We start from the raw sequence: 110294 nt of genomic DNA, 5'->3' as shown, positions 1-110294 counted from the left end.
CCGGCTTCACGTTACCTCGGGGCGGAGGGAGGTGGGTGCCACTTGGGCCATCACTCGGGTGAGTGCAAGAAAAAAAAAAAACTATATTGAGAAAATTAAATTTTTTTAATTTAGCCTGATCAGTCACCTTTTTTAGTCCGACCCATGAACCGTTGACCCATCCCTAAAAAAAATTCTGGCTCCACCCTGCCTCGTGTTGTGTTACCTTGTTCCCAATCCATGGGCTGGTCGTCTAAGGTACACCCATTGGCCGGCTTTGAACTGCTGATCTCGGAGGCGTCTGCAGAACCATGCGATTGCCAGCTGCCGCTAAATGCTGCTTGAGATCCTTAAAATGGCATCCATGCACCTTAATTGTGCATCAACCTCCTCCTCCTTAGCTGTCCCTGGCTGATATCTTCTTGAGTTCTACCACACACAAGGGGGTGGTCCCTGTAGAAGAGCACTTCCAAAGCCTTCAAGAAGGCAACATGTTGCTCAAGGATGATGCCAAGACAATGAATAACAGAATAAATGAGCTAGACTGGAACTGCAGGGTGTTCAAGATCTTAATCTTTGCATCGAGGAACAGAAAGCACAGCTTCAGAACCACCTAGCAGAAGCATCTTGCAATCCTGATGATCTTGCAGGAGAAATGAAAAGCCAACAGAATCATAATGAAGATGAAAACTCTGATTTGGTTCCGTCTGGTGCTGAACATGAATTTCAAGAAGTCAAAATTGCAAATGAAGCTCCCAATGCTGGAACTGACAATGGAAAAGGTGTGGACATGAAAAAGGAAGCAGAAGCTAGCAAGCTGCCAAAGGAAACTGAAAAGCCTGGCTGTGAATTTGATGGAGAAGTTAAACAGTGCGAAGAAATCGAAAAATCTTATTCTGGGTATGAGACAGAACTTCTGAGTTTGATCCCGAGGTTAAATGTGGGTCCGAACAAAAATCAGATGTCGAAAGCTTCAATTTTGGCAATGAATTTCAGAATACTTGTGCTTAGAATTAGTCAGTTCACAAGCTTGGAAAAGATTCTTAGAGGGGATTGAAGGCAAGGAGAAGACATTATTGACGTACACATCTGTTCTTTGCAAGTACAATGAAACAAAGCAAAAACTTTCTCAAGTAAAGAAACGGAACCAGGATCTTTCAGAAAAAATATTAAAGGTCAGGTCGCTGGAGTCAACAACTGCACGTAACGATGCAGAAATTGAATCGCTAAAACAGAAACTAAGCATCCTGCAAATGGATTATGAACATCCTGACATCAAATCTGTTGGGTCAAGTGTATTTGCAGTGGAGGATGCACGTAGTCGCCTGCATAGTAACTTCTCCAGCCAGCTGGGACGGTCCCCTGTAAAACCAAACAAAACAAGTGCAAGAGGAGGATAAAGAAGTAGATATTAGATTTTGGGGTTTTCTTCCAAGGGGCTGCTCACGGCTGATTAGTATGTTCAAGAGAGCTTGCTAGGAATATATAGTCCAGCTCCTTAGGTTTTTCCCAAACCCTAGCTGCAGTTCTTTGGGAGATTTTCTAGGAGATTTTTTAGGAACAGTTTTAGATTAAAATCTAGTAACTGCTAGATATCCGGATAGGGCTCAATGACCACTATCCAACATCTCCCACTTGGCGATGAGACCGCCAGTTTTCTTCCACTATATGTGGGTTTTCTTTATTCAATTTGTTACGTGGTTTTCCTTAATTGGCTTATCCAACGTAACCTAAACATTTTTTAAGGTTTACAGCGAGGTTTTCCATTCAATGGGTTTTCCTTCGCAACCTTTCAAATATATCTTAGCCCCATATGAGCTACATGTTTTGAAAACAAGTCTTTAGATATTTCCTTGGTTAAGGGATCAACCACCATATCATTTGTAGGTAAATATTCAACTGAGATTTCATTTTTCTCGATCATTTCATGAACATAATGGTATTTCACCATTATATGTTTACTCTTTGAGCTAACAACTCCATTTTTCATAAGAGATATCGCTGCCTGATTATCACAGTACAGTTGGACCGGTTCATGAGCAAGATCTAATTTCAAGTCTTTCAAGAACCGATTTATTCAGACAGCAAAAGTAGTTGCAACATTATATGCTACATACTCTGCTTCCTGTGTGTGCTGAGCAACACATCCCTGTTTCTTACAGGACCAGGATATCGCCCCACCTCCAAAGAGAAAAACATATCCTGAAGTGGATTTACTATCATCTTTGCAGCCTGCAAAATCTGCATCGGAATAGTCAACTAAAGTTAGCTCATCTGCTTGATAAGACAATTTCAGTCATTTTGTTCCTTTAATATACCGAAAAATTCTTTTGACTGCTTGCCAATGAGGCCTGAGGCCATCCAGGATTACTTTGATAACGACTTACCAGACCGATAGGAAAATTTATGTCTGGTCTGGTACAAAGCATTAAATACATCAGACTACCAACCGCTTGTGCATATGGAACATTTAATTTTTATTGTCCTTCACCAGGACAATCACTCCTGCTTAAGTTTGCTCCTTTAGCTATAGGAGTCCCAATTGGTTTGCAGTCTAACATACGAAATTTCTTCAAGATATAATCAATATACCGTTCCTGGCTTAAACTCAGGATTCTTGAGTTTCTATCTCGAGTGATTTTGATTCATAATATATAGGATGTTTCACCTAAGTCCTTCATTTCGAAGTTTTTGTCTAGCCAAATCTTCATTTTGAGTATCATATCGTTATCATTTCCTGTTAGGAATATGTCATCAACATATAATGATAGAATACAGAAAAGATTCTCACTTTTCCAAACATACACATAGTGGTGTAGTTGGTTTTCAACGAACCCAAGCTTTGTAATTGCTTTGTGAAAAGCAAAATACCACTGTCTAGGAGACTGTTTCAATCCATACAACGATTTATTCAACTTGTACACTTTGTCTTCTTTTTTCTTGATAACATATCCCTGTGGTTGAGTCATATATATAGTTTCTTTCAACTCACCATTAAGAAAAGCAGTCTTCACATCCATCTGACAAATATCCAAGTCATAAAATGCCGCGATAGCCAAAATTATTCTGATTGATGCGAACTTTGCGACCAGCGAATAGGTCTCTGAGTAATCAATTCCTTTCTTTTGGGAAAAACCTTTCGCTACTAGTCTGGCTTTGAATTTTTCAACTGATCCGTCAGCTTTATACTTCTTCCTTAGCACCCATTTACATCCAATGGGTTTTCTATCATTAGGAAGATCTACTAATTCCCAGACTTTATTCTTTTCTATGGATTCAATTTCTTCATCCATAGCATTCACCCAATCCGACGATTCATGCGAGCTAACCGCTTCATCATATGTCAGATTGTCAGACATTTTGTCAATATCTGCTAAATAGCATAGCTCCTCTGCCAGATATACATAATAATCATTTAAATATGAAGGAGGAGCTCTAGGTCTTTTATGACCTGATAACGTCTGAGATGACGAGGTATTCATATCAGTTGGTTAATTGTCTAACTGATCTTCAATCGGTTCATTACCTGACTGTTCCTCAGACGATTCATGCTCAGTTGGTTCATTGCCAAACTGACCTCCAGTCGGCTCATTACCAGACTGATCTCCAGTCGGTTCATTACCAAACTGATCATCTGAATAAATCAGGTCATCCAGTGTATCGTTTCAATATTCCACTGGATCAAAATCTTTATTGTTGAGTTCTTCTATGAACTCTACATCTCTGCTTTCTATAAGTCCCATAGATGAGTGATATAATCTGTAGCCCTTGGATCCTTTTGGGTATCCAATAAATATACATCTCACTGATCTGTTATCTAGTTTATTCAGTTTTGGATCTAGAATTTTCACGTGTGCTACAGATCCCCTTCTTCTTAAATATCTTAGATCTAGTTTTACACCAGTCCATTTTTCATAAGGAGTGGTTGGGACTGCTTTGCAGGGCACTCGATTTATTGTATACATAGCTGTTAACACAGCTTCTCCCCAAAAGACTTTTGGTAATTGTGCTCTTGCCAACATGGATCTCACCATGTTCAAGAGGGTTCTGTTACACCTCTCAGCCACACCATTTTGTTGTGGTGTCTTAGGCATTGTCTTTTGCTTACTAATTCCAAGGTCTTCGCAGTATTCGAGGAATTTACTAAAAGTGTATTCTCCTCCTCGATCAGACCTTACAATTTTGATATTTCTTCCAAGTTGTCTCTCGACTTCAGATTTGTATTCATTGAATTTCTCAAGTGCTTCTGATTTATATCTAAATAAGTATATGTAACCAAATCTTGAGAAGTCGTCAATAAATGTTATGAAATATAACTTGCCACTGTGAGTTTGGATCCTGAAAGGTCCACATATATCAGTATGAATTATCTCTAATAATTCAGTGGCCCGAATTGCTTCAGACGGAAATGGTTTCCTTGTCATTTTTTTGTATACACATCACTCGCATTTTGCAAAATCATTTATATTTATCTCAGGTATTAAACCTTGTTGTGCTAGAGTCTGCATCTTTTTTATGCTTATATGGCTTAATCTTTTATGTCATAAGTTTACATTCACACTCATTGCACAATCGAAATAAGCAGAACTTGAAGCTTCATTCATGTCATTCAGTTTGAACATACCATGTTCTTTCACAAATTTTCTACCAAACATGAACCTTCCATGTTTTCCCACTGTTACTTTCCCTGGAATAAAACGTACTTCAAAACCTTTCTCAGTTAGTGCGGGAACAGACACTAGATTCCTTCTCATGGATGGGACATACAAAACCTCGTTAAGTACAACACTTGTACCCCCAACATTTAGACGATATGCCCCAATTCCCATGACATCACAATAAGAGTTGTTTTCCATATAGACTTTATGGGTTCCCGGACTCAGATTTTCCATGTGGATCACTCCTTCATTTGTCTTTGCAATGTGATGAGTAGCTCCCGAATCGACCCACCATCCAGTTAAATCTCCATCTGCAAACATACATTCTGACACGACATAGATGACTTCTCTGTCAGAGTCCCCTTGAGGCTTCCTTCTGTTGTAGTTGCCCTGACCATTGTTGTCTTTCTTACTCGGGAATTTTGTCCTGCAGTTCTTCTTTATATGTCCAGGTTTTCCGCATCTATAGCATTTCACTACAGTTCCTTGAGATTTCTTAGTACCTGCATAATTGCCCTTGAACTTGCCATCATTTCGATTTTTAAATTGTTTTGGTTTTACAGGCACATGACTACCAGCAGGTTTTTCCTGGACTGTCATCAATTCTGTTTTATTTCTTTTGGTCAGACGTTGTTGCTGTAGAGCTAACTGTATAGGAAGCTTTTCCAAAATAAGAGTATCAAACACTCAAAGCAGTAACTGCCATATCCCAAGAAGGAGGTAGGCTGTTCAGGATTGTGCTGATCTGCATATTATCAGATATGACATTCCCTACCACGGCTAAATCTTTAGCCATGACCAACATCAAATTAACATGGTCCATTACATTGTCTGATTCTTTCATCCTATAGGAATTGTAGTGTTCTTGTAGTAACTGAATGTGCATAGCAGTCATGGTGTTGTATTTAGAAGCGATAGTATCAAACATATCCTTGGCAGTTGGACAATCCTCAAAGACTCTGATTTGATCATCTTCCATGAAGGCTAACATGATAGTTTTAGCCATTAGATCATCAGAAGTAAATGACTCATATGCCTTTTTCTCTTCATTTGTGGGTTTATCTCTTAAAATAGGAAAAGGCTCGTTGATCACGTAAATGAGTCTTTCTAAAGTCAAGGCCAACATTATTCTATGCTTCCATGCATGGAAATTTGTCACATTCAGTTTTTCAGTCTTAGCTAATTCAGAAGCTCCCACTCTTGATGTCATTTCTAAATTAATTTTTGATGACAAGTAAAGAACAATCATAACAAAGAAAGAAGTTTACAATATTACATCAAGAGGCCTTAAAGAAAGTACTCTAGAGCATGTACATGAATCTCAGACAACATTCTAAAATAATATTTAGAATAACAAGACATTAGATTAAATATGAAACGTACATAATCTCTTTTCAGAGTTATTTTCAGGGCCCTTCTTTTATAATTGTCTAACAAGCTTATGGGTGTCTCTATGTAATTCTCATAAAATCGTGGTTTCCTACTGAAATTGCAAAATAAATTTTTCGTAACCCTCTTTTAGTAATTTCTAGTAATTTTGAGGGTACCAAAAAGCAATTTCTTACAAAGTTTCAGGTTTTTTATGAAAATAACTTTCGCGAGCCTCTTTTGGAAGAGTTTTTCAGCAAAAAAGTTGTGTCATGAAATTCTAGAATTTATAACAGCCTTTTTGAGAATTTAACTAACATGGTGGACTATTTTTGTAATTTTTGAACTTTAACTATAAAAGCCTCTTTTCGCCCGTTTTTCCTCATTTTCACTTTCATTCTCTCTCTCCTCTCGAAAGTTCTTCCCTCTCGCGAAACCCTAGCAGAGGGTTTCACCTCCCACGCCACCATTGCTGCCTCTTACCATCTTCCACCACTGTCACTAAGAGAAGGTGTCCTCCTCTATTTCTACCACACAGAGGGTTGTAGGAGCAGAGTTTAACTAGCAAAGAGCATATGAGGCCCCTGCTCGAGCTGTCTCGATTCTATTTCTACCGCACGGCTATTTGGGCCGCGGCCTCCTCTGTGCTTGCTTGGTCTTTGTTGTGAGGAAGACAACCTTTCCAAAACCAGAAGCAGATAAACGACAGGATGAGCTGACAATTTCATATGGGCGTCAAATGCCGTCTTCCTCCTTTACCCAAGTCGCCTCCCTTTTTTCAGCAAGAGAAGATCTCTGCTCCTCGCACTTGGAAGACGACTGGTTTTCAGTCGATTGGGCGTCTGCTTCTGCTCAACGGTAGAGATGGCAGGGGCAGACGGGTCGAGTTAAAAAAAATGAGGCCCAACAAAAAAAATTTCCTTCAGTTTTAACAGACATGAGAATCCCGGCTCTTTTCCAGGTATTCGTTGGGTCAGATTCTCACACTGTGTAGAGAGAGCAAAGGTTGTATATTTCCTTCCCTCCTTTGTTCATTATTTTGAGTCTGTGTATGTCGAGCAGAGTAGGCTCTGCCTCCTGTTCTACCATTTGCCAGAGACGCAGATAAAAAAAAATTTACTCCAGTAGTGGAATTCTTTGGAGACAGATCCTCTACGAGGGTCCTGATCTAAAAAGTTTTTACAGAGCCGTAGGGCTCTGTCCTGGTCTCAGTCTCTCGCAGACACAGAGAACAAAAAGCGACATAATGCTATCATGCCTCATGATTGAACTCAGTTTAGCCTATGCTTTATTTTCAGTAAATAGATCACAACATGATACACGCATGATGCACAAATGACACACTTGCATTAACATATAGTATAATCTGCACAGGGACCACAGTAGTCAAATTTCACTTACAGAAAATTCGACAGACCTGCCTTTCACATGCATTCATAGTTATCACAAGCACCACCGAAAGTCAGAATGGACTTACCGGTATTAGTAGAACCTTTGGCTCTGATACCACTGTTGGGTCAAGTGTATTTGCAGCGGAGGATGCACGTAGTCGCCTGCACAGTAACTTCTCCAGCCAGCTGGGACGGTCCCCTATAAAACCAAACAGAACAAGTGCAAGAGGAGGAGAAAGAAGCAGATGTTAGATTTTGGAGTTTTCTTCCAAGGGGCTGCTCACGGCTGATTAGTATGTTCAAGAGAGCTTGCTGGGAATATATAGTCCAGCCCCTTAAGTTTTCCCCAAACCCTAGCTGTGGTTCTTTGAGAGATTTTCTAGGAGATTTTTTAGGAACAGTTTTAGATTAAAATCTAGTAACTACTTTGCAGTTACTAGATATCCGGATAGGGCTCAATGGCCACTATCCAACAAAATCTACCCAAGGCAACCGTCTAGCAGGAAGCAAATCCCATAAGCTGAACAGCTCGAGGATGCTAGCAGCTACTGGTTGTTTAGATTATCAAATTAAGGAAAACTCTGAAGAACAAAGCACTGAAAGTGCTAGAAGCCAGGATGCACCAGCCACAGATAGAGAGACCAAAATCATGCTCGATGAGGAACCACGTCCTGCTTCTGCCATGGAAGAAAAATTTCGGTGGGAAATAGATTCGCTGCTCGAAGAGAATTTAGATTTTTGGATAAGATTCAATGCCTCCTTCCATTAGATACAAAAATATCAGATTGCAATTCAGGAGGCACAGGTGGAGTTATTGAAACTAAGAAAGGAGAAAAATGTAGCTGAGGACAATCACAGTTCTTCAACCCACAATGGTAGTACCAATCAGAATCAAAGCATAAGATCGAGTTTGGAAGCAATTCAACAACAGTTGAGGGAGTTACAAGGCGAACTGCTGGTATGGATAGAACAGAATGCACTGCTCAAGGATGAGCTAAAGCACCGATCCTCATCTTTGTGCAGCATACTGGAAGAAATATCTTAAGTATCAAAGATGGGGTCCAAGCAAGCCGGAGACCTAACAGATTATCAGGCCGCAAAATTTCTAGGTGAGGCTCTAAATATGCAACAAGAAAACAAGAAAGTTTTAGATGAACTACAAGCTGGACTGGATCATGTTAGAGCACTCCAGTTGGAAATTGAGAAGAACCTGCTGAAATTGAAGGAGAACTTTGGGCTATCAAGAAGCAAAGCACCACCACAATAATCATATTCGATACATGCGGCAGACTCTCAGTCGAACAAGAATTCCATCGCGAACATTCATTTTCGGAAACCCAAAAAAGCCTTCCATATTTTCTTGCATGAATCCAGCACTGCAGAAACAATATAGTGACATGAGAGCAGGCAGAAAAATATAGTCCTCCTTTCTTTCTTGTGCTTCTCCCTTGCAATCTAGAATACTTTCTTGTGCTTCTCCCTTACAATCTATAATGGCTAGATTTATAGGAAATTTTTTCCTTTCTTACTTCTTCCTACTGTTCTACTCAACGGTTTCTGATAAGAGCTTTCTTATGTGGATGAAGGGTCATAATTTTGGAGAAATGAAGGGAGTATTCTGCTGTTTTTACATTAGTGCATATATATGATTATTTGAAATTTGGATGGCATTGATACACCTCAAGATTGAGATAAGGAATCACTATAAAGAATATGTAAATGCTCAGAAGTTTTCTTTAAAGATACTTGTGGTGAAATTGTGATCTCTTAGTTGAATAGGAAAATACAGGGAGATTTTGAAAACTATACAGTTAATTCGTATTATGGACCAAAACATGCTTTGTATGTTGCTCACTTTCAATGTGATACTTGTTGGTTGATCCCTTTCCCCCTTTTTTTTTCCTTTTCCAACAAAGAATTTGCATTTTTATCTGAAGACGTAGTGCGAATATTGTAGTGCAATGATGTGATCATGTTACAGCCCCTTGGTTGCAGAGGAAGAGGCTTGAAAGATCTTGTCCCTCAGGACCTGAGATAATTAAAAATAGTTTCCAGATAGAGATTGCTCAAAAGCATGCCAAGGTTTTGTTTGTTATATGTTTTTGTTTCATTTCCTTTTGTTTGCGCACCGTGAATATTCATTCTATGATACAATATTAGATTTTCTATAAGATATCAGGGTCTTAGTATGACAGAGCAAACGGGCATACAATCAGGAGGAGAGAATCATGTTGATGAAAATGGAAAAAAAATTATGGAAAGAAAAAATCAACGATTCCTTGATTACTGCAATAAGAAAAGGAAAACTGCCAAACCAGCAAAGGAAATATAATCTCTATGCATGAATCAATCAATCTGTAATCCAAAGGAAAGATATCTTTCCAAAAATGACTTGGAGTAAATTGTATATATATATATTAGTGGAACCTCACCCAATCAATATGGAGTGGTAGAGCATCATGTGGATGTAGGAGAACATACTACAAACCACGTTAAAATTTTGAGTGTTTTCATCCTCATGCCTTTGCTTGTTTTCCAACATGGTATCAGATCTGAGTGTTTTCATCGTCATGCCTTTGCTTGTTTTCCAACATGGTATTAGAGCTCTCATCCACCGCAAGGACGATGTTGGAATGTTAAGAAGAAAAGAAGACAGAAATTTAACGTGGTTCGGCCACTGGCCTACATCCACGAGAGAAGAAAATTCTCACTCACTATATTCCTTTCACCAAATACACAGGCCTTATAATGATACAAGGTAAGGTCCCAACGTGTAAAGATAAACAAGTTAACAACTATTTTCCAGATTGGATGACTCATCCATTACAGGGCAAGAAAAACGAGGAAGGAAAGTTAGATAAGGAAAATCTAGATAAGGCAAGATCGCCTTTAACAACTTGCTATAATTTTGGTAGACGTTGGTGATGATATCCTTTCCGTTCAACACTCCCCCTCAAGTGGGGCGTAAAGATTCCAGCAGCCCCACTTGACTTTGATTTCATTAAAATGCTTGATCGTGAGTCCCTTGGTAAGACCATTGGCCAATTGATTGCATCTCTTGACATAGGGGGTACATATATCTTTCTTTTGCACTTTTTCCCTTACATAATGGCAGTCGATTTCCAAATGCTTTGTTCGTTCATGAAATACCGAATTTGCAGCAATGTGAATGGCAGCCTGATTGTCACAAAACATAGGAATAGAATAATCAACCTTGAAGCCAAGTTCTTGAATGAAATTCTTTACCCAAATGAGTTCGCTAGCAGCAGTGGCCATAGATCTGTATTCAGCTTCTGCGCTTGACCTTGAAACAGTATTTTGTTTCTTACTTTTCCATGAAACTAAATTGCCTCCAAGAAATACACAATAACCTGTTATAGATTTTCTATCTACTCCTCCTGCCTAATCTACGTCAGAATAGCCCTTGATGTCAATGTTTCCATTTATTTTATACCACAGTCCCTGACCGGCAGTTTTCTTTAGATATCTCAAAACTCGATCCACCATTTTAACGTGTCCGGGTTTCGGAGCATGCATATGTTGACTGATCAAACTTACAACAAAGGTAATATCAGGTCTGGTCACTGTAAGATAAATAAGTTTTCCGACCAATCTTTGATACCTACTTATATCCTCAATGACTTCACTTTCAGGATCCCCTAGCTTGCAATAAGGATCAATAGGAGTGTCAATAGGCTTGGACTCGAGTTTTCCAGTCTCCTTGAGCAGATCGAGGATATACTTGCGTTGAGACAGATAAATACCTTTCTTTGATCTAGAGATTTCAATGCCCAAAAAGTATTTAAGTCTTCCCAAATCTTTGATCTCAAAGGCTTTGTGAAGAAATTTTTTCATCTTGAGCATGGTATCTAGATCATTTCCAGTGATGATGATGTCGTCAACGTATATGAGAACAATTACTACATTTTCTCCAGTTCTTCTGATGAAGACAGAATTGTCTGTATGACAGCGGGAAAAATGTTTCATTTCAAGAGCTTTACTCAATTTTTGATGCCATGCTCTGGGTGACTGTTTCAGCCCATAAATAGATTTTCTCAGTCGATAAACCAACCGTGAGTTGTTTTCTTGAGGATGACCCGGAGGGAGTTGCATGAACACTTCTTCATTTAGATCGCCTTGTAGAAAGGCATTTTTGACGTCGAGCTGAAATAATGGCCAACCAAAATTACATGCCATAGAAAGTAAAATTCGTATGGTATTCATTTTTGCTACTGGTGCGAAGGTTTCCTCATAGTCTAGCCCTTGAGTCTGTGTGTATCCCTTAGCGACTAGCCTGGCCTTGTGTCTCTCTATGGAACCGTCACTGTTGTATTTGGTTTTGTATATCCACTTACAACCAACAACTCTCTTGTTCTCTGGTAAAATTGTAATATCCCAAGTGTGATTTTTCAGTAGAGCATTTAGTTCTTCATTCATCGCTTCAACCCAAATAGATTGCTGTTTTGCTTCTTGATAAGAGCTGGGGTCATGGTGGCTAGCGATAGAGCTTAAGAACGCAACATGTCTCTTGGAAAGATGTTGGTAATGAAGATACTTATCCATAGGGTACTCACCGGCAGCAAACATTACATACTCATCAAGATACTTGGGGCGTTGTGTTGTTCTTCCAGATCTTCTAAAATTACTTTCTTCTTGAACTTGACTTAGTTCAAGTTGTGAGACGCTTTCCTCAAGGTGTTCAATAGGTTGAAGCTGCTGATCAGCTGAATGATGAGTAGAAATCACAACATTAAATTCCTTGTAGTCGTCTATACAAGGTTGAACAAGGTTGTGTGAGGCTTCCTCCCCCTACCCAACATAATCAATAGGGTGAAAGAAGGGAGTTTTTTCATGAAACACCACATCACGAGAAATGAAGAGACGACTATTCTTAATATCATAGCACTTGTACCCCTTTTTTGAAGAGGAGTAACCTAGAAAAACACATTTAGTAGCTCTAGGACTTAATTTGTCGCCCTCTGAATTTTTCACATATACTGTGCACCCAAAAACACGCATGTGAGAGATGTTTAATTTTCTTTGAACTAACACTTCAAGAGGTGCCTTACCATGTAACCCCTTTGAGGGAGAGCGATTTATAATATAACACGCCGTAAGTACAACATCACTCCAAAAACGCTTGGGCATATTCATTTGAAACAAGAGAGATCTTGTTACCTCTAGAATGTGTCTATTTTTCCATTCGGAGACACCATTTTGCTGGGGCGTTCTAACACAGGAATACTGATGAATAATACCATGTTCCTTTTCAAAGATATCAAACTGGTGATTTTTAAATTCTGTCCCATTGTCAAACCGAAAAACTTAAACATGTGCTCCATACTGGACTTCAATCAACTTGTAGAATTCCTTGAACTTGGAAAACACATCATCTTTGAACTTTAATAAATAAATCCAAGTGAAACGGGAAAAGTCATCAATGAATAACACATAATATTTGAAATTGGAATAAGAATCCACAGGCATAGGGCCCCACACATCAGAGTGAATTAACTCAAAAAGAATACTAGACTTGCTTTCAGAGTGAGAAAAAGGTAATCTTGTCATTTTTGCCAGTTTACACATCTCACAAAGGTCGGAATCAAATTGCAGACTAGGAAATAAAATTTTTAAAGGTCTACTCGAAATATGTCCGAGGCGTTGGTGCCACATTGAGCCATCGTCTTGCACCTTTGCTGAGAGAGCTTGCATTTTATCTTCTAAAATGTAGAGGCCACGGTCCATGTGACCTTCACCAATCTTCTTCTTCGTCACTAAGTCCTGGAGTATCACATTAGAAGGTGAAAAAATAACCTCACAATTCAGGTCTCTAGTGATTTTGGAGACAGATAGTAGATTAGAGGACAGATCAAGCATGTATAGGACCTTGGAAGTGTCAGAGGAATCAAAGAACCGTAAATTTCCAATGCTTTCAACATTTTTGTGCGACCCATTGGCTATAGTAACAGTAGTGTATTTTTGTGGAGGAGTAATTTAATGTAAAAACAGAGCTATTCATGGTCATATGTTCGCTGGCCCCTGAATCGACAATCCACCGGTTAGGGATGAGCATACCTTTGTTTTCTGCTGCAGAGTTTAACTGGGCTGAGGCAGCAACAGTAGATTGAGTTCCTTTGACACTTTGAAGCAGTTCATTGATTCTTCCTAGAATTATAGGAAGATCCAAAGTGTCTGATTTGTCATTTGTTGTGGCGACTTTGGCACTTGGCGTAGCATCCTTAGGTTTGTCAACCCTCTTTCTGTCATTAGGTCTCCCATAAATATCCCAGCAACGGTCACGAGTGTGACCATCCTTTTTGCAGTAAGTGCAGAATCGTTTGGGTTTGGTTCTGCCTTTAAGATCTTGAGTACTGAAGTTGTTTGCAATGAAGGCAGTCCTTTCAGTTTGTTCTGCTTCACTAATTCCAGACGAAGAATTCATCACAAGTTTTCTAGATTCATCACTTAAGAGAAGAGAACATACCGTAGATAGGGGCAAAGGAATAGGAGACATAAGAATCTGCTTCCTTGTAGATTCATACTCGGGTCTGAAACTGGCCAGAAGTTCAAATATTTTTTGCTGTTCGTGAATCTTTTCTTTTGAGCTCAATCTTTCAGACATGGCCATAAGATAGTCCAACTCGTCCCATTTTCCCTGTAGTTCCCCCAAATGCTCGCTAAGAGATTGACTTTCCTTTTTTGTGTTGCGGATGCTTTGGGATAGGTGAAACATGCGAGCAAGTTGATTTTTTTCGCCATATAGATCCTTGGCCTTCTTCCACATTTGAGACGCAGTTTCAGCAAAATAGAATCCTGCGCAATCTTGGGCTCCATGGAATTGAGGAGCCAAGACATTGAGGAGCCAAGACATGACAATATTATTATTGGATCTCCATTCCTTGTAGGATGAGTCGTTCTCGTTGGGCTTGGGAAGATCATCGTTGACATAGTCCAGCTTCGATTTGCCACTGAGGTAGAACATAGCCGACTTGGACCAAGCCAAGTAATTTGAGCCATTTAGCAAAACTGAGGTGATTCTATTGCCCGGATTTGAGTGTTCTTGAACCACGATTTTCTCCATCATCTGGGCCATGGAGAGATGCCTGTAACAGCTAGGAAGAAGAAGGAGCACACCTAACGCTCTGATACCATGTTGGAATGTTAAGAAGAAAAGAAGACAGAAATTCAACCTGGTTCGGCCACTGGCCTACATCCACGAGAGAGGAAAACTCTCCCTCACTATATTCCTTTCACCAAATACACAGGCCTTATAATGATACAAGGTAAGGTCCCAACGTGTAAAGATAAACACGTTAACAACTATTTTCCAGGATTGGATGACTCATCCATAACATAACAGGGCAAGAAAAACGATGAAGAAAAGTTAGATAAGGAAAATCTAGATAAGGCAAGATCGCCTTCAACAACTTGCTATAATTTTGGTAGACGTTGGTTCAACAGACGAAAACCCAAGGTACTCTCCTACATCTTTTTCAGACGCTGTGGTGCTGTTTTGAAGAAGAAACAGACCGGATTTGGGCGGAAATTGGCGGTGGTACAGGGCATTCCGCCGCCACAGTGACTGGTTCTTCATTTTTTCATCGAATTTGGGATTTTTCAGCAATTTGGTGCATTAATCTTGCAGTTCACCCTTTTATCTGCATGTCATCGTCGCTTGAAGTTGATTTCTATCATTGATTACAAAGATTTGAATCAATTTTGTGTGATTTTTGGGTCCACTCTCTGGTGGTAGAAGCAGCAACACAGAGTATACCAGGCGGTGCTTTTTATCCCTGGTGCTAGTTGCTGGAAAGGCCTTAGCAGTCGAGCTAGGATCGACTGGATTGCTAAGACACTGGAGATCAACTGGAAAAGGTTTCGGATTTTTTACTGACTCCACGAATAATCTGTAATTTCTTGAAGTGTCCCCTATTTCTGTAAACAAACAGGGAGTGGCAGCGCCTGACTCCGGCACAAAACCTGCTGGTGCTGTCAGTTCCGACAACAGCAAGGGCTTGTTGGAACCGTCTGCATCTTAGGACCAGATTTTTTTTAGGGTTGAAGAGGTATGAATATTTGAATGACCCACTGTCGCTGTGACACTTAAGAACCAGCAGACAGGGGCGTGACTTCCAAGGTGGAGCGTTTTTCAATGAAGATGAATTAGAGGTCGACCAAAGTGGCGTTGGATTGGTGCATATGTCTAGTATTTTTGAACCAATTTTTAGATTTTTTAGATGATTCTGTGAAGCACTATAGAATTTATAAGTGCCGTAGGTTTTTCTGAAATTCTCCTAGTTCCATGTTTTTTTCTTCCCATTTCAGTTTGGGAGCTGAGGTCCCTCAACTTGATCGACTGGAAATAAACGTGAATATGCTGCCCGGCATTCTCTCCTTGTCTATGATGGCGTCGACCACAGATTCAACAGGGACATCATTGCAAGGTACTTCACATTTATTACTTGCACCAATCACTCTACAACAATATATTTGAACATCAAGTTGACTGCGAACAACTTTTTACTATGGGAATCACAATTTCTGCCTCTACTATATTCATATGATTTGCTTGGATTCATCGATAGATCTAAACCATGCCCAAACCAATATATCACCAGCAGTGATGGGAAATCCCAGTCCATTAATACTGAGTATGTGATGTGGATGAAACAACACCAACTTCTCTTAAGTAGTATCATTTCTTCTTTGTCTGAAACGGTTCTTGCATAAGTTCTTGGACTTAAGACGTCATATGAAGCTTGGGATGCTCTTAAAAGATCCTATGTTGTCCATTCTCGCTCAAGAATCATGCAAGTCAAGGAACAACTACAAGGACTGAGGAAAGAAAACTTAACTATGGATGATTATTTCTATAAAGCCAAGATGTTGGCTCACCATCTAGCAGTTGCTTCAAAACCTGTCAAAGTGGAAGATTTAATTATGCATATCCTAAGAGGACTTCCTCGTGAATACTCAGCCTTCAAAACATCTCTGACCACTCGGGTAGCTCCCATATCTCTCAGTGATGTGATCTGCATGGCCTCCTTCTCATACAAGAAACGCAACTTAAAGAACAAAAACTTATGAAATAACTAGTGACCATCATTTCACATGACTTGTCAACTGATCTCTGTGCATCTTATTAGAAGCTAACAGGACAAACGAGTTGTACTGTAGTTCATAGCCCATCATATATTGAAGGGAGTCCTTTTCCTCTTAAGGAATACCAAACTTTTGTTCCTAGGTGTCTGCGGGTTATCAAGTTCCAATTTTTGTATATTTATGTTTACAACATTCACTTGATCAAATAATTAGAAGACCTATAATGAAATGGGTGTTTTTGAAATACATGGATCTTTCCTCTAGTATGTAATTATACTCTAAAAAATTTCACTGATCATTTTCATTTAATTGATTCATGTGTCTTGCAAGGCGATCTTAATCTTGTAACCAAGCAAGGAAGGCCCTAACAGGGCTTAGAAACATTGTAACCAACAATAAAGTGCAATACCTGCCTTCTATTTCATTTTCATGTCAGCTTAGCTTTATGGGAAAATCGCATCAAAAAGTCCAGCTCATATGGTTGTATTCCACCACAGGAACGTAAATGAATCGCACATATTTCAACTTTAGATCCATTTAACCAGATGTGGTTAAAAAATAAAATCCGAATCGATTTTCTAATCAGATTGAGCTTCAGTATGCAAACTCACAGCCAGACCCCTGATTCGAGTCTAAAATTGTTGAGTTGATTAAAGGAAAAAAGAATTGGTTCGCAACAGGGGACGGGGAATGGATAGTATCTCAACAGTCCGCATGAAAACAGTAACTCAACCGTATCTATCCAAAAAGTGATTTTGCCTGACTTAGCGGTCTTAGGCCTTGAGCCGTCGGAAAAAAACCTGGCCTTGGCCTTTTCCTGTGCTGTTTGGAAACGGCCGTGGCCAAACTTGGAGGAGGTGTCGATGAACTTGAGCTTGATCTGCGACTCGAGATGTCTGCTTCAACAGCGACTGACGGAGCGTCACCACTCGCTTCTTAGGACCAACGCAGCAACCCTTGATGAGAGAGAATGTAGTCGTCCTTAACCACACCGTAGTGAGTGGGGGAATCCTCCCATCGGCGTAATATCCTTCTCCGTCCTACACACAAAGATAAACAAACTGGCCTAGTTCAAATCTCATATTCAAGATCATTTGGGACATTTTCACCCTCAAATAGTCAAATTTCTTCCCTACTAAAGTGGATCCTACGTCAGATGAAAAAAAGAGAAAAGAGCATTCTCAGTAAAAACTTAAATACTGTAGACTATCACCTCACCTCACCTCACCTCACCTGCGGATGTCATTAACGCGGTATAAATCGTGAGCCTCCTCGTTCCTTCACTTCATGAGATTTTCCGTAAAGTTTCTTCCGGTGGCAAGAGGAAGTCCTCATGTCCTCCTGACGGCAACGCATTTGGCTCTCTGAAACACAGCTGGTACGGGGCACTGCAATTCTTCCATCACATTGCCAACGTGGATGACGATGATGATAGCGATTAACCCTAGTTGCTTTGCTTTGTGGTTCTAGTTTTGATGAACGTGGTGCTGCATTCTTATCTTATCTTCACTTCTGGTGTGCGGGTCTGCTTTTCTCTTTGCGGAATTTATTGTTATGTTTGTTGGTGCTACGAGAGATTAGCATAAGGACAAGCAAAACCTATATATGTTTGTTTTAGCCAGCTATGAACTGGACAAGTAGTGAGATTGAGTGTTGGTGCTGCTCAAGAAGGGGAGATCAGTGGGGAAAGTAGTGAGAGAAAGGATCATAACCAACTTAGCCCTCCCCTAGAGTGGTTTGAAAACAGTTCAGAGTGGAGGATTACTTGGATTTTGAATGGGGGAGCTTGAAGGAGAAACTGAGGGAGGGATTATGAATGGGAAACCCCCAATGCCACCCGCCGGCGCTAAATAAACAGCTGCTTAAAGGAACGAACAATGAGTCGCTGCTAATCTCTGGTAGCACCAACGACATAACAATAAAAGCAGGACCCGCACACATAAGAATGCAGCACCACGTTCATCAAAACTGGAACCACAAAGCAAAGCAACTAGGGTTTCTCCCATTACATGTATAAATGATGATAAGAACAACAGTAGATTTTACCAGAATCGCTACCGTCGTCATTGTTGGCAATGTGATCAAAGAATTGCAGTGCCCCGGACCGTCCGGAGGACGTGAGGACTTCCTCTTGCCACCGGAAAAAGACTTTCCGGCAATCTCCTTACCCTTCCCTTTTGAATCCACCATCTGCGCTTCCTCTCCCTCCAGGAGAGAGTCGGAAATGAAGGAACCAGCAGGCCGACGATTTATACCGGGTTAATGACATCCCCAGGTCAGATGATAGTCTAAGTCTACGGTATTTAAGTTTTCACGGAGGAATGCTCTTTTTCTCTCTTTTTCGTCTGACGTAGGATCCGCTTTAGTAGAGTAGGGAAGGAATTTGACTATTTGAGGGTAAAAATGTCCCAAATAAATGGGGGACCGCCCATCTTGATGACGTGGACGGTCCTGATTATTTCCTTTCCCGTGAAAACTGCAAATCCCTTTTCTCTTTATGTCATCACTCCTCACTTTAACGGAAGTATTTTAATTTTTAACGTTCAATTTCTGCGCCTAATTTAACGTCACCATATTTTTGTAAGGAAAAATAATCGTGTCGCCCTAAGTTTAATTTTCCTTTCCACTATAAGAAGAACATTACTGTCCCATCTTCTGCCACCAAATGTAAGATAACTTTTTTTTTTCTTTAACGGCTTTATTTTTCGCATTTATTCTTCATTTATCGAAGCATAGGCATCTTCTTGAAGTTGCCCAAGCTTTGCGATTTTTATTACAGTTTCACATTACATTAGTTACATTTGCATGTATATTTTGGGTGTCAAAAGGTTTTATGAGGCTCCTTTTAAGCATCTACCAAAGTATGGATTTAAGAGCTGTTGATTGTTTATCTTATGTCCATGACATACAAAATTATCTTCTTGTGCTAACTAATGTTTGTTTATCCGATATTTATATGGTCAACATAACCATAGATATGTGATCTTAAAAAAATATAAAATATTCCATAACTCATATGTTTTATGAAATTGTGTTCCCCCACACACACGTGAGAAATTGCATGCTCATGACCTTGTATTGCCTCGACTAGCTTCGGACCATGATCTTACTTCTAAGTTATACTGTGTACATTTAGAGAAGCAATGAACAAATCACCATCCATTCTACTTGTATACAGTAATAATGACATGATCACCGCAAACAACTATGGTCGGTGAATTATATGTTTGAAATCATATTTGCACTCTCAAGTTCAACTTAAGATCTTGGCAAGTTCAAGCATGATAAAAAATAAATTAGTAAAAACTAGACGCTTAGGTCAGGGATAACCAGACCTTTCATTTTTTTGATAAAAAAGATTTTTAAATAAAATATAAACACATTAATATATTTATAAAAGCATGCTTTGATTTAAGTTGTTTTAGGAAAAATGTAGATTTTATTTGTTCTCAAAATGTTGATGTTATGAGGCTCATTCTTTTTTTTTCTTATTATAAAAACGTACTTACAGCCTAACAAATGATCAACTTAACATATGTTTTGCATCAACCTATTTTTGAGATCTTATTAAATTGCAACAAAAGCATAAACATCAAGACTAAAACGCCTAGTTTCTACTAATCTCTCTCTCTCTCTCACTCAATTATCTTCAACAGGGACGCTCCTGTGCTAAGCAAAAAGGCTGTCAAAACTATTTTTACCAACTTCTTTGTGGTTCGCCAACTCGTAGCATGCGCCCTATGTTGGTGTATGGAACTTGATCCATACTGTACACTCAATTACATATGGAAATTTTTCCTTATGTAAGGGCATATATGTCATTTTGTACAAATGCGGGTTTGCCCTAATCCTTATGTTTTGAGGATGGTCGCCGGTTGTTGTGTGTCTGTCTTTGTGTTCTTCTAAGAAAGAGAATACAAGAGATCTGTGCGACCGTGGACGTAGGAGATTATTGCTCCGAACCACGTAAATCGTTTTCTTCTTCCTTGTTGCTTCTAACCCCCTCTTGAGAGTGTGAGAGGAGTGTTTATTGTGTTGTTCCTAACAACTGGTATCAGAGCCAGGTTCGTTCGAGGTAGGAACAATGGCGCTGGAAGAAGGAAAGGTCAGAATCGAGAAGTTCGACGGTAAAGACTTCGGATTCTGGAAGATGCAGATCGAGGACTACTTGTATCAGAAGAAACTGCATGAACCACTCATGGGAGCGAAACCTGCAACAATGGCTGATGCAGATTGGCAGTTGTTGGATAGACAAGCCCTTGGAGTCATCCGGTTGATGCTGGCCAGAAACGTCGCCTTCAACATTGTTAACGAGAAGACGACAGCAAGCCTGATGAAGACGCTAACAGATATGTACGAAAAACTCTCTGCTTCGAATAAGGTATATCTGATGCGTCGATTATTTAATTTGAAAATGGCTGAAGGTGCCTCTGTTACGGATCACATAAATGAGTTCAATGTTATTACTTCTCAATTATGTTCTGTCGATATTAAGTTTGATGATGAGGTTCAAGCCTTAATTTTACTGTCATCTCTACCGAAGAGTTGGAGTGCCACTGTGACCGCCGTGAGTAGTTCATCGGGGTCAAGTAAATTGAAGTTCAGTGGTGTTCGAGATTTAATACTTAGTGAGGACATTCGCAGAAGAGAGGTAGGAGAGCCCATCGGTTCTGCCCTAAATGTTCAAAATAGGGGCAGAACTAATCAACGCTACCAAGAGCGTGGAAGGTCCAAATCTAAGGGAAGGAGTCAATCCAAACCTCGAAGTGATGGCTGTTGGAACTGTGGTAAGCCAGGATACCGGAAAAGAGATTGCAGGTTGTTGAAGAAGAAGAACCCAAATCGTGAAGACGATTCAGCAAATGCAGCAACAGAAGATATAGCTGATGCACTTGCCTTGAATGTACACAGCTCTATAGAGTCTTGGATTTTAGACTTTAGACTCTGGCGCATCTTTCCATTCAACGTATTCTAATGAAAGTATGCATAACTATGTTGCAGGAAAATTTGGTAGAGTATACTTTGCAGATGATGAACCTCTGGATATTGTAGGAAAAGGTGAGGTTCACATTAAAATGCAGAATGTGCATGTATGGAAGTTAAAAGATGTCAGACATGTCCCAGGGTTGAAGAGGAATCTCATCTCAGTCGGACAGTTAGACGACGAAGGCTATGTTACTACCTTTGTTGGCGGATCTTGGAAGATAACCAAAGGCGCTATGGTTATAGCACGAGGTCACAAACTTGACACTTAGTACATGACTGCAGATGTGAAAGACACAGTGGCTATGGCGAAATGTGAGAATAAATCATTGTTGTGGCATTACAGGCTTGGGCATATGAGTGAGAAGGGAATGAAGATCATGACAACAAATAACAAGTTGCATGACTTGAAATCTGTAGACATTGGGCTATGTGAAGACTGTGTTTTCGGAAAATAGAAAATGGTCACTTTCTCCAAAGTTGGACGGCCTCCAAAGAAGGAAAAGTTAGAGTTGGTGCATACTGATGTTTGGAGACCAGCTCCAGTTCGTTCTCTTGGAGGATCCCTATACTATGTCACATTCATTGATGATTGTACAAGGAAGGTATGGGTTTACTTTCTCAAACATAAATCTGACGTGTTTACTGTTTTCAAAAGGTTGAAAGCAGAAGTAGAAAATCAGACCGGAAAGAAGATTAAATGTCTGCGGTCAGATAATGGAGGTGAGTATGACAGCAAAGAGTTTAAAAATTTTTGTGCAAATCATGGGATTCGAACACAAAGAACGGTCCCTAAAAAGCCACGACAAAATGGGGTTGATGAAAGAATGAACAGAACCCTTTGTGAAAGAGCAAGAAGCATGAGACTGCATTCAGACTTACCAAAGATGTTTTGGGCGGATGCAATCAGTACAGCTGCATACTTGATAAATCGTGGGCCTTCTGTTCCTTTGGACTATGGAATACCTGAAGAAGCCTGGACCGACAAGGAGGTAAATCTTGCACACTTAAGAGTCTTCGGTTGTGTTTCTTACATACATATAGACTCGGATAAAAGGGATAAATTAGATCCTAAGTCCAGGAAATGTTATTTCATTGGTTATGGAAATGATGAGTTTGGGTATCGCTTTTGGGATGATAAAGCAAAGAAAATTATTAGACATAATGATGTAGTGTTTAATGAGATGGCTCTGTACAAAGACAAGGATAGTCTTATGTCTGAGAAGAATGAACATCATGACACAAATGAAGACATTGTAGAACTTCAAGATGTCTCTGAAGATGATGTTGCAATTAAGAGTCAAGATGGAAACAGTCAAATGGAACAAGAAGCAAGCACATCCCAACCTCCATTAAGGAGATCAAGTAGAAGGCCAAAACCAAATCGAAGGTATTCTCCTTACTTACATTACTTGTTGTTAACTGATGCTGGAGAACCCGAGTGTTTTGATGAAGCAATGCAGGTTACAGATTCTGTTAAGTGGGAGTTAGCTATGAAAGAGGAGATGGACTCTCTACATGCTAACAGAACGTGGACATTAAATGAGCTTTCTTGTGGGAAAAAGGCATTGCAAAACAAATGGGTATACAAGATTAAAGAAGAAGCAGATGGAAGGAAAAAGTATAAAGTAAGGTTAGTAGTGAAAGGTTTTCAACAGAAAGAAGGTATAGATTATACAGAAATTTTCTCTCCTGTTGTAAAACTAACTACTATAAGATTGGTATTGAGTCTAGTTGCAGCTGAAAATTTATATTTAGAGCAACTAGATGTAAAAACTGCATTCCTTCATGGGGATTTGGAGGAAGATATTTATATGGTGCAACCTGAAGGCTTTCAAGTATTAGGAAAAGAAAGTCTTGTATGCAAGTTAGAGAAGAGTCTCTATGGTTTAAAGCAGGCATCAAGACAGTGGTACAAAAAGTTTGATAACTTCATGGGGAGAAATGCTTTTAAGAAGTGTGATATGGACCACTGTTGCTATTTTAAGAACCTTGATAGTTGTTATATCATTTTACTATTATATGTGGATGATATGCTTATTGCAGGCTCAAATTTGCAAGAGATTAATTTTCTGAAAGAACAACTATCAAAGGAGTTTGAAATGAAAGATCTAGGCGCTGCGAAACAAATCCTTGGGATGAGAATTAGTAGGGACAGTAAGACAGGTACGTTAAATTTGTTTCAACAAAATTATATTGAGAAGATCTTGTGCAGGTTTAAGATGCAAGATGCTAAACCTGTTAGTACGCCTCTTGCTAGTCATTTCAAACTGTCCAAGGATTTGTCACCCAAGACAGATGAAGAACATGAAGAAATGTCAAAGATTCCATATGCTTCAGCAGTGGGTAGTTTGATGTATGCTATGGTATGCACTAGACCAGACATAGCACAAACAGTGGGAGCAGTGAGCAGATACATGGCTGAGCCTGGAAAGAAACATTGGGAAGCTGTGAAATGGATATTACGTTACTTGAAAGGAACTTCAGGTATGAGCCTTTGTTTTAAGAAAAACGAATTACTTTTGCATGGCTTTGTGGATGCAGATTTGGGTGGTGATCTTGATAGTAGGAGAAGTACTACCGGGTACATTTACACCCTAAGAGGAACCTGTGTCAGTTGGGTCTCACAGCTTCAAAATGTTGTTGCGTTGTCTACTACAGAAGCTGAATATATTGCTGTTACAGAAGCCAGCAAAGAGATGATTTGGCTAAAGACTATTCTAAAAGAATTGCATGTAAAGGAAGATAAGAGTGTTCTCTCTTGTGACAGTCAAAGTGCAATTCATTTAGCCAAGAATCCAGTGTTCCATGCTAGAACAAAACATATTGAATTGAAGTATCATTTCGTTAGAGATTTGTTGCAAGAGAAGATACTATCTCTTGAAAAGATTCGTGGAACAGAGAATCCAGCAGACATATTGACAAAGCCAGTGACTGCTGAGAAGTTGAGGTTATGTTTAACCTCAGTTGGTCTCCAAGGTTGATTGATGAGGAGACGTCGCACAGGTTGAGTATATGATGTAGAAGCACTTGGATGGATCAAATTCCAAGTGGGAGATTGTTGGTGTATGGAACTTGATCCATACTGTACACTCAATTACATATGAAAATTTTTCCTTATGTAAGGGCATATATGTCATTTTGTACAAATGCGGGTTTGCCCTAATCCTTATGTTTTGAGGATGGCCGCCAGTTATTGTGTGTCTGTCTGTGTGTTCTTCTAAGAGAGAGAATACAAGAGATCTGTGTGACCGTGGACATAGGAGATTATTGCTCCGAACCACGTAAATCGTTGTCTTCTTCCTTGTTGCTTCTAACCCCATCTTGAGAGTGTGAGAGGAGTGTTTATTGTGTTGTTCCTAACACCCTAATGGAGACTCGTCGCCATTGCTAAATTGCTAAAAAGGCTTGCAACACTCACATGGCAGCCGTAGAAAATAACAATCCCTGGCGAATGCTGCCCGCCAACTCTGACCGTAAATAAATTCATATGCACCAATTATTTACATGATCGTCCAGCTTGAGCAGGAAGCAATCTGCAACCGCAGTTCATTAAGCCGTTGAGAGTCAAGCACGCAAGACCGCTCATGAACTTCGTCGTTGAAACTTTCTATTTTTGCTGACGGGTCATTTTCATGCCGTCAGTGAATAACATTTTAGCAATGGTGCTGGCAGGTCATTAGAAAACTTTTATGTCATTGTCTTTCCGAAAAATTTTCATGAGTAAAGACCTCATCAGCAAAACGGGATAGTTTTTATCCCTGACCCAGCATTCTATATATATATATATATATATATATCCTGTTTCCACATATCTATAAGCTAGTAAAAAAAAAAATATATTAAAGTAAGCGTTTTAATGGTGATGGGGTTAATTCATACGTATACTTATTGCTGGTGACCTAAACCCTCAAAATACCCCTGAACAAGAAAAAATGGAATCTCTCTTATAAGAACAAAAAAGTAACAGTGATAATGACAAATCGAGGTATGGGGCTCGAGAGCACTTGGGCAAAAAAAGGGGGAAAACACCATCGCCAAAAATTGGTTTTAACAGCCTTTTTGCTTAGCATGAGAACATCCCTGTTGAAGATAATTGGGAGAGAGAGATTAGTAGAAACTAAACGCCTAACTTTTATCCCTGACCCAGCATTCTGGTTCATATATATATATATATAAGCTTCATTTCTGTGTTGCCATAGTTCTTCTTCTCATTCTTCTTCGGTTTTTTGGTTTCTTCCTGAATGTGGGTTTTATAACATCAATTTCTTTTATAACACCAAAATTTTACTAGTAGAAAAACTAATATTGTTTTGAAAAACAACTTATCTTAAGACTTCTTTTATGACTAATTAGTATTTACAAAAATGTTAGGATGTCCATATTTTGTTTAAATACATTTTAATAAAAAGTTTAGTCGTCATATCTCTCTCTCTCTCTCTCTTAATATGTATATATATATATATATACATATATATATATATATATATAGACATATTAAGAGAGAGAGAGAGAGACTAGCAGAAACTAGACGCTTAGGTCAGGGATAACCAGACCTTTTTTTTTTTTTGCTAAAAATGAGTTTTAAATAAAATATAAACATATTAATATATTTATAAAAACATGCTTTGATTTAAGTTGTTTTAGGAAAAAATATTTTAAGAGTAAATTCATCTTTTTTTTATATTTTAAAATGGAACATGGGGATTGGTTATGTCTTCTGACATAAGAGCTGAGGAGGGGGTGGAAATGGAATCCTTTAACACTTGCATGGACTGATTTCACTTACCGGTTGTTATGCCAGAAGATATGGAAATTTCTATGTGAAATGTGTGTGCGTGAACTATTTTATAATATGGAATGGTTATTTATCATTTTTAAATCATGAGGTGGTGGGTATGTGTAAAATATCATAAAGAAAAATGAGCCCCCTTTTAAAATAACGGTCAATTAAAAACTGGTTTACGTGAAATTGCCCGCGCTTAATTCATCAATGTGAATAGCCGTCGAAGTGTGCGAAAACAATAAGAAGATAACGGACAAATGTCTATCTTCAACTTGAGTACTTGGTAAAAAACAAAACCACTAAAAAACTCAAGCTGAAAAATTAGCGGCGTTGAATTTACACAGCTTTCTATTGCCACTTTTTATCTAAAGGTTAAAATAAGAGCCTATGTTAAATGTAGCAGCATAACATATTAGCCATCTTATCATGATGCAGGTAATCATTTTTAGCAAAAAAATAAAAGGTCTGGTTATCCCTAACCTAAGCGTCTGCTAATCTCTCCCTCTCTCTCTCTTTCTTTCTATATATATATATATGACGACTAATTTTTTTATTAAAATGTATTTAAACAAAATATGGACATCCTAACATTTTTGTAAATACTAATTAGTCATAAACGAAGTCATAATATAAGTTGTTTTTCAAAAAAATATTAGTTTTTCTACTAGTAAAATTTTGGTGTTATAAAAGTACTTGATGTTATAAAACCCACATTCAGGGGGATCTCCAATGGACCGCTGGAAACAAAATACTTATTTTTATCAAACTGAAACCTGCACAACTATATTATTTTAAGCGTATGGTAAAAAATTTTGGTAAAAAGGAAGGGATTGAGGGACAGGGTATATCATCATTTTAAAACGTTGAAAATTCTATATTCAGAATGTTCTGGCTGCGTTCTCTGAAACTTTTTGCGTGTATCAAACGCTTCAAGATAAAAGGAGGCTCTGTTGGCAGTTACAAGTAACAATCAAGCCTTTCCATTGAATGAAATGTTTAATTTTTTTATTCTAATGACATGCCAGCACCATCGCTAAAAATGTCATTCACTGGCAGCTCTTGAACGTCGTTGGTGAAACTTTCTTTTTATTGACGGGTCATTTTCATACCGTCGGTAAACCTCATGTTCTTGTAGTGGTATATTTGTCATTTTGCCTGGTAGGTTAAAATGGGATTCAGACACCAGCAGTTAATTAGGAGTAACATACATGGGCACTAGCTTTAGGGTTTTTTTTTCTTTTTTTTTCCCTCTCTTCTTCTTCAAGTGCGACCTGAAATTTATCAGGTTAAAGCATTACAAGTTCAAAATCTACAAGTACCGTAAGTTCAATCAATTGCCAATCAGCCGGTTTGGCTGTCTGAGATGAACAAGATAAACTGATTTTTTATGACGTAATGTTAGGGATATCAACTATATCCGACTTATCAGATGTTCATTTAGAATATGAATGAGAAAATGTCTTATACCATATACAAATCTAAATTTAAAATTCACAAATTAAATCCAATCTAAATCCAACTTTTATGTTTGCTTTCAAACTCTCAGGACTTATACACAACCAAATCTGCACTGCATTATGATATGTTAGGAACGGACCTTCTAGATATATAAATATTAGATGTAAGATATTTATTTGAAACTGAATACGAACCTAAATCCAAACTGAAATGGATATTTATTTGAAACTGGACTCAGATTTGATGAGAAATTTTATAAATCTGAATGCAATTTGATTTCCTTATTGGATGTTAGATTTTTTTATCCCATTTTTTTGAGGCAGCTTGGTTGGATGTCGCACTTGATTCTGATCCATTGACATCTTGCCCCAAAATAACTTGGGCTGGCGGCAAAATCTGATTATGAAAAGCCTTACCATTTTGTTAAATAAATTACCGCGTTTTAAAAAAGCGGAAAAGCCAAGTTAGCATTTCATCCAAGATGATGATGTGGCTTCAAATTGCAAGATCGGGTTTTCATCATGTACGTATAACCAGGTTTTGCGCGTGCACCATAGCTAGACCAAAGACCCAATTTTACAAAACAACTCAACCACGTTTTCATGGACGGCATCCAAATGGACCCTTAAAGCGTCTTTTTGCAATTTATAAATCTTTATGTGTGTGGTTGAAAAAAATGTTTTAATTTTGTGGTAAATTTCTAATATACGATCGTCAAAGACCCAGTGGACGTAACTTTGGAAATTTTCATCAATTTCTTGACCAAAAAAGAGGCAACCAATTGAGTGACACTTTCTCAGAGACCAGCGTAGCAAACCCCATATAAAATGAAAGAAAAATAAAAGGGGCATTCCGAGAATCGAACTCGGGACCTCTCGCACCCAAAGCGAGAATCATACCACTAGACCAAATGCCCAGTTGTTATGCAGCCTAATAAATTTCATATAAGGGGCTGTTTATTACGCCGGAAAAATACTATCCACCCAGAAAAAAAATTCAAAATTTCCGCGACTGAGCCGCAGCCCCTGCCTCTTCTTTCTCGTCGTCTCCCTCGCACTCTCATCTCCTGCTCCGACCACTCACCCTTTCATTCTCAGAGGTATGCACCACTCGCCTTCCCACCTGAATCCCTTGCTCTTCTCTTTCCTCTTTCCTTTTCTCAGTTGCGTCTTGCTTCGTGTTGCCGCGAGGTCCTCACGCAGCCGCTGCCGTCTCTCTTCCCTTCTCACCCTCCTGCTCCAGCCACTCACCTTGTCACTCTCCGAGGTAGACACGTCTCGCCTTCCCTAGTTAACCAGCCTAAATTGCTCTTATCTTTGCTGATTTTTAGTTTCTGACTGCGAATCTGAATATGACCAACATATCTTTCTCGCCTTCGTTCTATGGATCTATTCGTTGGATTGTTTTCTGATGTATGTATCTGTCATTGCAGGTCCGTCCGTTCAAGTACTGCTTCATCGTCAGTTTCTGCTATCAGGTAAATCCCAATTTCTTCCTTTTCCGCTTGTGCTCTGGAATCAGCTCCTTTCCCTTTCCCGTTTGTCGATTCCTGCATTTCCCTCTTTTTTATGTATTCTTCTTTTGATTTTGAGCTTTATTTTCGAAGTCTACAGTGAAATATGGTGCCAAAATTGTTACTTCGATGCGGTAATAATGAATGCTCTGTGTCGGTACTACCTAGTGCTTTTGAATCCTTCGTTGATAGATTGTTTCTGGAAGTGCAGACAGAAGTTACTCTGAAGCTGGATTTCATCCTTTTCATCTATGTTCATGAGTTTGCTATTTTCCAAGTTTATTTGGTTGGTCATGACCTGTCTCATGCCATTTTCCAAGTTCATGACCTGGTCGGTTATGTGATTGTTGGTACCCAGGCGGATGAGTTCAATATGCTGTTGCCTGCGTCCGGCCTCTGTTTGTTTGTGGAAGAAGATGCTATTCTTTTCTGTTTGCTGAAACTCCAAATTCCAGATCTTTAATCCCTTCTCAAGAGGTGTGAGTGAATTTTGGGGTGATGTAACACTAGTAATTGTTTTCATTAGTGTTTCTGAGCTAGCTGTCGGCATCAGATGTGCTTTCACAAGTATCTTTGAGCATGAAGTCTAAACCTTTTATGTAATATACATATATATTGTTCTCCATCTTATGGTCTTTGTGGAAACTCTTTTTTTATTGCAGTATCAACCAGAATTAGCATATGCATTAAGAATATGCACTACAATCTGTGAGCTATAGGCCTTATGGATGTCTTTAACAATATATATATATATATATATATATATATATATATATATAATGGTTTCACATGTAGGGATCCTGGGGAACTTGTGAAGTTACACCTTGGCTCGGTTGTACTTAGTGATATGCTCCTCGATTGGGCAGCAAGACTGTCACCAACAACAGCCTATGCATCTTCGACAAATCTGCCCATCTAAGTAGAGGCATACATGAGCTGAGTTGAAAATTGAGGTAGCCTTGAACTTGGTTCAGATCAAATCCACTGAGCTCGGGATAAGCTTGTTTATCCAAGCTTGAGCTTGGTTTTTCTCTGCTGAAGCCCTCTGCAACAAAAATAACTTTTATATAAGCTAATTTCATCTTCAAACATTAGATCCTGCATGTTCATTTCTGCTTTGGGAAGCTTACACTTCTCTGGAATCTTTATTGTTTTCCTCTTGCCTAACATGTTTGTTTGTTAGTGCTCATAGTAGTTTTCCTTTTCCTTCATAAGTTTTTAAATTGCCGCTTCCATGGTATTTGGTTTGGTATGGTTTGTGATTCTTGTTTGGATATATATGCTATATTTTTTTTTCCTATTTTGGGGTTTGCGCAGTTCGATAACATCTCAACTGTTTATGAATTTTCAAAATCGTAGGTGCGGATTAACTTATCACACACATAAACTATTGTGCTGCTGGTTTTAGTTAGGCAAATGTTTGTTTTGTTTATGTTCTATTGTTGTTAGTTATTGTACTGAGAATATACGCTCATTACGCTTTAATCTGTGTCAAAATGTGATGTTTATGTTTACGTTCACAGGTAATCAAAGATGAAGCACTGACATAAGTATGACGTATGTTCGAAGGTCGCGCAAGGGGCAAATTTGATTTTGTTTACTTTTTTTTGTTATGGTAGATGCATACAAGACACTACATATGTACTTGCTTCTATGGATACTCTACACACGCACTTGGCTTTTTTTGTTATGGAACGTTGTTGAAGTTCTTCTGAACACTAAACACTGATGAGAATATGTAAATATTATATCACTGATCGGAATATGTATGTGGTTTGTCTAGTGTTGTAGACCTTATAGTAAAATTTTGATATATATCCAATGAATATGGTTCCTGTAATTATGAAATCTGCGTAGATATTGATTAAAACATTTGATATTGTTTGTCTTTATAGTATCTTGGTGCGTTGATATGTTCTTCGAACTTTACTGCAGTTATTTTTGTTCTTGTACGAAAAAGACTCGACATTGAGGGTTTTTTATCTATTTGGTGTGGTTATTTATTTAATTTCTGTAAACCTGGAAAAATGTTTCCTTATTATCAAACTAAGAATTAATTTTCTGGAAATCTAGAAATATATTTCTGTACCATCAAACCCAGAAATATATTAAGAATATATTTCTCTGTCATCACACACATCAAAATTGGAATCGGAAAGATTTTTTTCATTCATTTTTTTCAAGAAATATATTTTCAGAAATATATTTTCAATTCCACATTTCCAGGCTATCAAACGGCCCCTAAGAAAAATAATTTGTTTTTACGCCTTTCCAATCCAACCGTGGTGATGCACCTATCCCTTTTTATTTAGAAACGGATCTGCATTTGGTCGTATTATGTGGATCTCAATTTTGATTCAAACCAATTACAATCCGATTCCATATTGATCAAATATGAAAAAAAAAAATATGATTGAAAAATCAGATCAAATTTAGTTTCAAATAAATATTCTGTATTCAAACCTCTGCATTTTGAAAGCCCATTGGATTCGGTTTAAAATTCAGATTTGGATTTATATATGAATTTAAACATCGGATTCTGATAAGATCCAGATTGTGAAATCAGTATTGGATTCAAATATGATTTTTTTGGTTCATATTTGACTCCAAATATGTGAATATCCAGAAAAAGTGGATGTTTTCAATCCTGTCGGTTGACATTCCTTGCTGTCCGTTGGCCAAGTCTGACATGATAAAGAGTTGGGTGAGTCGGGTCGGGTGACTAATTAGTTACTAATTAAACAACTGATAAAGCATTCCCAATCCTGTCGGTTGACATTTCCATATGAGAAATCAGAACAATCATTATCAGTTGTTTAATTATACGCATTATAAATCTGCTAATTATATATATATATATATATATATATATATATATATATAAACATTATTCATATGAAGAAAATTGATGGTTAAAAAAATGTAAACTAATATTAAGTGAAAAAATATCCATCATTTTTTCTTTTATTTTTCTTTTAACCATCTATCGTGTCATATCAGACAGCTTTTTGGTGCCCTGATCCTACCTCTAACTTTACTCATCATTTTCACATGTATGTTTTACATCCATTGCTCTTGGATGTGTTTCATTGAAATGAATTCGTCTTCATCTCTCTCTGTCTCTTCATATGTATGTATATATAGCGGCAGATAAAAGTGACTGCATTTGCATACACTACCAAACAAAGCCTATAATAGTAACAAGAGGTCGTTTGATGGCAACAGGACATGCAAAACAGGACAGACGTGTCCTGTTTTGGTGATTTTTTCATCAAACGTTGGACACAAGACAGACTGGACAAAACGGACGACTAGACAAGGGTATAAATAAATTTTTGGTTCCAGCCTGTTCCGAGCCAACCCTCGGAACAGACAGGACAAAACCTTCGTCTTTTGCCCCCAACGACCACGACCCCAACCCCGAGCCCTCGACGCCATCTCCTTCTCCTCCACCTCTGCCCCCATCTCCCCTGCCTTTCTCCTCTTCTCCGCCCCCAAGCTGCCTTTCTCCTCCATCTCCACCCTCGTCTCCGCCCCCGAGCTGCCCCTAGCCCTTCCTGTTTCTCTCCTTCTCCTCGGTCGCCTGAGCTGCCCCTAGCCCTTCCTGTTTCTCTCCTTCTCCTCTGTCTCTGCTGGAGGGCGACCACCGCAGCATTGCTTGCAGCTTCTCAGCGGGCGTCATCGAGCAGATCCTCAGCAGGGCGTCTTCCAGCGGGTCCCCTAGGCAGCGGCGTTCAGCAAGGCAGGGTGACCATTGCATTCCAGGTACGGGTCTATTCCCATCTCTCTCTCTCTCTCTCTCCTCTCTCTCTCTGTCTCCTCTCTCTATTGTTCGATTCTATTGCTAAAGCCCCTTTTGCATTTGTTGCAAATGGCAACAATTACTGGATTTGGGCTTTTTACTACCGAATGGAACATGCGCCCAAAATGTTTGTGGAAAATCCTGACCGACATCTTGTATCATGATAAGCACCGTGTGCACAGTGAAATGTCTGTGCACATGTATGTTGTCTGCTTGACATGGGAAACCCTTGTCATGAAATGCTTGATCCCATTACGTTTCAAGACCAAGCAAGGGAGAAAATTGGCATCATGACAGAACCCACCCACATCCACAATGACATGCACGGAGGTGGATTCAGATTCAATCACATACAGCTCATGTTTTCATGGTTTTCGTAACTTCTAATACATTTTTATGACATTTCCATTAATTTCATTTTCAACATTTTATTGGTTCAAAAATAAAGGAAAATGTTTTACCCTGCTTTCTGAAACACGCTGTAGTTCACAAGCCAAAGCCACGTCAGTCAGTTAACATATCATTGTGACATGGATGTGGATATATAATCATGATATAAGCACACAGTATACATGGATCAAAGCTCACCTGATCTACCACTTAAAATTAAAATCAAAGCATGTAGATGAGGATATACTCAAATTGGTTATCAGCACAAGAATAAATATACGATATCATCAGGGTGCCTGTAACATGGCATATAATATACTCTGGGTAGTCATGCAAATAATCATTCTTTTGGTTATTGAAAAATTGTGCTAAAATGTATCTATAAGATACTGTCATTGTATTAGACCTGACCAAGGTCTAAGTAGAAGAGGGCCCTTGTCTATTTACGGGTCGAATGTCATACTCAATATAAGAGATTTATATTGAGTAATACAGAAGCATAAGGCTTGGGTTTAAGAGGTACCTAGGGTTTCCTAGTTTCTGAACTTACAGAGGACCCAAGATTTCATCTTGGTTGTTAGGGATGGCCTAGACTAGAAGATGAAAGTAAATGGCCTGTGGGGGATGGCCATATAAGGTTTTGGCAGGATTGTTGGTCTGGTATGTGTTTGTACAAGCCCTCATGCGATTATGTGCACAAACAAGAAATTGGGTTAATTGTATCTAGAAAACGTGTGGCAGAAGGTGAGGAAAAAGTTTGTGGCTAAACAAAGGCGCGGGCAGGTATGGTTGAAGGAGGCTCGCCACAAGTGAGATAGTTTATGCACATTGCGGTTTGCGGCAGATTTCCGATGCTGGATCGCATCATTCTTTTTTGTGTGGAAGGGAGGAAGAGTGCTGTTATTCTATCGCAAAGTTGCCAAGGTCACATGGAGACAAGTGTGCAAAGTTTGACAGGAAGGGAGTTCCCTGCATGGAAATTCAACAGGGACTTAGATTTTGATTTGGTTAATTTTGAAAGGTTGTTGTTGTAATTTTTTGTTTTCTTCCTCTTATTGTATAAAAAATTGGTTTCGTTGTCGCCTTCCTAGGCCATGACAGGCTTTAATGGCCACTAGCATGGAAGATCAAGAATTTGAATTTCAAGTAAAATGCAACAACATTTGAAACAGATCTAGTTGGTGGTGCATTGAATGGTAAATTGAATCCACCAAAAGCTCGGCTCCTACAATGAGTTAACATTGCCATTGTGTGGGAGGGAATAAACTTTGTTGTTCCATATTGCTGCAACATTCTGCCAATAGGTGACTTGGGTTTATCATCTGGTAGCAGATTCTTGATGGCTGAAGGTTCAAGTGGCTTAATTGCATCTAGCACAAGTGAGTACTCGCCAACTTCCATCTCTAGATCTATAAATTTGAGATTTTGTTCTAATTGGTCTAGAATCAAGTCACCATATGTAAATTTGACTTTGTCTTTTTTGCCTAGAATTGCATTATGTAAGTTTGAATTTACCTGTTTTTTGCTTAATTTTCATGTATATGCTTGCATTTTTGTGGTTTATTTATGTTTGGCTAGAATTGTCATATGCCAACTTGAATTTTTTGAATTTATATGTTTTTTTGCTGGAATTTCGCATATGTGAGGTTGAGTTTTTCTCTACGCACATGAACTGAAGCATGTTTCTTTAGAACTGATCAGACATGTCACAAGGCATATATTTTTGCTTTACAAATTTTTATTTATGGTGATCAGACGTGCAATCGATGCGTCCTCTGTCAGGCCTTTGATGAGATTAGCAGCTTCATGTTTTAACATTGAATGAATGTCGCCGGCATCCTTTCCCCCCAGAATCTGGCGTCAAGGAATCATGCGTTCCTGTTAATTTTGAAGGGTAGATCAACAACAACTCTTGGCCACACAGTTCAGCTGAGTCTGACGAATCTCTGCATTTCAAGTACTACGTGAGTATGTGATCGTAGCTGCTACAGAAGAATGTGTAACCTATGGCCTATATGCAATGCCCAAGAACAAGAGAAAGAGCAAGAGAGGAAACAGACAATCTTGGTTGCTTACCGTTTGTCTGTCATGAAGGCGAAGCCTTTTCTTCGGCGTTTTATTGAAGAACAGAAGAGCAAGAAGAAAAAAAGAGAAGGAAATTGTAATGTTGCCTACTCTTGTCTCTATATGTCCCAATCATATATCATGGATGAAATTTTGTTTTTTAAAATGATTATAAAATTTTTGAAGTGAATATAGTGATTATTTGGTCGTTGGATATATGTTATCAAATTTGTTTACTTGAATTTAGGTTTGAATATAATGTCATATTGCATCGGAACCATTGACATCTCTCTTAAAACCCAAAGAGGTTCACGAGAAGATCCCTCATAAAACAAACGTCAGACAGAACAGACATATCTGATACAAACGCTGGACAGGATGAACGTGGTGTTCTGTTCCTAAAATCATCAAACGGTGGACAAAGAACACTATTGTCCATGAAGACAGGACAGTAGTGTAATAGACAGGACATCCTGTTTGTCCTGTCTTAATGGACAACAATCAAACGACCTCTAAGAGATCGTTTGATGGCAACAGGACATGCAGAACAGGACAGACGTGTCCTGTTTTGGTGATTTTTTCATCAAACGTTGGACACAAGACAGACTGGACAAAACGGACGACTAGACAAGGGTATAAATAAATTTTTGGTTCCATCCAGTTCCGAGCCAACCCTCGGAACAGACAGGACAAAACCTTCGTCTCCTGCCCCCGACGACCACGACCCCAACCCCGAGCCCTCGACGCCATCTCCTTCTCCTCCACCTCTGCCCCCATCTCCCCTGCCTTTCTCCTCTTCTCCGCCCCCAAGCTGCCTTTCTCCTCCATCTCCACCCTCGTCTCCGCCCCCGAGCTGCCCCTAGCCCTTCCTGTTTCTCTCCTTCTCCTCGGTCGCCTGAGCTGCCCCTAGCCCTTCTTGTTTCTCTCCTTCTCCTCTGTCTCTGCTGGAGGGCGACCACCGCAGCATTGCTTGCAGCTTCTCAGCGGGCGTCATCGAGCAGATCCTCAGCAGGGCGTCTTCCAGCGGGTCCCCTAGGCAGCGGCGTTCAGCAAGGCAGGGTGACCATTGCATTCCAGGTACGGGTCTATTCCCATCTCTCTCTCTCTCTCTCTCTCCTCTCTCTCTCTGTCTCCTCTCTCTATTGTTCGATTCTATTGCTAAAGCCCCTTTTGCATTTGTTGCAAATGGCAACAATTACTGGATTTGGGCTTTTTACTACCGAATGGAACATGCGCCCAAAATGTTTGTGGAAAATCATGACCGACATCTTGTATCATGATAAGCACCGTGTGCACAGTGAAATGTCTGTGCACATGTATGTTGTCTGCTTGACATGGGAAACCCTTGTCATGAAATGCTTGATCCCATTACGTTTCAAGACCAAGCAAGGGAGAAAATTGGCATCATGACAGAACCCACCCACATCCACAATGACATGCACGGAGGTGGATTCAGATTCAATCACATACAGCTCATGTTTTCATGGTTTTCGTAACTTCTAATACATTTTTATGACATTTCCATTAATTTCATTTTCAACATTTTATTGGTTCAAAAATAAAGGAAAATGTTTTACCCTGCTTTCTGAAACACGCTGTAGTTCACAAGCCAAAGCCACGTCAGTCAGTTAACATATCATTGTGACATGGATGTGGATATATAATCATGATATAAGCACACAGTATACATGGATCAAAGCTCACCTGATCTACCACTTAAAATTAAAATCAAAGCATGTAGATGAGGATATACTCAAATTGGTTATCAGCACAAGAATAAATATACGATATCATCAGGGTGCCTGTAACATGGCATATAATATACTCTGGGTAGTCATGCAAATAATCATTCTTTTGGTTATTGAAAAATTGTGCTAAAATGTATCTATAAGATACTGTCATTGTATTAGACCTGACCAAGGTCTAAGTAGAAGAGGGCCCTTGTCTATTTACGGGTCGAATGTCATACTCAATATAAGAGATTTATATTGAGTAATACAGAAGCATAAGGCTTGGGTTTAAGAGGTACCTAGGGTTTCCTAGTTTCTGAACTTACAGAGGACCCAAGATTTCATCTTGGTTGTTAGGGATGGCCTAGACTAGAAGATGAAAGTAAATGGCCTGTGGGGGATGGCCATATAAGGTTTTGGCAGGATTGTTGGTCTGGTATGTGTTTGTACAAGCCCTCATGCGATTATGTGCACAAACAAGAAATTGGGTTAATTGTATCTAGAAAACGTGTGGCAGAAGGTGAGGAAAAAGTTTGTGGCTAAACAAAGGCGCGGGCAGGTATGGTTGAAGGAGGCTCGCCACAAGTGAGATAGTTTATGCACATTGTGGTTTGCGGCAGATTTCCGATGCTGGATCGCATCATTCTTTTTTGTGTGGAAGGGAGGAAGAGTGCTGTTATTCTATCGCAAAGTTGCCAAGGTCACATGGAGACAAGTGTGCAAAGTTTGACAGGAAGGGAGTTCCCTGCATGGAAATTCAACAGGGACTTAGATTTTGATTTGGTTAATTTTGAAAGGTTGTTGTTGTAATTTTTTGTTTTCTTCCTCTTATTGTATAAAAAATTGGTTTCGTTGTCGCCTTCCTAGGCCATGACAGGCTTTAATGGCCACTAGCATGGAAGATCAAGAATTTGAATTTCAAGTAAAATGCAACAACATTTGAAACAGATCTAGTTGGTGGTGCATTGAATGGTAAATTGAATCCACCAAAAGCTCGGCTCCTACAATGAGTTAACATTGCCATTGTGTGGGAGGGAATAAACTTTGTTGTTCCATATTGCTGCAACATTCTGCCAATAGGTGACTTGGGTTTATCATCTGGTAGCAGATTCTTGATGGCTGAAGGTTCAAGTGGCTTAATTGCATCTAGCACAAGTGAGTACTCGCCAACTTCCATCTCTAGATCTATAAATTTGAGATTTTGTTCTAATTGGTCTAGAATCAAGTCACCATATGTAAATTTGACTTTGTCTTTTTTGCCTAGAATTGCATTATGTAAGTTTGAATTTACCTGTTTTTTGCTTAATTTTCATGTATATGCTTGCATTTTTGTGGTTTATTTATGTTTGGCTAGAATTGTCATATGCCAACTTGAATTTTTTGAATTTATATGTTTTTTTGCTGGAATTTCGCATATGTGAGGTTGAGTTTTTCTCTACGCACATGAACTGAAGCATGTTTCTTTAGAACTGATCAGACATGTCACAAGGCATATATTTTTGCTTTACAAATTTTTATTTATGGTGATCAGACGTGCAATCGATGCGTCCTCTGTCAGGCCTTTGATGAGATTAGCAGCTTCATGTTTTAACATTGAATGAATGTCGCCGGCATCCTTTCCCCCCAGAATCTGGCGTCAAGGAATCATGCGTTCCTGTTAATTTTGAAGGGTAGATCAACAACAACTCTTGGCCACACAGTTCAGCTGAGTCTGACGAATCTCTGCATTTCAAGTACTACGTGAGTATGTGATCGTAGCTGCTACAGAAGAATGTGTAACCTATGGCCTATATGCAATGCCCAAGAACAAGAGAAAGAGCAAGAGAGGAAACAGACAATCTTGGTTGCTTACCGTTTGTCTGTCATGAAGGCGAAGCCTTTTCTTCGGCGTTTTATTGAAGAACAGAAGAGCAAGAAGAAAAAAAGAGAAGGAAATTGTAATGTTGCCTACTCTTGTCTCTATATGTCCCAATCATATATCATGGATGAAATTTTGTTTTTTAAAATGATTATAAAATTTTTGAAGTGAATATAGTGATTATTTGGTCGTTGGATATATGTTATCAAATTTGTTTACTTGAATTTAGGTTTGAATATAATGTCATATTGCATCGGAACCATTGACATCTCTCTTAAAACCCAAAGAGGTTCACGAGAAGATCCCTCATAAAACAAACGTCAGACAGAACAGACATATCTGATACAAACGCTGGACAGGATGAACGTGGTGTTCTGTTCCTAAAATCATCAAACGGTGGACAAAGAACACTATTGTCCATGAAGACAGGACAGTAGTGTAATAGACAGGACATCCTGTTTGTCCTGTCTTAATGGACAACAATCAAACGACCTCTAAGAGATCGTTTGATGGCAACAGGACATGCAGAACAGGACAGACGTGTCCTGTTTTGGTGATCTTTTCATCAAACGTTGGACACAAGACAGACTGGACAAAACGGACGACTAGACAAGGGTATAAATAAATTTTTGGTTCCATCCAGTTCCGAGCCAACCCTCGGAACAGACAGGACAAAACCTTCGTCTCCTGCCCCCGACGACCACGACCCCAACCCCGAGCCCTCGACGCCATCTCCTTCTCCTCCACCTCTGCCCCCATCTCCCCTGCCTTTCTCCTCTTCTCCGCCCCCAAGCTGCCTTTCTCCTCCATCTCCACCCTCGTCTCCGCCCCCGAGCTGCCCCTAGCCCTTCCTGTTTCTCTCCTTCTCCTCGGTCGCCTGAGCTGCCCCTAGCCCTTCCTGTTTCTCTCCTTCTCCTCTGTCTCTGCTGGAGGGCGACCACCGCAGCATTGCTTGCAGCTTCTCAGCGGGCGTCATCGAGCAGATCCTCAGCAGGGCGTCTTCCAGCGGGTCCCCTAGGCAGCGGCGTTCAGCAAGGCAGGGTGACCATTGCATTCCAGGTACGGGTCTATTCCCATCTCTCTCTCTCTCTCTCTCCTCTCTCTCTCTGTCTCCTCTCTCTATTGTTCGATTCTATTGCTAAAGCCCCTTTTGCATTTGTTGCAAATGGCAACAATTACTGGATTTGGGCTTTTTACTACCGAATGGAACATGCGCCCAAAATGTTTGTGGAAAATCCTGACCGACATCTTGTATCATGATAAGCACCGTGTGCACAGTGAAATGTCTGTGCACATGTATGTTGTCTGCTTGACATGGGAAACCCTTGTCATGAAATGCTTGATCCCATTACGTTTCAAGACCAAGCAAGGGAGAAAATTGGCATCATGACAGAACCCACCCACATCCACAATGACATGCACGGAGGTGGATTCAGATTCAATCACATACAGCTCATGTTTTCATGGTTTTCGTAACTTCTAATACATTTTTATGACATTTCCATTAATTTCATTTTCAACATTTTATTGGTTCAAAAATAAAGGAAAATGTTTTACCCTGCTTTCTGAAACACGCTGTAGTTCACAAGCCAAAGCCACGTCAGTCAGTTAACATATCATTGTGACATGGATGTGGATATATAATCATGATATAAGCACACAGTATACATGGATCAAAGCTCACCTGATCTACCACTTAAAATTAAAATCAAAGCATGTAGATGAGGATATACTCAAATTGGTTATCAGCACAAGAATAAATATACGATATCATCAGGGTGCCTGTAACATGGCATATAATATACTCTGGGTAGTCATGCAAATAATCATTCTTTTGGTTATTGAAAAATTGTGCTAAAATGTATCTATAAGATACTGTCATTGTATTAGACCTGACCAAGGTCTAAGTAGAAGAGGGCCCTTGTCTATTTACGGGTCGAATGTCATACTCAATATAAGAGATTTATATTGAGTAATACAGAAGCATAAGGCTTGGGTTTAAGAGGTACCTAGGGTTTCCTAGTTTCTGAACTTACAGAGGACCCAAGATTTCATCTTGGTTGTTAGGGATGGCCTAGACTAGAAGATGAAAGTAAATGGCCTGTGGGGGATGGCCATATAAGGTTTTGGCAGGATTGTTGGTCTGGTATGTGTTTGTACAAGCCCTCATGCGATTATGTGCACAAACAAGAAATTGGGTTAATTGTATCTAGAAAACGTGTGGCAGAAGGTGAGGAAAAAGTTTGTGGCTAAACAAAGGCGCGGGCAGGTATGGTTGAAGGAGGCTCGCCACAAGTGAGATAGTTTATGCACATTGCGGTTTGCGGCAGATTTCCGATGCTGGATCGCATCATTCTTTTTTGTGTGGAAGGGAGGAAGAGTGCTGTTATTCTATCGCAAAGTTGCCAAGGTCACATGGAGACAAGTGTGCAAAGTTTGACAGGAAGGGAGTTCCCTGCATGGAAATTCAACAGGGACTTAGATTTTGATTTGGTTAATTTTGAAAGGTTGTTGTTGTAATTTTTTGTTTTCTTCCTCTTATTGTATAAAAAATTGGTTTCGTTGTCGCCTTCCTAGGCCATGACAGGCTTTAATGGCCACTAGCATGGAAGATCAAGAATTTGAATTTCAAGTAAAATGCAACAACATTTGAAACAGATCTAGTTGGTGGTGCATTGAATGGTAAATTGAATCCACCAAAAGCTCGGCTCCTACAATGAGTTAACATTGCCATTGTGTGGGAGGGAATAAACTTTGTTGTTCCATATTGCTGCAACATTCTGCCAATAGGTGACTTGGGTTTATCATCTGGTAGCAGATTCTTGATGGCTGAAGGTTCAAGTGGCTTAATTGCATCTAGCACAAGTGAGTACTCGCCAACTTCCATCTCTAGATCTATAAATTTGAGATTTTGTTCTAATTGGTCTAGAATCAAGTCACCATATGTAAATTTGACTTTGTCTTTTTTGCCTAGAATTGCATTATGTAAGTTTGAATTTACCTGTTTTTTGCTTAATTTTCATGTATATGCTTGCATTTTTGTGGTTTATTTATGTTTGGCTAGAATTGTCATATGCCAACTTGAATTTTTTGAATTTATATGTTTTTTTGCTGGAATTTCGCATATGTGAGGTTGAGTTTTTCTCTACGCACATGAACTGAAGCATGTTTCTTTAGAACTGATCAGACATGTCACAAGGCATATATTTTTGCTTTACAAATTTTTATTTATGGTGATCAGACGTGCAATCGATGCGTCCTCTGTCAGGCCTTTGATGAGATTAGCAGCTTCATGTTTTAACATTGAATGAATGTCGCCGGCATCCTTTCCCCCAGAATCTGGCGTCAAGGAATCATGCGTTCCTGTTAATTTTGAAGGGTAGATCAACAACAACTCTTGGCCACACAGTTCAGCTGAGTCTGACGAATCTCTGCATTTCAAGTACTACGTGAGTATGTGATCGTAGCTGCTACAGAAGAATGTGTAACCTATGGCCTATATGCAATGCCCAAGAACAAGAGAAAGAGCAAGAGAGGAAACAGACAATCTTGGTTGCTTACCGTTTGTCTGTCATGAAGGCGAAGCCTTTTCTTCGGCGTTTTATTGAAGAACAGAAGAGCAAGAAGAAAAAAAGAGAAGGAAATTGTAATGTTGCCTACTCTTGTCTCTATATGTCCCAATCATATATCATGGATGAAATTTTGTTTTTTAAAATGATTATAAAATTTTTGAAGTGAATATAGTGATTATTTGGTCGTTGGATATATGTTATCAAATTTGTTTACTTGAATTTAGGTTTGAATATAATGTCATATTGCATCGGAACCATTGACATCTCTCTTAAAACCCAAAGAGGTTCACGAGAAGATCCCTCATAAAACAAACGTCAGACAGAACAGACATATCTGATACAAACGCTGGACAGGATGAACATGGTGTTCTGTTCCTAAAATCATCAAACGGTGGACAAAGAACACTATTGTCCATGAAGACAGGACAGTAGTGTAATAGACAGGACATCCTGTTTGTCCTGTCTTAATGGACAACAATCAAACGACCTCTAAGAGATCGTTTAATGGCAACAGGACATGCAGAACAGGACAGACGTGTCCTGTTTTGGTGATTTTTTCATCAAACGTTGGACACAAGACAGACTGGACAAAACGGACGACTAGACAAGGGTATAAATAAATTTTTGGTTCCATCCAGTTCCGAGCCAACCCTCGGAACAGACAGGACAAAACCTTCGTCTCCTGCCCCCGACGACCACGACCCCAACCCCGAGCCCTCGACGCCATCTCCTTCTCCTCCACCTCTGCCCCCATCTCCCCTGCCTTTCTCCTCTTCTCCGCCCCCAAGCTGCCTTTCTCCTCCATCTCCACCCTCGTCTCCGCCCCCGAGTTGCCCCTAGCCCTTCCTGTTTCTCTCCTTCTCCTCGGTCGCCCGAGCTGCCCCTAGCCCTTCCTGTTTCTCTCCTTCTCCTCTATCTCTGCTGGAGGGCGACCACCGCAGCATTGCTTGCATCTTCTCAGCGGGCGTCATCGAACAGATCCTCAGCAGGGTGTCTTCCAGCGGGTCCTAGGCAGCGGCGTTCAGCAAGGCAGGGTGACCATTGCATTCCAGGTACGGGTCAATTCCAATCTCTCTCCCTCTCTCTCCTCTCTCTCTCTGTCTCCTCTATCTATTGTTCGATTCTATTGCTAAAGCCCCTTTTGCATTTGTTGCAAATGGCAACGATTACTGGATTTGGGCTTTTTACTACCGAATGGAACATGCGCCCAAAATGCTTGTGGAAAATCCTGACCGACATCTTGTATCATGATAAGCACCATGTGCACAGTGAAATGTTTGTGCACATGTATGTTGTCTGCTTGACATGGGAAACCCTTGTCATGAAATGCTTGATCCCATTACGTTTCAAGACCAAGCAAGGGAGAAAATTGGCATCATGACAGAACCCACCCACATCCACAATGACATGCACGGAGGTGGATTCAGATTCAATCACATACAGCTCATGTTTTCATGGTTTTCGTAACTTCTAATACATTTTTATGACATTTCCATTAATTTCATTTTCAACATTTTATTGGTTCAAAAATAAAGGAAAATGTTTTACCCTGCTTTCTGAAACACGCTGTAGTTCACAAGCCAAAGCCACGCAGTTAACATATCATTGTGACATGGATGTGGATATATAATCATGATATAAGCACACAGTATACATGGATCAAAGCTCACCTGATCTACCACTTAAAATTAAATCAAAGCATGTAGATGAGGATATACTCAAATTGGTTATCAGCACAAGAATAAATATACGATATCATCAGGGTGCCTGTAACATGGCATATAATATACTTTGGGTAGTCATGCAAATAATCATTCTTTTGGTTATTGAAAAATTGTGCTAAAATGTATCTATAAGATACTGTCATTGTATTAGACCTGACCAAGGTTTAAGTAGAAGAGGCCCCTTGTCTCCTTACGGGTCGAATGTCATACTCAATATAAGAGATTTATATTGAGTAATACAGAAGCATAAGGCTTGGGTTTAAGAGGTACCTAGGGTTTCCTAGTTTCTGAACTTACAGAGGATCCAAGATTTCATCTTGGTTGTTGGGGATGGCCTAGACTAGAAGATGAAAGTAAATGGCCTGTGGGGGATGGCCATATAAGGTTTTGGCAGGATTGTTGGTCTGGTATCTGTTTGTACAAATGTCTATCTGGTGTAAGAGTGGGGAAGATTTCATGATAGTTTTGGCATTTTAGTTAGGGCTGCTATTTCTTCTTCTAGTATTGATCTTTTCATATTGAAGAGATTATGGACAAGCCCTCATGCGATTATGTGCACAAACAAGAAATTGGGTTAATTGTATCTAGAAAACGTGTGGCAGAAGGTGAGGAAAAAGTTTGTGGCTAAACAAAGGCGCGGGCAGGTATGGTTGAAGGAGGCTCGCCACAAGTGAGATAGTTTATGCACATTGCTGTTTGCGGCAGATTTCCGATGCTGGATCGCATCATTCTTTTTTGTGTGGAAGGGAGGAAGAGTGTTGTTATTCTATCTCAAAGTTGCCAAGGTCACATGGAGACAAGTGTGCAAAGTTTGACAGGAAGGGAGTTCCCTGCATGGAAATTCAACAGGGACTTAGATTTTGATTTGGTTAATTTTGAAAGGGTGTTGTTGTAATTTTTTGTTTTCTTCCTCTTATTGTATAAAAAATTGGTTTCTTTGTCGCCTTCCTAGGCCATGACAGGCTTTAATGGCCACTAGCATGGAAGATCAAGAATTTGAATTTCAAGTAAAATGCAACAACATTTGAAACAGATCTAGTTGGTGGTGCATTGAATGGTAAATTGAATCCACCAAAAGCTCGGCTCCTACAATGAGTTAACATTGCCATTGTGTGGGAGGGAATAAACTTTGTTGTTCCATATTGCTGCAACATTCTGCCAATAGGTGACTTGGGTTTATCATTTGGTAGCAGATTGCATCTAGCACAAGTGAGTACTCGCCAACTTCCATCTCTAGATCTATAAATTTGAGATTTTGTTCTAATTGGTCTAGAATCAAATCACCATATGTAAATTTGACTTTGTCTTTTTGCCTAGAATTGCATTATGTAAGTTTGAATTTACCTGTTTTTTGCTTAATTTTCATGCTTAATTTTCATGTATATGCTTGCATTTTTGTGGTTTATTTATGTTTGGCTAGAATTGTCATATGCCAACTTGAATTTTTTGAATTTATATGTTTTTTTGCTGGAATTTCGCATATGTGAGGTTGAGTTTTTCTCTACGCACATGAACTGAAGCATGTTTCTTTAGAACTGATCAGACATGTCACAAGGCAGACATGTCACAAGGCATATATTTTTGCTTTACAAATTTTTATTTATGGTGATCAGACGTGCAATCGATGCGTCCTCTGTCAAGCCTTTGATGAGATTAGCAGCTTCATGTTTTAACATTGAATGAATGTCGCCGGCATCCTTTCCCCCAGAATTTGGCGTCAAGGAATCATGCGTTCCTGTTAATTTTGAAGGGTAGATCAACAACAGCTCTTGGCCACACAGTTCATCTGAGTGTGACGAATCTCTGCATTTCAAGTACTACTTGAGTATGTGATCGTAGCTGCTACAGAAGAATGTGTAACCTATGGCCTATATGCAAGGCCCAAGAACAAGAGAAAGACCGAGAGAGGAAACAGACAATCTTGGTTGCTTACCGTTTGTCTGTCATGAAGGCGGAGCCTTTTCTTCGGCGTTTTATTGAAGAACAGAAGAGCAAGAAGAAAAAAAGAGAAGGAAATTGTAATGTTGCCTACTCTTGTCGCTATGTGTTCCAATCACATATCATGGATGAAATTTTGTCTTTTAAAATGATTATAAAATTTTTGAAGTGAATATAGTGATTATTTGGTCGTTGGATATATATTATCAAATTTGTTTACTTGAATTTAGGTTTGAATATAATGTCATATTGCATCGAAACCATTGACATCTCTCTTAAAACCCAAAGAAGTTCACGAGAAGATCACTCCTAAAACAAACGTCAGACAGGACAAACAGAACAGACATATGTGAAACAAACGCTGGACAAGATGAACGTGGTGTTCTGTTCCTAAAATCATCAAACGGTGGACAAAAAACACTATTGTCCATGAAGACAGGACTGTAGTGTAATGGACAGGACGTCCTGTCTTAATGAACAAAAATGCTGGCACCAAGCTGAGTCAATAGCTAAGTAAAAGGAATCCAAGTTAGATAAAAAAAACTCAGAACGAGTAAATAAATATTTGAACTTTCAGGTAAAACAAAAGTTGCTCAATATTTCAACTCATCACCTGCCGATATCGACAACAATGGGCCAAGGTCTCACTTGAAGTTCTCGAAGCATCCTTCCAATTTTTTTTTTTTTGGGGTAATCCCAATCTAACTCACCCCAAATAGCATGGTATAGCTGGCTGAAGTTGAACTGGCAAGCCATTTAAAGTCCGATTGTAGATGCTATTCCTTATAACTACAAAAATTAAATGCTTGTCAAGTGCATTGCTCCCTACCCGTCTAAAGGCAACATTGGACCCAGGGGGAGGGAGAACAGGAGAGGTACTTCAACCTCTTCAATAGCCCCTCCACTCAGGACAATCCTTTGGAAGCCTGGTGATAACTGCTTTCTCTTCCTCTAACGAGTCGAAGGGTAATCGGTAAAATCCAGAGCAGCAGCAAACCCCTTTAATGCCCCCTTCCTGTCGTGTAGAAGATACACCTCGCCTTGGCTTGCTCAAGGAGTTGAAGGGCGACACAAGTTGAACCACGACTACCAACATGATAATATGAACTCTAAAATTGAAAAATAGACATTATGTTGGCAAAAATAAATAGGATGATGGAACTTAGTTAAGTGTAGACCTGGTTTAGAGCCAATGAATGAGACAAACAAGGCATGTTAAACAAAATTATTGGATAAACTAATACCACCAAGCATGATCGATGAGTGTACAACTCAGCTCTAATTTTGCCTGACATTTATATATGAATGCATCATCTGCCCCGTGAGCAAGCGAGCAAGAGAGAGAGAGCAACTGCTAGCTATACATGAAAATACAACAAAAATGACCAGCAGAAGAGTGCGACCTTTATTACAGAATAACTGGGACGTAAGGGAAGGCAGTTCTTTACATTGCTGTCGCTCTAGGTTTCTGATCAGCATAAGCGGAACACGTATCAGCAGTGTCAGTGCACGTAGTCAATACTGATCAGAATGGCTCAGGATCTAAGAATGATGCACTAAAGCTACTCCTCCAGTAATACCGAAGAGGGGGATACTTGGCAGTCTCATCACTTCTCTATGCAGTCTGGCTCAAAATGGCTCAACATCTTTCAAAGACCCGGTAAAGCTTTTCGAGGGTTGCAATCTGTTACATAAAAAATGGAACCAGAATAGTTAAAAATCAACCATTACCAGGCTTACTGCAGCATAGTTAGACTAATTTTAGGTCACTTAAGTTCATGAACTTGGAACCATGCTGGACCTATGCAAAGTTAATTCACCCAAAACCCATAGCACCTTTTGTATTTAAGTTATCCGACCATTCATTCATTACCCGATCTTTGGATATTAAACTTTTAACAGACTAACCTGAACAAAAGTCCCATCCGTTGCCATTTGATTGTTAGGCTTCAAGAACAGCCTCATGGAAGGAAACAAGACATGCTGAATGGTCCATTCCCTCTGTGACCATGCTGTTTCAGCTACACCAACTAACTCTTCATTGATGACGTCTTCTGCACAAGAAAAAAGACAGATCATCATTTATGCCAAAATCTGCCCGGCAAATTAGTGCATGCAAGTTTAATGTTCAAGAACATGGAAATGGAGGCATGAAACAGGGGATCTGATATAACAGATGAAATACGAATGAGGCTTCAAATGTAGTGCTGTTTTTACCTATTACCACTTCATGTGGTAGAAAGACCCAATAAGCTGACTCATACGAAAGAAAGAATGTGATACGAATTTTATCTTACATTTTCTCTTTCGACCCAACAACGCAATTTTCCAATTAGGCTTCTAAAAAACAAGAGCACAAATCCACGAGCTAGACAATCCAGGAACTTTTTGGCAGAGCTATGCAAGTATACCTGATGTGGAAACAAATACAAGGATCATTCATGAATAGGTAAGCACCACTGATTGTCTGCAGCTCCTAATTGGAACAATAATTTCTGGTACTTTGAAGTGACATTTCTGATTTATGCACCCAAATCACAGTGATAATGTTGCAGTTCAATCATTATTTAACTACCAGAGTACACACAAACCAATGGAAATATGATAAAGACCTATAACTCATAGTTAAAATTGTACACATATAGTTATATAGTATTTATGTTTATACAGTTTGTTCTACAAACTTGTGTATATGCAAATGTCATTTATATTGTACACGAACCTTTGATGCAATAATTTTTTTCTTTTTAAACTTTTGCACTTTCTCCTCTTTTCTGGGGGCAGTTTGATCATCCTGCATTTGATGAAAAGCTGTAGGACCAGCTCCAGAAGATAGAATTGTACCCCTTGGAACCACTGCTGTGTACTTGAATGAATACATATTTTAATTTCTATGCTTCTACATGAGCTTTCAGGACATTTTTGGTGCAGTTAATAGTTTGTCGGACTTTTGTGAATATTTGTTGTTAAATTTCACTCTTAACAATGTGTTTGATCATTTAATGGCATTCTTTCCACTAACAACATATGGATGGTTGGACTTTCGCTGAGCATACTCATGAATTGGCCAAACGAACTCAAGTCAACACTCTTTGAGTTACAAAAATGGTAACACTCGTCTATTAACTAAAATTGCCCGAGTCAAACAACAAACTTGGGGTGACTCATCCAAGTCAGGACTCTTCAGTGTCTTCGAGTTTGGTTAACAAAGTATGGTTGAGAACAACTTAAAGTGTAGACACTTCATTAAGTTTAAAATTTGAAAAGAAAAAAAAAAACGAGAAAGACAAACGCCCAGCCCCTCTTCCCTCTTTCCCCTTCTAGCTGCTTCTCTCTCTCCCTCTGCTACGAGGTGGAACCCCACATTCTTCACCCTCCACCTTTTCATCTTCTTTTAATAAACCCAGCAAACTTAAATGGGACCCACCTATTTGACTCATGACTCAGCCATGTCAAATGAATCCTCACCAAGTCACACCAAGTTTTGTGCATGAACAAGTCCCCTACTGGGTTGACCTGGTAGGGGACCGAGCTGAGCCAATTCAGCAGGTTGACTCAGTGAGTTTTAAAACACTGGTTTAAGTTGGGGGACAGTGAAGTATGAGTGTATAATAAAATGAAAATAACTACTAATAAAGTTCAAAATTTAACAAAAAATTTACAATACGAATGGAGCTCATTATTTCTGCATTTTTAGTTACTTCATCCCCTCCGTTTTATTTTAGTTAAAACTTATTTTTAGTATATAATATATGGAATCAAACAGAACTAACAAAACATATAATAGAAAAGCTAACAGTAGAGATTTACTTACTCGTGTTTTTATTTTTTTTGCAAATGATGTCATCTAAATCTGTTGCAACGTAGATTAGGCTGTTCTAAACGCTAGTAAAAAATTCGCAGTTTGAAGGCAGACCTCAATTCAATTAGAGTGTTTTTGTCTTAGACATCATAGCATTCACATGCAAAGGGTCTAATCCAATTTCATTTGGAGCGGTTTTGTTTAACAATCATAGTATACACACAAAAAGGGTCTAAGCCTCAATAAATTCACAAAGACAGTAAAATATATATAGAAGCCTCTTCCCCTCTCCTCTCTTGCTCTCTCCTTCCCCTCCTCTCTCAGAGCCTCTCTTCTCTTGCTCTCTCCTTCCCCTCCTCTCTCGCTGACCTTTTCCCCTTCGTCGCCTCTTCCCCTCTCCTCTCTTGCTCTCTCCTTCCCCTCCTCTCTTGCTCTCTCCTTCCCCTCCTCTCTCGCTGGCTCTTTCCCCTTCGTCGTCTCTTCCCCTCTCCATCCCTCCAAGCTGAAAAAGTCAGGAATGGGTGGCTTCCTAGAATGGCCGCATCGATCATCACCGCTGCCTACTATTGCCGACGTCACCGATCTCATTGATGTTGGGAGCAAGAGGGCCAGGAGCAAGGCGAGCGCGTTACTCTGCATCTTGGGCGTACATGATAGCCTTCAATCCCTCTCTGATGGGTTGAACTATTAATGATTCTTTGTTGGTATACTTAATTTGGATGAATTATGAATCTTCTTGTCCAGTTTTCACGTCTTGTATATAGTATCTGTACATTCACTCAAGCTCACACATTTGATAATTGTTATTGTATAATTTTCTTTCTGAAGAAATGAAAACGTTTTGGTTCATGTAGTTTCTCTGAATTCTTGTTGATTTTCTGCGTATACTTGTTCCTCTTATTGTTCCGAAATCCTTGGACGGTTAATTCTATTTCTTGATATTGGATTGAAAGTAGTTCCTTTATACGTTGTTTCAGCGAAATCCTTCTATTTATCATTCTAATTTTCCTAATTTAGTGGCACATGATTATCAGAAACTTTTTAAGACCTCACAATATTCTGATCGTTGATCTATGCACTTCTGCCGTGCATCCGGATGTTTATAAGAAGGTTGCTCTCTCTTTGCAGGAAATCAAACTTTCAATAACGACCATGTCTTCATTCCTAACCAATTACATGTTTGCAAACTGTAGTGGTAGATGCCGAAGCTCCATTCTTGGAATATTTTACTGTATATTTTTATGGTGTGTCGTTAATTTTCATATGACGAACGCCGAAGATACAATTAGGTAAAACAGAAGCTTATTCAGATCTGTTGATGTTTATAGCAGTAGAATCGATTCCTGTTTTCATTTGCTTTCTTGTGGCAACGTTTCATGCTGAAGTTTACTGATGGATTTCTTGGTCGCTCCAAATTTACCACATTAAATTCTTCATGTGCATCAAACAGGGTTAAATTTACCACGTTAAATTCTTCTTGTCCATCAAACAGGGCCTCAAATTGGAAGATGGAGAAATTTCATCCTGTAAATTTTTCCAGAAAAATTTACCATGGTAAATTTACCACGTTAAATTTGACCCGACAATCAAACGGGCCCTTAATTTTGGCAAGTCAGGTTGGCACCAATCCACCCTGTCCCAAATATAGCTCTGCGACTAGTTTGAACCTTCCTAAGCTTGTAAAAGCCGATTTCTATATGGACCTTTCTAAGGCTCAGGCCGAGTTCAAACAGCCTCAGATTGGCTCATAAGCACCCCTATCTACCAGTCAAGCCTTGTCCATTGCTTTGGAGTTTGGACTTCTCACATAAGATGAACAGAGATCAGGTCACTCCCTATTTGAGTAACTGAGTCACCCAACAACATGGACTATAACTTTTGGTCCTGTCAAGTTGTCAGTACATTAATGACAGTACATTGGCAACCAGATGAAAGGCTCTCAAGGACTGGGTAACTGGGTAACTTTTTAAGATGAAATGGCTGGTGCCTGATCTCCATTAAGGATGCATATCTAAGTACCCAACTGACATAATCCTCAGGACTAATTTATTTTTTACTAGGAAAACAACTAGCAAATACAAATGTATTTAGCAATGTAAACTATTGCCATAAGTTAACAACGCTATAATAGATAATTTCCATCGTACAAAGGAAAAGCACTTTATCACACTGTTATAACTAAAGTTCTTATAATTAACAACTATCACCCACTGCACAAAAAAAAATATCATGTCAAGGTCTTAAGAAAGCTAAAACAATTTTATCAGGCAAGACATTGAGTATATCCCAATGCCAAAACCATGCGTAGAGTACTAGAGTTGTGTTGTCTTATGAGAACAGTAATTTCATACACTGAGAAGCTGCATAAACAAAACACAAAGTTACCTGAAGATAGGCAGTCATCTTGGCCACTTCTTTCCAAATTCTTTTTATAAAATTGCAGCCCTTCACCTGAAGGGTTAGGCAGGAGAGGAGGATGCATAGCATAAAAATCAGCAAGGACAGCTGCAACTGATTGGAAGCAATTCCTTTCATCATCCCAATCAACCTACAGGAAGAACAGCAGCGATGACAATGATCCCTCATGATAGAAGTTCACATCTTGAGGTCAAAGAAGGCATTTCTCATTAGAAGCAAAAAATTTCATGGTTCAAAATAATACAAGCAAAGTTCAGAACCAGCAGCTGAAAGAGTTCATTACCAAGGGAAGATAACTAAGAAAAATCAACTCCATTGGGATAATTTCCTGTCAACCAATCACTAGGAAGTAGAAATTATAGGAAAGAAGAAACCTATGACTCTACCTCCTACCCACTTTTCTCTCTCCTCTCATTAACAGTGAATGAACACATTCCAAAACATGCAGGGAAGAAACAGTCTTAAAATGCTTAACCAGGTGCACAATAACTGTTGCTAATCCCCCATCCAGGTGGCATTGAGATATTTGTTTATAATATTCATAATGCTGCCAGTAATTTGATTTAAAACCATAGACTGCACAGCTATGTCATATGGGTACGAGTGCGGATACGTGTGCGGGTACAGACAAAATTCAAAATCACAGGTACGCAGTACAGCTCGCCGTACACATAAAATATAAATATATATGTATATATAATATGGAAAAACACATTCATTAAGATTTTAAACAAACCAAAAATACATTCATTAAGATTATAATCCAATACACTGCATATAATTATATTGTAATGCATTGAATATATAAATTCTTAAATATTGAACACAAATTACAAATACAGTAATATATAACAGCATGTATGCAGTTGCAGTCATGAAAGTAGAAAAAAAGAACATGGCAGTTGTAGTGTGAAATGCAGAATGGAAGGACTTATAAATCGTTGGGCCAATGAAAGTGGGAAAAAAGGCAATGAAACAAACAAACAGAAGAGGAAAAAATGAACAGCAGATTTAAAAATTACAGAAGTGTAAGTTGTGAGAGGAACCGAAGATGCAACGGAGTGCTAGAAGCGAAGAGGTAAAGGAGCAGTCAGCTAAAAAAAACGTAAAAAACTGGAGGTCAGTGCTGACCGAGTCCACAAATGGTCCGACATGACCTTGGGTACGCTGACTGTACCCGATGTCTGTGCCATGTCCATACCTGAACCCTGTCCAGCCGAGTTGACACCAACAGGTCAGGTGCACAGACGCACCTGTGTTTCATAGCTGCTCAGGATTACTGGAGAAAACTGGACAGATAGTTCACTCTTTTGGACAACTTCAAGGCACTAACAAATGTCATAACTTGACAAACCCCCATGTAAAACAAAGATACAGTTGCAAACAGAAAAGTCTGGTTTGGATTCTCTATATAGTTGCCCTAATGTGTTCCAATATATTGAAAACAATCAGAATTTGGTCTGGAGTTTCAACATACACTTGCCCTTATCTGTTCAAATATATACAGAAAATCATATTAGTGCCTTGCCCCAAGTTCAGTAAAGGTACACCACTTCAGAAATATTCAGAGATCTATTATTGCATTAGTATAGCACATAATTTTGTAAAAATGACAGCAGGTATTTGCTCGATTTGGGACCTAAATAATCATTCACTTAACCATGAAGAAAAGATGGTTCCCAAAGTTTACAGTATACCATATATATGCAGCTTATACTATGAGAAAGGCTCAAGGAAGAAAGAAATGCAGACCCTTGCACCACTAACAGTTAGAACCTTTATCTTCTTCTCATCTTCTCTAAAACAAGACTTGGACAAGTAAGACCCGCAGTTGATCAAACAAATAATCACCAAAAGAGAGCAAGTTTATGGAAAAAGAGAACCTATGTCAAAAGATACACACATCATTACTTAATCTCCAAACAAACTGAGGCAGACGATCCATATCAGGTGTGTACTGATCAATGATAACTGGTAGCTTGGACAAGTTCCCTGCTTGATCTATTTCAAGGCAGAAATACTCCATCAGCATCTCACTTTTTTGCTTAAGTAGCTCTGTGTTCATCTGATGACAAAAAACATCACCCTTAAATCAATGATTTCATTTGGGTCATTTAATGGAAAATTATTCATGCCACAAACAGACAAATGCAAACACAAACACAGATCCAAACCTTTAAATTGTTCCAGATTCTGTAGTCTTCGCATCGTTTTTTTCACTTTTTTTTTATGCCTATAAACTCATTCTCTATAACAAGTCCAAACTATAGCAATAAAAGCAAAATAACTAGGCCAACTCCATCATATTAAATGGGAAAAGAGGCAGATGAACTGGTGCAGGAAAAGGATGTATAACCATTAAACGAGCATCTTCGGAAACAAGAAAAAGAGCATTACTTTCACAATTTTGTCCTTTTCTCCATCACTCTCCTGACATGCAGATGCCAGCTCTTGGTCTTCCAACTCCATTAACATCAACTGAGGTAGAGGAGCAGGATTACTCAGCTGTATAGCATTGAAATGAGCAAATCTCCGCATAACTTGCTGATACATAAGCTCTTTGCTACAAAGAAGAAAATGAAGACAGCATCAACTTGAGAAACAATAGGTGCACTAAAGTAACCAATCAGCCATCTTTAAAGGCAAATAGCAATAGAGGCAGCTCTATGCAACCAGCAAACTGAAAAAATATGATCCATTGATACAGGAAGATTGAAATTTGAGGTTGCAATACAATCTGGGGCATGTTAATGAAAAAGATGTCAAGACCTTCTGGACTGAAGCAGTAATGAAGAGCCACTACCAGCCCCTAAAGTAACTTACCTTTGACCTTTAAACTCCAGAGCTAAACATAACAGATATTGAAACCAGTTCCTTCAATGACCGAAACAGGTTGATAATTTATTTAATAATCAAGACTCAACAGAATTAGGATTCTGGGCTTATCATACAGTTTCACTATAAAAAAAGACTCATGAGTGGCTTGAGAAAAATTCTTAAGTTCAATTATGAGGTCATTAAGAGTTCAATATAAGGGTGTCATCCTTTGTTGTAAGAATGAGGCTCATATGGAAGTATGTCGGCAGGGGCAGAGGGAAGTAGAATTCTACATTGCTGATACTGAAAGAGCAGCTATATTCCTCGTGGCACAACTTGATACCTGTCATCAAACTTCCAAAAGAGCAATCGCTACCCATTGTTCAAAAAAAAAATTGAAAAAAAAAATATATACAACACAGATGGAACAACATTAAAAAAATAATGGAATAGGTGGATAGATCAAGCTGGGGCCACATCTATGCTGAGATGAGGTTTGCATAGTTAACACGAGGATGATCCAAGGTTCCAAGATCAAGTATCTGCAAACCAATTTCCCATAAACAATACCAAGCAGGTTTAAGTTTTGATACACGGCATGACAGTCCGTTGTCACATATATCGTGTATGGGTACTATACGGTGAGGAATTTCTCGGTTATAATACGGCAAAGTCGTATATCTTGGGAATATCTCGGGAAAATCTCGGCAGATTTTTTAAAAAATTTAAAACATTTAATAAATCCTGAAAATTATAAAAAAATAAAAATTAATAAAAATACGAAAAAACACATATAATACACATTTTTGTCGTTTTTTATTTTCTGGCGTTTTTTTAATAAAGACGGATCTAATTGCCATTTTATACAGGTAACTTATTTCTTGGGTATTATACGCATTTTTTTCGAATAATACGCGTTTTATTTGATAACACATGACACTGATACAAGGCAGTCTTAAAAGATCACGGATGCAGTTTCTCAATTGACTCATGTTACAAGATAAACCAGCACACATTACACATACAAACATAATATAACATGCCTCCCTCTTGTGTATAGTTATTGCTTGTTAGTGGTCAGCCATCACTATCTATTACATTCTATACTAGATTCTTTTCCCTTACTTTGTTTATCTTTTATTCCTTAACCAGTAAAAATAGCCGGTTTGATTTCAAGAGGCACAATTCTCGACCCATATCATGATTAAGCTTGCACATGCTATATTTGGGCAGAGAAATAAAACTAGCACCAAATAAAGAACAAAAATGTAGCACAAAGAATAATGATATGTTCCATCAAAAGTCCGTTTTTCAATTTTATAGATAATTTTAGGAACACCCATACACCTAGAATTCAGGGAACGATCCAAGAACATCAACTCCAACAGCATGACCTACCTACCTTATATTCACAACGTTCATGAGATACAACCGAGTATTATATTGAAGAAGTGCCAAAAAATCATCAGCCATTCCAATATATGTACAATGTTTCACAATTTCCAGCAGACCTATGAACAAAAATGTAAACAATGGCATTGTTGTTCATAATGCAATGAGACAATTAAACAAGAAAGTTTGGTCAAGAAAAAACTGAGATTATGGTTAATTCTGTAAACATACCAGCATGAGTATTGGAATCAACATCACTAAGAAGTTCTTGAATGCTAGTTAAATCAGCACTTTCCTTGGGATTTCGCCTTTGTCGTACAGCAGACCTAGAAAGAGTTTAGAATTTTGTAATCCATGAACTACACAATGTTAAGCAAATTATTAAAAAAAAAAAAAAAAAAAAGAGGAAAGAAGAGGCTTGGGAAACGTAAAGAGTTGCCAGTTGTAGATCATGTTTTTGCAGAAAGGCCATTATGGAATTAATTTATCAGCCAACTGCAACAAAAAACAAGTGGTTTCTCACAAATGGAAGTTCCCTTTCCCCAAATAAGGTCAACATGACAGTATCAGCTTGCGAGGCCTCAAAATGGAAAATTACATAAGAATTTAATCATTTTCCACATGTAGTAGGATTGCATAGAAAACATTCACTAATCGTGATCTTTGGGGCTAATAAACATTAAAACCTTGAAATAATGTTTCTGAAAAACTTGGTTTGGCACAGTAGGTACAACTTGGAGGATAAGGAACTTCACTTCCTAAAAGACTAAACAAAAATGCTTAAGTTGGCCATCTAAAATTGTTTCCACACAACTTGTTTCTTTTGTTTGATTTCATCCTTATCGTTTCTTAAATGGTCATATCAATGCATGTATCTAGTAATAAACCTGCACTGGAGTTCTTCATAAACAAATTTGTTGGTATCATGAAGTCCTAAAACCAAAAATAAGCATCGTGCCACCAAAACAATTAAATCATGCTTTAACTGATTGGTTGAGATCACAGAGACCTTTTGCAAGCAAAAAACTTTATCAAAAGTTCCAAATATACGCTCTATTAAAGTGCAACAACTTTGTTTGACTCATTGGTTTTCTGTACTTCTATAATAGAAAAAGAGAAAAACAATAGTCTTGGCTCATATGTGACTGACAATAAAATATAAGAAACCTTGTAATACTAACTGCACCAATCAGTGCCAAAAAAAATCGCAACATTTCCGATAATATCATAATATTCATTAAAAAATGAGAAAAACAAAAATCACATGAAAAAATTGCATTTTTTTAAACGTGAAAAATAAATTTCTTACATTCTTTTGGGTTCTTCCGTAGTGTTTCCATTTTTTCCCATTTCTTGTTTATCTCTTCTTTAATGCTAATATCATCATAGATTTAAATTTAAACTTAAACTAAATCACTTATCATCATTTTTATCATAATTAAACCATTATTTTTATCGGTTGATCTAGTTTGTATTGTCTTCTCAGTAGTTTTTCATTTATTCTATTTTTATCTAATTTTAGCAAGTTTTTCATTCTTTAAAAAATTGCCAAGATTTTTCTGAGATTTTCCCGATAAAAACAAATTTGTCAAAAATGATTGAGAAAGACCTTGTTGTTAAAAACCACAGATCTGTGACTGTGGTATCAGTATGGGCCATTTTTATTTAAACTATATTATTGATGCATGCATAACATCCTCTGTGCATAATATAATAAGAGATTTTTTTTTTAAAGCATGGTATGTTAAATATAATTTGTTATATAATACATGGTACCTGAGTATGATACACAAGGAAGCACATAATTCAAAGAGATGTATAACTAGGTAAAGTCATGCTAAAAGACAGTTTACTCGGCCAAGTTCTACTGACCTCTTAGTCATTTATTTATTTGACCAGAAAAATGTCTGATTGAAACCAATCAAGTAAGTCATTGGCTTGTTGATGAGTTCCCAAATTCTTCACCAAAGAAAGAGAAGGAAATAAACCACTATTTGCCCTTACTATCAATAGATTTCATACCTAACAGAAGCCAAATCAGTTTTAGAATCACATTTTCCAATTGATTTGTCCTGCAAGTAGGCATGCATCCTGCCAGCTGGATCAAGGGAATCAACCCTCACCATTTTATTAACTGGAACCTTCTGCGATTGCGTCCCTGAAAAAGGAAGAGAAAACTGGTAAACATAGAAAAGAAGAAAAATAAGCTAAATAAATGCCATTAGCATACCAGGTGAGGAATTTTGTTCTGTGCTTTTATGTGCATTCAGGAGGCTAGAAGCACCAGGAAGTAAAGTCTGTTATAAGACAAGTCTAATCAGATGATGAAGTAGGTTGGGTTTCAAAAAGTTCCGAGACAGAAGAGTGAAAGCAGCATCTTATAAAACATAAAAGCTGGTAACAAAAGAACCGATAGGGAGCAAAAAAAGAAAAAAGCGTCGCCATTCACCAAATGTAATCAAATTCAAATACAGAGCCACTCACATACAAGAAATCATCTTAATTTATGAACCAAGTCACAGAGGTGCAGGGTACTGATGCAGGTGCAGCTATGGGTATTGTCAAAGAAATTTGGCATGGGGGTGGTGACAATATAAATATATATATATAAGATCTGCTATATAGTGATTGACAGTTTAATGGCTTAAATTGTCTACACTTTTAATATTTTTTTATGAAGGTTACTTTAATTGATTCAAATTCATGCAAAAGAATACTGCTTGTGATTGGGAAAAATATTAGCCGACCAGTCACAAGATATGTTTTACATATATACATAATTACATTTTCATACAGAACACAGCCAGATTAGGAGCTTAGATATGGAAAATACATGTTCTCAACTAAGGAATATATATATATATATATATATATATATATATATAGTGTGTGTGTGTGTATATATACACACCGACACGGCGACACACACACATATGGGTGAAGGTGTAAATATGATAAGTGTAGATGGCATGCACACAGAACAAATTAAAAATTTTCATACTTCTTTTGGGGCGGGATGCCCCCTGCCTCTGCCCCTGACTTCAGGTGATGCTGGTGTTGTGACCCTGCTGCTGTTGAGATAATATGGGATACCCCAGAAGGCCTCACTATAGGTTTCTCTTGACTTATGTGGAGCATTGTGTCCACATCATTTTCTTTTGTTGCTCATCAAGATGACCATGATAAATTATTGATGGATTGGTGTGGCCTTGTAATCCATGAGGATTTTGCATCTATCTGTTGTGGTAGTAAGTTATAACTCTAATGTATGACGTGGTAGCCATGAGTTTTCCTATCGACTTTTATCAACATATTTTGTATATCTATTTTGCCAAACCATGTTCCACCTGTCTTCGGATATTTGTAATACGCAGAGAGTCCCAAAGCCTCTCCCCTCTTGTAAGAATTTTAAAAAAATATATGGACCAAATTGACAATTCGTTTCTCAATCATTCGCACCACCTGCCCCCAAAGGTAAAAATTTTGGCTCCACCCCTACCCGAAGTGGTAGACCAACCCCTCGGGCAACGGGATTGAGGGACCATAAGACGTCTTGCTCTCCAAGCAAATACATTTTCAGAATCCCAAGCTTGTGCACTGCCTAACATCTTGTATGCCATATGCAGTCTAGTGTAACAAAGGAGTGTCTTACCATGGTAAGCTCATGCCACACCTCTACTTTTTGGGACAAAACCATCAATTGAACTTTGCTCAATTGAACTTAGCTCACACAGTCACACACTCACATATGCCATTGCTTGAAGTGAAGTAAGGTTGGTCATCCTTTTATGCATCTACCTTTTAGGTTTTGCCACTACAATTCAAATTCTAGTAATCACCATGTGCACAAACCTTGGGCTCTATGTCACATGGGTGTGGGTACGGTACGGGTACGGGGATAAGGGTTCGGGTACGGCGATTTTGAAAATTGTGGGTATGCGGGTACGGCAAATTTTTAAATTCTCAAAATGATAAAATGAAAAAAAAAACATTAATAGTCTTATAATCTACAAAAAATCTCAAAAGTAAAGAAAAATAGAAGGAAACCTTTTATGTTAGGTACTGTTAAATTAAAGAAAAATCTCAAAAATCTCAAAAAATCTCAAAATTAAAACCCAGCCGTACCCCGTACCCATGTCGCCATACCCACGTGTCGACACGGGTACGTGGGCAAAATTGGCATACCCGTGTCACATAGCTTGGGCACAATTCGGAATACTATCCCAATTTGACTGACCCCCAATCCCCAAAGAAATTGAGGTCAGACATTGTAGAGCACATATTGTAGGAATCTTATTACATCCTTTTGAAATGCCTTATCACCATCTCCCTCTTGAACCATGCTTGCAAGAATTGAGAATTTTGGTGGATACCACCTGCTAAAGTTTGAGTTCTTGCACAATGAACTACATTTGTTGTGCATTCTGTTCAGTCACCGCCTATCCAACTGCCACTTGGTTGTATTAGCCTATTAAGATTCTCCAAAGTCCAAAATTTGTTCTGCAGAAAGAGGGAGAAGAGGAAAGGAACTCAGCCACAAAACACACGTCCAATGATGGGGACAGCAGTAGAAACTTTGTACTAATATTAGGGTTTTGTCCTAATTACAATAATATCCTCACACTAATTGGGTATCTAAAATAATACAGAGAACACATACAAACAGCATAAACATAATGGAAACTGTATATAAATCCAGATCCATATATAGGAAAATACACACGACTCTTAACAGGCTCGTCATGTTCTTATTGTTTTCCTTCGCTAGAGACTAGATGACTAAATCCAGCTAGCCTTGTTCCATGCTCATATAGCTTTGTTTGGCTTGGACCTCCATAAGGCCCACTGAAACCTGTGCTCTTAAGCACGAACTTTGGCTAACAGACTTTGCCAATTCTCAAAAAGTCTCAACAAGGTCTTTGCCTTGATCGTTGGGGTCTAACACCAAGCTGTAAAATGTGAAAACCTGAAACTATAAGAACTTGTGAAAACTTTTGCGACTCTTCCAATCAAACTAACCAAATCAATCAAAAAATATAAAATATAAAATAATAGACATTTATGAATGTATGCATTTGCAACTGTTTTTCTTAAAAATACAAATATATATTTAAATTTTTAAAAATTAATTAAAAAAATGGACAATATACATAAATTAATTATCAGAAACATTTATCTTTAGGCAATATTCTGAAAAATGAAATATTGTAATATTTGCTGATAATACCTTTTAAACCTACTTTGCTAATCAAACAAAACAATTTTTGCTGATATTGCTCACTGTGATTTGAATTATGGATTTTCAAATTAAGAATCCTTAGGTTTTGTTGACTTATTTATTTTGTCCATATTATGTCATAAGACAGTCCCAAAGCGGGCTTCAAAGACATTGACCAACATAGAAACACCTAGGGAAGCGTATTTCTGAAACAAGAAACGTTAACACATTTGTAGAAACAAAATATGCACGAGAGTAGAAGAAAGCACACAGATGTAACGTGGAAAACCCTCAACGCGAGGGAAGAAAAACCACGGGTGAGGAGGTCTGGTGCCCACTAGCCTCCAGACACACTCTCTCTTCAAAACTTCATTAACACAAAGATTGGGGTTTACAGAGATATAAGTAGTCCTAATTAGGACAAACCGGATCGGGTAAGGATCCGGACCCGGACAACAAAAAACGTCAACACTCCCCCTCAAGTTGGACATACATATCAAACATGCCCAACTTGGATACATTTCTCTCAAATGGAGTTACACTTAAGGCCTTGGTTAGGATATCAGCAGTTTGGTCTTCAGACTTCATGTATGGTAGCGTTAATTCCTTAGCATCAATTCTTTCTCTGATGAAGTGACGGTCAATCTCCACATGCTTTGTTCGATCATGAAGAACCGGGTTGTTAGCCAAGTTAATTGCAGACTTGTTATCACAATACATCCTCATAGGCCCTTCAATCTCTATTCCAATATCTGTCAGTAAGATCTTCAGCCATAACAATTCTGATACCCCAGTAGCCACAGCCCTATATTCAGCCTCTGCACTCGAGCGGGAACACACATCTTGTCTCTTGCTTCTCTAAACAACTAAATTTCCCCCCAAGTAGACGCAGTACCCTGAAGTAGATCTTCTGGTGTCAACACAGTCTGCCCAATCTACATCAGAATACCCTTCAACTTCAATAGATCTTTGTTGCACATATAGAAGTCCCTTTCTGGGATTCTTCTTCAAGTAGCACAAAATTCTATCTACAACCTTCAAGTGCATATCTGTAGGTGCATGCATGAACTGGCTCATCACATTTACAGCAAATGTGATATCAGGTCTAGTTAGAGTGAGATAAATCAGTTTGCCAACTAGACGTTGATATCTCCCTTTAGCTTCTTCACACAACAATTCTCCATCTTTGCTACCAAGTTTATGCCCAGCATCTATAGGAGTAGAGGCTGGTCTGCACCCCAGTTTTCCTGTCTCCTTCAGTAGATCCAGAGTATACTTCCTTTGACTAAGTACAAGAGTTGTACCTGATCTAGCAATTTCAATATCCAGGAAATACTTCAGCTTACCAAAATCTTTTAGATCAAATTCAGTAGATAGTAAACCCTTTAATCTTGCTATCTCTTCCTTATCATCACTTGTAACAATCATATCATCAACATAAACTAATAGTAGAGTAACTTTACTCTCTCTTCTCTTTACAAACAGGGTATGATCTCCATTTCCTTGTCTGTAGCCATGTTTCTTTATAACAAGTCTGAGTCGTTCAAACCATGCTCGAGGAGACTATTTCAGCCCATACAAAGCTTTCTTCAATTTACAGCACTTTCCAGGCTTCTCAAAACCTGGTGGCATGCACATGTACACCTCCTCTTCGAGATCTCCATTGAGAAAGGCATTTTTCACATCAAGTTGGCACATCTCCCAACCCTTCAGCACCGCCAATGAAATAATAACTCTAACAGTCTTTATCTTTGCAACTGGAGCAAACGTCTCTAAGTAGTCGATCCCATATTTCTGACTGAACCCCTTGGCCACCAATCGTGCTTTGTACCTCTCAATGTTCCCATCTGGTTTGTACTTAACAGTGTAGACCCAATTCGACCCAACCAAGTGGGCTGCTTCAGGAATATCAACCACCTCCCATGTTTGATTTCTGTCTAAAGCTTCCATCTCTTCTTTCATTGCATGAGACCACTTAGTGTCACCTTGAGACTCTGTAGCATTCCTGGGAATCACAACCACAGCCAAGGAGGACACAAAACATTTATAGTCAGTGCTCAATCTAGAGTAAGATACGAAGTTACCAATAGGGTGCTGGGTACATGACCTGACACCTTTTCTCAAGGCAATAGGAAGATCCTCTTCTTTTCCAGTCTGAATTTCTCTTCCAACATCTTGCTTTTGAACACGACTTGGATCATCCAAGGAAGAAGTAGGATTGGGATTCGGTGTAACCTCCTCATCATCAATCACCTTGTCAGTACAAGCTCTTCTCTTGGAATACACCTGTCCAAACATACGATTACCCTCTTGTTCTGTCACCATAGGATGCTCTCCCTCCTTCTCCTGTTCATATACATCAATAGTCGTCCCCTCTTCATCTTTGCCAAGCACCTTGGCAACAGGATTCTCTTCACGCCTGTAATCCATAAAGTCTGTAAACTGAATTTCTTGTGTGGGAGAATACTCTTCCTTAGACATTAACTTCTCTCCCTGAAGAGAATTCTCACCAAAATAGGAGACATGTTCCAAGAATGTGACATCTTTGGTAATGTAAAGACGACCAGTGGTGGGATCTAGACATTTATAACCTTTTTGAGTGGAAGAATACCCAAGAAAGATGCCCTTAATAGATTTGGGATCAAGTTTTTTCACATTGGGGCTGTGGTTATGTATGAAACACACACATCCAAAGACTCGAGGAGGAAGGTGAAAAGGTTGACTACTCCCTGGAAGCATAAAGTAGGGAGTACGACCCTTTAGCACATGACTAGGCATGCGATTAATCAAGTAGACACTAGTAAGGATTGCATCACCCCAATAGTATTTTGGGAGATTTCTTTGGAACAATATGGCTCGGGTGACATTGAGCAACTGACGATTTTTCCTCTCAGCAACCCCATTTTGAGGGGGGGTATAACTACAGGATGTCTCATGAACAATCCCCCTCTTTCGAAAGAATTCTTCAACAGTGAGACACATATATTCACGAGCATTATCCAAGTCTTGACAGAATTTCCATACTGGTTTTCCACTAGGAGGATGAAAGTTTCAATAATGTGAGGCACCTCACTACGATCTTTCAACAAATACACAAAGGTACACCTTGAATAATCATCTATAAAAGTTATAAAGTATTGAAAACCACCACGAGAATGAATGCCCGAAGGCCCCCACACATCAGAATGAACCAAGGAGAAAGCTTTATTAGAACGACTATTTGAAATTGAATAAGAAGCTCTAACATGCTTCGCAAACTGACACACATCACATGATAACATGGAGATGTTTAAACTAGAACATAGTTCAGAGAACAAATGTTTCAAAATCCCAAATGGGAGATGACCAAGGCGTTCATGCCAAAACAAAAATAACTGACGACACTCTTCCTCCTTCTTCTCTGTCCTGCTGACATAAGAGCTGTGACAACGCGTATAGGAAGCCGATACAGCCCATCAGACACCAAACCAATCCCAATCCTCTTCCCTGTCACCAAGTCCTGCAAAACACAATGTTTTTCAGAAAATATAAGCTCACACTTCAGTTCCTTGGTAATCTTACTAACATATAACAAATTTAAGGGAAGATGGGGAACATGTAAGGCATCATGAATTAAAAAATTATTTAACAAGGAAAGACTCCCTTTCCCTGCCACAGAAGTAAAGGAACCATCGGCAAGGGACACACGTTCCTTTCCCGAGGATAGCTTGTAGTCATGGAAAAGCTTGGGGTTGTCAGTCATGTGATGAGTGGCACCGCTGTCAACAATCCATTCACCCATATAAGAAGTACCTTCTCCCCCTGAAACAGCCAATGCCTGATTGATCTTCACCTCATCTGGTGTATCTGCCTGACCAACATCAATCTTGCTCAAATATGCTCGTAACTCACGAATCTGTTCTGCAGAAATAGAACATTTTCCATCACTCAGACTTGTTGCAGACGATACAAGCTTCTTCCCACTAGAAGACCTCCCCCTACTATCCTTCTTCTCTGGATACAGGTCCCAACAAAAATCCCTAGTATGACCAAGTTTTTTGCAATGTGTACATTTTCGGGAAGAACGAGGAGTTCCCACAGGGGCACGGCTAACATAGGCAGACTGTTCTTCCCCCTTTCGTCCACTAGAAAGCAGCCTTCTCTGTTCTTCAGCTTCAACACGGAAATAGACATCTTCAATACTAAATGATTCGTCAAAGTTAAGAATCTGACTCCTTATATTTTCAAAGTCATCATTCAATCCGGATAAGAAAAGGAATACCCTGTTTTCCCATTTATCAGTCATATACTGCATCTGGTCGTGAGGACGCCTCCATGTAATATCAGAGTGATAGTCAAGGTCCTCCCACTTAGATTTTAATGCTGCATAAAAGTCTGCAACCGAGAGAGCACCTTGTCGCAGGGAATACACATCCTTCATAAGTTGATACACACGAACTTTCCTTTTCTTTTGGCCATACATCTGCTCCAAAATAATCCACATATCCCTTGCAGTCTTCTTACGAAGAATGAGGGGTTGGATATCCGGGGACATTGAATTGACAATCCAGGTTTTTACCTGGTTGTCTTCAAGAAACCATGTATCCCAAGCCAAACTATCTGCAGCAGGTTCAACCTTTCTCCCATTCACATAGGCAATGCGTCCTCGCCCAGCAATCCCCATAGTAATTGCAGCAGACCATCAGGAATAGTTCTCCTTGGTAAATTGAATGGTGGTAACTTGAACCAGTACATGATCAGTCCGCGCAGACACAACATCAGGTAGATTAGTATTGACTGAAGAAGAAGACGAGTCAGCCATGATCACCAGGTAGAAGTGGCTGCCAAAGAACACACACAACAGCAGTAACCTAGAGAAGAGGGGAGATGACGTAGTCGGGGATCAACGGCGGAAGCGGCGGGAGCAGAGGGCGGCGCTTGGCAGCGCGCGCCGAGAACAGGCGACGGCGTCGGACGTCGGCGTCGGTGGTCGGACGTCGGCGTCGGCAGAGGCATCAGCAGAGACGTTGGCGTCGGACGTCGGCAGTCACGACACCGGCGACGCAGCAGCGGCGGTCACGGCCACGGCGGGGCAGCGACGGAGGCGGTCACGGTCACGGTGCGGCGACAGCGGCGGCGGTCACGGTCACGGTGCGGCGACAGCGGTGGCGCAGCAACGACAGCAGCGGCGGCGGCGGTGGTAGCGACGGCGACGGTGGTAGCGGCGGCAGTCAGGGTTGGAACTTCACAACCCTAGAAAAACAGATTTTGTTTTCTCCAAGTAACCTGGCTCTGATACCATGTAGAAACAAAATATGCACGAGAGTAGAAGAAAGCACACAGATGTAACGTGGAAAACCCTCAACGCGAGGGAAGAAAAACCACGGGTGAGGAGGTCTGGTGCCCACTAGCCTCCAGACACTCTCTCTCTTCAAAACTTCATTAACACAAAGATTAGGGTTTACAGAGATATAAGTAGTCCTAATTAGGACAAACCGGATCGGGTAAGGATCCGGACCCGGACAACAAAAAACGTCAACAACATTAAAAGTGCTAGATAGGTGCAAACAAAAAACATGCCGCTACATGAAAAAAACAGAAAATTTGACACAGAAGGAAATGCATTTATCAGTTACTTTCCATATATGCTACATGTGTTTCTCTCCTTGATTCAGGTGGTGCTGAGTATTTTATCGTTTTTTTCTTTATGGCAACCTTCAGTGGGATATAATGAAGGTTGCAGTGATGCAGTAATTGTCAAGAAGGCGCAGTAACCAGCCTGGTGATTGGTCTTCAGAACATAGCATCCCCTTTCATCATTGGTGCACATCAACCCATGCTTGACAAAGGGCTTAAATAACTGTAACTGTTTGTTACACCAGCGACAGAGCTCCAGGAAATTATGAATTTTGTCCCTTCTTGCTGCCATGCTGAACTTGCAGCATACTTTCAGAACAAAGTAGCAATATAAACAGACTTTATTCTTCTGTGAAATAAATAAAAAGAACAAGATAGCAATATAAAGTCAGAAATAAGTGATAACACCATCTTATAGTCATGGTAGTGCCAATCAGCAACACTTATGATGTACAAATTTGACAAGTGAAAACTCAATGAACATATGTGGCACATGCCAAAAAAAATTGCAAAAGCCAAAAAACACTATCATGAAGCAAAGTTTATACTAACAATGACAGGAACCTTTTCACTTACATTGACCCCCAAAAAAAATAATAATAATAACAACAGCAAGGATAATTTTCAAGCACTATTATGCGACAAATTCCAGTGATAAGGAAAGGAACCTGTATGTGAAATGTTCTCTCTGTATTAGAGCTTATCATCTTTGACTGAACTGCATTTTGTATAGCATCAACTATATATTCTTGATTCAACAAGCTAACCTGCATCCATAAAAGATCCCAAACCAGGATTAGCTGAAAAATATAGTCAGTTTTTTGGGGCCCAATTGATAAGCTGGTTGGACCATGGATGAACTAATTTATATTACCAATGCATTTGCCTCTGGTGGTTTTCCTTTTCTACAATTCCATTTTTGGCAGGTAATGGGACTTTAAGGTAGTCCAAGTCAACATAAGAAGCCAAGATGGATAGAAAAATTAGAAAAAAATAGCTAGAATAAGCAGCATAAATATGATCGGTACATCAAACTCATGTTGAGAGAGAGAGAGAGAGTACAGAGTCTACAGACTAACAAGATACATATAAAACTTTTTTCTCAGGTAGTAGATTTATCATATGATGCCATTATGACAATGATAAAGAGTATTACTACTGCACATTAGCAAAATTTTCACATTATTTTGCTTTGTCAAGCCGAAAAGGGAATATATGCAACAACAAATATGACAGTAGCATACCTCTCTCTTTGTTGGATGCACATTCACATCTATATGTTCAGGAGGAAGCACAATTGACATGTAGACAAAAGGTTTTGCTGCTTTTGGCACGGTTGCGGCATAAACTACTTCAATAGCACGTTTCAGGGGTGTGCATTCAACTAACCTCTCTGTACAAAGGACAAGGTATGTTTCCATACAAGAAGAAGCAGCAGAAAAAACATGTAAAAAGAAAGAAGAAAAATATGTATCATGAACATGAAAATGAATCAATACACCTAGAAAAGAAGAATAACACAAAGGATACCAACTAGTTCAACTCAATGAGCAAACTGTAAATAACTACAGACACATACAAGTTGCTTTTTGTTCAAAAACGTTTTTAGGATAATGTAGAAGATAAAGGCCAAAAAGATAACAAAAAGAAGTTACTTCACCCTGTAGAAAAAAGGATACTTACCTTCATGGTATCAATTGGTTCCAGTATATTTACAATATGTCCTTAGAAGCATGCAATATGGCTCTTTAAGCTTCCTATTGACAGAAAGCTGATGCAAATAAATAAATTAAAAAAAAAAAACCACCACCACCTCCTCCTCCTTTCAGAGCCTTCACTTGTTGGATTGTACATTTTCTGTTGTTCTCTTAGTAATGTTCACATTGCTTCGCAAGTGTTATGCCAGAATTGAAGGAGAAAGAAAATCAAATTCATCAGAAAACCTGATCATGACCTGACCAGACTGCAATTTGTTTTCACCTGCCCTAGTCACCATTAGGTCATGATTAAGGTTTCTAATTAATTTGATTTTCTCTCTCCTTCCATTCTGGCGTAACACTTGCAAAACAATGTGAACATTACTAGGACCAGAGTGTAATTTGTTTTCACCACCCCTAGTCACCATTAGGTCATGATTAGGGTTTCTAATGAATTTGATTTTCTCTCTCCATCAATTCTGGCATAACACTTGCAAAACAATGTGAACATTACTAGGAGAACAGCAGAATATGTACAATCCAACAATTGAAGGCTCTTAAAGGAGGTGGTGGTTGGGGGGGAAGGGGGTCTTAGGATTCCACCTCCTTGTAGAATGTGTTAAAATATTTAATGTCCTTGTAACATGTGAAGAGTCTCCTAGGATTCTATGTTATAGTTAATATCCTTGTTATATGGGAAGTCTCCTAGGATTCTATGTTGTAGTTAATATCCTTGTAATATGTGAAGTCTCTTAGGTTTCTATGATGTAATTAATGTCCTTGGAGCTTGTGAAATCTCTTAGGATTCTACGATTGGAGACTCTTAGAATTCTGAAAATGAGATTATAAATAGAGGCCGTGCAAACCATTTTGGCTACGGCTTCTTCTCCTCAGTTTCTTCTTGTTTTCATTCTCTCTCTCTCTCTCTCTCTCTCTCTCTCTCTCTCTATCTTCCTGCGTGAGTGCTGTTTTCGGGTTACAGATATTGGTGCTACATTTCTATCATGGTATCAGAGCGCCAGGTTACGTTATCTCTACCAAACGAAATGCCCAAACAGGTCTGATCTGGTTAGAACTCTTTTCTCATCTTGTCTCTATCCTGAATTTACTTGTCTCTTGCGCAATTCTTGTTCATTTTTCTTCTTGCTTACCAAGGACACATCTTGTTATATCGTGTCTTCTTTCCCTCTCATCTTCTACCTATATACCATTCCTTTCTACTGTCATGGAAAACCTTTCGCATTCTGGCATGTCCTCAAGTTTTCTTCCTCACCTTATTACCGAAAAACTCAACCATGAGAATTATCTGATCTGGAAAAGGCAAATCATGCCTTTCATAAGAAGTCAAGGCCTCTTTGGACATCTCGATGGTTCAACAAAGGCTCCACCAATATCCGTCTTACAGGAAATAAAAAATGAGGCAGGAGAAGTTATTGCTGTTCATGAAGACAACAATCCTGAACATGCTATGTGGATGAGACGTGATCAAAGTCTGGTTGCGTATATTTTGTCCACTTTATCTCAACAAGTGTTACTTTCAGTTTCTGATGATTGTACTGCAGAAGAATTATGGGAAACCCTTGCTGATACCTTTTCCCAAATATCAGAAGCTCGAATTATGTACTTAAAGAAAGAATTTCAGAATTTGAGCAAAGGTTCAACGTCTATCATGGATTATTTGGGGCGTATTAAGGCCGTCGCAGACCAACTTGCTGCCTCAGGGAATAACATTTCTGATAAGGAAAAGGTGCAGCAAACCTTGAATGGACTTGGGCATGATTATCATGCTTTTATTACAGCTCTTGAGGTCCTTCCTGTTTTGCTTTCCTTCAACGAACTACAAGGTAAACTTCTCCAACATGAAATGAATATGAAAAGAGTCATTGAAAGGACTGATCAAGGGAACTCCCAAAATGTGTTGGCTATGAATGTAAAGTTTGGTAAGAGCCATGGGAACTCCAACCATGGTGGTCGTGGCATTCTACCAACACCACATAACCAAGGTATGTCTCTTTTGGATACTTCAAGAAAAATACCAATTTGTTTTCAGTGCAACAAGAAAGGACACATGAAGGCACAATGTTGGTTTAATCCTCAAAATAAAAACAAAGGGGTAAGACATGATTATAAACAAGGAGGACAAAGTTCTAAATCCACCGCTGAAGATATGCAACAGCTATTGATGGCCGCATTCTCAAAGATGACTATAAAGCAAAATGAGCAGGGAGAATGGTTCTTGGATTCAGGTGCAGCTACCCATGTGACAGGAAATGCAGGTAAATTGACTAACTTATCCCCTCATTACGGTAGAAGTTGCATTATAACAGGTGATGGAAAATCTCATCCTATTACACATATTGGAAATGCACATATTCCATTGTCATCCTCGTCTCTATCACTGTCTAATGTTGTTCTTGCTCCCAATATCAAAAAGAACATCATATCCATTTCTAAACTCATTGATGATACAAGCTCTTCTGTTGAATTCACACCTTCTTCTGTCTATGTCAAGGACCTCCAAACGAAGAAAATGTTCGCTAGAGAGGAGCGTCAAGGGAATATGTACGTCCTCAAGGAATGTCTACCCAAGGATTCATCCACTTTTGATATAGGATTGAAGACATTTTCTCTTTCTCATAATGCGTCATCAGTGCCAAGTTCTTGCTATTTTCAATCAAAAGTAAGGGGCCCTAACCAATTTTTGGAGTCTGATTTGTGGCATAGTCGGCTAGGACACTGTGGTCGACATTTCATTGAAAAACTTGTGACAGATAGTCTCATTCCAAGATCAAGTTTACCTCTTACTTCAAGTGTCAAAAAATGTTCAAGTTGTGGACTTTGTAAGAGTCATGTTTTACCTTTCCATAATATAAATCAAAGGGCTTCCAAACCTTTTGAAACTATTTTTTCTGATGTATGGGGGCCAGCCCCTATTGATTCCATGTCTGGGTCAAGATATTATGTCTTATTCATTGACTCTTACTCACGTTTCACCTGGATTTACTTCATGAAACACAAATCAGAAGTACCTCACATATTTCGAAACTTCTATGCCATGATTCAAACTAAATTTTCATCCAATGTGGTGCATTTTCAATGTGATGGAGGGGGAGAATATTCCTCGCTTGATTTTATTGAATTTCTACGTGAAAAAGGGATAACTAGACAAATTTCCTGCCCTTACACACCACAACAAAATGGTGTAGTTGAGCGGAAACATCGACATATAGTTGAAAGCGCCATGAGCATGATGCATGATACTAATGTGCCCATTTCCTTGTGGACTGAAGCCTTCCATACTGCTGTATACATAATAAATTGTTTGCCTATGACACTCTTGATGTCTAAATCGCCATATTTTACACTCTTAGGCAAACAACCTGATTACAAGAACTTGAAGGTTTTTGGTTGTGTATGCTATGTTCACGTTGATGCTGCCTTGAGGAACAAGTTTCAAGACAAAGCTATTCAATGTAGATTCGTTGGATATGCTGATGAATATAAAGGTTTTCGATGCTATGATCCAACAACTAAACGTATCAAAACTTCAAGAAATGTCATTTTTGATGAACATAGTTTTGATAATACAAATGAAATGCCTATGACCATTGAATCTTATGATCCCTGGACCAGTACACAGTTATTCAATGCAGATCCTGTTATAGAAAATGATGTGCCTCAAAGTGAAGATTCAGAGAGAGCAATACAACCGTCGGATATGGCTCAAAGTGAAAATCAAGAAGATCCAACACAGTCATTAAGTCATCACGAAAACAATAATGAACAGAGCAACGATGCACATCGGTATTCGGGTCTTATCTACAGTCGACGACTAAGGGACAGAGATGCTCACAGTGAAGAAGACAACATGCCCCACCTTAGAAGATCCCAACGCATTCGTCATCCCATTCACAGGTGGGTTAGCTATGATTCTTTATCACTTGATTTTCAGTTATTCATGGCAAAAGTTGGCAAGGAGGAAGAACCTACTTCATTTGATGAAGCATCAAAATCACATCATTGGAGAAAGGCTATGAAAGAAGAAATGGATGCCTTGCATGAATGTGGAACATGGGAGATCGTTCCGAGGCCACACGAAAAGAACGTAGTGGGCTCCAAATGGGTATACAAAATTAAATACAAACCTGACGGCAGCATAGAAAGACACAAAGCAAGGTTAGTAGCAAAAGGGTTTACACAACAATATGGAGAAGATTATGATGAGACATTCAGCCCTGTGATCAAAATGGGAACAATTCGCGTGATTATATCATTGGCAGTTGAATATGGATGGAGACTACATCAAATGGACGTGAAGAATGCTTTTCTTCATGGTGATTTAAGGGAGGAAGTATATATGGAACAACCTCCAGGATACACGAAAGGAGACTCTCATGCATGGGTTTGCAAACTAAGAAAATCTATTTATGGACTTAAACAGGCCTCACGTTCGTGGTTTGACAGTTTCTCTTGCAAGATTCAAGAATGTGGTTTTCGGAGATGTCCTCTAGATCACTCTCTTTTCATTTATCGAAAGGAAAACATATTTACTTTACTTCTTATATATGTTGATGATATTGTTATCACAGGCAATTCAGAAAAACACATAGAAGAAGCTAAAGTTTTGATGATGCAAAACTTCAAAATGAAAGAGCTTGGTGATTTACGATTCTTTCTTGGAGTGGAGATTGATAGGCACAATAATCGCCTCACATTGACACAACAGAAATACACGTTGGATTTGTTGAAAAAGTCAGGTATGTCTGATTGTAAGCCTGTTGGAACTCCTAGTGTTCTAAATCAAAGACTAAGTGCTCAAGATGGGGAGTTATATGAAGATCCTACGCAATATCGAAGTATTGTTGGGGCACTTCAATATCTTACATTTACTAGACCAGATATTATATATGCTGTGAATCAAGTATCCCAATTTATGCATGCACCTAGAGATACTCACATGGATGCTGTCAAAAGAATATTAAGATATCTTAAAGGGACAGCAGGAGATGGCTTAGTTTATGGTAAGAGTGAAAATATAACTACTGGACATCAACTTATGACATTCACAGATGCATATTGGGCTGGAGATCCCGATCAAAGAAAGTCCATTTCTGGTTTTTGTATTTTCATTGGACGTAATCTTGTGTCTTGGAGTTGTCGAAAGCAAAAGGCAGTAGCAAGATCCAGCACTGAAGCTGAATACAGATGCATGGCTGCAGGTACTGCTGAAGTTACATGGGTTAGACATTTGCTAGAAGACATTGGAGAAAAGATTAAAACATCAATGTTAATGTGCGATAATCAAAGCGCTATTAACATTGCCTTTAATCCCGTACAACATGGTCGAACAAAGCACATTGAGATTGATCAACACTTTGTTAGACAAAAGGTGGAAGACAAGGAAATTCAGCCTATTTATGTTCGTACAGATGAACAAGTTGCAGACTTATTTACAAAAGGATTAACAAAGGAACGATTCTGGTTTCTAAAAGGCAAGTTGTACATGGTGCAAAACCATGCACAACTTGAGGGAGGGTGTTAAAATATAAAGCCTTCACCAGCACGTTGAAGAGGAGTCTCTTAGGATTCCACCTCCTTGTAGAATGTGTTAAAATATTTAATGTCCTTGTAACATGTGAAGAGTCTCCTAGGATTCTATGTTATAGTTAATATCCTTGTTATATGGGAAGTCTCCTAGGATTCTATGTTGTAGTTAATATCTTTGTAATATGTGAAGTCTCTTAGGTTTCTATGATGTAATTAATGTCCTTGGAGCTTGTGAAATCTCTTAGGATTCTACGATTGGAGACTCTTAGAATTCTGAAAATGAGATTATAAATAGAGGCCGTGCAAACCATTTTGGCTACGGCTTCTTCTCCTCAGTTTCTTCTTGTTTTCATTCTCTCTCTCTCTCTCTCTCTCTCTCTCTCTCTCTATCTTCCTGCGTGAGTGTTGTTTTCGGGTTACAGATATTGGTGCTACATTTCTATCAGGGGGTAACCCAAAGGGGGAAAAGGAATAACATATTTGCATCAGCTTTCTGTCAATAGGAAGCTTAAACAGCATATTGCATGCTTCTAAGGACGTACGTAAATATACTGGAACCAATTGATACCATGAACAGTGTGAAAATTTGCCATATAGCAAAAAGGAAGATAAGAGAACGAAAGTATTTAAGTATTGCTCAAGATGCAACAAATCAATTAGAAACAAAAAAGGTAAAAAATGCAAAACAAGAGATCTCAAGGACATAAAAGGAGACCTAACCCAACACATCACTTTCTTTGCACATAAATGACAAAAGTAGCATGTTCAAGTTTCTTGTTTTTGTTTCCAACTAGATAACCATCAAGATATAACTAACCTCTGCCCCTAAATGACATCCTATCTTTTATCCATCCCCTTGACCCAAAACTAAGCTCCAGCTCCTAAGGTGGGAAAATTGTTAGAAGGGAAACTAAAAGCTTTAGAATTATATCACATACAAAATTTTTATTCCTTATAATGGAATAGGAATATTTTTTCTCCACATGAATAACTTTTTACTACTACCATTCCACTTCCAAAAGTAACTCTTCGTTTTTCCTTATAGTGGAATAGGAATATTTTTTCTCCACATGAATAACTTTTTGATACTACCATTCCACTTCCAAAAGTAACTCTTCATCTATACGTGAATTTTGTGATGGTAAAACGAGAAATAGGTATGCAATCTGAGTTAAAATTAAATTACAGGGCAAAGATAATAGTTTTCATTAACACATGAAAAGGCTAGACCTTATGTACGTCTTAATGGAAATTCTGTGAAGTGCCAGAAAATACTATTTTATAAAACTTATCCAACAATTCAAGGAGGACATACCATTTATAAACAACACCATAGTTGTTTTCTTGGCATTGTAATTTGCATTAGAAATGAAGCCCTTCATGTCAAATACTGATTGAGAAGGATCATTCTCTGAAGCCGTCACATCGACTAAATCACGAGATATAGAGAGTCCATATACAGCTCTTATTGCAGCCATGGTTGAGTTTGACCCCACAGTATGAACATCTGCTTTATTCACACCATGCTGGTCCATGCAGAAAACAGTAACAATTCAATTTCCTTTTTGTGGAAAATACTAGCACTGAAAGGAAAACAGTGAAAAGCCAACCTTTCTGCACGAAAAACTGACATTCTTATGGTGAACTGCAAACCTACTAATTAAGTCCACAATTTTGGAATAGTCATCATTAGAACTCTGCAATGTTTTCCTTCGAGCTGACATGTTATAAAAAAGATTTTCAACCTGATGAATGGAACTTGAAGTTCAGAAAACTACACAAATAGTAGTAAATACAAGATACATCAGATGCAAGAGAAAAAGTACTTACCATGACTTGGGTTCCTTTCACTGCAGCACATGGTCGAGGCTCATGCTCCATCACTCCATCTCTATATGATACCCTAAAACAAACAATAGACAACCAGATATTCGTACATGTGAAGAACCATGAAGAAAATAGGAAAACGAAAGATGGTAATCTTGAATGCATTATTTGCATGTGTGAAGGATACAAATAACAATGCCTTTAAGGACCTCATTTCTTTTTTTACATGACCAAGAAAAAAGGGGAAAATAAACCGAATGGATGTACTGTCCTGCATGTGAGCTTGAACTAACATTCCTTTTTAATCTCGAATTTTGCACTAGATCCAAAATAATTAAGTTTGAATTTTGCACCAAATTCACAAAAGAGTTCCTCTATCTATTTCAATGCTACTTAGGAAGATAAAATGAAAAACAAACAGATGGTCAAATTTCAAGGTGCAAAAATGGAAAAAAGCCTACATCACATGATAACCCATTCCCACTTCTACGTCATAGATATCTTAAAGAAATGTTCATATGAGTACTTCTATACCTGTCACAAAAGAATGTAGATCAGCTTAAGGACAAGTAAAAAGGTTACCTATATCCATGCAATTCACCTTCAGTTATTGTTGTAACTGTAACATGAGCAACATATGTCATGCTGGCCAATGCCTCTCCTCTAAACCCCATTGACTTTATAGTTTGAAGGTCTTCAAATGCACTTAGCTTTGATGTGGTGTGTCTTTCACAAAGTATTGGCAGGTCTTCAAACTGTAAAACATTTAAAAAATTTAATTTTGATAGCCTATGAGAAAAAGTAATAATGTAACAGATACACCAGTAAAACAATGAATATTGTAAAACCATTTGTGGCAGCAGTTCAATTGTGATCTACTTAATATATATGAAAGTATGAAACTGATGACAGATTAGCAGGCAATCAAAACTTTGAGTGCACCCACGGAAAGCAAGAGCAATAACTCTTTGAATCCTGAACAGCCAACAATGTCCTGAAAATAGTTATTTAATGATGTACATTCTAAAATTAATTGTCTCACAATAGACATTCCCAATGAAAATTTAGCATGGTTTGAAAGAAGATTTCTCGCCAAAAATCAGTTATGTTTTTCAAGATGAATCCCACATTCTAATCCAAGAGAAAAAAAAAAGCCCATACCTACATCAATATTGATTTTGTATAAAAACAAACTATTAATCCACTGTCTAAAAACAAGGTGCCAAAACTGTATTACATTGTGCTTTCAGACAGATAAAATGGAAATCAGAAAATGTAATGGTTTTAACTTCCTCAAGAAAAAAGAAGACAGAATTTATCTCCAATTATATTTTCCTCTATAAGTCCCAACTTCAGTACCTCGCTTCCTTGTTTGATCTCTTAATCATCTTTCTTGTGATTCAGAAAACAATCCATTCACCATCCATTTATCCTCAGGCCGTCGGAGGTCATGAAACAATAAGTCCCATCCCCCACATGCATATCATACATAAAGCATAAAATGACTGGGTAAATCATACATATTGAAGAACCCACAGGATGTGCTGCAAGACTTCATCCCCATTCCATCAGTATGATGTTGCCTGACACCATGTTGGTCCACATATTTAACCATGTAATTCTGCAAAATGACTTTGAACCTCCTAAGATATGGCACCTACAGTCTACTCTTTGAGGTATGGTTACCTCTATTATTGACAGTAAAAATCTTCCACCTCCATGACAGTGTCAAATTGTCAATCATATATACTAATAAAATAGAACTATAAACTTAAAAAAGTAAAAAACAGATTGGTACTAGAGAAGTTTTATTGCGTAGTTATTGAATGTGGTACCAACTATGATCATACCACCCTATGTCACGAGGGTACCTTTATTTGGGTCAGGTACCCATGTTGGCATGGGCACGCCCATGGACATGGACGGACACGGTCAAACCTGAGTCGGGTGTAGTCAAAACACTCATAACTGTATCCGTCCTTTTTTGGACTCAGTCAAAGTTGACTAAGTCCATTTTTGTCCATTTAAGTTTTTTAGCAATCGTGTATATATGATGGAATTGAAGAGCCCTAGACAGAAACTAAAGGGTTGTTCATGTCCTCTATGATCTACCTCCACCTATTCAGTAAGTTTTTCCATCTACTGGCAATTTTCCAGCGACTTAATTTTCTTTAATAGAACTTTCTATATTGTTTTATTTGTTTAAAATCTTATTACTGTTTTCTATGAGTGTGTGTGTGTGTGTGTGTACCCAAATTTTTTGAAAGTGATATGCACCCGGACCAGTACCTATGTGACATAGATATCACCTTTTATTGGGATGGATCGTAACATATGAACAAATCTATAGGTTTATTCGTATCAGGTTCCCATAAAGGATAGTTGGTGCAACCTTTGGTTCATGTGGTGCCAAAAGAGTAAGCCTATGGATTCAAGCAAGGGAAAGGGACCCTGCAAAGAAAGCCGAAGGATCAGTATTTTGTTGCTGTCATTTCATATTTACATGGTTATAATTATGAATTATCTGTATTCCCTAAACTCTAAAGATTATCATGTTGTTAGCCTCAATAATGTGACTTTGGTAGTTCAACAAGAACAGTAAGGAATTGTAATCATAGAACTGTGGTCATAAGATAGTTCTTTGGACCAATACAACACGAGAAAAATGGTTCTAGCCCTTATAAAAAACAATTACCCTTCCACTAGGCCTGTCCTGGCCTTACCCTTGTTTGATTGGGGTGTCTATGGGCTGGGTCAGTGAAGGCGTAGGAATCACAGTTGCTGCATGAACAAAACTCATGCTAGCTTTCCAGCCATAGTCTCTCTCATTGTATTTTGTCCTTAAGACATATAAACTCAAATCTAAAAAAAGAAATGACCATGGATGAAGAAGAAATCACAAGGGTTGGGAATCCCAAAACCTGATCATGACATTTGTTTACAAGCACGTGTTTTTTTAAGCTTAGCCAGCATAGTTTTATTTTTTTGTGAAAAATTATGGCCATTTAAAAGTCACATGGAATCAAATCTAAAGATGGTGAATTCAAAGCCTGAACACAAATATCCTGTCAACAAGAATTCACATGAAAATGATGTCCCCAAATCTATTTTCTTGGCTTCTATGAATGCATTGTCACTTGCAAATCTGGACAGGATAGACTACTACAGCAATTAGGAAAGAAGAAGACAAAGAGAAGACATGAGATGCACCTCAAGCTGCATGTCCCCCCCTGATGTCAAGGATCGTAAAGTATTTTCATTTCTACAGAAACTTTTAGGACATGGAACGTCCATCTCAATCCAAATTCCAAATTGATCTAAATCAGTAACCACTATCAGTTCGTAATGGTTTTTACTCAAGTTGTACGCATACATAACCAGTGACAGCTTAGACTGAAGGTCTCAAATGCAACAATACGGTCAAAGACTGAACCAAGCATTCACCAGGACGGGGCCCGACAATCCTAATCTTCCTCGTCGGTTCACATCCCAGAAAAGGCTCGGCTACGAAGCAGGACATAAGGTAAATATAACACGTGTATATGACTATCGAATTTTCTTAATCTCGAAATCTTATATATGACACTGTTCCCACTTTAGATAGGCTGTCACATCAAATCCTTTGAAAACGGACCAGTTACTACGCTTTCTGTTCGAGAAAATCTGACTTCTATATCAGATGTTTAAAATTCCATTGGCTTTCTTATAAATTGCTAATCAGTCTAGCGTGCCTTGTGCCCAGGATAAACTAATTTAATATAAATTTCAGCGCGATGGTCATTGTAAAAGAGAATGGACTTGAAGCGTCTCTCGGAAAGTCATCAGATGCTTGTCCTGAGAAAAGCATATATATCTGTAGCCTATAGATTAACTATTGCGAGAAAATTCAGATAGATTTTGTGACTGCATCAATGTCATCAACCAACAACTTGAAAAGCATAAACGACCAAAAACCTAATGCAATCCAGTCAACATATTGTAATCAAATATTCAGGGGCAATTTTCTATACCTGATTTTCTGAAGTAACAACAACGCCAAACTATAAAATAATCATCATCATCATAGTAATAAATGAAAGGGTCCCAAGAAGGTCTACAACATGATTTCCCATACATAAAAATAAAATAAAATAACATAAACAATCCATAAACCCTCGGATGAAACGCGGGGATAGGTGAACGAATGACACCAAGTTCCTCACTAAGATATTGTCAGAGCCAGAATTCCCTACCCGAATACCGTGTCCATTATCTGAAACTTGGATGAGCTTCAGGCCACCATCCTTGACAACAACATTGATGGACGTCGATCCGGCGTCGAGACTATTCTCCACGAGCTCCTTCACGGCTGACACCGGGCGTTGGATCACCTCTCCAGCGGCGATCCTATTGATGACGGATTCCTCCAAGCGATGTATTCTCGGGGCCGCCGTCGGAGACCTCTCAGGAGATATGTCCGGCGGTGATGCCTCCATTCTCCGACGGGAGAAGCAGGGAGAGGTGGAAGCGTTTCGAAAAGCCCGCGGGAATCTGGAGGGAAAAATAAGGACCTCGGAGGCAGTTCGGGTTAATCGCGCTGCACGTATTGATAGGGCGGCGGGGAAATTTTCTTAAAGTCCTAGATTTTTCCCGTACTTTTATAATTAACTACCTTTTTCGGTTTATTTTAATCAGCCACACATTTCTCATATAAACTACTAAAAAAGGACTTGAAACAAACTTTTATTCACTCAACAAACAAAAACGACAAGAAGACTATAAGAAATTAAAGAACGTGATTTAGCATGCTGGGTGAGAGTTTCACTTGATTGCCTGACTTTTAATTTACATTTATTTGCATAAATGTTGGCCATGTTTCAATAAAAAAGTATTTGGTAAAAATAACGTTGTGTTACTTGAGAACATATTTTCATAATACTATATTTAGAGGAAAACTGAAATCAGCCACCGGACGCTGTTGCACGAGAGCACTTTCCATGTTAAACACCTACATGTCCCCACCTTATACAACAAGGGCATTTTGATAATTATATATAAATATATTTTTTTAAAATTTATCTTTCCCTTATAGTGGAGAGTCTTTCATTTAAACAAGGAAATCATTTCATGCTTTCTTGTTAGGTTTATAACATATAATCTGCTGTCACATGGCTAAAAAATTTAAAACCGTAACTAATTTTAGTCTCATAGACATTAATGTTGGTTCATAATGATGATTTTAGCAAACTCTTATAACAATTAAGTTTAACTTTTTTTTTACCATCCAGCAACATCAAGTGGTATGTTTATTTCAATCTCCTATAAGAGGGCTGCACACGAGCCAAGTCAACCTCGACTTGGGCCAGCTCGTGCTCAACTCGATTCCAAAAATTCAAGCTCAATTCGACAATACAAAATAGACTCGTTTAACTCATTTATGCATAAGCATTTCTCATTTCTTTGAACTTGCTTAACTCGGTTAGCTTGTGTAGTTACTACTCATTTAATTATTTTCTCGTTGTAATTCATTATTCATTATGTGGTCGAGTCAAATCGAGCTTAAACTCAACTAGTTTAACATTTTAAGCATACATTTGAATGTGAACGGACTCATTTATAAAAAAAAAAAAAAAAATCGATCTCCTCAAACTGACTCGAGTTATTGTGCAACCCTACCTTAAATTGTATTTAACTGTTGAAGCACGTATTTAATTAAATTGAACACGCATTCAACACCAAGGCCGCGAAGAAAACAATTAGTTAAAAGGTTTTTCGAGTGTCTCAATTGCACGATTGGAAGAGCCGCAGATATGACTGCTAAAAGCCTTTAGAAGGACATGAAATGCAGAAAAAGTTACGGAACATTTGTTAACAATGTGCTTTTGACTGGTCGAGGAAAGATGTTTCCGCCTCTTCCTCCAAGTTACGCATAGAGAGAAACAGTTGAGAAAAAAGGACAACGGAAGATGCGTCGACAGCAGGGTTCGAACCTGCGCGGGCAAGCCCAACAGATTTCAAGTCTGTCTCCTTAACCACTCGGACATATCGACTGAAGGTGATAACCTGACCACACGCAAGCTACTTATTGGTGCACTTTGACGGATTAGAAACTCTTCCAATTCCGTGCAATTGTATGGCTTTCATGTGCGAGAAAAAAGTATCCTTACCAAGCTAATCGCGCTATGCCCTTCAGGCTATCGTTTGAATCCTTATTCGAACACAATAAGCGAAGCACACATTTACCTATGGGTTTTAATATATCTACCCCATGAATTGTGTATCTTAAATTGAATATCCAAGATGCAGTTAGATGCAAAATATTTTAAAGATTTAAGCATCTAATCTAGATAGCTTTATAATTTTTTGACAATCTCATATTGTTGTTCTTTTATATTTGCAGTTTTAGATGACAGCCCATTGGACGCAATACACTTGTGTGTGCACGCAACAAACAAGGTGGCTCAAAACACTACGGATCCAGACATAGTGGAACAATCTACGAAGAGCCATCAAAGAACTATTGAAGCCTCAAAATTTGTTCAAACCTAATGAGTTCATGAAAATTTAATGTGGCCTTAGCATGTGGCAGAGCAACAAAAGTCCATAAGATTCAACCAAGTGTATACATCGTTGGTATTATAACACTTTCATAATGTTTATGAATGAAGATAAAAACTAAAACTACTTAACATGCGTGAATCCTTACAGTGCAGCACACAAAAATTTGTCTGCATAACCTCTTAACAAGACATAGTGGATGATGTATAGAAGGAGAAAATGTTCTTACATTCACTGTTTAACAAGTGATCAGAGGTCCAGCAATAGTCATTAACAATCAAATGATATGTCATAGGGAAGATTAAAAAAAAAAAAAAGCAAAGGGTAACATTTGTGAGCCACATTTGGCATGATGGTTCGCCTCAAATAAACCTACCAACAAGTAAAACAATAAGGAAAACATTATATGAGAGAGCCATCATACACCCATATCTCAGAAAAGTGGTCCAAATAACAGGGAAACATTCATTACGATTGAGAAAACGGATCTAAGCATGGGTATCGGGCCGGGTACCTGTGTGTCAGGTACCTGATACTCGGCCCGTCAAAAGACAGTTTAGAAATGCTCTGACATACCCACTGCCCATTGTATACAGTCACCATGATTCACCCTTAATTGGACTGAACTCTATACCTTCTTAGTTCCAACAAGAAAGTACCTTCTAAAGGGTGATTAAATCGAACTTAGTTCACATCCACATTATTTTCACATGATTGCTTAAAATTGGATGTGTTTCTAATCTTGAAAAGAACCTCATCCCAATGTATGTAACAATATACTTAAAGTACAATTTGACATTTTTTTTATTTGATTCAATATGTTTTCTTCACATTTTATTAGATCAGACAACACCACAAAAATAAAGTAGTCAGGGGTGTGAATATTATTAATATACTAGTCGTGACTTGGCAAAAAATAATAAAAATATATTTTGATGAAACGACGATAATTATACGAAATAGCTGACAATACAAATATCAAATATTTAAAAGATCTTCACAATTTGGCTTAGTTAAATTGGTTCACCTCCAATTCAATTTCAGTCAGCGGATTCAGATTCCGCTAATTCGAATTCTGGGTTTGCAGTTTTCTCATTATCAAAGTGGAGACCACCTTTTGGAAATTGTTACCAAAAGTCAGGCGTGTGATACGAAAATTAGAAAGGTTAGGCCCTAAAATGGAAACTTAAGTATAAGGTAGGTTTTAGAAATTAGGTGCCGGTATCGAACACCATGCCAACAAAATGGAAAATCATGGCATTTTCTAAATTGTCCCTGGTGGTTCCAATTGATTCCTAATGTGTCCCATGGCATCCGCGACTTCTACGGCAATGGCAGGCACCCATGCCAGACCGGAAACAATGGCGATTGGCCGGATTCTGTTCAATCTTCTGGCAAGACCAATGCGATGAGATGAAACACTGACAATGCATGAACAGCGTGTATGAACTATGAAAAGATACCTACCCTCACGCTGGAATTACAGCGGGCGGGAACTAAAATAACTAAAAACAACAAAACGAGCGAAACAAAAAAAATGTAGAACTTGCCTGCCGGACGGAAAACAAAAGAGAAGAATCACCGTAAAGATCCTATCCTGATCTGAAGAAAACAGAATCAACACCCTAATCTGCAGCACGCTCGAGGAACTCACAACATCTACGGTAGAAATTAGAAAATCTTAGAATTTGTCAACGTCAGTGAGATAGAGGAGACGACCGGCGGCAAGTAGGGCGCTGCCGGAGCAATCTTCTCCTCTTCTCCTTAACTGAGTTAGTAATATACATTAAAATAAGGAAATATGGCCGGCTAAGGCTCATCCCACACCTAGAAGGCGGAGAATCCACCAACATTGGCTTCAAGCACCCTCGTCGCTGATGATTCTTCCCATGTCCTCGCTGCAAACGTACAAAAATCAGCAAAACAACAAGCGAAACAAGAAAAATGGCAAAAACAAAATGGAATGGAAAGAAATGGGCTGGTTAAGAGCACCTTACAGTGCCAGGGGAAAGAAGAGCATTCTCACATGTTAAACTTGATTGAGGGTGTAGGATGCTCTTGATTCAGTTTTGGTTCTTTGATTTTGGTTTGGATCCATTTCTTCTACCATTCGCTCCAAACACAAAAAACTCAATCTTCTTTATTTTAGCCATGTCTGACACAAAATTCGCAAAATAAACTCGACACATAAATCAACGTATGATTTCAGCTAGCATTTTGAAGGGCTTTTCAGTTGAATGTCAACGGACGTGAAGATGGAGCAACCATCCTTGAAGCGATCCTCCAGCTTTAAATGATTCAGGCGTTTTCAGGCGGCATAAAGGGATTAATACCTGCAATTGAGTGGTTCTTACCAACTCAAATGCGGAACACACTTACGCTATCATGGTAATAAAACAAGATCATTGCTGTTTATTGAATATTCTATATATACAGAAGAATCGTTTATTATGTAGCTGCACAATAGCAGAACATGAATTGATCTTTAAATGAAATAGAAAGAATGTTCCAATACAACATACGCTTCTTCAAACAATGGAACTGGAATCTTCGGACAAGCTTTCATACTCAACCATGGCTTTCATTAATGCAGATGCCTTCAACATGGTCTCTTCATACTCATCCACTGGTTTTGACAGAGCCACAATAGCCCCACCAGCGCCTATTGAAGCTTCATTTTTGTGGATAACAATGGTTCTAATCACAATGTTCAAATCAAATGTCTGGTTATAAGAGAAGAACCCAATGCAGCCGGAGTAAATACCTCTGCTACTATCCTCAAGAGAATCAAGGATCTCAACAGATCGCCGCTTTGGTGCACCAGTCATTGAACCTCCTGGAAAGGCAGCTCTAACACAGGCAACAGATGATACATCTTTCCTTTTCTTTCCCCTGATTGTACTCACCAAAGTATGAACAGTGGCATATGTCTCCAATTCCATGAGACGTGGCACATGCACTGAACCTGGTTCACATACTCGACCCAGATCATTCCTCAATAGGTCTACGATCATTAAGTTTTCTGCTTGGTCCTTCTCACTGCCAATAATGAGAAAATTCAGGAGCTGAACAGAGAAAAACTTCCTATGAAAAGCAAAAGAAGTTTGTACAAACAGAACAAACTTAAAAAATCATACAGACGTAGCCAAGTAACCTTAGTAAGTATATGGAGCTCCATGAGCTCCATGACCAAAAGAGACAGTAAAGCACAACAAAAGTCAAGAAAACAGAGAACCTTATTATATTATAAATGGTCATGCAATAAAAATTCAAGCCCAGTAAAAGATCAGACAGCTAATAGTGCGTCAAGTTGTGACACCAGATTTGGTGACTAAGCCATTTCATTACCATAAGTTTGTTTTTTCTTTTTCCTAATTTTTTGAAAGTATAAACTTTAGACATTCTCAGTAAAGTACATTTTTCTCACCTGTTTTGCAGGAGCCATTTTTGATGATCGTCTTTGTCTCTTGATGATCCACGAGCAATTGTGCCCTTAATTGGCTTTGCTTCTAAAACACCATCCCGGTCCAACTGCAAGAACCTTTCAGGGGAAGAAGAGCAGATAAACAAGTCTTCATCAGAGAAATGAAGCCAAGCAGCATATGGGGCTGGATTTTTTGCCCTCAAATATAAATATAGGCCAAGAGCATCCAATTTTTTTATCTTTTTCTTCATCTGCATTGTTAAGCACAACTCATAGCTTTCACCATCATTGATATAGGCCATGCATCTTTTAACATCTTCCAGATACTCACTTCTTGACTTTTCCATACTAAAGGCCTCATCATAATCTGCCAATGTTAATGGAACAAACTGTGTCTTTCTATCATTCTCATTTGTCATCATTTTCAGATTAAGAAGTTTTGCCTCTGTCTCGTCCAACCATGATCTTTCACTTCGGACATGATCAGACCTCCCAGTGCTAGATGTGGATGCATGATCGCAGACAGATAGTATGTAGACATCATGGTTGGTATGATCAACAACAACAAATTGATCAACAAAGAAGAAGCACGCATCTGGGGTTTCAGAAATGTGAGAATTAGGAGACATGCCACATTCCTCCTTGATACCATATCTGCGTGATGAGTCAATGATTTAGTGGCTTATAAACCTACAATGATAACAAAGAAGTGAACAAGATATTTTGGATTATAAGTTTTTTTTTTTTATAAAATTATCTTGTTTCAAAGTCGAGTCAAGAAAAGGAGAAAGAACATACAAAAATCAAGCGAGAGCTCACCCTAAGAAACCAACGTATCCTCCAACAAAGTCAAAAGGCAAACCTTCAAACTCTTCTTTTCGATGGTGAAAGGACAGGAGTTCCTAATAGAAACATCACAAAACCAGAAAAAAAAGTATACAGATAACATAATATTTTATCTCAAAAAAACTGTTACACAACAAAAGCAAGAATAATTTAAAAGCACAGTAGCCATGTCAAATGGTCATCTACAATATAGAAGAAACCTGGCACAGAGAACTACAGCATGTATGAGGCTATGAGCACATGTAATTGTTTACCTAAGAGAGAAGAGAGAGAGGGGGTTACAAAGTTTCAATATCCAATAAAATTTTCATCGGGTTGCCAAATGATAGAAAAAGAATCATGTCAAGCAAATGTTTGTGTTAACGTATCATCATCTGAGAAAGGTAAAATCAGATTCACAAAGAACTAATAACCATGATGAACCAATAATAGATCTCCTTGTAATGTAGTGGAAGAGAATCAAATGCAAAGGCATCAGTGCAAAAGAAAGACCTCGCCAAACCTGACCTATACGTAAAGTGCACAGATTACAATTAGACAAGAAAAAGTGCTCATTAAGTTATTGATCTTGTGTATATATGTATGTGTAGATGTATAAGAGATTAATTATTTAATTTTCCTTGTAAATTAAAAAAACAACTCTAGGAATATAAATGTCAAGCTGAAAACTGGATCCAGTAGCTTGATTGTCTTGATCCATTCATATCTACAATGAGTAACATTTAAAAAAATAATAGGAAAACAACCATGCACTATGAATGTGTACTTGAACATGTATAATATCTGCAATCAGTTATGTGAAAGAATCTTTGTTGAACTAAGAATGGAAAAGGACTGTACCTTTTCAAGAAAATCAAGGAATCCCTTTTCCAAAAATGTACTTCCCCTCAAGCCATAAGCATCTTCAAATGAAAGGTATCCACTACCTTGGGCAGTGGCATCACTGAAACGTTAGCACTTCAAATCGTTAGAAGTAGTACAACTATTTTTATTCCTAAAATTGAAAAAAAAAATCTGTCAGAAACGTACTCATTTTTTGATAGCCTAAATGTGAACCGTTTCCAAAGTTGACCACCAACACCACCCATAAATGAGAAGCGTGCCCTTCTCTGCATAATTCAAAGACCCATACACATGAAATAGTTGTTATTTATAATTTTTTTTTTGTAGCAGGTGAAAATTAAAAAGAGGCTTTTTTTTTACCATGTCAACATATCCAGAAAGCATGTCTGTTTATCATTGTTATTTATCACCGAAACTCACAGCTAAAATTCCAGTTGCACTTTTATCATGTGGAGAATAAAAAATTCTAACCCATGTTTGGATGTGGTTTTTGAAAAATTGCTTCCCTTAGTTGCTTAACTTTATTGAAGGTCATTTATGCAAGAAGAAATTTAAAACTGAATTAGTTTGGCACTAAATGTTGTATGGAGACCATTTTAATCCTGCCAAAAGTATTCTTTCCCCATCGCATGTCATGATAACAACCACCAAGCTTGCCAACCTACCATGGCTTGCCATCAAGTCTGTATGACTCCACTTGTGCTAAGGTGGAAGTGGGCATGTCTTGTCACTTGTTGCAAACATCTTTTACAGGGGATGGCAGGTTCTCCAACGGGAAAGGCATCAGTAAATGTGACATCAACTTATGAATTTTATTTCATTTTTTCTGAATTTAGGAAGAACAAAAGTGCAGGTAGAAAAGAGACAGGTAGAAGGCCAGCAAGATAAGTTGGGTATTCCTAATCAGAAATATAGCTTAGGAGGTAAGGCACTAGGATGTAACATTCAAATAATTCAAATGTTGTCTTGCCTCTCAAGGAGTTAATCACCTTTAAAAAAAGTCATTATCCAACCTAGTCGAGGTGAATCTCATAACAAAATAGTAGCACAAGCACAACACACAGTGATGAGTCCTCAGCTCATTTTAATAATAATCTTCTGCAGTTAATTGGTCAATCCTGAGCATCTAACAGAGGAGAACAAAGCCTGGATGTTGGTTTCAGCATTAAAAATAATAGCCACAACAAAAATGTCAACTGAATGTCACAGGTGTCAGCAGCTGGTGATAATTGATGAATGATGAGCAACAACAAAACAATTTGCATTGCATCTTCAAAGTAATGACATGCATGTTTCGGAGCATATGGGACATATGGAAAATTCCAGCAAATCCCACTACATACATTTGAATATTTGACATCAAAGTCACACCATGATTCATTTAATATAAAGCATAAAATATGCTTCACAGTATTTCTTAGACAAGTCTATCAAGTTCTTGGCAAGCATATGCCAAAGCCCAAGATCAGCTCAGGTGAAGATATAAGCTCTACATGAGCTGAAGCTGGCTTAACTTTCATGAGAATCTCATCTTGTTGTATACTCCAAAACATTTCCACCCACATGGGATGCACCTTCTAGTAGTTATTTTCATGGCATCTCTTACATTGGACTCTTTTTCTTTATTCTCCTTTCAGAATTCATGCTTATATCACTGCCATTTGTCTTATACACTGTTTGCAGATAGTATTCTCAAACCAAATTATTAGATGGATCCTTCTTAAACAAGCAATTCAAAATAAAGCTTGGCAATCAAACACATTCAAATGCACAATTTTTGCAAATTCAGAGTGTGAATTTTTTATCAATGAAATCCATAAACTTAAAATTTTCATTTACTATGGACAAAAAAAAGAAAAAAGTAATAACTGTTATTTGAAGAAAAATGGGAGGAAAATACACCGCCTTCTCACATTTATAGTTAACACAGCGACAAATTTCTTTGCATCTTAAAGTTTAGAAATTTTCTGCCTCTGGCTTCAATTGAAATAACAGTAACAGAAGTTACAGAACACATTAGTGAAAAAAAACTTTTGCTGTTCGTACCTGGTCCATGAACGAGCTGTCCAACCAAAAGGTGTCCTTGGCCTTTTGACTACCGAACAGTTCACAGAATATAGACTCTGATCCACCAACTTGATTAGCAAAAGCTTCCAACTTTCTCCATTTCAATGTAAGATTTTTATGTGCATTCACAACTCTTTGATGCATATCGGAAAAACTGCTGCTACGTTCATTCAGGACTCGAAATTTTTTTTCCAGAAGTGCTCTATCACTGGAACAAACATGAGCCACCTACAAGTAATAGCAAACAGCAAAGTTGAACTCTTGGCCAATTAAAATATAATATGTCTGTCAAAATACTAAGATCCTTGAATTCCTTCCATCTACGATTCTAACCATATTGTGTGGCCATGGGGTTATCGAGATTGAAGTGATTGTGCATTAATCATGTATTCCAAAAGAATATATAGTGAAAGATTTAATAATCACCTCATTCGTAACCACAAAATATTTATCTATAACATGCCATGTCATGTTGTGCATACTTCAGATATCATATTTGTCATAATTTTTGTTCGCAAGTATCTAGCTCAGTCTTTTTCACAAGGGAATGGCTCAGCTATTCCCTAGACAAGCCACAGACACAAATCTAAATGAAGAGTAGAAGACATCATGTCCTGTCCTGCACTTGGCTAACTAGGTCAAGGGACCATATGAGAACTTCACAGTTTTCAGTTTTCAACCTGCATAAAGAAAATTCAGGTAATAATGATCTAGTGCATATTTAAGATGATCATATTTGTTACAATTTTTGTTTGCAAGTATCTTGCTTTGTTGCTTGTACGTGTCAGCCTTGTCTTATCTTAGGCAGGCTAAGCTAGGTCAAGGGATCATATGAGAACTTCACAGCTTTCACCCTATATAAGGAAAAGTCAGGTAAATCATTAAATAAAGATGGTACGAAGAGGTAAAGAGAGCATCCCAAAACTCAGTTGCTTGCCTGATGGAGGTCCCTTGTTTTAGACTTGCATTTCAGACTTATGCGGGCTGCTACACAAGACACTCGAGTCAGTTTTGGCCTAAGTAGTTACAGTTGGTATCAAAGCCAAACTTAACACTACGACTTGAGGTACAACACAAGACACATGTTCTTTTAAAAGAAAAAAATTTTTTAACACTGCAAGTGAGTGCATCCTGAAAATAGTACTACATTAATCATATTGAAAAATTTCTGGGGGTTGCACATATATATTTCCATAAAATCTAGCATCTTGGTTCATAAAGTCCTCAGGTATGGGACAGGTTATAATCTGCCACACCAGACATTCAGGCCAGTTTTGTCTTTAGGACCTTATAAACTTGATACAATCCAGCATCTTGGTTCATAGCTTTTCTGGGTGTGAAAAGTTAGCTGCAGGGCAGGTTAGGATCTGATATACCAGACATTCAGCTCAGTTTTGAATACGGTTGTCATATAACCAATAAGAATAGATGGAGAATAATTGATGCAAGATGGAAGCATAACCAAATCTTGTAATTGGATATAGTTAGATTTTGAGTACTTGTAAATGGATCTAGATCCACAATCCAACCCTTTCTCTATAAAAGGGGACATTGGGTCATTTTGTAAGACAGTCAAAAGTTGATAGAAATGAAATGTTGTTAGTTTTCTTCTGTTCTTCTTGTTCCTTGCTCATTTGCTTGAGTTTTAGTTAGTTCAATCATAGTTTTAGTTCAGTATTGAGTGCAGTTAGATTAAGATTCCTTTTAACCTTAATTCTACTTGCATCAATAATGCAGAAGCAACAAAGTCACCACCCACACTAACCTTTCCTTGATGTATCGAGGACAAGTCAGACCAGTAGTCCAATGTGATCTTCCGAAAATTTTCAAGTATTTGCCTCCCATAACAAGTTGCAACACTCTCTGGGTGAAACTGGATTAAAAAAGTGAGTCAAGTGAAAGATCAGCTGCAAGAGTTCCAGAAAATTTATTAGAAAGGGTCAAAATGCATTAGGAAGTATGAAACAAGTTACCTGCACACCATAGTGAGGCCTGGTTGCATGCATTATACCCATTAGGACTTTGTCCACATCAACCCCCTTAGCACTCTGGAAGCACCGGCTGTGCCCATTATCTGTATGACCAGTTGGTATATCGTCAAAATGAGACCCTATTCTACATTCTTCAGTTTCAAGATATGAATAGGTGCGTGTAGAAGATGTCCAAGCAATTGGTGTAAGTACCACAGGGAGGGAAACTGCATCTATGACAAGTGAATGATATCGCACAACCTGTAGAGGTGATTGAATATCATTAAGAAGTTACAATGTCATGCACAATCTACGTCAATACGAAGAAAGAAACAAAATGCTGTGCAGAAACGTTATGATGTTGGGTCAGAGAAGACACAGAGGAAGAAGGGAAAAGAAAAAACAAGAGTACAAAGCATGACAATTTCTCCTTTAAGTTTAAGGACAAACCATCTTAGACACCAACATGAAATACTTAGGTCCAGCATAGGGCTGTATGGTAGAAGATATTCAAAGTCTTGTTACAGGAGGCCATTTTGGAAAAACCACCTTTTAAATAGACACCAAAGCTTCCTATTATGTATCTTCTGTGAGCACAAAGATCCATGCAGTAATGGCAGGCACAAAAATGCAAGAGAAAGTTCTCACAACTTTCAAAAAATAAAGGTTTGGGAATATCTTTAAGATAAATAATCCTCAGTAAATACAATTCTGACATTTATGTGAACATACAGGGAACTAATAAAATATGAAATCTAAAAGTTATTTTTAAGTATACAACATTTCAAAATTCACAGACACCTCCAATTGATCTCTTTGAGGCAAATTCAAGAAATAGTTTCATCCTAAAAATTATGGAGCCTAATCTAATGCGTGTTCATTTTTATTCAAATAGTTTATAAGCTATTCTATTAATCTCTCTCCCAAAAATTTTTGTCGACAAGTAACTTACCTTGAAACCAGAACCTTGTCCAGATGGGATGCCATGAAATAACTTCGTACCACAATGCTCAATTTCACTACAAGAAAAGACCAAATTGCAAGCTTAGTTATGAAAAGGAAAGCAAATAAAGCTGTTACTAATAGTCAAATATGAACATATGAAGCTTTTGTTAAATGATATATGCTATATGTCTATATATGTATAGCTATGTGTATATATATACATAATATATACATTCAGTGCTTCCTTTACATTTATTTTCCTATTTTTCTGTTGGCTGCTAAACTAGCTGTTGGAGGCCCCAGTAGCTAGTTCACTTCCTCTCTTTTGACTCTTCACTCTCATGTTTGTATACATATATATGCCCCATCATTGTACAGTATTCCAAGCATGTCGGTTGTGCTGTTTTGTCTGTGATATACTACAAGTTCTATTCTATCTTGAGTGATCCAAGTATGTGATTAAAGTGTTCTAGCTTAGTCTTTTCTGACTAGAATTTTTCCTTTGAACCTTGCATAATTTAAGGTTAATACTGTTGGCTGCTTCATTTCATCTGTTCCCTGGAGAAATACCAATGCTTTAAGCACATTTCAGTGAAACTATTTCTCAGTACAGCCACAATAGATCCTAATTACCTATACAAGCAAACATTGGACACAAACATAGAGTACCTTAGACGACCATGGATTGGACTAGGTGCATGAACTATTTGAGCTCCATGTGCATATCCCAATGCCTAGACAAGTAAATAATGTAAAAATGCATCAGTCACAAAATATAATCACAGTACAAAGAGATGCACACACACATTAACAGGACATTGTGCATGGAACTAACAAAAATCAATTTTTATGACTATACACTGCCAGCAAGAAAATTAACAAGTATAAATCATGGTTTAACTCAATAATGTAAATAAGTAATTGAAAAGAGAAGGACCATCATAATAACATTGCTAATGCTGCATGCGCCAATGCCGCCAAGGCCCTCAGTGATGCATTTTGGATCAAGAGACAAAGTTGCAGGAAAAAAGCTACTATCATGCCCTTGAACCCCTCAATCTTCCATACAAGAGCCTTTTTAACAGGCTTTCTCATGTCATATGACACTGCACCACAGTTTTGTCCCCCTATATCCTAAACCTTAGCCCACCTTATCCCATTCTTGACTGATGCAAAACAGAGCAGCTTAAGCTGCTCTCCGAGCTTCACAGACGATCAAGAAGATTTTTGCAAGATATTCTTCATTGGTCAAAATAGGAAATTGTCCAAGATCTAAAGTCATATATCAACTGCCAAATTTACTGAAAACAGTATAGTATCATCTACTTTTGAATCTTTGATCATTCTTCATGGTTAACAGTTTCACAACACTAAACAAAAAACGAAGGACACATGACAAGTAATGGGATTTGGATTTTGTATCTAATAACCCTAACTGAAGATGGTATTACTGATGTTGCTTTTGGAAACTAACAACTATGTGCTCAATCATAATTGAGTTTAGGGTTAGTATCGTTATAGAAGCTGTCCATATGTTAGTCAATAATTCTCCCCTCCCAGATTTTCTTCTAAATTGCCAAAATGAAGTCCCTCACACATCACTTATATGCTTTTTTTGTTGAAAAATGTTCTTTACTTATTAATTGCAACAAATAAATAGGTATTCTATGAGTTGAAAAATTAAGGTTGTGTTTGATTTCCCACGGATCTCAGGTCTGAGGGGATCCGAGATCATCAATAACCGAAATCTACAGTTTTAGGTTTTACCAAACTGCAGATTTCAGCTGGAACCCTGCAGCATGGATGTCAACTCCACACTACCTAGTAAAAACTGTGGATTTAAGGTCTGATGGGGAGAGTTTGGACCTCAAAACCATGGAAATGGGATCTGTTGTGATCTCAGATCACCATGGATCTCAGGTCCATGGTAGTCGCATGCAACCTAAAGGTTCATAATGTAATGGGTTCCATGAAGCACAATCATTTTCATACGTCATATCCACCCCATCAAAGTGATCTCCTAACAAATGAATCGTGCTAAATACATCTGAGTTGGATTGAGTACATATGATTAATCCTTTGAATAGTTTTTCTTACTGAGAGTATACAATATTTTTCTCACTTTAATTCACATGATAAAGTGTGACAAGTGACTACCTGGTGACCAAGACAAATACCCAAGATAGGAACATCCTTGCATTCCCTCAATATCCGTAAGCATATGCCTGTAAAATAACCAAAGTGTGATCACATCATTCACAAATCATGAGCGATAAGCAAGATAACAAAGTATACCTCTCATTTTTGTTAAAAAATTGCTAATGGGGTTCTGACTTCTGCACGATTTACACAGACTTACATGGCTAAGAGCCTAAGACAATTTACCTATGTCTGATGGAGATGTTGGAGTTCCAGGGCCAGGTGACAAAACAATATTGTCAAAAGCTTTCTCTTCATACAAAAGATGACAAATATACTCCCAATTCCACTCATTATTGTGAATCACCACTGGAGGAACTGTGATTTGAAAAGAAAACAAAGATAAAATTAATTTAATGCTATTTATTTGGCTAAGCAGCAGTAAAGAATAACAGTAAAATGCCTAACCTGAGAATTCTACACAAGAAGAAAACGGCACATGCTTGTAACTTGAAAGTGATTGACAAAAAAAAGAAAAGAAAAGAAAGAGATGGAAGCGAAAAACTGAAGAATTAACCAATTCCTTACCTAAACCATAAAATATGCTTAAACCAAATATAAGTAACAAAAATCAATATCTTGTAAGTTGTAACACTATTCCACTGAGAAATGCTCACTTTGCATGAAAGACGTATCATGCAACACATAAGCACACATGCACTTGCATGCTATGTCACATGGGTGCGGGTGCTGGTGCCGGTGTGGGTGTCAGTGCAGGAAGTGGCAACTTCCAAAAAAAATTGGGTGCGAGTGTGTCGAGAGCATATATATATATATATATATATATATATATATATATATATATATATATCACACATATATATGTTATTTGTTATATAAGTAAATTTATTTGTATATATTTTTAAACTTTGTCTTATCAAGGTTACCTTAATCTCATACAAAATTCAAAGTTTTATTAAATAAAATAAGGGGGGAGAGAGAGAAGGGAAAAAAGAAGAGGGAAAGATAGGAGAAGGAAAAAAAATGAAAAACTTATCATATTTTGTTGTGTGCCGAGTCGGGTGCCGTGTCGGGGAGTACCCGCATCGGTGCAGGTGCACCACCATAGTTGGCGCGCCCGTGTGACTTAGCTTGCATGCTTACACAAATTCATGAGTACATACATATACGTGTCTGCACCCGTATGTAACTATGTATATATGCACACATGTCTGTATATATGTGTAATTGCACCTATGTAGAGTGAAAGTTATTATTCACCCATTTCACCAGATTCAATTAACTCATTGGGCACTTGTAACTTCAAAGGAATTTGAACCTTCTATTTGTTCAATCTCTTAAATACTATTTTAACAGAAGGGGATATTACCCATGCTCAAAGTTGTTGATTCTTGAAGCTTTAAAGTTCTCAATGCTCCACGAAAGGCCTTTTGATTTGCTCAGTTTGTCATACTTTTTAGCAGCTCATTTTCAAGATGAATAATGGCTCCAATCAAAATATCATACGACAAGAACTAAGCATTCTTGAGAACATCTATTCAGGTACATATTTTGTATTTCAAATGTTTGTGTCATTAATATATAATCCACATAAATCATAAACAAAGTCAAATAAACAGTTCACAATTAGGTCTTATTTCTTCACAGAACACATGAAAGGACTTAGTGATTTTAAGATTTACTTTTCATGGATTCATGAGATACATATATCTGCCTCCATCAACTGCCCATTTCTGGAGGTAGATGTTTGAGTCTTATAATGTGTTTGATATATACTTTACATTACCAATTTTCTATGATGTTCACCAAAATTGCATTTATATTAGCAATTACATGAAGAAAGGAAAGTCCACAACAGCAGGCAATAGAAGATCAAGCGATTGCAGTGAAATCTATCACAGTTATGAGGCTAAAAATAAGAGATGAACAATAAATGGCTAAGAAAGATAAGTGATATCAACATCAAGAAAGAAGAAAAAGGATACCTCCATTGATAACAGCCAATTCTTGATAAACATTGTATGTGTAACTATCATAATTATCAATCAACAAAGTCCGCACACATCTCTCCCCAACAACAATCTTTCCCTTTGGATGAGGTGATTCCACCAAATCAGACTTTCCTTGAAGACAAAAAGTCACATGTTTAGGCTTCCTTGATGCTTCAGTGTCCATACTTGACAATTTACAGTAATTTTGATTATGAAAACCATAAAACTTCAAGGAAGAACTTGGTAAATGTAACTTTTCTTGGACATGGAACAAGGTGTTGGAGCTGCTGCATCGAACTTCAGATGAAGGGGTCATAAGATTGAAGCTTCCCATTGGAAAAAGTTATGACAGGTGAACAATAACAACCTTCTTTGATTCCTTAAATATCTATTCTTGCATATGTCTGAAGATCAACCACACACTTTTCTACCTGAAATATCATTCAAGCAATGTCAACAAAGAAAATTGATGATGACTGGTGGTCACTATATCAGCATTTCGTTGTGCCATGCACAATCAAATATTAAAAGACTATCAACCTGAAGCTCGATTACATCATGAGCATTTATTTAAACGTAAACCATTAGTTTTACAGAATTATGGATTCATGATTAAGCATTGTGGAAATACATAGTAACATTAGATATTTCACACTGTAAGTAAGCTCAATTTGGTTAGGCCTTCATGATCAGTAACTTATAAACGAATAAATTAAAAGTTGGATCCTAGCAATTTCTCACACACAAGGTAGATTTTGATTCGAAACAAAAGGTCATCAGGGCAATCAAGCATTTCAGATCTGCCGAACAACTTATTGAATTTAGTAAACATAAACTTTTAGTTTTACTCTTTGCCTGTTAATCTCCACACCTTCTAGATCAATTTTTCATAAAATGGCAGTTCCAATTTCTGTGACAGCAAAAGCATAAATTACTTCACAAGTTAATTTAATCATATGTGAGTCTTTCTCCAAATTCAGGATTATCATCCAAAAAGAGAATCCTAGTGGAACAGTTGAATGATAAAATTTATGTTTCTTAGTACCCCACCTCTCCAAGCATCGTGGACTACAATAACAATAAGTTATAGACACAGCCTTGGTCTGAGTACATACATACAAGGGTGTGCGTACATGCATCATTTTCTACAGAAACAGGTTGTATACTGCATTATATATATCTGAAAAGGTTGCAAGCAATCAGAGAAAATTTGAAATTTGCAAATTGAAGTATATTGAAAGTAGTCAAGGACAAGAAGGTATATGATGGCATGCAACAAGTATTGCACTAGAAAATACTTAACATAAGCAGCAGACTTTAAACATAAATCCAGCACAGTATGATCAGTCTACATTTCATGCCTTTCAATTCAGTAGCCTTGATCTCCACATCATTTAAAACCATGTTCCCCTCTTCCCCTTGCTCCTTAAAAAGATACGATCACCACCGACGTAAAATAGAAAATCGAAAGCAGAAAAGAATATTTCCTCAATCTCATCTTCTCAAGTAAGCTAGGTATTCAAGCACCTAAGAACTTATAACTTAAACACACTAGGACAATTACAAGGCACAGCTTCTTCGGCTGTCAATAGCACTAACAAGGAAGGGAAGGGAAAAGATTTCCAAGCTGAGTACGCTGGAGTCCAGACACTAAGTCACTAATCAAAGGCTTTGTAGCTGGTGAGCAGATTGGTTTTATGCTTATTGTACAGTTTCTTTTGTACAGCCCATTATTAATAAAGGTTGGAAGGCCTAACCTTCCCGCAAGCTTGCATCGGAAACACAAGCTTTCTTCTTGACCCAGTCCGAACCGATGTACGTCTCATAAGGAGAGAGATAGAGAGAGACGAACAGACAGAAAGACTTACCAGGAAAGCAGTTCCCTGCCAGAAGGCTGTAATGGGTATTTGAATAGTTGCAAATGCAACGACAATACTAAGAGGCAGTCCCCTGCCCAGAGGGCCGTACTGGGTTATTTGAAAAGTTCCAATAGCAACGATAATGGTGACACTCAGAAAACGATACGAGAAACAAGAAAAGAGAATAAATCAATAAAGTTGGTGCAGAGTGCTGTAGGTGGTGGCGGACAAAAAAGGAGCACCGCCCTCCCCCTCGGCCTCCCCTTGAAAAGTTTCTCTTATCACACCTTATCATGGCAAACCGAAAGGGCAGAGATGGCGACTAATCATCATTCTGGGGGGGTGGGGGGAGAGAGAATCTCTGTTTTATGTGTGGCGGCTAACGGTAGAGAGGGAGGAGCGAGTTAAGACCAAGAGGAAATTTCACCTGCAGACCCCGTTTCGTTTATAGTTCAAAACACAGGCTTTTCCTTTTTAAGATTCGGGACAAAGACCTGACATGAAGGGACAATCACTAACAAGTAACCAGAAAAGAGCTAGAGGTATTCTCATGTTAGGAATGAAGTCAAGGCTGCCTTTGGATAACACGTTCAAAAATTTATTTTTTTGGGAACTTGGTTTTGTAAAAATCATTTCCTTTTAATAAGTTTTAAAACATTGATTTGTGTGTTTGGACATAATAAAACTTTAGTTTTGTAAAGGCTAATTTTTGGCCGAACCGGCCTTTCACATCATCCAATTTGCAACTGGATTTTTTCAGCCCATCTGTCCCCTCACACCATTTTGCATGATGAAAAATGGTTGTGTGATGTAAGGGGTCAGATTGAATTGGACTGCGTGATGTGAAAAATGGTTGTGTGACGTAAGGGGTCAGATTGAATTGGACTGCGTGATGTGAGGTCCATCGCTGATATATATATATATATATTTCACTGCTATATGGTCGACATGTGATATTGAATTGGTCAGGACATACAGTGTAGTGGTGGAGGCAAATTTTTATGATAAAAGACTGCAGGCCGCAACATAAGAATAAGAAAATGATTGATGGTTATAAAATCAGCATATCAATAGGGTCAATTAATATGTAAACAAGTAGATTTTGTAGGACTGTGGGCATTTGAAGTTCACATCTAACTGGGCGTAGTCTCCAAAAGCTCCTGACTGACCATTCTTGAATTGGAGTAAGCTTTTATGTATCTTAACTTTCCCTTGCGTCGTAAATGATATTACAAACTTAATGCTTTCCACGGCAAAAAATTTTGAATTTCTTGGACTGCAAAGTATGATGAGGGCATATGGTATGTGGAACATCACCACCACACAGGTGCAGCCGATTTTTCTCTCTGTTTTAACTTTTAAGGCATGTAGCTTTTTCCTTTTTAGAACAAGACGTATATCGCCTCCGCAGTCGTTAACGAACCTAAGTAAACGACTCGCTCTCTGGCGCACCGGACACCGGAGGCGAAGGAAGGGGAAAACAGATGGAGGCCGACAAGGGTTCGAAGCAAGAAGAAAACATCGTTACGACAGCCCACCGAATCCGCATCCATGTATCGGTCTCAGAAGCAAAACCGTCATGGGCGTGCCTTTATGCTTTGGCTTTCTCATTTTCGGCAACATAAAGGGTTCGTCGGCGGGACAGCAAGCCAAGATCCGATTGATTCGTCAGTCGACGAATACATGCGGGAAGGGAGATGGAGAAGCGGAATCATATGGTAAGATGGGTTAAGAGAGCTAACGAAAACCTTGCGATTGCTGGTTTCGGTAGTAGAGTCTTCCCTCCCGCTCCCTTCATTATTCCAATGTGGCCGGAATCCGGGCCGGGAAACGCGACTAACCGGCCTTCCCTTCTGCCCATTCTCCGTTCACACGGATATCAAAGCAGAGGAAGGGGGAGGGCAGCAAGTACTACGAGCCATCTGTCCCGCACAGCTATCCAGAAGCAAGCGTAGTTCACCGGTTCCACCGGATGGCTTCTTGTTCCGGTCCGACCACGAGGACGCTGCCCTTCTCCTGTCGTGGAACGACTGTAACCCTCTGGCCTCTTAAAACTGTAGCTCTGGAGGAAATTGAAGAAGATGTTACGGTAAATGTTGGAGCTATGTTATGACATTTTTTAAGATGAAAAGTTAGCTTATAAGAACAATAAGTGATGTACTTACAAAGTATTATAAACTATCACTTCTCCATACATACATCATTGCTAATGCTTTCATAATTAAAGGCTTTTAGTAATACAATTTATTACTAAAATTTAATTTTTCAGACATATTAGCCTCTCAGAATGATGCAATGCATCTCATGCAGCCCATGCCAGTGGCCAGAGGCATCTGGACTCCCAAAGAAATCCACTTTAGTTTTGTGTGTATGGGTGAAATTGTATGTGTGCATCAGCTATATATATATATATATATATATATATATAGAGAGAGAGAGAGAGAGAGAGAGAGAGAGAAAAAAAGAAAGAGAGAGAGCAAGGAAAAAAAAGGAATTGTCTTTTAAACTACAAGACATCACCTTCAGTCTCTTATATTTTAATGTGAACCCATATCTAATACCCGCAAAAATCAAACTTAAAGTATATTGTGGATGCCGTGTAGGTTCTACCAGACTCTTTTACCTCATTAATGAAAAATATGTAACACCCATAAGAATCAAACTTGAAACACATTGTTTATGACGTGTAGGTCCGACTGTAGGTAAGCTTATGAGCGAAGTCAGAAACTTTTTATAAGGGGAACAAAAGTAAAGTTTCTAACTTTTGATAAGGGCCAAAATATTATTTTCCAAACTTTTTATATATGGCAAATGAAATTTAAGTGTAAAATTTTCATCCATTCCAATTCCAAAGACTTATTTTATTGATTCTTACAAAAGCTTATCTTTTGATTTTTTGATTTTTGATTTTTTTTTTTATTTTGTCAAAAACGATCACCTTTTGACTAAAACGTGACAATAATTTAAGAAATTTCAGTTTAGTCATCACCGTCCACTTGTTTGTTATGGTTGAGCAGGCACGCTGTGAGTGCCCCTGCCATGAAGGGGTAGGCTCCTACCGCTCCTCCCCACTGTTAAACCACAAGATGTAGCCCATGTACTCGTGTTTTAATTTAGCAAAATATGTATGTATTTAGTTCAAGCACACAAGCTTTCTACAAAAATTTTTCTCTCTTCCTTTGTTAGAAGACATTAGTTATGAAGCAAGGCTTCACGAATGTGTGCTTTCAGTTTCCACACAAGCAACAATTTCTGGTTAAGGGTACGAGGTATAAATTTTTAAAATTTTAGAGACACTAACATGCAAATGAGAAAAATTGTTCAAAAATGTCAATATAAAGAAAAAAGAAAATAAAAGAAAAAAATGGATGGCAACTGCCCAGTGCCTACACCTGCCTCTGCCTCTTCTCTCAATATAATTATATGGGATGTATAGTGAGTCGAGAACTTACTAATTCATTTGCCAAACTAATGCATTTTATAATTTTTTTAAAGGTAGGTAATTTTATAATTTTTAAGGTTTTTACGGGGAACTAGGAAGGGAGACGGAGACATGGCACCTGCCATCCTTAGGGGCATCGGGCAAGATACCTAATAGGTAGCTGACCCGAAAACACCGGCCCCCGGCCCAGGTCTGCTCGACGGGGTCGATTCGGCCTGATAAATTATTTAATATTATTTTTAAAATAATATATATATATATATTTATTTTATCCTTAACAAGCCGATTGAGCTCGGGTTTCAAGCAGCGAGCCAGGCCCGGACTCGACTTGAGTTTCTGGGCATCACCCTAACCATCCCTCTGGCTCCATCCTGGTGTGGTGTAAAGTGCCAGTGATGGGACGAGGGCAAACTCGTTCTAAAATTACCATAATTGAACTAGCGAGCTGATTCCATGGACGATTCAAAAGTGTTAGGCAGGCAATGTCGTGTCGTTTAAGTGTTCTAATTACTTCTTTTATAAAATAAAATTTTGATATTTTTAATTGAAATACAACCTTAAAACAAAATTTTTGGCTTTTGGTTAAAACACCACAAGGATGAGTTTGGCTTGTGAGAGAAAACATGCATATTTTCCTCATTTGAAAATAAATGTTTTTCCCTTTTTTGTCCTTATAGAGGGTTTTTTTGCATTTCATCATAAAGGGCAATTTTCATGTTTATGATCTTCTTTGCAGATATTTTTGCTCACCAATAGATACTAAGGGCCAAAAGAACAAAATTCTTATGAACCAAAAAGAAAAAGTAAATTCTGTATAAGGATAAAATTATAATAAAAAACTTAATAATTCATATCGCAGTTTATGTCGGGGAAACGGCTTTGTGTATATTTTATGTTCAATTCCTATCATGTCACTAAAGGTTACTGCTTTTACGTCAGGATATTACTTCTCAACGGATCATGTACTATTTTTTAGATTCAAGTATCAAAACTCAAGCTATTCACATTCGGGTTCGGATGATTGGGATCCAGATATTTTTTTAAATTTGAATGTTATGTTATCAATCTGAATCTGTATCAGAATCTGATTGAATAAGTATTCTTAAAACCAAAACCGATCCAAATCCCAATCTGATCTTAGATGTTTTTCCATTTCACAATTATTTAAAACGGATTTGTCTGATATCTGGTCCGAAACCAAACCATTGACATCCCTATATATATATATATAAGGCAACAAAATGAAAATAGTTCTATCCAAACAAAGTGAACGTCATTCCTATGGTTCATCAAAGTGATTAGTATAGTAAAAAAAAAGAAAAAAAAGAAAAGGGTCCAAGCAGTCCTACTACTGTCTAGTAAATATATTGTTCATCGCGTACATACTAAGTATATGATGACCAAAAAAGACAGACAAACAACCACACAAGCATAAACACAAAATGGACTATTTTCCATTTGAAGCTTCTTCTGGCAATGCTCTTCGATCTTCTTCTCATTATTCTTTTCCTTCCTGTTATGTTTAATTAGTAATTGAAATGCATATATGCTGCTTTGAAAGTAGGGAAAAACCAATATGCTGAACCTTTATAACGGTAAACTTGCGGCTAACATTGCTCTCAAGTCACTTAAATTCCTCCTGACCTGCCTTCAAACACAATGTAATACTTTCGATGAGGCTTCATCTTTGATGCCTTACGGAACCAATGTATTAGACTCATACATTGGTAATGGAAATAATTTTTGCCTATAAAATCAACATTCATGGTACAAAACTACGCATATAATACATTAAGTAGTCCCATGGGACGAACCTACTATTCTGATAAAGAATGAACATTTGAGTTGTCAACTTCACGTTCACCTTTGAAAGGTGCAGATGGCGCTGTCTCATTTGATGGTCCCTCATCAACATCAAATTGCTTAGCATTAAGATTTTATTCTGAATTCAAATTATGTAATATACATGTCGTTAATACAATTTGAACTTGTTTTACAAATGAATATTCTACTTGACATATTAGTATACCGAACCATCAACAATCCAATTGCTCTTTCAATTATTTTGAGTGAAGCTGTGAATGTCGATGATTAAATAGTTCATGTGCGATTCCAATACTACACATCCCAATTACGTTAGATTCAAACACATGATAATAATGACCTCTATAAGAAATTAACATGCTGAGAATAAGTTGATAACTACCATCCAACATTTGTTTCATGAAAAAATCTTGAAATGTCTGAGAACTACTTGGATGTTTGTCTCTCCTACTTGTGATTCTGAGATTTGAGTTAGTGTTCTTTATATAACAATAGGTCGTTCTAAGTATAAAATCAACTAGCTAGAGGAACGTTTGAGAACACCATCTTTCTATATGGTGCTGGGCATACATAACATGGTGTAATTATGTCCGATATTTTCTGTATTTTCTGAAACAAGAGTATGGAAGTTTGTGAACCTTGTGTTACAGAAGCATGTGTACCAGTAACACAGTATTTTTCTTATCAAACACACTTTGAGTGCTGAATCAAGGGCGACATTGCATGATATGACTCCTAAGCAGAAGTAGCCCAATTAATTGGGCGGTTGATCAATTTTACAAAGATGAGTTATATCATTCTTAGTTCTAAGGCATGTGTCAAACTCTTCTCAAATTCGGGCAGGAGTTGGCTTGTTATATAACTCGTCATGCACACTTTTATAGTTCCGCCTGAGTCTATATGTATTTCGGGTTACACAAATGTCTTACTTTGGTTCAGATTTTGGCTGTCGTGACTATAGAAACTGAGAGGGGAAATACTTGTGTGATCGTCGTTCCCGATTGATTGGATTGTGAAGGATGAACGTTGGTTCAGTGTTTGGATTTTTAGTGCAGTCATCCTTGTTGTTTTCATGGCACATTCAATATATACACACACATTATATATATGTATATATATCTTGAATAAGGGCCACCCATTTGATGATGATGAATGATTAAAAGAAAAATATGAAAACCCATTTGATGATGATGAATGATTAAAAGAAAAATATGAAAAAATGTGAGAACTCATACTAGAAGATTTAAGCGTCTATCATGATTTAACTGTCTGACTTGACCGTCCAAAAGTATAGGTTCCCCCGTAGTGACTCAGATTTGACAGTCATGTATGTATGAAACAAAATTTAAAGAGTTTAAAAATATAATATATCAAAGAATGTTGCAATTATTGGTTAAGTTCAATCTTAAGTGGTAAACAATTTTATTTAGGTAGATCCTTGATTGATACTTAGTTAAAGTACTTAAAAAGTTGATTATTTTTTATATTTATGTTTAATTATTAATCATTTTACTGTTAGCATGAGCTGCAGGAGAGATTTAGATTTGATTCGATTTAGAAATTTGGTTCAACATCTTGAACTTACACAATTGGCTGCCCTTTTTAACAAATGTCACTAAGTTTCACATGTTGGTAGGTGCACCCAAGTTCACAACTTATAATCCAAATTATAGAACAGCAAAGACTGAAATCTGAACTGAAACCACATGCCACAGTTCTTTACAACCACTTGCCATCTTTACTTCACCTTCAAATTTCAAAGTTCTCCTTCATTTCATAATTATATTGGCAATGCATCTGCCACCACCTTGTGCGGGTTCTTTACCGACAGTAAACACTGCTCGTGGCGGTAAGACGGGTCCATATTGAAAGGGTCTTAGCGACAATAAACAGTAAATTTCTTTCTTTAGATAAAACGTTAAGTAGGCAAGGAAGCTGTTACGGACCGACCATTTGGTCCAGACCCAAGGCCGACAGAGCAGGCCGGACCCAGCCGGCTGAAGCGCAAGGCGTCTGAGTTATGAGCTCAGACCATGGAGCACGTCGACTCTACCAAGGAGGTTGAAGCAGCACCAATTCCTGTTGCAGCGGGAGGAGTGGGAGGAGCAACTAGGTCGGAAGAGGTGCTCAAACTGGATAGGCCTCAAGGCGTTTCTGAGCTAACTGTTGGGCTCACCGTGTTAGTCGAGTCAGACCCAAATGTGAGTCCTAATATCCTAGACGCTTGAGCCGTTTCTAAAGACCTAGAATCCTAGGCAATTGGCTAAGTCAAACAGACTTAGCCCATGCACGTGAACCGAAGTGTGGGCGGCAACCCACACGAGGTCCCCGCCCTGGGCTCGCAAGGCTCAGGGACGATTCGTGTTGATTTGAGCTAAGGCGCTAGGCCGATCTTTCTTTAAGTACTCAGTGATTTTGGTTCTTCATTCCAGCACTTAGCCATTCTTTTGTATACATTGAGTTTTGAATAAGAGACCTAGGCCGAGCGGGGTGTGCTCGGCGCGCTAAGTTTTGGATTAGATTAGGAAGCGGGTTAGGAATTGTCAACCCGCCTCATTTCGTTCTTGTATATATGTTTTTTGGATTTACGAGATTGTAAGCAATTTTTGAGTAATCAAGTCATTTTCCGAGTTTCGTTCTCTCTCCTCTCTCGAGGTCTCTCTCTTCTCCCTCTCGTCTCCCACCTTGCTCACCCGAGAGCTGGGCGTCTTCTCCCCCCTCGCGCCCTCTACCTCCACGGCGCCTCCTACATCTCCGAAAACTGTCCTTGAAGAGCCAAAGTCCGGAGACACCGGCATAAGGCAGCGACGACCTAGGCGGATCTCCATCACCGGCGGCGGTCCCTCCTTCGTTCACGTAAGTACCCCTATTATTGCATTTAGTATATTCGAAATCAGTGCATATTCCCTGACCCCGAGGGGATTGAGAGGCTGATTTTGATATTGGGAAGGTTGGAATCGTGGGATTTTCCATCGGTTTCAACAAGACGCCGAAAGAGGTAAAGTCTTGATCTTCTCGGTGTCGCAAGAGTTGTGTTGTCCTGGTTTGGGTTAGAGATCACCTGCCCTTGGCCTCTCCCTCGGCATACCCGAGAGTGGGGTAGAGAACTAAGGTGAGGCCTGATCGAATCCGAGTCTTACACGTCTTGAAACACCGGCTTCATCAAGCGCTTCACTTCGAGTAAGTATTGTGACATTAAGATTGAAGAAACGCCCGAGCGACTGAAAGTTCAATCTCAGTTTCTTCATCTTAGGGTCCCGGTCCAGAAGAGTAAAAATAAGAAAAAGTAGTCCTTCTGGCCTTGAAAAAGAACTGAAAACTAGCCTAGAAGAATCGCCAATTCCTGCTCTTCAAAATAACTCAATCTTGGCGAATTCTAACGGTTAGAGCTGAATTCCGGTAAACGGCCGGAAGATCATTGGATTCCGGTCACCGCTGCTTGCTTCGGTGGCTGCTATTGAATCCAGTGAGAAAGGACCACTTTGCCCCGCCTTTCCTGTGTTTTCCTTCAAACTTGGTAAGGGTAAGGTTGTCAATGTGAACGAGGAACCCCGACCCCACTGCCGGCGTGCGAGAGCATTCCACCTTGATCGCTCGTGCTATCCGGGTAAGTCCTCGACCCTGCATCCCCTCCGTTGATCTTGCCCACGTGTCAACATCCTAGATCCGGTCCTTACCTCGTGCCACCACCTGCCTCCACTTGTCCCTGCTCGAGATCACTCTAGGATCTCGAGCCTCCAATTTTTTAGGAAACACCCGCAGCCGCCGCTAGCTCTTTTCCTCTCGCAATTCCCATCCGAGTCAACCTTAAATCCCATTCTCGCCTCCACCCTCCATCTTGCCAGCTGTCCTCATCTCGTGAATCCCTTCCTCGCCACCTCAGCCAGCTCCCCCTCTCGCGAGTCAGCTGGGTCCCACGCGCCTTGACGCGTTACCCATCAAAGTTCTCCTTCATTTCATAATTATATTGGCAATGCATCTACCACCACCTTGTGCGGGTTCTTTACCAACAGTAAACACTGCTCGTGGCGGTAAGACGGTCCATATTCAAAGGGTCTTAGCGACAATAAACAGTAAATTTCTTTCTTTAGCTAAAACGTTAAGTAGGCAAGGAAGCCCGACACTAAAAGCGAATCATACATTACTCGGCTTTTTTTAGATTTGATCTTCTCTTAAAAAGAAAAATAAATATATCAAGAAAAACTGCAGTCTAGATCATGCCAAATTGAATGGGACGATTTTATCGGTCTCAACAATTTTTTGAAAAATCCCATTAAAAAAATACAAAATGATGAATTGAATCAATCACCATTAACATCTTGCATGGCTTAATAACCTTTAGCATACGATTTGGGCGGTAAAAAAAAAAAGTTATAGAAAAAAATATAATAGTTTAGATAAATAACGTAAAAGAAATTAAGCCAAAGGTAACTTGTTGATTGCGATAACAATTAGTTCAATCCTGACGATATTAACACGGAATGGACCTGATGTCTTAATCTAATTATTTCACATTTTATTTCTCAACGTTGTATTAAATAGATAAGCGGTTCCAGATATGGCGGCTAGTTAATATTAATAATGAGAACGTTTGTATTGCCAAAATCCTTTTTGAGTGGACCGTCTTCCAAAAAGGATCAGAAAATCGGAACCCAAATCAATCTAGCATATTTTTATTTGAAGGATCCGAAGCTTGTTTTCTTTTTAAATTAAAAACATACCAACAAAAAAATGGGCAAATAAATATTTTGCGACTGTCTAGATCTTGCTCATTCAAGAATCAATTGCAAGGACTAGGTTGTAAAATTGAGAAGATAAGAAGTTAAGATTTTTAAATCTTGTTGATCGTGTGATAGCCTCATATGTCAGATCCAAATCTGATCCTCATGCCCTAGATATCATAATGATTCCATATTGATGATATGCAAGTAGGGATGTCCATATATCTGATTTAAGTTGGATACCCACTAAACCATTTTGAAAAATTCAGATATGAAAAAAATTAATATATTTAATTTAAAAAATGACATCGGGTTTCATCTCAATTCAGATATACATAGATCGAATTTAGTTTTAAATAATTATCTATGCTTTTTGAGTTTTGAACATATACTAGATTTGGTTAAAAAATTAAGATTCAAATTCAGATATAAATGTAAAAATAAGATCCAGACTAGATTCTTTATTCATTTTTTAATCTAAACATGTGAATATCCAAAAACTTAGATATGATTCAGAATATATCAAATTCTAACCTAATCTATTGAGATCCCTATCTGCCGCCACATGCTGAATTTTGTGTTTGAACCTTAGATCCAATTAAGGAGCTGTTGGCAGGAGCTCCCAACAGAGCTGGTGAGTAAGCACCTTGATGTTTTTTTTTAATTTGAAACCCTCAACCATGACTAATGGTTTAACAGGGGAGAGAGAGAGAGAGAGAGAGAGAGAGAGAGTTTCCTTTGCTGTCTTTTCTCCTCTTACATTTCCTGTGTCATCTTCAACCTAGTGTCTCATCCTCTTCCTCTTAGTCAGTTATTTGTGGGTCATCCCAGTTTGCATCTGCTGTCATCTTATGTTTTCAGTCATCCTTCCTCATATCCACATGGATAGGCACACCAAATAGAGGCCAAGACTTGCGTAAGGAGGTCCACTTTTCTATCTTTCTCTGGCTGATTGATGTAGCTTTCACCAGCGAAGTCATCAACCGTCGAACAATGATGACCCTACTTCTCCCTC

At 38.4% G+C, this 110294-nt stretch overlaps 3 protein-coding genes, 1 long non-coding RNA gene and 2 other non-coding genes across 16 annotated transcripts; 2 read left to right on the top strand and 4 right to left on the bottom strand.

The window, feature by feature from the left end:
- Positions 1–28569: 28569 nt before the first annotated feature.
- Positions 28570–28641, bottom strand: TRNAP-UGG (transfer RNA proline (anticodon UGG)). The gene has a single exon. It is a non-coding gene; the product is annotated as a tRNA-Pro (tRNA).
- A 73-nt stretch (positions 28642–28714) lies between these two features.
- On the top strand, positions 28715–31086 carry LOC126410690 (uncharacterized). Of its 3 annotated transcripts, XR_007575185.1 has the most exons (4): positions 28715–28824; positions 28928–28991; positions 29158–29202; positions 30762–31086. XR_007575185.1 is itself a non-coding variant. In XM_050081257.1 (3 exons), the coding sequence occupies exons 1-3, from the start codon at positions 28827–28829 to the stop codon at positions 29699–29701; spliced, it is 315 nt and encodes a 104-aa protein (XP_049937214.1). In that variant the 5' UTR covers positions 28721–28826; the 3' UTR covers positions 29702–30753. The 3 variants fall into 3 exon arrangements, 2 of the variants coding, with proteins under 2 accessions (XP_049937214.1, XP_049937215.1); XM_050081257.1 differs by lacking the exon at positions 30762–31086 and adding an exon at positions 29597–30753 and having other exon boundaries at positions 28721–28991; XM_050081258.1 differs by having other exon boundaries at positions 28743–28991.
- Positions 31087–32557: 1471 nt separating this feature from the next.
- Positions 32558–42414, top strand: LOC116267199 (uncharacterized). Of its 4 annotated transcripts, none has more exons than XR_007575136.1 (3): positions 32558–33003; positions 41310–41947; positions 42324–42414. It is a non-coding gene; the product is annotated as an uncharacterized LOC116267199 (long non-coding RNA). The 4 variants fall into 4 exon arrangements; XR_004175524.2 differs by lacking the exons at positions 41310–41947; positions 42324–42414 and adding exons at positions 34172–34809; positions 35186–35620; XR_007575135.1 differs by lacking the exon at positions 32558–33003 and adding an exon at positions 35899–36571.
- A 5115-nt stretch (positions 42415–47529) lies between these two features.
- LOC116266644 (DNA mismatch repair protein MLH1) lies at positions 47530–81197 on the bottom strand. Of its 2 annotated transcripts, none has more exons than XM_031647948.2 (16): positions 80883–81197; positions 77233–77405; positions 76654–76726; positions 76434–76568; positions 76139–76349; positions 68824–68972; positions 68248–68346; positions 58976–59042; positions 58768–58903; positions 56977–57071; positions 56756–56864; positions 54934–55099; positions 54440–54601; positions 52504–52666; positions 48225–48370; positions 47530–48000 (listed from the first exon to the last, which is right to left on the bottom strand). In XM_031647948.2, exons 1-16 carry the CDS (start codon positions 81123–81125, stop codon positions 47956–47958), a joined length of 2172 nt encoding a protein of 723 aa, XP_031503808.1. In that variant the 5' UTR covers positions 81126–81197; the 3' UTR covers positions 47530–47955. The 2 variants fall into 2 exon arrangements, with proteins under 2 accessions (XP_031503808.1, XP_031503809.1); XM_031647949.2 differs by having other exon boundaries at positions 48225–48367.
- Positions 81198–82598: 1401 nt separating this feature from the next.
- Positions 82599–82679, bottom strand: TRNAS-UGA (transfer RNA serine (anticodon UGA)). The gene has a single exon. It is a non-coding gene; the product is annotated as a tRNA-Ser (tRNA).
- Positions 82680–85576: 2897 nt separating this feature from the next.
- LOC116266879 (aminodeoxychorismate synthase, chloroplastic) lies at positions 85577–101387 on the bottom strand. 5 transcript variants are annotated; one of them, XM_031648328.2, is made up of 15 exons: positions 99302–99625; positions 97688–97864; positions 97428–97565; positions 95668–95799; positions 95440–95507; positions 93952–94016; positions 93290–93356; positions 92341–92598; positions 92133–92240; positions 90347–90595; positions 88487–88566; positions 88298–88400; positions 87431–87513; positions 86615–87265; positions 85577–86226 (listed from the first exon to the last, which is right to left on the bottom strand). In XM_031648328.2, the coding sequence occupies exons 2-15, from the start codon at positions 97698–97700 to the stop codon at positions 85716–85718; spliced, it is 2526 nt and encodes an 841-aa protein (XP_031504188.1). In that variant the 5' UTR covers positions 97701–97864; positions 99302–99625; the 3' UTR covers positions 85577–85715. The 5 variants fall into 5 exon arrangements, with proteins under 5 accessions (XP_031504188.1, XP_031504185.1, XP_031504183.1 ...); XM_031648325.2 differs by lacking the exon at positions 99302–99625 and adding an exon at positions 101041–101387 and having other exon boundaries at positions 97428–97864; XM_031648323.2 differs by having other exon boundaries at positions 97428–97864.
- Between the last annotated feature and the right edge of the window lie 8907 nt (positions 101388–110294).

The sequence above is a fragment of the Nymphaea colorata genome, chromosome 13, assembly GCF_008831285.2.
Source record: "Nymphaea colorata isolate Beijing-Zhang1983 chromosome 13, ASM883128v2, whole genome shotgun sequence".
Taxonomy (NCBI): domain Eukaryota; kingdom Viridiplantae; phylum Streptophyta; class Magnoliopsida; order Nymphaeales; family Nymphaeaceae; genus Nymphaea; species Nymphaea colorata.
This window is presented reverse-complemented; position numbering and strand designations above follow the sequence as displayed.

Bases quoted from the DNA above. Each gene is read 5' to 3' on its own strand.
- LOC116266879 (XM_031648325.2), bottom strand. From the start codon at position 97,767: ATGGGAAGCTTCAATCTTATGACCCCTTCATCTGAAGTTCGATGCAGC. The intron at 94,017-95,439 runs GTAGTCACTTGT...TTACTTGTCTAG, and splicing joins GTATTTGTCTTGGTCACCAG to GCATTGGGATATGCACATGG. The intron at 92,241-92,340 runs GTAACTTGTTTC...TTTTTAATCCAG, and splicing joins GGCCTCACTATGGTGTGCAG to TTTCACCCAGAGAGTGTTGC.
- LOC126410690 (XM_050081257.1), top strand. From the start codon at position 28,827: ATGCACCACTCGCCTTCCCACCTGAATCCCTTGCTCTTCTCTTTCCTC. The intron at 28,992-29,157 runs GTAGACACGTCT...CTGTCATTGCAG, and splicing joins TCACCTTGTCACTCTCCGAG to GTCCGTCCGTTCAAGTACTG. The intron at 29,203-29,596 runs GTAAATCCCAAT...GTTGGTACCCAG, and splicing joins TCGTCAGTTTCTGCTATCAG to GCGGATGAGTTCAATATGCT.
- LOC116266644 (XM_031647948.2), bottom strand. From the start codon at position 81,125: ATGGAGGCATCACCGCCGGACATATCTCCTGAGAGGTCTCCGACGGCG. The intron at 76,727-77,232 runs GTAACCTTTTTA...TGTTTGTTTTAG, and splicing joins GGTGAATTGCATGGATATAG to GGTATCATATAGAGATGGAG. The intron at 76,350-76,433 runs GTTGGCTTTTCA...TGCATGGACCAG, and splicing joins TCAGTTTTTCGTGCAGAAAG to CATGGTGTGAATAAAGCAGA.